Raw genomic sequence first — 144,179 nt, 5'->3', positions numbered from 1 at the left:
CATCTGATAATTCAGCCTTCGAAATTTCCGTGAAATCTTCCTGAGATGGGGATAGCAATGGAGCTAAAGGTTGTTGTGCAGAAAAGCGACTTTATAGCCCTCTAGCGATTACCTCCAACGAATTCTTTATTTCTTCTGGAGACAAAACTGCGGATTCTGCATTTATTGGTCGCGGAATCATTTTCTTGGCGCGTAGAAACCTAAACAGCGCGCGTTTATTGTTTGATTTAGAAAGAAATGCAAAATGCTGGGTGTCGTACTCATCTTCAGCCTTCAACACTGTCCGTATAAAAGTACCTGCATAGAATTTGTAATCCAGCCAGTTTTGAGGGCATTGATTATGTAATAGTTTTTTCCAAGCTGCCTTCCTTCTCCTGTAGTCACGCGAACAGTCATCATTCCACCAAGGGGAAGAATTCGTTTTAACTGATTGTATAACAAATTGGGATTTTTCCCGCTAATCTTTTAAAACAGAACAAATGCTCAGTGCTTTCGATTTGAGATTAACATCAGTCAGAGAAGCCAATGCGGATCGCAAGGAATTTTGAAATTTACTGTAGTTTATGAAAGTACGCGCATTAGAAAGGCAGGAGGTAACAGGACGTAAAATATCAAAAATTATCGGTATGTGGTCGCTATTTGTGGCATGATCAACAGTCGACCAGGTGGCCAGGGAAATGCTTGAGCTTGCAAAAGTAAAGTCTAAGGCAGAAGCAGCCTGACCTCTGACGAAAGTAGGTCGTCTGGAATTTGCGCACGTAAGATTATTGTCCTGGGGCCACTTCCATAAGCGATTGCCACTCTGGTCTGTTTTTAATCCCCATGTAATATGGTGGGAGTTAAAGTCCCCAGCTAATAAAACATCTTTTCCGCAAGTAGTAATGATACTATCCAAAGGGCGCGTGTCCTGAACACCAGAGGGAAAATATGCATTGGCTATAAAAAATGGCCGACAGGATGGAAGGCTTATGTCTAACACTAGTATTTCGTACTCGGAGTACAGTAGCTTTAGAGCTATCTTCGCCTTATGGTAAATTTTGGAAGATATCAGTGTCAATAAACCACCTCCTCTCGAAGATCGACCTAATCGGAATGAACGATAATTTTTAATGAAAATTTCTATCTGGTGTAAGCCAAGTTTCTTGCAACAAGATAATATCAGGATTTACCTGAACGGTAAGACAATCTAAATCTGTATAAGCAGCAAATATCGAACGACAGTTCCACTGTAATACTCTCAAGGATCCTATTTTGAAGATAGTATTGCAGAAGCAGCAAGCTTCTCCAAAATGTTCTCCTTGAGAACTGTACTGGGCGGAGACTTTTTGGACTTGTTCTGAGGGGACATAGAAGAAGCTCGGTTCAACGGGGACCGGCTGCGTTTTTGAGCCCGTGCATCCAGGTCAACGTCTGTGGAGACGTGCAAGTCAAGAGTATGTTGGTCAGGTTTCGAGGAAGATGCAGAGTTTTCATAGTTGTTTTCAGAGGGAAGAGCGCCAACGTTATTAATATCTCTCGTTTCTCTAATAGGTGGAAGTTTAGAGGTGTCAGGAGTCATTGCTGTTGTTAACTGCAGAATATTAGCGATCTGGGTATTGACTACCTGAGATATGCATTCAGAGATGCTGACTACTAATCGCTCCATTGCGTTGGCCATTGCTTTTTCAACTGCGGCGTTAATTGCCTGCGTAAGAGTCGCGTCTGTGAAAGAAGGATGACGAGCAGTAACACCAGCATACCCGTGAGTCCTCTCCTTAATAGTGGCAATAGCTTCTCCCCTAGAACACCTCCTTTTATCAATTATTTTCAACACCTGCGTTTCTTCTACTCAAGCTGGACAGTCTGAATAGTCAGCAGTGTGAGATCCATCACAAAGGCAACACTTCTGATCTTGGGACGTACAATCATTGTTAGAGTGACCCTCACCACATGTGCAGCATCGTAGACCAGATTTACATCCGCCAGCACTATGGCCATATCGCCAGCAATTCCGGCATTGTAGAGGACGTGACGCCAGCGCATCGACTCTGAATACTAAAGGTCACGCTTTAATTTCCGATGGGCAAGAAGTGCCTGCAAAAGTCTCAATCACTGACTCAGTGGGGACTCTCTTATTGTCCACAACGTGATTGCAGCGGTAAACAGCTACTACGCCTGCCATAGAGAGCTTCTCCAAGGTCTCAGATGGACTTATTTGCGAGTAGACTCCACGTACGATGCCCTTTGTGCATGCAAGATGTGGTGGAATATACGCACTCACCGGGACGGAAGCAAATGAGGAACACTTAAGCAGGTCCGCTACACATGCCTGGTCTGGTGACCTGCATACTATCCCTCCTCGGCCGAACTGCCGGACATCAGTGATGCTCTGGTAGTAGGGAGTCACAGCATGTAGTTGTTCTTGGGTAGCTTTAGGGTTGTTCAATCTGATAGAGGCCCCGGCACCCAAGGGCACCAACGCGACGGGAATGCTGCTCACGCCGCTGCGGAGAAAGAGGTCTAAAGGTAGATCATCATTCTGTAGAGACGCTGACCAAGGGGAACTCCCCTGTCCAGGAGAATTCCTGGACATCAGTGCAGGCAAACGTATCACAATGAAGAAAATGGGCTGCTTCAACCTAACTGAATAGAAAAGAAATGAACACAGATATCAACAAAATTAATGAAAACTACCCGGTACTTGACCAACGCGGCCCAGAGGGCAAGCCAAGGAGAGAAGAATTCTAGCAAACAGATGATGATGATGATGATGTCCTCAGCACATGGCTCGTACCCACTTCGGGGGATTGGCCAAGAATTGAGCACCTGAACTTTTAGATATGCATTCTGAAACTACAGTTAATGTGCATTTTAGTAATCAGAACAACAGACAGATTAATTTTTCTGAACTGCATAATTTATAATACTAATGCCATAAATTAAAACTGAAATATCTCTCAGAGAATTGTAAAGTGGGAATTTAAAATTTTATTCGTTTTGTTGATTGAATGAAACCACAAACGGCATCAAATACGTCCCTGTGGCTAAAGCCCAATACCGAGGCACCGAAAGTGAGTACTGATTCTGATGTTAAATTTAACCCTAATTTAGCAAGCGGTATTTAAGAAGTGTTTTTCTTTGTAATTTATACTGACGACAGATTTAAAAAATTGTGTTCTACGGTTTCTATTTCTAGGCAGAATTGGCACAGCGGCGATATCGCCAGACCAGCCCTGTGTAAATATAAATTTAATGGTGGGACACAGCAACGTAATTTTGTAAGGATGACTTCCGATTGTCTTGATGGACACCAATGAATTTTCCACGGAAATTTTAGGTGCTGAAATTCAGTCCATGATGTTATTGTTTCCATGATATCTCTACGAATTGCATATTTCCGATATCTGATCGCTGTTATTTGTGCCACCACTGGAAGGACCGATAGTATCGGTCCATTCAGGGATGCTCTCGCTAATGAATTGGCCATTTCATTTAAATGTAATCCGCAGTGTCCTGGTACCCATAATAATTTTCTAAGATTCATCTGGGGGGGAACTAATGTTAGAAACGTCTTTAGAGCCGGTGAATTTGCTGAAGCTGTAAGCGCAGTACAGACAGAAAGGGAATCTGTTAGAATTAACGCGCTGGATTCATTTAAAGGGAGTTTCCGCAACGCTAGAATCATTGCTAGGAGCTCAGCTTCAAATAAAGGAGTGAAATCTGGTAGTCTGAAGGAGAATGACCAGCCAAGCGAAAGCGAGAAAATGCCTACGCCCGCCTTTTCGTCATTCACGGAAGCGTCAGTGGCTATTATGTTAATTGTGTGTACGTGTGCAAGGTAATCTTGCAACATATTATTTAATAACCGGCTGAATGAAACTTAGGGTTCTGTGGGAAAATTTTATCTAATTCAATCTTTAAATTCTGATTTGAATCATATGATGGAATAACGTCTCGAATTTTTACATTCAAACTGTCTAATTGCTTTTGTACAAAATAACCTGTGGGGTGTTAAAACGTGGCCAATGAGCAAGAAAGAAGGAGTTTGGATCGTTTATAAATACATATTCAGATCGTCTAATTGGAGAACTGTAAAATTTGAGAAATGTTTATATCGTTAAGATGCGGAATCTGCAGGGCAATGTTGGTAGGCGCGCTTCCTGATAAAGAACATTGTTTGCTACAAACCTAGGGAGTCCCAGGCACAGGCGCAGGGCTTCACGCTCCAATAGAACCAGAGGCTTAGTTTTATTAGCAGGGCTTCCCGAGAACAATACACAGCCGAATTCCAATATTGGACGCATGTACATTTTGTATATCATTAAGAGGGCTTGCCTACGTAGCCCATATTTTCGGTTGCTCAGTCTGCGTAGTAAGCCTAAAGCACGCTGTGCCTTAGATGATACATTTTCTATATGTGGACTCCAGTTGAGTTTTCCGTCATAAATGATACCTAAATATTTAAGAGACTCAACCTGCGGAATGTTTTCTTGATTGTAAAATATGGATAAGAAACCGGATGCATAAGTGGGAACACCAATATTGCGCTTTTACTTACGTTTAATGACATGCCAATTGATTGAAGCCATACCTCAACCATACTCAAGTATCTCTGCAATTTTTGGTATGAAGAATATATGTCGTTGTCGGCGGCGAAGAATGCAATATCGTCTGCATAAACGTAAACTTGCACGTCCTGACTGGCTGGAATAGAGCTCATTAATATGTTAAATAATATTGGAGATAGGACTGCTCCTTGGGGGACACCACGAGTCTGTTTGAACTTAGACGAAAAGCAGCCATCCTTAAAGCAATAAAATTCTCTAGATCTCAAAAATTCTGCCAACCCCGCAATTATATAATTTGGGACATTATGATTCTGTAGTACATTCAGTAAAACTGTATGTTCTACGGAGTCATATGCTTTAGCTATGTCTAATGTCACTAAAGCGGCATATTGTCTTCTTTTTCTAGAGAGTTGTATGCGGCTCTCTAAATCAGCATGGGCACACCATATAGAGCAGTCAGCTCTGAAGCCTATTTGATTTGGATTTAATATTAAATTATCCGACATCCAGACGGTAATTCTGTAATGTAGAAGCCTCTCTATAAGTTTGACCATATTAGAAGTAAGAGAGATAGGTCTGATATTTTCTATGGAGTAACCTAATCCTTGTTTTTTAGGTATCGGGATTACTTTAGCTAGTTTCCAATCGTATGGTATCCAGGCGTTGTTTAGAGAATAGTTTATAATGCTTAGGAGATCAGAAGGAGATAGTTCGAATAAAATTTTTATCGTATGCACTGTAATTGAATCAGGACCTGGAGCTGACACGGGTAAGATTCGAATTACTTGAGCTAAGTCAGAATCAAAAAAATATGGCTGACTAATGGAGTAGCACACGAGGAATAAGGATTATAAACAGGGATAAGGTGCCTCAGAAAGGCTGGCCAACGTTTCGATAGGAGGACCTATCGATAGGAGGACCTATCGCCTTTGACGAAGATAGGTCCTCCTATCGAAACGTTGGCCAGCCTTTCTGAGGCACCTTATCCCTGTTTATAATCCTTATTCCTTGAGCTAATTCAGGCAAAGTAACTTCATTAATGTCTGACGTTAGGGCTGGTTTTTGCAAGTTATGTGACATAGATGACCTGAATCTACGCTCAAGGCCTTTCGCAATCTGTTCTAGGAATTTTGTCATTTCATCAGATGATAGAGTTACATAATCAATATTAATTGGTGTTGGCAGAATTTTGCGATTTCGCATATATCTAAACAGCGCTTTTTTGTTTTTGGGATTTGAAAGGAAATCAAAGTGTTTCCTATCATAATCTTCTTTTGATTAAGCGACTGTGCGTTTAATATAGCGGCGTAAAATATGTAATCAGCCGAATTTTTGCGGGACTGGTTATAGAGTAGTTGCTTCCAAGTTGCTTTTCTTCGTCTGTAGTCTCGTGTACAGTCTGGATTACACCAAGGACTATGAGAGGCTCCCTTGGCAGACTCAATACTAAATTCAGCCTCTTTGTATGATCGTTTGATTACAGCACAAATTTTCATAGGTTTGGATTCTTCGCGCTCTTCAGAATGGTGGACCAAATGTGCTTTTAAATCATTTTTAAATTTATTGTAGTTCACGAATACTCGGATCTGAGAGCACGATGGTATTAACGGGCAAGCAATTTCAAATATTATTGGACAGTGATCACTGTTGGTGGTACAGTCCAAGGCTGCCCAAGATGAACTAGTGAGAGATGAACTTATGAAACTTAAATCTAAGGCTGAGCGCGATCGATTACAAACAAATGTAGGAGTTCTAGCGTTGAGACAAGTCATATTATTATCTGTTGACCAATTCCACAAGCGTTTGCCACATTGGTCTGTTCGAAAACCCCAACACGTGTGATGGGAGTTGAAATCTCCCACAAGGATTTTATCCTTGCTACCATGACGTCAACGCGGAATCCAAAGATCGAGTGTCTTGCACACCCGCAGGAAAGTATACATTTACTAAAGGGAATGGTAGGCAGCCCGGTAAGGTTACATCTAAGGCAAAAATTTCACTTTCAGGGGACATATGTTTGTATGAAATCTTCACCTTAAGACTAACTCTATTACTAATGAAGAAGGCTAAGCCGCCGCCTTTCGAAGGACGGTCCAATCGGAAAGACCGGAAGTTATTTATATGAAAAAGTTGATGTGTTGAAAGCCATGTTTCTTGTAGTGCAATAATATCCGGGGAGAATTTCGATGCCAAATACAATAAATCTGTTACGGAAGAGTGAATGGATCGGCAATTCTAATGAAGAATTTTGAGGAATCCTATGGTTGCGAAAGGATTGACTCAGTAACTGCCTTGCTTAAAATGTTGTCTTTTAAGAAATCGTTCTTTGTAAGGTTTTCTTTCAGGTATTTTTTGGTCTTTGAGTGAATAAGTGTAGTGGCTGTTTTCGACAAAGGGGATCTTGAACGTTTTAGCGATCGGGAGTCCATGTCCATTTCCTCTGAGCTTTGTGCCTCCTCATTGATGCTTTCACTGTGATTTTTGTTTGCATCAACAGATGGACCAGCAATTTGATCATCGTTTAGGAGCTACGTCTTCATTTGATGGTCGTGAACACTCAGTAGTTTGCGAAGTTATACTGATTGGTGCTGTTGTGCCGAATATCTGCGCCATCTGGGTAGCTAAGATTTGTGACAAGGACTCACAAAGGTTTCCAGCTAGGCGCTCCATGGCCTTCTGCATCGCCCTTTCGACAGCATCGACAATTGAAATTGAAAGAGACGCTTCCGTGGACATTGTATAACGCGCTGTGACAGCTGCGTACCCCTGTGTTCTAGCCTGCATTTCAGCTATGGCTTCTTGACGAGAACAACGTCTTCGCTCAACGATTTCTAGAATCTGTAGTTCTCGTGCCCTTGCTGAGCAATTCAAATAATCAGCAGAGTGGCCTTCACTGCAGAGGCAGCACTTTTCTTCTTTGTTGATGCATTCGCTGGAATTATGTTCCTCACCACAAACTCGGCATCTAGGAGCAGACCTACATCCTTTCATTGTGTGTCCGTAGCGCCAGCACTTTACACATTGGAGAGGACGAGAGGATAAAGGTTCCACTCGATAGATTAGGGGCCATGCCTTGATTTCTGTAGGCCTATCTGTCCCTGCAAATGTTACAATGACCGATTCAGTAGGAATTTTGTTTTTGCCTACCACACGTCCGCACCGATAAATTGAAATAGCACCTGCTGGTGAAAACAACTCTAATATTTCTGTTGGTGACATGTTGACATCAACGCCACGCACAAGCCCTTTCACACACGCCAAGTGAGGTGGGATGAATGCCCTTACCGGATTGGAGGAAAACGTGGAACACTTTAGAAGGTCTTGTACACAGGGCTGGTCTGGAGAAAAGCAAAGAATACCTCCTCTGCCGAACTGGCGGACCTCTGTAATATTCAGGAAATGGGCTGTCGCCGATCGCAGTTCCGCCTGAATCGCTTTCGGGTTCTTCATCCGTATGATGCCATCATTGGTTGGGACGATAGCCACGGGAACTGATTTGACGCCGTTACGCAGAAACAAGTCCACAGGTAAATCCTGCGAGGGAATAGAGGCGGACCAGGGGAAAGCCGCGGGCCCTGGAGACGAAAATGACATCTGTCTGGTCTGATTAGCCAAAAAGCACTTATTAAATAACAATCATGCTACAAAAACAGTTAACAAGCAAAAAAGAGTCAGTAACTACTCAATTCTTGGCCGCAACCCCCAGAGCCGAACACGCAGCACGAACGCCGTGGTCAGTTGAGCCGCTAGCCAACGCCAGAAGCCTTCGATGTCTTCGAACGGAGACACGTCTTCTTCGTCGTCAGCCGAAAAACCGACGGACCCACTAGACGGAGTCTGTTAATGTCCCCCATAGTCGTTGTCCTCTGCCTCGAGCACACGTGTCATTTGTCCCTCCCTAGAAGAGCACCATCCCGATGCTATACCAGAAATGTCACTTGCGGTAGTGAGGGTCTCTCGCATAGTCATTCGCTCACATATGGCTTCATGCGTACAACATGCACAAGTTCAGGACGGTGCGGGCGGCGCCTCGTACAGTTGGGACTATCGGGGACGACCTCGTAGGTGACATCACTCAGTCGCCGCAACACTCGGATATGGACCGAAGTATCGCCTTAACAGCTTTTCGGAGAGACCTCGTTTCCGTATGGGTGTCCAAACCCACACTCTGTCGCCGACTTCATAGGTTACGGTTCTACGGTGAGCATCATAGCGGCCTGCGTCGTAGTCTTGCTGCTGGCAGATCCGCACGCGCGCGAGCTGCCGAGCCTCTTCGGCGCGTTGCGTAAACACATCGGCATCCGTTTCAATGTCGTCAAATTCGTGTGGAAGCATTGCATCAAGCATCGTTCGTACATTGCGGCCGTGAACAAACGTGAATGGAGTCATGCGCGTCGTCCCTTGTTTCGCCGTGTTGTACGCAAACGTGATATACGGGAGGATGTAATTTCAATTTTTATGTTCCACATCCACGTACATTGAAAGCATGTCTTCAATTGTTTTGTTTAGGCGCTCTGTCAGTCCGTTGGTTTGTGGATGGTAGGCGGTCGTCTGCCGATGAGCCGTTACACTTAGCAGCAAGACATGATCTAAAAGTGCAGCCGTGAATGCGGTTCCTCTGTCGGTAATTACGACGCTTGGGGCTCCGTGTCGCAACACAACATTTTAAATGAAAAAGCGCGCCACCTCGGCTGTTGTGCCTTTCTGGATGGCCTTTGTTTCGGCGTAACATGTCAGATAGTCACGAGGACAAAGCGATTCCCTGCAGTGTAAGTAGGAAGTGGGCCCAAGATATCCATTCCAATTTGATCAAATGGAGTTCGAGGAACCTGCACAGGTTGCAGGAGGCCGGCTGGTTTCGTCGGAGGTGACTTGCACCTCTGGCAGTCAAGACAAGTGCGAACGTGATGTTTCACGGCCGTGGTAAGCCTCGGCCCGTGGTAGCTTTGCCGCACTCTGCCCAATGTTCGCGCGTACCCTAAGTGACCAGAAGTCACCTCGTTGTGACAGGCTTGAAGTACTTCCGAACGAAGAGCTGTAGGAATGACCAGCAGGTAGGGAGACCCGGTAGAAGAAAAGTTTCTTTTGTAAAGGACTTTGGCCCGGAAACAAAACGACGACAGCCCTCTTGCGAAAACTCTCGGTGCTTTCGCAGACCTTCCCTCTAAGTAGTTGATGAGTGCAAGCAACTCAAGGTCGTCCCGTTGTTGTTGAGCGATGGTGGCTGTGTCCAGAACACAAAGAAATGCTGTATCTTCTTCGAGTGGAGAAGCCTACTCTATCGGCGATCGAGACAGGCAGTCAGCATCCGTATGTCGCTTCCCCGACTTGTACATGACCGTCATGTCACTCTTGCAGCCTTAGGCTCCAACGTGCCAATCGTCCACACGGATCTTTAAGGTTCATCAACCAACACAGTGAATGGTGGTCGCTAAGAACTTTGAAAGGGAGACCGTACAAATATGGGCGAAATTTCATAACCACTCATACCATGGCGAGGCTTTCTTTCTCAGTTGTGGAATAATTAGCCTCTGTGCGTGAGTGTTCTGCTTGCGTAAGCAATCACTCTTTCCGTGTCCTTCTGCCGCTGCACAAGAACAGCTCCCAAGCCAACATTGCTGGCATCCGTGTGGAGCAATGTAGGAGCGGTCTCATCAAAGTGGGCAAGCACCGGAGGTGTCTGGAGTCGTTGCCGCAGGATGTTAAATGCACCTTGCTCTTCATCGCCCCATACAAAAGCAGCGTCGTCTCTCGTGACGCGAGTTAACGGCGACGCAATGCGAGCAAAGTCTGCAATAAACCGCCGGTAATAGGCGCAGAGGCCGAGGAACCGCCGGACAGCCTTCTTGTCGGATGGTACCGGAAACTGTGCGACAGCATTAATTTTTGCAGGATCCGGGCGCACACCGGCGTGGCTGACGACGTGACCAAGAAACTGTAGTTCCGCAAAGCCAAAGTGGCACTTCTCCGGCTTCAGAGTGAGGCCGGCGGATCTTATGGCCACGATGACGTCGTCGAGGTACACTAAGCAGGTTTTCCACTTCAGACCGGAAAGCACAGTATCCATGAGGCGTTGGAACGTAGCAGGGGCAGAGCACAAGCCGAAAGGCAAAACCTTAAATTCGTATAGGCCGTCTAGGTCGTAATTCGGCCTATACGAAAGGGGGAAGCTGCATACAAATGCTGACGGACTTACCAGAGCTTTTTAGTCTCCAGCCTGTACTTATCCGAGAGCTTATCTTAGAAGTTAAAATTTTTAATCTTACGTTTTCATGTATACTCTTGTTTATTCAGTTATTTTAGCACATGGAAGTTGATTGATAATACCTTACGACACACTATCGTGTGAAGGGTATCGTAATCTTAGGAGCGAGACAGGGCAAAATAAACTTTCTTCGATCGTCTCAGCTGTGTCTAGCCTGGCCGAATGACTGTTGGGAATTGCTTTGCGACATATTCTTCAGCTGTTTATTCTCTTTGAATGTGACTTCTTTGAGATCACTATTTGTAGAGGTCTGTATCCCGAGCTCTTTTTCGGGTGTGTTTCGTCTTTAGTACAATAACCCGTATAGTGCTGTTGGGAGCACAGAGGGGGTTAGAACGTTTGTTTTTCATAGAGTTTGGTCTGGCGATGTGGAGAGCATTGAGAGGGTGCTCACATTCGCCGAAATGGTTGACATTGATTTTTGGTCATTTAGTGAGCTTTCTCAGATCCAAGCAAAGGATAGACCAGCGGATTAAAGGGCGGCAAAGCCATTTCCTTAACCCCATCAAGGACGTCACTCAATAAGCACATCCCATAGGTCGAGCCACGTTCAACAGCTCGACTTGTGGATGTATTATCTGGTTGTGGGGGTGCTGTTGTGCCATTGCCGTTATGCCATACTACGTGCCCATCATCGAGGCGCCAAGGGGACCGCGACGAATCAATTTGACGCGGGTAACTTCAAGCAGCCCCGGCCATCTTCGCGATGAGTCAAGAAAACGACGGGGGTAACGTCAGCACCCGCCCGTCTGGTTCCTGTCGACGAGGAGTCACCAAGGGAATTTAAGGAACAACTGGCCAATTGTTGGCTCAGAGAGTCGCCACCAGCCGCCCAGTCGGTCTGATGCGCTCTTACAGCTACATGTACGCTATTATCCACTATCTGGAAATATTGTATCTTCTTCGTCTGCTGAAAGAGTCCGCCTCTCGTCCTCCACCGCGAAGTCAAAACAGCGCCCGTTTGCATTCTAGATGCCTGTTCTCTTACAAGAAAAACGATGCGCTCTTTGCGTGAGCGATACATCGTCATGTTACGGACCAGCCTCATGCAGTTTAGGGAGCAGTATATGCTACGTTTTGCTCTCTGTTGCCGCAAGAGTGGAACGGGCATTCCACTCCTTCTCAGAATGGGAGAGTATAAATAACATTTCACTCTCTCGCTGCGGATAGAGTGAACAATGCATTTCACTCCACTCGCGATTTTGCGAGAGTACAACAATGCCTAGAAGAGTAAATCGGCCCCTTCACTCCTGCAATACTCTCCCTAGTTTTGTAGTGTAGCAGTTTGACGTTCGTTAAAATTGCCTATAATTATTTATTTGACATTACGGCAATTAAGACAGTAAGCATCAATTTATGTAATTTATTATAATTGTAATGACGAAGATAGCACAAGCGTCGCTGCGGTTGCATGGCTCCTGAAGTGAGGAAGACAAGAGGGTTCGTGTCACTGGCCTTCCTCGAGCTGGCGTTTGGCTGGAACAACTCGGGTGCTCATTGCGCTGGACCTAACGTGACCGGAATTCAACGCCAATAAACCACATATCATTTGGTGGAGGTGCGGGGTATCCTAACGACTCGCCTTGGAACTCCGGAGCGGCGCTCTGCCCACCGCTACCCCCACGACCATGCCAGACGACGCAGCGAGCACCCACTTCGTCAACTGGGCCAGTCACCTGCGGTGCTGTTCGTCAACGAGACCAAGCTGTGTTCAGTGGCACCGCTGATACGGACGTCGACGACTGGCTTTCGTCGTACGAACGGGTGAGCAACCACAACAAATGGAATGATCGGACAAAGCTCAGCAACGTTATTTTTTATCTTGCGGATGTCACCCACCCCTGGTTCAGCAGCCATGAAGCAACTATTGCGACATGGAATGACTTTAAGACTGCGTTTGCGAAGGAATTTGGCCGCCCTGCCGTGCGAAAGCTTCGCGCCGAACAGCTGCCTTCGCCACCGAGCGCAACAGCCGGGCGATACTTTCACTAGTTACATCGAGGACGTCATCGACCTCTGCAACCGCGTGAGCCGAACGATGACTGAGGAAGATAATATTAAAGAAATCCTCAAGTGCATTGACGACAACGCTTTTAAAATGCTCATGGCCAAGAATCCTACTACAGTTGCAGCCGTAGTCACATACTGCCAAAGCTTCGACGAATTACGCCGGCAACGAGCGCCCGCCAAACTGTTCCTCACGTGACCTCCCTTTCCAGTTTGGTGACTGCTCATTAACAGGCTGATGACGGGTCTCTGCTGCTTGAGATCAAAGCCTTCATTCGTGAAGAGGTGGCCCGCCAGCTCTCGCTGCTCCCTCTCGCCCAGGAGCCTGTCCAACCTTTGTCCTCGGCTGTGCAACAGGCCATCCGCGAGCAGGTTGCAGAGGCCCTTCCACCAGCCCACCAGCACGCTCAGATTGCTGCACTGTTGACGTACGCTGATGTCGTGTCAAATCGTAGACCAACGACACATCCCCTACTCGAAACCGCCACCGCGCCCAGCGCTTCTCCCTGTCCCTCAAATGCCCCCTCAGTATACTTCCGGCCGCAAGATCCATGGCGCACGCGGGACAATCGGCCGATATGCTTCTCCTGCGGTATCGCGGGACATGTGGTGCACTTTGGTCGCCGTCGCCTTCCGCGTCCGGACGTCGTCGTTGAGCCACATGTACCTGCAGCCCACCAGAATGCTGATTCGAACCCGTCGCTGAACTTCTGGACCGGTCGTCAGAACTTCAGCAGCCGTCGTTCACCATCACCGCGTCGCCGTTCGATATCACCTATGCGTCGTCGCCCACCATCCAACGAGGGAAACTAAATGCCGCAGCTTCGGAGGCAAGAGCTGCACGTTTGTCGAAATGCCCAAGACCTCCGCTATCGCCGCAACACATTATAGAAATACAGGTTGAAGGGGAGCCACTACTTCGCACTTGTCGACAAGGGCGCTGCAGTTTCCGTCATACGTGAGACTCTTTGCCCTTAAGATTAGGAAGATCAACACATCACTAACTGGCCTTGTACTTCGTACTGCCACCACGGAGCCCATCGAACCTTCAGCCGCATGCACCGCTAAGATCGTCATTCAGGACGTACTTTACACAATTGAGTTCTTTGGTCTGCCTTTCTGCTCCCATGATGTCATCCTGGGATGGAACTTTCTCTCCCGCCACAGTGCCGTCATTGACTGCGCCCGTGCCGAAGTTGCTCTGTCTGTCGTTAACACCACTGTGCCTGCCGCCTCTCTCGCCCCCTTAAAGATGATTGTCGCCACCGATACTGATCTGCCGCCAAGCATTTCGACACCAGTCGCTTTGTTGTGTCCATCTGCGCCCGACTCCACGGTACTGTTCATGCCTTCATCTGTTTTTCTTCACCGGAAATCTCTACCACTACCATTCGCCGTTCTTGACGTAGCCGCTGGTACAACATTTATGCTAGTTGACAAACCGTTCGCATATCCGCTGACTCTGCTTCGTGACGATTGCCTCGGCTGTGTCGAGCCTATTTACATGTCTGAGTGTTTGTACGTGCCTGTCTCCTCTTCTGGTCTTCAGCCAGAAGAGGAGCCTCTCCAGCCTCTACCTTGCCCCACGCGGCCTTTCGATCGGGTCGGCATCGACCTTTACGGCCCACTCCCATGCACTACATCTGGAAGCCGGTGGAGAATCGTTGGTGTTGACCATCTCACCCGATATGCTGAGACTGCCGCCCTTCCTGCCGCTACAGCACGTGAGGTTGCTTTCTTCATCCTGCACAATTTCGTGCTTCGACATGGCGCTCCCCGAGAACTCCTCACTGACAGAGGACGTGTCTTTCTTTCCCAAGTGGTTGAAGCCCTGCTTGCCGAGTGCCATGTCGTCCACCATACATCAGCCGCGTGCCATCCGCAAACCAATGGATTAACTGAGCGCTTCGATCGCGCTCTTGGCGACATGCTCACTGCATACGTCGCGTTGGACCACTCCAATTGGGACATGGTTCTCCCCTTTGTAACCTACGCTTACAATACCGCGGCTCAAGCGACCACAGGTTTTTCACCATTCTTTTTATTGTATGGACGAGAACCCTCGTGCACGCTCGATACAGTATTGCCATACCAACCTGACGCCTCGGAATATCGACCCATATAAGAAGTAGCCAGGTACGCTGAAGAATGCGGCCAACTTGCCCATACCTTCACGACGGAAGGTCAAGCTCACCAGCGCAATCGACATGACACCGACCTGAGCCCTACCACTATCCGTGTCGGCTCCCTCGTTTGGTTGTCGATTCCACCTCACGTTCCCGGTCTTTCGTCTAAGCTGCTGGCGCAATACCATGGACCCTACCGGATCGTCGCCTGTACATCTGCTGTAAACTATGTGGTCGAACCTCTGACGCTGTCTGACGATCTGCGGCGTCTTGGTCACGAGACCGTGCACGTCAGCCGGCTTAAACCGTATTATGATCCCTCTATTGTGTCGTCACCGTGAGTCGCCAGGATGGCTAGTCTTCTCTCGAGGGACCATTGAAATGACGAAGATAGCAGAAGCGTCGCTGTGGTTGTATGGCTCCTGAAGTGAGGAATACAAAGAGGGTAGATGTCGCTGGTCTTCCTCGCGCTGGCGTTTGGCTGGAACTACTCGGGTTTGCTTTGCGCTAGGCCTAGCATGACTGGGATTTAACGCCAATAAACCCCATATCATAATTAATAAATTGAATGCCATCCACAAACAATTTACTGGCAGCTACTATAATCTAGTCGGAACACTGTCTGCACGTTGTTTTTTTCGCGTAAACTGAATCTTGCTTTTCTTTTTAAATCTTGTTGCATGATAGTTTGGAATCCCAGTACCTCTTTATATTTATGTATCACATTGCTTCATACAGCACTTCATTTTTTTCTGGCTTGGAAAAAGCGCTCTCGGACTCGTAAATGAAATAGCGAAAAAAATCGTCCGTGTCTAACATCGTAGCGCAAACGGCACAAGTGGCCGCGCTATAAAACCAGAGCAGCGATGTGTCAATTCGACGCCCAACAGCAGGTGCAAGACCTGCCGGCTCCCTTTGCTCATCAAAAATTTTGCACGCCCGCAAACGTTCTATACAGATGTATATCGCTGAATTCAAGTCCTTACAGCTGCGTCCGTCGCTAGAACTTGTCCGGTCAATGAACTAGTTCAGAGGAAGCCAGAAAAATATATTCAACGTTACCCAGTACAATCGGTAATTGGTGAATGATACAAATCGCAATATATAATGTGTTACAAAGAAATAATCCCTTCTAAATAAACACACATACAAATCTGATTTTCCCAGGTGATCAAAATTAATCCGGAGCCCTCCACTACGGTGTGCCTCTTAATCAGAGCTGGTTTTGGCGCGTAAGACCCCAGAAAGAAGAAGTCTGATTTTAACTTCCTTTGCCTTTCACCTACTGAAAGGGCAAGTGCCATCAAATATCACTTTAACTCAAATGCATATATATGAGTAGCACCTTCGCAGTAATCTTGGCCAAGGAGGCTCTTAATTGTGTGTTTTCCCGATCAGCCGCCCTTAAGCACATCTAACCAGACGACATCTGCATCTCGTGTTTAGCGGATATGACGTCAACCCCAGCACCTCACCTCCCACATTTTTCAGTGTGCTATGGGCACACTCCTAATCACGGATGCCGAAATGCCGCGCTTTTTCTGTTCTCAACTTTGGTTTCGTGCATTAAGGGTGTTACAATTGATTGCTGATCCTTAATAAAATCTGTTCTGTATGCAGCAGCAGTGTACCTACGAAGCAATAGAACTATATAGTATCGTCAGGAATGAATAAAGCTCATGGCTGAAACTATCATCACTTTATTGTAACAGATGTATTTCTCAGCAAATGCTATCGTCTGCAACGCCGGCAAATTTTGTTCCACGTGCTTTGTTACAAGGCACTGAAAGCGCGAGCAAAGAATGCCTTACGCAGTTCTGATTCAACTCACGACAAAAATGGGGTCGTGAAGGAGCACGCCGTGACAGGACAGCTAAATCTAGCTTGACTGTAAACTCTGCTTGTTTCTGCTCGCATCGACGGATTCATGTGCTTCGAAATAGGAAGCATGTAAAAACGTCAATTTCGCTTCCTTTTATTTCATATTTTATGAGCGTTTAGGTGACAATAATTTCGGTGATTTTCTTTTTTCTCTCTGCCTAAGCGCTTTTCCACGCAAAAGGCCACGAAGGCCCTATTGCACTTTATGATGGTGACTGGACTGTACGAACGCCTGTGAGTATCGCTGAACGTTCTTGTTCAACTGTATTCCGAGCAGACTTGCACAACTCAGACAAAAAAATTAACGATCAGAATTAGAATTACTTATTTAAAATTGTACTTAATTACGGTTAACGAATCCCAACGAACGTAACTAAACAATTGATAAAAAGTAATTAATCACCTTAACATTACTTTGCACCCCACTTTTATTAGCATCGCACAAATGCAGTAAATAAAACGAGTTAGACTGCTCCATGAAGGCGTCCTCTGCAGCCATTCACACTTAATTTTTTTTTCAATAAGAATAGCATTTGAAAATTTTCTTCGGTAAGATTCCCTCGTTATAACTCGCGAAGACATCTGCAGCGACATTAAAAACTCGCTCGGTGTGCGCTATGAAGAGAAGAGCTGCGTTGTAACGTACAGACACCTTGCTCACGAGACAGCATCTGCTGGTACACAAGCATGGCTATTTAAGACAGGGCGTATCGATTCTCCGAATGGTACTGCATGCGACGAGGCAAGAGACATTAACGCTTTCTGTGGGCTTGCCCAAAATATCGAGATCAAAAGGTCTCTCTGCTTGAAAAGCTGCAAAAGAATGAACTTCTGCATGCGTACCTGCAACACGTGTGTTCCGAGTTGAATCAACTATAGCCCGCAAAGAAGTTTCAAGTCTACTCCTTGCATTATTCACAGACTGGCTTGATTGACATGTCGCGACCTACAGCAGTAAAGTTGAAGAGACGAGATTGCCAGCCTTGATCGCCAGCTTAATCCCGCGCTATTTGCAACAGCTCACAACCTCTGTGCAACAGCTCACAATAATTACTCAGTGCCGCCTTCCTTACGGTATGGGTCCTATATGACACGCAGCGCTTCATTGTAGCTGGGGCGTGGGGAACGCACTCCCGAAACGGCCAATGAAAAAAAAAATGAAATAGGGTATTCACTGGCATCAACGTCCATCGAGGCGGTTGCTATCGAGCCGTACAAAGTCCATTTCAATTACTCGGTCATCTCGTGGGATTCACCCGGCACTTTTCAATCGTTAGCCATTTAGACTTAAACGGCTAATTGTAACAGACACCAGAAAATGCTCATGTTCCTTGAAAAGGTGGCCAAATCTCTAAGGTAATTTATTATAAGGCTTGATATATTCAGCCCGAGAAATACTGTTCGTGTGTTACCATCGCCAAAGTGAGTCTAAATGAATCACGCTGTTATCAAACAGATAGGAGCATGAGCGTTTAACGGACAAAAGCCGTTAAATGCTTATGTCTATAATCGTTAAAAAGTCGGAATAAAAAAGTCTTGAGTAGCAGCTCTTGCCGCCTATGAAGGCCGCTTAGAAGCGCTTCCACTCGATAGGGAGATAAATGTTATTATAAAATGAAGGTACGAAGTCGGGTTTCCAAGAAAGTTGCGCAGATATGAAAGCCTGCCACGTTCAACATCGATGCCATGTACCTGTTTTCATCCCTTTGAACACTTTAATTCCCGCAAAATTTAGGTGGTCAAAGTTTGAAAATGTAACTGGTTAGAAATAACTCCATATTAAAAAAGTTTGTGAATTACAATGATCGTTACTGAATAAACAAGGTAATCGTTCGAAAACACAATTACCATGAAACGTAATTGATTACAAATAATTGATAACATGTAATTCGTTACATACAAGTCTGATTCAGCCTGACTACTATTATTCCTTTCAGCATGTTTACATTGTCGAACCGAGCACGGCTTTTGTTTATTGATGTGTGTTTTGTTCTACCTCTCCCCTTTTTTATAAATGTATTGTCACTTAGTGAGTCACCATCCACGTTTCCCTATCAGGTAGGTGTGTTTCTAGCACATTTCGTAAGCCGATCCCGGAAATAGTGCATTCTAATGTCCGACGCACCTGCCACTCCTCTCACATGAGGGGTAACGCGATAGAGTGCTGTGCGCAGTGACTCCACCTTCAGCACGTGGAGGAGCGCAACATCGCGCTCACGACAGGACAATTTCAGTGCATCAGCGGAGCTGCCCGGCCCTGTGGGTCTCGTGAGAAAAGGACACAGAGGTTCAGAATCCGGCATGCATGTACCAGTGATTCACTTGGAGGATACAGCTGCTCTGTTCGTAATTCCCACACGTCCTCATCTTACCGTATCCTTCGGCAAAAAGCACGTCCGTGCAAGCGGTCGCTCCAGCACGACTCTCACAGTATATTTATATGGTTCATACACCTCATTCTTTTCGATAACTCGGTCACGAAAACATGGTTTGTATTCGACGTGAACTAGAGGTTGAATCAAATTCTAACTTTTTGATGGTTAGTGGGAATCTAAATTTACAGCCAGGCGCCAACCCTATCCCGCACGCGAAGCTTGCTCTAATGTTCGGAGCCTGACTGTCCACCTTTCTTTTTATAACGTTCGTCGGATTCGCGAGTGTCATCAGCCATCACTTGCACGTTTATTTTTTTTTCGCTTTCTTTTTCAGTTTTGCGAGAACACCGTATCCAATACAAACGTAGAGCCGCTGCAAATGTCACTGCATGCGGAGAGCATCTCGACGTAAGATAATCGCTTAACCCTTGATGTTCACTTCTTGCAGATTATGGTATATAGTTTCTATTCCATTGGTAGGTAACCGGGGCTGGATTTAAAAGAAACTAATTTCATTGACCAACAAGAAACTGCGACATGTCCAGTGGCTCGAGCAATTTTTATTAACAAGATAGTGTAAAAAAAAACCCCGAGTACACCGAAGCACCTCTTAAGACTTGTGAATGCGAAAGCATTAATGCCCAATTGAACACCGCAGAGCGGTGCTCCGTATATTGGGAGAGTTGACGACGATCTTGGATTCCGCTGCCTGACTCTTCGCACGTTCTGCTGCGTTCTTCAGATCCCTTACTTCTTCTTCGGAGTACTGGCGTGGACGGCCACGTTTCGATACTGCCGAGGTTGCGGCCGCCGATGTTGTAGATGCTTCAGACTCCATAGCGCTACATCCTGCCCAAGCCAGCAAGCGTGAGCCAGTGCCATGAGCGCGCGAGACGCGCTTGTGATGTAGTGTCGCAGCCAATGGGAAGTTAAGGACTGTTTTAAATGCGAAACATTTACTGGCGAACATTTGCCACTTTGACAGTATCTATCTATCTAGCCGCCTACGTCTGGTGCTCTCATGGTGGTATGGTTAACATGGTGGACACCAAAATTGGCATAGTATGACAAGAGTGTATCACGAACATAAATGATATGTCATGACAAGAATATCGTGATATGCGTGTCATGTAGGTCATGAAACAGCCGGATTCGTCTTGGTGCTCTCATGGTCGTTTCGTTAACTTGGTATATAACTAGAATGGGTTCGGACATCGGTGCTAAGTAAAGGAAACACTAAATGATGGGGTTGGAGGCCATAGCCATGAGCATGACTAAGCACAAATGACAATGACTCAGCGAATAAAAGAGTAACACTCAAACACTACTGGGATGGGTTTGCACATGGGTACTAAGTGAAGGAAACACTAAAGGATGATGGTAGAAGTCGTAGTCATCAGCATAACTAAACAAAAATGGCAATGACTCAGCGAAAAGAGATTAACGCTAAAAAGCCACTGAGATGGGTTCGGACATAAATGATAGGTCATGACATTAATATCATACCATGCGTGTCATGTAGGTCATGAAACAGCCACCTACTTGTTGGTGCTTTCATGGTCGTTCCGTAACTTGGTCGGCCCCCGCACTCTGCATCGCCTAGCATCGATTCTCACAGGGCGTGGGATCAGCCGGATTTTTTCTGCTGATATTGGACAAATGAGGAGATGGGCTAATAAGAGGTTGAAAGGACACACATATTTCCTGAAAGCCACGCATGATCGTTTGCCTGACACTACAATTTTGTTTTGTCAATCCAATACGCAGACTAGAGAAGCCTGGAACCATGTCGTATTGCACTGATGACGGCATTTGTATAAGCCAGGCCTCGATTATGCTCGGGTGTGAAAAAATCAAGTTTATCATGCAAGCTTGGGGATATCTACGTCTGGTGGTATGCTTTGTGTATTTTTGTTTATTTACTATTTAATATGCCTGTTTCAACGTAGTTTGCACGTTCCACACTTCGCTTTGATCCCCCTCCCTTTTGTTGTATTTTATTGCGTATTGCTCCAATAAACTTCAGTTTGTAACACTAGTGGGTCTGTGTTCTTTTGTCCTTCGTCAGCGTTTCCTTGCGCTGCTTGCAACTTTCTTAACTATGACTGCAATTTCGCTACTTCTGATAATACCCTCCAGGACAAAGGCAGTATGGAGGCAGTATGGAGCCATGCCACAGCTAATGTTCATATAATTGACTATTCATATATCACTAACAAGCCATTACCATCGCCTTGGCGCTCTATGGCCACATCTGGCCCTTACACCAATAAACAACAAGAATCATCATCGAGAGTGGTTACATCCTTTTCATCCTTTCAACAACAAATACAATTTTAACTAATAACAGCATACAAAGCGATATATTGCCACGTGTACTTATTTATCCTTGTCCAGGGAGTGCATTTCACGGGCTAACAACTTAAATTTATTGCTCAGCGCAGGGCGCGCCTGCATGATTTGGCACTCAATCTAATGTTATATTTGATTCTATCTTTTGTGCATGTTCTCGCCGAACATGAGTAATCAGATTGTATGTTCGACGCGAATAGTGCTGTACTATCTGGAAGGTATGTGAGTACCAGCAATTACGATGGAACCTTCGACCAGTCATGTTTAAAAGCTGACGCGCTTGACCCGCCAATCAGATTTGCCGCGATCAACGAATGCGCTCACCGCACAGGCTCGCCCACTAAACAGTTGATTTTGTCATCATCATCATCATCATCATTTCCTATTTCCTGAAAGGCCGGCTTGGGGTATTACATAGGGGGGAGGGCCGTACATACACAGAATACACTAAAATTGGTCATAATCAAAATAAAAAGTGGCATCATACAATTAAGAAGTGTTAATAAAAGCAGTTGAAAAACAACAGGATACACATGGTTAAACAGGTATCACTAAGGACATGGGGACGTATTCTGAAAAGTTCCACTTCGGCGATATTTCGCGTTTCGCTTTCAGACGCGCGCTGATTGGCTATTTTAGCAAAATTGGATTAGCTGATTGGCTGGTTGAGCCCGACGTCATTCAATTTTGCTCAACCAGCCAATCAGCACGCGCATGAAAGCGAAAAGCGATATATCGTCGAAGTGGAATGTTTCAGAATACGGCCCATGGTTGAAAAATCATGAGCCATTCCACTCTGTGAAGGTGGATGATCAGCGAAGCTGTTTAGCACACGACACAGAGGTGACACATAATTTTGAACAAAGGTACGATCACATTATCACAACACCTCTGTTATTATTACATAACATTTCCATCACAATTGCGTATAGTCCGGAATCCCGAGGAGCAACGCGCCTACGAAGAGCGACGACAGGAACAGAGACGAGGATGCAATCGTCGCAGGCGCCCGGCAAACACCATCGATGAAGATAGTGCAAAAATTCCAAGCGAATGCGGGACGTCGCTCTTCGTAGATGCCATCGTACGCGGCATCCCCATTACGACGACAGAAGAGAAGTGCAATTCAGAATACAGAATGGCAACTTGTCTTTCTGGTTTTTTTTATATACACTCGCGTGGACGAGCGGACCGTCGCCCCGAGGAGCCGGAGGAAACTGGACTGCGGTGATGTTTCGAAGGCACCGCCACCACGGGAGAACGGAAGAAAAGGAAACTAGATACGCAAGCGCTTGGAACGCCGACAAAGAGAGGATGGTGCGAACGTAGACGTGGCCGACGCGTGTCGGCCTTTTGGGCTAAGATCCGATCGAACTCCTGGCCTGGTGTTCTCTATCTGGACTTCGTCCGCCTGCTGATCTGGACCGGAGCCGAGACCCGCCTTTTGGTGAGCCAGCGTTCCCGTATCTTTCGCTGCCTGGCTGCCGGCTCGGCGTTGCCTGCTTCCGGTGTCTCTACAGTCGCTGCTCGCCTGGTCCAGCCTGGGCGATCTGCCTGGATCGCGGGTTGAGGTCGGGTCTCCTGCTGGACGTGGCCGCCAGGTACTACTGTCTCGCCGTGGCCTTCGATCTTCGTGTCCACACGGGCTGGCTCGCGGAGTCGTCCACGGATCCCGTACGAGTCCAGTCTTCTCTCCTTTGGAGATCTCCGAGGATCTCTTTTCCCTTTCCGCTGCGCTAGGCACCTCTGCATCGTCTCCTGCCATGCAGCCGCTCAGTGAAGGACAGGTCCTCACCTTGTGTTTTCCCGTCCGGCAGTTCGTTCAGTGCTGCGAGACCGGCTGTTCGGCATCGTACGGCGGTACTACCTGGTATTCCCGGCGGCCGTAATTTATTGATTTTTGAAAAATACCTTACAGGCATCAATTGAGGCATTGAGTAAGGGGGGCAGTACATAGAAAATACACAGAAAAAAACATAGCATATATAACATACTTCAAACAGTAGCAATTTACATAACACAAACGGACCCACAACCGAGGTACTAACGCGACATAGTAAGATGGCGGTAAACACAGTGACGTAACGGTGCCAACGGTACAATAAGGTGAACAAACGTTGTGTAAATACAAAAATGCGTGGACCGACAACCGTAAAACCTCACTTCTTGTTAGACATATAGTGGGTCAAGGCGTCACGGAATGATTCATAGTTTGACAGGCATGCGATGCTATCAGGGAGAGAATTCTAAAGCCTGACGGCATGAGGAAGAGCAGAGTATTGGAAGGCGTGTGTAGAACCGTAAATGTGGGCATAGCTGAAATGATTATGGAGCCTGTGTGACGTGCAGTAGGGTCGTTTCAAGCATGCCGGTGCTCTAGTGGAATGAATGAACTTGTGAAACAGTGTTAACAGGACAATGTCTGGGCGAGTGTTCAAGGATTGTAATGAAAGTTTTATTTGTGTTATGCTGGACTGGTAGATGTAATCGTCTAAGATGAAGTGGCTTGTCCTGTGCGCCACTTCGAGAGGGATCACAGGGTTCGCGTCTGGCGCACGATCCACCTAGTGATCACTCTGCGGGCGCGCACTAGCACTTCTCTGGTGGACTCCTGGTGGCTCTCGCCACACAGGATGACTTCCCGAGCCTTTCCTGCCCTGCTACGTTTCCAACCGCACGGGGCCTGGCCAACCACTCAAAGTGCCACCAGATGCAGGATGTCAGGGCGTGCTCGGCATCGCGCCCGTTTCGCGGCCTGACCCTCCCCCGTGTGTTAGCCGGCAACAGCTAGGGCCCCGCTGATGCATCTCTGTCCGAGGACCACGATGGCACCGTCTCCAGTCCTTCGGCACTCCGTATACCGGCTCTCTCTTATGGGGTGCCCTTACCTACCGCCGTGGCTCTGCCTGAGAGCAGATAGGTCTCGCCCCCGCTGCCTACCACTTCCCGTTCTCTTCCTGGAGCTAAGTCTGGCTCCACTGGCAGTGGCGGGACTCCCGACTTCGACCCGCCTGCTGAGCATGACGCCGCCGCCTCCGTTACGCCTGGCGTGGATGAGCAGGATCACATCTATCTGCTCAGCGACCAGGCCGTAGCGCTTGGGCTGCTATTGCGGGAGCCACCTTTTTAGACGGCTGGGAGAACTCCATGGCGATCTGGGTAGAGACCTTGACACTCGTCACTGCGGCGGTGAAGCTTCCTTCGTTCACTCGGGATCATCTGCCGCATCCCATCAACCCTCATAACGCCAACGAGCTTCAGCGGTTGTATTGGCGCAATCGGAGGCGTGCCGTCCGGCTCATACCATGATCCTGCCTGCTCGTTCTGCCAATACCACCATGCTCCTGGATAGAACACCTGCTCTAGAGGAAGTGAACCTGGATCCTTTCACGGCCGAGGAGGTTGCCTTCAGGCTCCGGTGCTCTGAGAACTAAGTGCCAGGAGCAGACTGCCTTTCAACAATCATGGGAAGGCGGTCGACCCGGAGGCTTGGCGTAGTTCTTCGACCATTCTCATACACAAGAGGGTTGACGACACCAATCCCCGTAAGTGATGGCCCATAGGCGATACGGCCACCCAGCTCTATGGCAAATGCCTCGAAGGGAGGTTCTGGGATCGGCTGGGAACAGATAAAATCTTTTCCCACTGCCAAAACGGCTTCCTCCCTCATGAAGGGGTGTTTGAGCATAAATACATCCTTCAGGAGCGCAGCGGTGGCGAAGACATCCGATTCGCCTTCCTTGATTTCACCAATGCCCATGCGATCGGTTCCTCATCAGGCATTACGGGACGCTCTAGGGCGGCAGGAGCGGGCAACAACGTCGTCCTCATAATCGAGGATCTGTACACTGCCAAACGCACCCGGATCCTGGCTGCTGACGGGTTCTCTGCGCGGATTCCCATCTTGGCGGGGATCTGTTAGGGTTGTCCTATGAGCAGCCTCCTTTTCCAGCTTGTCATTGACGCCATAGTTCGTGACATCCAGGGCGGCGATCGTCGTCACGACATCCTGGTGTACGCCGCCAACCTTACACCATTGGTGGCAAATCCATCGTCTCTCCAGGCCCGGGATTGAGCGGTTGGAGGCGCTCACCACAGAGCTGGGCCTTTCGCTCCACCCTGCCAAATGTGCCTCCCTCCAACTCGTCCGGTCGTGACATGGCCTTCGTCTTTTTCAGTCGCAGGCCCCATCATCCCCTGCATGGCAGACTTCGCTGCAAAGAAGTTCCTGGATCGTGTGGTAGGCTTTCGGATACTCCCCGATGATGTCACCATCATGGATCAGGCGATCCAGAGGGCCACTGCTCTCCTTTATTCTATGCTGGTCACCTGGCAGCCCCGGGATGCTGTCCGGACGTTCGTGTTCCCAGCATTGAGCTTCATGATCTGATACGGCAACCTCGGTAAGGACGATTGGAACCGCCTTGAAGTTCCTCTGTGTTCCCTTTTGAAGAAGAAGACATACCTCCCGGCACGCTCGTCGAACGAATACATCTACGGCAGTCCTCAATCGGGGGCGGCGGTAATGCCTCTTGCTGCCGACCTGAACGACATCTGTCGTGTCGACAACGCGTTTAAGTTACTCACTGCCAGTGACCTCGAGCTGTGCGAGATGGCGTCCGAGGGCCTGCGTGAGTTCTGCAAGTGTGTTCGCCGGCCCGCGGTTTTGCCGAAGGCGATTTCAGGGCGTCCGCGTCGCAACTTCACTCTATATGAAGCTTCGCGACGCCTGTATGTACTCTGGGAGCTGCACCCGGACGCAGTTCAGATCACCTGCGGTTATTACACTCTCAACCCTAAGCACCGCAGGCGGATCATCTGTACACTCCGGGCCACACAAACGGCCTCCAGGGATACAGCCGCGCCATGACAAACCCAACCAGGGGAAGCTATTACGCTGCGTGGCCGCCGATCCCGCCAGTTCACGCTTCATGCACCCGATTATTTCACCCGGTTTTCGGACTGGCGGTTCATCCACAAGGTCAGGCTCAGTCTCCTTCCACTCAACAAAGCGTGCATGTGGGTGACCGCTGAACGCGAGCAGCGATGCAGGGTGTGCGGTTATGCTAGGGAGACCATTCCTATCGTCCTGTGTCATTATAGACAGTTTTAGCAGAGCATTTACAGTTCGCTCCGCTCAGACCAGCGCATCCAACGATTTGCACACAGCTGCTCATCGGAACGCTAGCGGCAACGATAATGCGCGTGCGCACGACGCTCACATCGGCAGCGGAACGAAGAACGCTGACCACGCTAAAGTGTTCTAGAAAGGGGCAACCACGCTCCACTACGAAGCCGTTTGAGCGCAGCGTTAGGGTGCGTCTATTGCTTGCTTTGTCGTTTTACAGCCAGGCTGAGAGCGCGTGGCCAGCGTCTCCACACGCGCGTGTCAAATAAGCGAAATCAACGCCGTTCATGCAGCCTGCGGATTTCGTGACACGCTAGCGGAGCGGAGCGTAAGCAACGCTCTGCTAAAATTGTCTACTGTATGCCACAAAGTGCGCAGTACACAGCCCGACACAATCTCATCGTGGAGCGTCTACGTACTGCGTGCCGGGTTCGGTTTACCATCATCTACGGCAACCGCAAATCGGAGACAGCAACCTTCGCGCTGACATTCTCCTGGTGTGTGGCGAGGAGGCAGTCATCATTGATGTCTGTTGTCCTTTCGAAAACCGCCCTCAGGCTTTCGTCGTGGCACGCCACGCCATTTATCAAGTGCAAGCCCGTACGTCTAAATCTGGCCCGGCGACATCAGTGCGCCATAGTACACGCACTTATCGTCGGAGCAATGTGCTCCTGGGACCCAGCCAACGACCTCGTGATGAGGCAGATCTGCTCCCGGTCGTATACCTGAAGCTGTTCAAGTGGTTGGACGTCAGCTACGTGATTTCCGCATCACGGGAGATCTACGAGCGCCACGTCGCGTACTGTTAGCGCCTAACTGCGGGCGCTTCAGTCTTTGTGCATGCACATCAATGTGCTTATTTTCTTCTTTTCATCCTTTCTTCTTGTCCACGTTCCACTTTATTATTGCGATAGCAATTATATGGACACTCAAAAGCAGATTTCTGCCGTCGGCGTCGCCGTCGTCGTCGCCGTCGACGTCGCCGTGAGGTTCCGTATGACGTCAATGGAGATGAAATCGTCGCCTCGCGCCGAACGCTGTATGTGCGAGTGAAAGGGCGCGAGGGGCGTGCGCTTTCACGGGGAGTGAACGCACGGCGGAGAACAAACGCGTGTTCTGCGCCGTGCTCCCTTAAGGGCTGCAGAAGTAGGCGTCTCTTTCCTCCTTTACAATCACTATATATGTAGAGCAAACGCGCCTTCTTCCGACGTGCGAGAGGCCGTGGGGGAGGGGGAGGGAAGGGAGGCGACGTTTAGCTGCGGCACCAAGTGCCTATTTATATCAGAGGCTCCGGCAACAGTCAGCAACGCCGCACGCATTTTGAGCGAACGCGGGCAAAACGCCGACGGCGTCGACAACAGTTCTGCGTGTTGCCGGTGCTGCTGCATGTCCAAGTTTATACAGCTGATAAAGCTAATATCATTACTCCGTATAGCTCTCTACAAATTTGATATCGCAATTGATGCTTCACCTTTCAGGTGAAACTGCGACAACTCTTGTATGCCCAACATATGAATAAAATCTGGTCCTACCCTTGTGTCTGCGACCACTCTGGGACCCAGGTGTGACAAGGGTAGTTCAAGGGCGCGTTACACGTCCCGGAGACCACCAGCCAGAGTCCACAGGGTTATGTGCCATGGCGCTCGGGCCCGGTCTGCATATCACCAGGATCGGCCCACTTTTTTGTTGACACAGACGAAAAATACCCGGAACCCTAGCCAAATGCAGCTTCACTGTAAAAACATTAGACAGCATGCACACGGCGAAGCGAAAGACAATTCAAGAACACTTTGTACAACGAAGTAAAATTGAAAAAAAAATAATTGAAACAAACGAAAAGAAAGGTGAACTGTAGTTGATAGAAAGATTATATAGGTTGTGTGAACAATACATCACAAAATTTTCCATGATCACTTTCAAGGACGACCAATTCGGCTAGTTTATTCCATTCCGCTATCGCAATAGGCGAAAACGAGTTGTTAGAGGAGTTAGTACAAACGTGAAAACGCTGAACGCTCATTGAATTGAAAAGAGGACAAGAAGTGCGGATCGGCGTGAGAAGGAGTGCGCTTGTAAATGCGGATAAGTGTAGTATATGCTGTGAAATAGGCAGAGTGGGGCAATTCGACGTCGGTTTGATAGAGAAGAGACACTGAGAGGGTGTTTTATTTTACTGCTACTGTGCTGGTAGTCATAATTAGAGCAAATAAATTATCGTGCACCATTTTTTACTTCTTCGATGGTCTTAATGAGTTTCGTTTGATGGGGGTTTCAAATATACGCAGCATATTCAAGCTTTGTGCGTACATATGTTTCGTAGGTCAGTTGTCTGACAGAGGGTGGTGATACAGATTGATTCCTTCTGATGAATCCAGGCTACCTCGACGCGTCTACTGCAGCCTTTACTATGTGTTCTGCCCTAGCATGCCAAAGTACCAGTATTCTTGCACTTGCGATACCGGTGTCATGTGCAATCACTATGTATAAATGGAGTAAAATTTTTTTTCGAGATACATGCATAAATTTACATTAGGAAACATTAAGCTTCATCATCGGCTTTGAGCACAAGTTTTCAATTAGGTTCATGTCATGTACAGGTATAAGTCATCTTGGTGGCTATCTATGCAGCGGTAAAGTACGCAGTCATATGCGAATACGCGGAGTGCGTTAAGTATTTCGTTGATGAATATTAATAAAAGCAAGAGGCCTTGGGGGAGACCGGATGTTATTTTTGTTGTTAGAGAATGCTGACCTTCAATGACAATAAATTGCACTCATTCTGTTAAGGATCAATTCATCGACTATGAGATCAATGGGTCAGGGCTGAGTGCCCCGAGTGTATTAATGAGCTGTTGGTTAGCGAGGCGATCAAATGCTTTCGATAAATTGATTCAAATGATGTCAGTCTGACACAAAGAATCTAAGTTAAGATGAAGGTCATTATTAAATTGAAACACCTGCGTTGCACAGGTTTACCCATGACGCACAGGTTGTTGCACAGGTTTACCCAAGACTTGGGCAGCAGCAGAGGCACAGAAAGGACTCGTCCTAAACTTTATTTCTACATATTACAGTGCTGCTTGTCTGGCGAGGATTGACAGCTGCTGCGACACGTGCGAAAGGGCAGCCGGGGACCGACTGCGCAAGACGTTGCGTGGAATTCTCATTCCGTGCCAAGCGTGAACAGTAATCACTGATTACTGATCCATACATGCCACCGTGTTGTCTAGCTGCCTCGTCAGCAAGTGGTGCGCAGAAGACTCATCACGTGACGACGACGTCCCTCCCCAGCCTTCAGCAGCCTATAAAAGGAGGATTCACTGACGCTGTCTTCACTTGGGCAGCAGCAGAGGCACAGAAAGGACTCGTCCTAAACTTCATTTCTACATTTTACAGGTTTGTGAATAGCATCACTTTCCTATAACTTTCAAGACATTTGACAGTTAGCTGTGCCCTGCACTGTTGCCCTCGAAGTTGTAGCTATGAGTACCATTGCCGATGTATCTTGTTTAGATTGTGGCTTGAGTGTTGGTTCTGATGATGACTGTATGGTATGCAGTGAATGTCTTAGTTCTTATCACATAGGACCCTGCTGTGGCATAAGCGAGAGAACATTTAAAGGAAAAACTGATGCAGCAAAAAATCAGTGGCGATGTCCCATGTGCAGGGGAGTAAGAGCAAAGAAAGTTGTTGATTGCTCCAATGTTGTGGCCATTGCAGAGTTAACGGAGACAGTGATAACTCTGAAAGACACTGTTGCTGCTATCGAGGCCAGCGTGCAAATGTCTGACAAATACGATGGTGTACTCGCTGCCATTAAAGAGCAGGACAACAAATTGTCAGATGTAAGGCGGAAAGCTGATTCAGCAGAAGCAAGTTCGACCACTAAAGAAGTTCAAGATATAAAGAAAGATCTCAATGAAATTCAACGACATAATAGGAAGCTCAATCTAGAATTTCATGGAATCCGTAAGACTGATCATGAGAACTTATTGGAAAAGGTCAATGCAGTTGCTGCATCAATTCAGATGCCAGCTAAAACAGGAAGTGATGTCACGGCAATACACCGTCTACCTTCTAGGTCGGACAAGATACCAGGTATCATTGTATGCTTCTCGCGACAGTCGGTTCGGGACACCTGGCTACATGGCCGTAAGAAACTAAGGGATGCCAAATCTGAAGTCATGATTAAGGAGAACTTGACCAAGCAAACTCGAACTCTGTTCTGGGAGGCAAAGCAATGGGCTAGAGAGAATGACGTCCGTTTTGTATGGTGTACGAACGATAAGGTTCTGATGAGACGCAGGGATGGTTTTCCTGCCATTCTGGTGAAGAGTAAGGAAGATTTCCCGAGCACAGTTTGAGGTACCTGTCACGTTTATATCCATATTTCTTTCTTAAACTATGTTCGTTTTGCCAACTGAATTGCATAGACATATTGGAGATAAATTTATGCCTGGCATAAAATTCTTTCATTTAAATTGTCAATCCGCAATAAATAAATATGTGTCTCTAGATTTCTTATCTTCAGAACTTGACTTTCAGTTTGACATAATAATGTTAACCGAAACTTGGTACACGAATGGTGACAATCCATTTTCTCTGCCTGGCTACTTTTCTGTGAAAATCGTTCCTATAGTCGAGGTGGTGGTGTTTGCTTGCTTGTAAAAGAAACTTTTCCTTGTGAACTCCTAACAGAATTTTGTTGTTCAGAACCTGATTGCGAGATGCTGACAGCTGTCCTAAACAATTACGTCATATCATCCGTGTATCGCCCTCCCTCAGGAAATATTTCGAAATTTATGGCTCATTTAGAAAACTTGTTTAACCATGCTGTGATGAATAGATATTTAATTGTATGTGGGGGCGATATGAATATTGACATGTTATCTAACGAAACTTGTAAACATGAGATGACGTGTTTGTTTGATAGTTTCGGACTACTTAACACTATTAATATGCCAACAAGAGTTACTACCAATACATCTACACTAATCGATGTCTTTCTCACGAACGTTAATTCTGAGGATGTTAGAGCAGGAACCATTTCATGTGATATTAGCGATCACCTACCTGTATTTCTAGTTACTAAGCAACAAATTAAAAAGAAACTACCCTCTATATCATCGTGTTCTATAACAGCGCCTAAACTTGAGAATTTCCGTCAAGAACTAATTCACATATCGTGGAATGACGTTCTAACTGAAGATAACGTGAACATTGCAGTCAATACATTTATTGAAAAGTTCAAACAAATATATTATCATAATTTTCCTCGAATTACCCACCGCCCATCTAAAAAAATTAGGAAACAGTGGATCACGCGAGGCCTGTTACACAAAATAAACGAAAAAAAATGTAATGTACACTACATTTCTAGCTTGTCGCGACCCACAACTATTTAGTACCTTTAAAAAATTTCGTAATCGCCTAAATAAAGACATTCAAAAGGCTAGACAAAACTACTTTTATAATATTTTTATGCACTCATCTGGTAATTCCGCTTACATTTGGAAAAATATTAATAAAGTGTTAGGAACACCCAGTTCAAAAAGCGCAATTACAGAGCTAACAATCAACGGCAATGTTATTAGTGGCAGCCAGTTATCTAATACGTTTAATGATTATCTAGTGAACTTAACTTTTGCTGGATCTCCTCATAATGCTACGTCATACATTAAGGACAAGTGCCCAAGTACTATGTTTTTAAGGCCTACCTCCGAAAACGAGGTCTATGAAACAATCGTGCAGCTTAAAAACAGTAACAGCTGTGATTATTTAGATTTTCAAATTAAACCAATTAAATACGTTGCCGACATAATCGCACAACCACTTTCTGATCTTATTAACCTTTGTCTGTCAACAGGAACTTTTCCCTCAACATTGCAGACTGCTAAAGTGTGCATTTTGCACAAAAAGGGAGATAAAAATAATTTAGCAAACTACAGGCCCATATCAATTTTGCCAGTATTTTCTAAATTAATAGAAAAAATTCTTCATTCACAGTTAGCGGAATTCACTAACAAACATAGCCTGTAATGTGACGCAAAATACGGTTTTAGAAAAAATCGATCTACTGAACTTGCGCTACTTGACCAGAAAGAGTTTATTCTAAATAGCATAGAAAGTAAACAATTAGTGATTGGTGTTTTCGTGGATTTCAGCAAGGCTTTTGATTCTCTGAATAGAAATTTGCTTTTGCAAAAATTACATTTATACGGTGTACGCGTTGTCGCATTAGATATTTTTGGCTCGTATTTAGGCGAAAGGAAACAATATGTATGTATATATAATTTTGTTTCGACGATTAAATCAAATTGTCTCGGTGTTCCTCAGGGCAGTATCTTAGGGCCTTTTCTTTTCAATTTATACATAAATGATATTGTAAACACAGATTGTTCAGCAAAATATATCGTTTATGCTGATGACACGAGTGTATTTTTTGCACACGAAGATATTAATCAGTTAATCCAAAGAGGCAATCATATATTACAGAGGTTATATGACTGGGCTTGCTCCAGCGGTCTAGTAATTAATGCAGAAAAAACTAAGGCGGTTATTTTTCGACCAAAAGGCAAGCAGGTGCATGTAACTTCTTCTCTGTATCTTAATGACGATGTTATCCAAATTGTCGATCATGTTAAAACATTAGGTGTCACATTTTCGAATAACATGTTATGGGACATACATGTACAGCAGGTAGTAACAAAAACTTCGCGTATACTTGGTATCATTTATCGCAACCATTATCTACTTCCGTTGAAAACAATACTTATCATTTACCATTCGTTGTTTCTATCCTACGCTCACTGTTTTCTGGTATGGGGTGACACAACGCAAACAAACATTGATAAGCTTACAAGACTTCAAAATAGATTTCTTAAAATTGTTGCTAAAAAAGAGTCTAATCATTCACTAAGTTATATACAAGAAAAATATAAGCTAATAGGCATGCAGAGTCTTTACAATTACAACATTTTAAGGCGATAAAGAAAGAACTCAGACAAAGAACAATAATTTCTGATCTAGCCAACCTAAAACCCACTGAGAGTAAATATGATACACGCCAGCATGATCGTTGGTTAGTGCCTCGTTCACGTACGAATTATGGTGACCAGATGCTACGCAATGTTATTCCAAAGATGTTAAATTATCTTAGTGGTAATAATATGAACATAGAAAATATGACTTCAATCGACGCTATTGCAATGTTTTTATAATTGTATTGCTAATTTATATCAGCTATTCATTATATGTGTGATGTATCAAATTGTATCGCTGTAATTTTATGTCTTTTCAACGTGCGTATATATTTCCCCTTTCTCTTCTATATTGCGATGCTTTATCAATAACGATTGTATCCTGTTAAAGCTTTTTTGTAATAATTCTGAATTATTGTTATTGTAAAAGTTTGCATATATCCTGTCTGGTATAATATGTTTTGTTTACTATTTGATGTCACTGCTTTGCAGGCCTTTTGTAGGTAGTGGGAGGTAGTCAAGCTGCTATTATGCAGCTTTTACTCCTGCTATCCTTCATGTATGATACATGAAAATAAAGATTCAATTCAATTCAAAATGCATGTTGTTTGGGTTACAAAAAATAGCTGTCTGCGAGGTGTTCTGTTCTATGTGAATATATGATGTGCTGCAGAAGCTTGCACGTTCTATCAGTTATTTATATTTGGAAATAGTTAGAAAGGTCACATTGATTTACGGTCTTGAATACTGATACAACCTTTGCAGTTATCCAGTCCTTTGGAGCAGAACCCTTAGAGATAGACTGCGTAAATATTAAATGTAGGATGCGGCTATAGAAACGGGATTATTAGGATTTACAATATTAGAAGCTTGTTAATGATAATAAATATACCAGTGGGAGCAACAGCGACCGGAGACATTTGTGGGAATCCCGATCTCGGTGCACTGGTGGTGCGACAGGTCCACTACCATTTGGCTAGCCAGTAAAAATTGACGTGAAATGTGCATTCATTACATCTGAGCGTTACTCATGAGGTATATGTGACCCATCAGGATAGGTTAAGGACAAATTAAAAAGAGGTTTTGTTGGTTTAAAATATTCCAAAAATGTTTTGAGGTGTTACATGTCTCTATGAAAAAGAAATTAGAGCGTCTTACCACTTTAGTATATTCGTATCGACATTTATCGAGGCTAACTTTTTGGCTTCGTGGTAGAGACAAGTTTTTTAAATCTTATCATCATGTTAGAATACCAGGGCTTATTCGAATCATTTAGAATGCAGACCAGGGTTACATGCTTCTCTATTAATGTTAGAATTATGTGTTTGTACCGAAACCAGTTTTGGTCAACTGATCTAGTCAGGGATTACTGACAAAGATACTCACAAAATGTTTCATGTTCTGAATGAATGACCAGAATAATAACCTTTCGGTAATCCCGAATGTACTTCTTGGACGGTTGGCGCACTGGAACAATAAGTGTTACGTGGAATAAGACAATCATGTGTTTTCTAATACCGTCGCCACAAGACAATGAATGAACTACCTCTGGCTGGGAAACAAAGACAAGGTCATGTGTGTAAAATTCAACAGTTGGAAGAGATCAATAAAATCTTAAGACTGCTGTGACGCTACAGTTAAATCGTCCCAGTCAATATCAGGCATGTTAAAGTCACCGCAAAGAACATATTCCGCACCAGGAAAGGAGGAAACAATTCCAGTAGCACAAAGTGTAGCTCGTCGAGAAAAGAGGAAACGGGTTCAAATGGGCGGTAAATGGCAACTAGTATAAGTGTGCTCGAGGAAACCGACAGTTCAGCGCAAATAATTTCGTGGCGACAATCAAACGTGAGTAGATGAGAAGGCAAGTTAGAGTTTATGAAGAGCATAACATCACCACCTCTGCGTTCTCTCCTGTCAAGCCTGTAAGTTGTCAATAGCGATTTATCTTGCAAAAGTTCATCGTTATTTATTTGCGGAGAAAATCATCATTCGGTTATCATGATTATACCAGTGCTTCTGTCCTTGAACATCTCGCTGTCGTTAAAATCTTCAATCGCGTCTTTTTTAGGCACAATAGCTCTAAGCAGTTGTTAGCATGCAAGACATGCCGTGATAATGCCGTTGTTGTTTTCACTGGAAGCGCCGGCGGAACAAGAAGAGAAGAAGAAGAAGCGTCGGCGAGCACGAGAGAAAAAAACGGGGACTGTCGCCTGTTAGCAGGGTCTTCATGGCCCGTATCAGTGCTATTAAAAGCCTTTCTCCATTATATCGACGGAATCGAGTTATTCTGCGGCTTCTGTATGCCATAATTCCACAATTTTGGTGCCGAAACCCGGGATAGACCAACCGACGGCTACGAGTTGCCTGCAGAAAAATGGAGAAGCTCAAGGCGAAGCGGACTTCCCGACGATCCTTGAACAGTCGGATCATCAACGAGGCAAGAACCCTTTTTCGTAGCGACTCCGCAACGCATGAGCAGCTCGACTCCATCTACGATAGGCTGAAGGCAAATAATAACGAACTAAACAAGATAGATGTGGAACTAGAGAGGCTAATCACGGACGAAGAATTCCAAGCCGAGTACGAGACAGTCTTGGAATATGAGGACAACGCGACGCGTACCCTTGCTCAGTTGACGAGCAGGCGGGACCGCATACCATTGCGTCACCATCGGAAAGGACGGGAGCCAAGCTACCAAAACTCACGATCACTCCCTTCTCTGGAGATGTGTGTAAATGGGTGGAGTTTTGGGAGCAATTTGACCAAATTGTTCACAACAATGCGAGTCTTACCGCCACTGAGAAGTTTCCTTATTTGCGACTATTTCTCAAAGGAGACGCTGCTGCTTCAGCGGTCGCGGGTCTTCCAACTACGGAAGGATGCTATAAGGACGCCATAGACATGCTGCAGAAGCGCTTCGGGGACAAGACGCGCCAGGAGCAGGAATACTTCGCAAGGTTACGACACCTGACTCCTGTTCGTTCATCTGGTGACACAAGAGCCCTCCGACAACTCTACGACCACGTCCTCGTCAACATCCGTGGCATGGAGTCATTGGGTGTGGAAAGGTCGCCGTGGAAAGGCAACCTAATTGGTACTCCGCTCCAAGAATGGAGGATGACACGTGTTCCCTTAGGAGCTACGTGTATCCCATTCCTGCTCACAGCGACCATCATTTACCATGTGAAGAGAGCCCATAAGGCCAAAGCACAAACTGCGACCAAACTGACCGAGTCCTTTTACGTGGACGACCTAGTCACTGGCGCCGACACGTAAGAAGAGGCAAAAAATTGTGTTGTGAGGTGCAAGAAATTATGAAAGAGGCGGGCATGGTCTTACGCAAATGGACCACAAATTCTGCCAACCTAATGGTAGCTTTAGAACGCCAGCAGGAATCTGCCAGTCAAGAAATGGTGGTGCTGCATGAGAAGTCGGTCAAAGTTCTCGGCGTTGTTTGGAATCCTGCAAAAGACGTATTCACTTTTTCTGTTGAGAGCCTGTTAGAGTTCATGAAAGATAAACTGGACACTAAAAGGTTTATTTTACAAGCGACATCGAGAATATTCGATCCACTCGGACTCGTTGGACCGTACACGATTGCCATACGCATATTGTTCCAGAGATTGTGGACACGAGGGATACGCTGGGACGAGAAATTACCCAATGAACTTCAAGAAGAATGGCAAGCTTGGGTACGGAAGCTCCCGCAACTGCAGGAAATAGTTGTTCCTCGTTACCTTGGCGGAGGAAGGAAGTTGCCAAGTGAGATGCACCTGCATGTCTTTTGCGATGCTAGCCCAGCTGCGTACGGAGCGGCGATTTACGCGGTTGCGACCACAGATGAACGACCCATGTTGCTGATCTCCAAGTCACGTGTGGCTCCTATAAAGAAAACAACGCTACCCCGCTTGGAGCTTTTAGGTACATTGGTTGGCACAAGACTGCTCACATGCGTCAAGAGTGCCCTAAATAACATTCGTATTGAGTACATTATGTGGACCGACTCTACTATTGTATTGTCATGGATACGAGGAGACTGCACAAGATGGAAACAGTTTGTAGCTAATCGTATCACGGAAATTAAGAACAGAACAGAACCATCCCGGTGGAGATATTGCCCAGGATTGGAGAATCCATCTGTTTTGCTAACGCGGGGAATGACGTTAGACAAGGTGACTTCGTGCTCAAGATGGTGGCATGGTCCTGACTGGCTACATGGATCCATGGACAAGTGGCCTCTCCAACCATCCATTTCGTCGGACTTTGACGACGCTGTCAGAAGTGAGATAGCAGCTGTTCAAGTAGTAATGCAAGCCAAAGTACACAGTCCAGTTATTTGCATTGAGCGTTTCAGCAAGCTTCAGCACCTATTGAGAATAACAGCTTGGGTGTTCAGATTCACAGACCGTTGTCGATACAAGACAGAAGAAATTGGCCACCTGAAAGCGACAGAAGTAATTCGGGCCGAGCACTACTGGGTCAAATGCGTCCAAAAACAAGAATGAATTTTATGCAGACCTCCACAGCATAGGACGAGGACGACCCCTAGAACCCACGTCGCGCATTGCCGATCTCCGCCCGTTTATGGACGCCGACGGAATCCTCAGAGTCGGTGGACGTCTGTCAGTTCTGAAGTTACCGCTAGGAGTGAAGCATCCATTAATTCTCCCCGCAAATCACCATTACTCCACTCTGGTGGCCATAAGAGCTCATCAACAAGTCTTGCACGGAGGTGTACGAGAAACTCTTACACAGATCAGAGAGTACAACTGGATTTGTCGAGCGTGTGTTCTAGTCAAGAAGGTTATACATAGCTGCAAGGTGTGCAAAGGTTTCACTGCCAGACCAGAAAGTGTTCCGACCGCTCCTCTACCAAGTCACCGAATGGTGCCGACAAACCCTCTCGAAGTTGTTGGTGTTCACTTCGCTGGACGTCTCCTAGCACGCGCGCAAGACGGTGACGCCAAGTGCTACGTTACAGTTTTCACGTGTGCCGTGTCGCGAGCAATCGTGCACCTCGAACTCGTTTCAAGTATGACGTCCGAATCCTTCATATTGTGCTTGCGGCGATTTGTCGGCCGAAGAGGACTACCCTGCGTTATCTATTCTGACAATGCCAGGACATTTCGAAAGGCGTCGGCAGATTTAAAGAGACTCTTTACATGTTCACGGCAAAGGACGTGACAAACCACCTCACCTCTAACGGTATCTCGTGGAAGTTTATAGTGCCGAATGCTCCTTGGTGGGGCGGATGGTGGGAACGGCTGCTCCGATTTGTGAAGACTTCTCTGCGTAAAATTCTTGGCAGAGCCTGTCTCAATTTCAAATAAATCACGACAGTGCTGACAGAGGTCGAAGCAGTAATCAACTCCAGGCCTCTAATTTTTGTCGAGACACACGAAGGAGAACCGTGCACACTGACTGCAGCCGACCTGTTGCTTGGACGACGACTAACTGCTATACCCTACGATACGGTTGAAGTTGACAGTAATTCGAGGCGAGCAGATACCATTCGTCGAAATGCCTACAGAAAGCTTCTAACCGAAAACTTCTGGAAGCGATGGCGAAAAGAATATCTACTGCAACTACGATCTGCTCATTTCGCGGCCAATCGACCAGCTACGGACTTCAAGGAAGGCGACGTTGTTATCGTGCATTCCGAGACTTCACCCCGTCAACTACGGAAACTCGCCAGGGTGATTGAAGTATTCAGAAGTTCAGACGGTCATGTCCGTTCATGCAAGTTGAAACAACAAGGAGGTCTTATTATAACGAGGCCTATCCAAAAGCTATACCCGCTTGAACTACGTGATTAATTTCACTGCGCGGCCGGGAATGTTGTTTTCACTGGAAGCGCCGGCGGAACAAGAAGAGAAAAAGAAGAAGCGTCGGCGAGCACGAGAGAAAAAAACAGGGACTCTCGCCTGTTAGCAGGGTCTTCACGGCCCGTATCAGTGCTATTAAAAGCCTTTCTCCATTATATCGACGGAATCGAGTCATTCTGCGGCTTCTGTATGCCATAATTCCACACCGTGGAGTCACCTGGGTGGGCGTTTTCAAGAAAGGCAAAGAGTGTGCTAGTGCAAAAACACGTCGTTATAGCTATGCCTTCAATTCAGTGACTGAGTCAGTATTGGTATAGTAGATAAACAGCCTATTATCGATAATGAGCCTATCAAACCGTATTTTGAAGGGAACCTTTTTTCTGTTGAGCATACAAGTAAAGGTTGCTTCTCACCTGCTGCACACGCGCAGGGTAACCTTCCCGTATTGAAAAGGACGAAACCTTAAGTCTCGATCCTGCAACAAGAACGTTCAATTTACTGTTAAAAGGTGCAAGCTTAAGAATTATGGAACTCGTTTTACCGCTTTATAATCGGCGCAGAATATGCACTCTTTCAATAGCATTGGGTTTTAGCGGAACATCAAGCTTCTCCTCGCAAAAAGAAAGTATCTGCGACTCGGACTGAGTCTGCGTTTCACCATTCGCATCTTCTACACCAAACCCGCAGGGGCGTCTGCGTAAGCAGGCGTTTGGTGCGTTGCGACACCACGTACCCGAGCACATGGGGGTTGGACCCTCCCGCGTGTAGCCGTGCGCGGCTTAGCCGTGTCTGGGGAAAGGGGGATCCTGGGGGTTGAGCCGATGCCGGGTGTTTTGGACCTTTAAGGCCCCCCGGCGGAGGCAACACACCTCTTCGGCCTCTGCTTCACATAGACGGCACCCCTGGGCTGACCCACCCAGGGGAAATCGGCAGTTGCCTTTTCCTGTCCTCCTCTTAAATCTTCGTCTTTCTCTCTCACTTTCAATCTATCCTGTCTTCTTTTCACTTCCTTTTACTTCCGTTTTCCCAGGCAGCTAGGGTTAACCTTGTGTGGGTAGCCAACCTTGGATATTCCATATTTGGTTATAGTAGTGGCGTACAGCTGGCGTTTGCAGGACCAATCTTTTCCAGGTATTGCAGCGTCCCCTAGTTGGGCTCCATGGTGGGTGGCTGGCGCTGCTGCCGAACATTCACCAATACTTATGGCAAGCTCTTTCCCCCCACTCACTGATCGCCGTCTGAAACGAGGGCGCACCGAAGATGTTTTCCAGTTTTTTGGACGTCAAACACAGAACTTTCCCCGATTTCATGTGATCCACTCAGAAAAAACAGACAAATCAGTACGAACAATCTCACCTTTCCTTGTGTCAAAGACTCTGACTGATATTTTTGGACCAGGCTATAAAGCATCCGGGATGGCAAGCGGGGATCTCCTCTTGGAGCTCCGTGATATGAAACAATACGAGAAACTACCCAACCTAGTGGCATTTGGAGAAGCTCAAGTAACAGTAACCCCGCACCGTACCATGAATACCACCCGTGGCGTTGTATCAGATGATGATTTGTTGCAGCTGAGTGAAGCTGAACTCCTGGAGGGCTTCAGTGAGCAGAATGTAATCAATGTTAAACGGATCAAGATGAGGCGCGACGGCAAGGAAATCCAGACCAAACATCTGATACTTACTTTTCAACTCGAGTATTCTGCCCGAAACCATCGAGGCCGGATACATCAAGCTTCGTGTTAGGCCATACGTGCCAAATCCTCTACGATGTTTCAAATGCCAGCGGTTCGGCCATAGTTCACAGAACTGTCGAGGCCGCCAAACTTGTGCGAAATGCAGTGCTTCTGAACACTCCTCCGAGTCTTGTGAAAGCTCTCTACATTGTGTTAACTGTGATGGGGAGCACGCCGCCTACTCGCGGTCGTGCCCAACCTGGAAAAAAGAAAAGGAAATAGTAACTATTAAAGTAAAGGAAAACATAACTTTCAAGGAGGCACGCAGGCGGGTATTGCACCTGCCAAAAACCAGCTTTGCCGAAGTGGCGCGTCAGGGGGCAGCGCCACAACGGCTCCCGGCGGCTGTCTGGCACACGCGTAGTGGGCCGGCGGTGACGCCATCCGCCCCCTCGGCGGCTGCAGCTAGCGCTGCTCCGCCATCTCAGAACAAGGGGCCATCGACCTCCGGGCTGGTGGCCTCCAAGGTCTCGTCCCTCGAGACGAGGCCTTCACGTCAAACTAACCGCTCGCAAGAGCGCGTGTCCAGCGCCTCGCAAGAGGACATGGACACAACACCAAGCATGAGGGCACAGCCAGCGCCTAAGGAGCGGCGTGATTCCATCGACCGCTCCAAAAAAGAAAAGTCTCGTGTCACGGCTCCTGGAAAGGGCCCGTGAGCTAACTTTGTATTCTTGAACGCACAGCACAAAAACATTCAAAATGGACACACAAATTTTACAGTGGAATGTGAGAGGACTTCTCCACAACCTCGACGATATTAGGGAACTCCTTAAAAAATATAACCCAAAAGTGCTGTGTGTTCAGGAAACACATCTAAAACCCACTCAAACAAACTTCCTCAGACAATATGCTATCTTCCGTAAAGACCGTGACGTTGCTGTTGCCTCCTCTGGAGGTGTAGCAATAATTGTGGATAAATCTGTTGCTTGCCAGAATCTCTCTCTTCAGACACGACTTGAGGCGGTGTCCGTGCGAGCGATACTCTTCAACAAGTTGGTAACCATCTGTTCTATTTATATACCGCCAGACTACAAACTCAGCAAAACGGAATTTTATACGCTAACTGACCAGCTCCCGGAACCATACATTATTGCCGGTGATTTTAATGCTCACAGCACTTTGTGGGGAGACTCCCGGTGTGACGCCAGGGGTCGGCTTATAGAGAACTTTCTAATAACCTCTGGTGCATGTCTGTTTAACAAAAAAGAGCCCACATATTACAACATCTACCATAACTCATTTTCTTCCATAGATTTAGCGATTGGCTCTGCTACCCTTCTTCCCTATATAGAATGGAATGTCGTTAAAAATCCATTCGGCAGCGACCACTTTCCTGTGACACTGACTCTGATAGAGGAGCATGACAGTCCTCCCCACGCCCCCCGTTGGAAAATAAAATCAGCTGACTGGAAAGGTTTTAACGAGTCAACCTACTTATCACCAGATTTTATCAACGATTTTAGTATTGACGACGCAGTAGCATATTTTACTGGTTTTATACTCCACGCAGCTGAAAAATTCATTCCACAAACAAAAGGCCTCTCATGTAAAAGACGGGTTCCCTGGTGGAATGAGGAGTGCAGACTGGCACGAAAGAAACAGAACAAAGCGTGGGGCGCATTGCGTCGCGCCCCGACTGCGGAAAATCTTATCGAATTTAAACTGGTAAAATCACAGGGAAGGCGTACGCGGCGACAGGCAAGGAGGACTAGCTGGGAGAGGTTTCTCTCTAGTACAACATCCTATACCCAAGAGAGTATAGTATGGAATGGCCTAAGAAAGCTAAAGGGGCAGCAAATCCACCCATTACCTTTAGTTGACGACCATGGGAATACCTTGGAAGACCAGGCCAACGCTCTGGGCGAGCACTTTGAACGTGTATCAAGCTCCACACATTACTCGAAATCATTCCTCAAATATAAACAAATAGCAGAACTTAAGTCAATGGATCGCAAATGCAGGCTGAATGAACAATACAACCGTCCATTTAATATAGCCGAGCTGAGAGCTGCCTTGAGCGTATGCAGCAGCTCCGCACCGGGACCTGACAGAATCATGTATGACATGATTAAAAACTTACACACTGACACACAGATGACACTTCTGGGACTTTTCAACTCTATCTGGGCTGCCGGATACCTGCCTTCCTCATGGAAGGAAGCTATTGTTATTCCAGTTTTGAAGCTGGGCAAAGACCCTTCCTCGGCGGCAAGTTACCGCCCGATAGCTCTCACAAGTTGCCTGTGTAAACGTTTTGAAAAAATGATTAATCGCCGACTTAAACATTTCCTTGAACTGAACAATATGCTTGATCCCTATCAGTGTGGCTTCAGAGAAAGGCGGTCCACAACTGACCATCTTGTGCGCATTGAAGGACATATACGTGACGCATTTGTACATAAACAGTTTTTCTTGTCGATATTTCTCGATATGGAAAAGGCGTACGACACAACTTGGCGTTACGGAATTTTGCGAGACTTGTCGGGAATGGGCATCCGTGGAAATATGCTAAACGTAATAGAAAGCTACTTGTCTAACCGCTCCTTCCGTGTGAAAATCGGCAACGTATTGTCGCGTCAATTTATACAGGAAACTGGCGTACCCCAAGGAGGTGTGCTCAGCTGCACACTGTTTATCGTGAAGATGAACACGCTTCGTGCTTCATTACCGCCAGCAATTTTTTATTCCGTCTACGTAGACGACATACAAATAGGTTACAAACCCTGTAACCTTACAGTGTGTGAGAGACAGGTGCAACAGGGCTTGAACAAAGTGTCCAAATGGGCAGACGAAAACGGATTCAAAGTGAACCCCCACAAAAGTTCTTGTGTTCTTTTCACCAGGAAGAAAGGGCTTGTTCCAGATCCCACTATCGAAATGTATGGACAACAAATACCTGTCAACAAAGAGCACAAGTTCCTAGGCATCATACTTGATTCTAAGCTTACTTTCATTCCGCATATAAAATATCTCAAGGTGAAATGTCTAAAAACAATGAACTTACTGAAAATTTTATCTCACACATCCTGGGGTAGCGACAGGAAGTGTTTACTGAATCTTTACAAAAGTCTCATTTCATCTCGATTGGATTATGGTAGCGCGGTATATCACTCTGCCGCCCCTAGTGCGCTGAAGATGCTGGATCCCGTCCACCATCTAGGTATCCGCCTGGCCACTGGTGCTTTCAGAACAAGCCCCATTGAAAGTCTATACGTCGAATCAAATGAGTGGTCTCTCCACCTGCAGAGAACATTCACCAGCCTTACATATTTCCTTAAAGTTCACTCTAATCAGCAGCATCCGTGTTTTAATACCGTTAACGATATGACGTGTGCTACACTTTTTCGTAATCGTCCCTCTGTAAGACAGCATTCTCACCGCGTGTCAGGGAGCTTAGCGAAGAAATGGACATCCCACTCCTCGAACATCGCTTAATGCCTTCAGCCAAGCTGTTACCACCTTGGGAGTGGCAGGTAGTAGAATGTGATATATCCTTTGTAGAAGTTACAAAGCACGCTTCAGAGGTCGAAATCCGAATGAATTTCCTAGAATTACAGTCCAAGTTCTCGTGCACAGAATTTTACACGGACGCTTCTAAATCATATGCCGGAGTATCTTATGCAGCCGTCGGTCCGTCCTTCTCGGAATCGGGCGTACTCCACCCAGAAACAAGTATCTTTACGGCTGAGGCCTACGCAATATTGTCAGCCGTAAAGCATATAAAGAAATCAAAACATGAAAAAACTATTATATTTACAGACTCCCAAAGCGTCGTAAAAGCCTTGAAGTCACCGTGTAAACAGAAAAACCCTGTCCTCATTGAGCTCTATTCTGTACTTTGTAGAGCATACGCAACTAACCAGCATGTGATTATATGCTGGGTGCCTGGGCATAGAGGCATCGAGGGCAATGTTCTTGCCGACCAAATGGCCACATCAGTCACATCACCCGCTAATAACCCTACAGCTGCTGTTCCTGCAACAGATTTGAAACCTTTCTTGCGAAAGAAACTGCGAAGCCACTGGCAACGCTTGTGGGACGCAGAAACAAATAATAAGCTTCATTTGATTAAGCCACAGTTAGGTTACTGGCCCTCCGTAACAAAAACCCGGCGAACTGATATCCTATTCTGTCGTCTCAGAATAGGACACACGTACGCCATCCACAATTTTCTATTGAATGGTAATGATCCTCCAACCTGTGGTAGATGTGGCGAGAGGCTCACCGTCCTCCACGTCCTCCTGGAGTGTCGGGAAGCCGAAAGAGACAGAAAGAAACACTTTCCTCTAGCATATCGCTACTGTCTCCCTCTACATCCCGCTATTTTCCTTGGTAAAGAACCGCTCTTTAACACCACAGCAGTCCTCGCATTCTTGAATGATGTTGTGCTACATGTTGTTAGGCCAATAAGTTCGTAGCGCATCCTCTCTTCAGAGGATGTTGCTGTGATAGTTCTTTATAGCACATGTCTCCAGGCCCTTGTGTTTCAAGGGCTCTGTTTTAGGCACTTGTGCTTCTGGCCAATTCTTACGTCTGTAATATTTTGTCTTATCACTCTTTTGCAATGCATTGTTCATGTCTATAGTACACATCATTAGTCATTGCCATAATCTTATTACGTATAGATTTTACGCACTTTACAGCGACTTTTTTTAGGCTCCTTTACAGCCATGCCACATCTGTTCATGTAATTGACTATTCATATATCACTAACAAGCCATTACCATCGTCTTGGCGCTCTTTGGCCATAACTGGCCCTTGCGCCAACAAACCACAATAATCAATCAATCAATTCTACACCAAAAAACACCAAGTTGCATAGACGAAGACAGTTCTCGGCATCGCCACATTTTTCCGTTAGTGTTTTCATTTCACAGGAAAGTTTGTAAATGACGTTATTGGTCTCAGCATGACAAGCAGGTTCTCGCTTCCTGTTACCCTCAACAATTGTCTCCAGTGCATCAACGCAGCAAGAAAGGCGGCTAACAAGATTGCTAATATTGGACTGAGATGAAAGAATGAGGCTGACTTCTGTGAACACAGTATTTTGGCACGCTTCCAGGCGTGATAGTGTATTCACTATAGACTCGAGCGTATGTCTGGGGTTAAGTTCAATGTCTCCCGATGGCGTCAACAAGGGGGAGATAACAAGCATTGTTACAAAACAAACACACCGGTTGATACAAACACCGACGCCGTGAATCGAGAAGGTCACGGGGGCACATCACCGCCACTACAAAAGGGTCACTAGAAAGGTAACCACACGTGTGCGGTAAATAACTAACCCACGTTGGAAAGGGCGTGTTCGTGATCATCGTCAAAGCAGCGGTGTGCCCCAACTGGTATTGCGACTGCACTGGCTTTTGTAGTTGCGTCGAAAACCCCGTGCTGATTGTGACCCTGTGTGGCCAGATGACGGTGCCGACGGTGGCTGGAATTGGCCGTGGGGGCATACCTTCAGGTTACTTTACGCTGGTAACGGGACGATGGAGGCACGCTCGCTCGTTGGGCGGAAATCCTGGGAAGGAGCTGGTAGCACTGAAGACGAGTCGGGCCGTCATGATCCATAGTGAAAGAGCCTGCGCTCGAAAGGGCGTGTTCGTGACCATGGTCACAGCGGCGGCCTTCCTCCTGCACTGGCCTTGTGCCACTGTGGTTTCTCACCGTAGCTAAAACGTGACAATATCTATACAAAGAAGGAGTGATTACGTTATTATAATGCTACATAGTGCGGAATGAAACTACCGATGATCGGTGATGGCGACTGCAGACCCGGGAAGGTGGTTGCAGGCAAGCGATGTTCTGGGCATGAAAGATTAACTGCCTATTTTGGTTACACCTGACATAACACCATCTTTATTAGAATGTTTCATCCTTGCCGATACGTACGAGGGGTAATAAGCGTCTTACAAGGGGTAGGAATATGGTAATAGATTTTGCGGAATAACCCCTGGCCAAGAAGCTTACTACAAGAAGCAAGAGGTGGTAATTTGAGTGAGTCCTTCATGGCGCTTATGCTTTCTTGGCGGCTGTAGTTCCTAAGGGTGAAGCAAACAAAATTACTATAGATTAGTGCAAAGGAATGAAATACCTTCTCCGATCTGGGATACCATAACTGTGCGCAGCATTCTAGTTCGCTTCGAAATAACGTATTAGTGAGACAGCTTTAGTGAGACAGGTGCTTTAGTGAGACAGGTGCGAAGGAGAAAATACGGCTGATCTACCCAAGCGCGCGATTGGCGTTATTAATTATGCAACTTATGCAACTTATGCAACCAAGTTAGAGAGGCGGTGATGTGTGCGCCTAGGTAACGGTGAGAGCTTATGCACTCGAGAGCAATGTTTTTAAGTAAGTCAGGTACTTAGGAAGCTGAAATCCAGAAGACACCTATAACCTTCCATTTTGTACAAGTTAATTGCAATTGCGAAGTTATGCGCCAATCCTACAGGTAGTCAATGTCTTTTTAAGGGTAGTAATGTTGTTTAAGTTGGCAATTTCTCGGAAGACAACGCATTTGTCCGCGAATAGCCGCATATTACAATATACACAGAGAGGGAAGTCATTAGCGCAAATTAGAAACAAAAGAGGAGCCAAAATGCAACTCTGCGAATACTAGAGTGAACAGCACTGTTTCCGTGTAAACAGAAAATATTTGACCCAACTGATGAGATTACAATCAAGGTTAAGTTATTTGAGCTATATGAGTAGCGGTTTATCACTTATTTTCTCCAAGGCTTTCAAAAGGTCAAGAAAATCACAATCAGCTAGGGATCGACGGGCTTAAGTGACATGAACTGGTGAGTGAAGGATGCTAGCTGTGTTTCAAATGATAGATTCTTGCGGAAACCATGTTGCGCGCCAGAAATAAAGGAACGTGTTTCTAAAAAGGTAAACATTTTACTGTAGTTACTATTCTCGAGGATTAATGTTTTCGAGGATAGTTTAGAGCGGAATTTTAGTACCCGCTTTGTGCACCGGAACTACGTTCTCAACTTGCCAGTCATGAGGGAGTGCGCCTTCATCAATGTACTGCTAAAAAATGTTGGAAAGGAACAAAAAAGAAATGCCGATAGTACTTCTTAAAAACTTGGATATTTTTGAGTCAGAACCCGAATTTGAAGATGTTTCTAGCGATGCAATTTACTTAGCATTACCAGGAGGTGCAGTGATGACAGGAATATTAGGAGGGTAATCTTAGTCTCGCGTATAAGTAGGTATCACGTCTCAGGATTGGATGACATTGCTGCAGAAAGCGTCGCTTTGTATATTGGCTTATTCGAGATGAGAAACAGCAGGGCCTTTAGTATGGACTAATATTGTTAAACTAAAAAAATTGTTAATCATTTGCATGACCTTAGCAATACTGTTCTATCTCGTAACCCCTAATTACCTGCAATGCTAGGTGACATTAACATTTCTAATATTAGCTGGAATCCTGAATCGCCCGTTATGAATCCCTTCTCCCCGCTAGTCAATGCAGTTTTGGGAACGTTTTCCCCTTTTTATTGCGATAGCAATTATATGGACACTTCAACCGGATTTCTGCCGTCGCCGTCGCCGTGAGGTTCCGTATAGATAAAAGCTTCGCCGCGCGCCGTATGCCCCAGCGGAAGCGTGCGGGGACGCGCGCTATCACGGAGAGCGAACGCACTCAATCTCCCACGCGCAAGCAAGGAAGCGGAAAGCCAGCGCCGGAGGGAGCAGGGGGGGGGGGGGGCACTTCTCTACCAACAACCGCGCTCGTCGCTCGTCCGCATAGTCTCTTATCTCTCCCACGCGCAAGCAAGGAAGCGGGAAGCCAGCGCCGGAGGGAGCGGGGGGGGGGGGGGGGCGCACTTCTACTCTGCCAACAACCGCGCTCGTCGCTCGACCGCACCGTCTCTTATCTCCACACGGCTCTGACCTTTATGCACTGTGCATTCGCCGCTCAGTCTCTGTTGAAGCGATAGACCGCACGTACCTTCGCCCGCTGCAGCGTATGGGCTTGCTGCCAGCGTTTTGACAGTCGTTGTCTGCAGTCATTCAGTGTGATCTATTCATGTTTGTTTGTGCGCGTTCACACCACGCTTGTTCATTCAGTTTGTAATAGTCGGGCCACATTTTCCAACGCACGCTACACATGTAATGCTGCCCGGATCGGCAGTGCAGCGCTACAGGTGTGTCCCTTCGCACGCGCTGCCCACGGGAAGCGCTTCTCATCAACACCACCGTTTCACACGCGCCTTCTCGTGGTCATCGAGTCTCTCTTCATGTCGGTATACTTACGCCGCAGCACACCTGCTTACTTAATCAGCTCATGTTTACTACAATTTATATTGCTACCACAGCCGCTCACCTTACATCGTATGACATTGCTGTGTTGCTATCGCATTCACTGCTTCGCCCTTAGGGCGAAACTGTGACATTTTTTTCTTTTTCTCAACTAATCACGCAACCTACAAGAACACCGAAGTGTGTTGCAAATACCCTCAGCCTAGTTCTAGCACCACGCCCGGGTCTAGTTTAGAGTATTAATTATATACCTGGCTGGAGGGACCATCGTCTTCTCTTTTTTGGCTTTGAAATATCTAGACGAAACGTTAAAAATTAACTTCAAACAATTCGTCACAATTATTCTGGTAATTTTTAAGCAATTATAAATTACCTTGGGGCATTCATAGCTATTTTCACCAATTTTTAGGATCGTATGGTTCAAACTAACTGCAATTTGTTTACGGCTAAAGATAACGACCTAACTGCTGCTATTCCTACTCGCTGTGCCGTTTTTAATAACAACGCCCCATGGTACAAACGTAATACTGAGCGCTTATCGCACAAAAACAGGTGAGTTTACAGGTCTGCTAAGGTTTGCGCTGACGAAGATGGTTGGGCTGATTACCAGCTTGTCTCTACAGAATACGTCACTGTACACAGAAATCCTCAACATGATGCACTACATTACACACTCACATGCTTGCTAACAAGCTACGCCAAAATTTATAGCGTGTCGTAAACCCAAAAGATAATCATTTCACAAGTCTGGTTTACGGTACGGGAAATGTCATTCCTTCGTGCCTGTGTGCAGAAGTTCCTATGAAGTCTTTGCAGCTATTTCTCTGCAAGTTGGACTACCCCACAGCCGGCTACGCAGTACAGTGGCTACCTTCTTATGTCTTCTATACTTATTGACCCTATTGATGTACAAACTCTAATCAGTCCCTTAAAAGTTGTCATTTTGGTAATACCAAATTTTGAAAAAGCACCAGTTGTTATTCTTCGATTATACTGACAAAAATCTTTCAGCAGTCACTGGACAGTGGTTCCCTTACCATTGGAAGATGGAGAAGGTGATACCACTTCATAAAGGAGGTAAGAAATGCTACCACTTAATTATAGGCCCATTTCCCTCACTAGAATCACATGCAAGCTGCTACAGCATATTCTATTGTCGCAACTTGTGAAAGTTCTGGACTGAAACTAATTTTTCTCGCACTCACAACATCTCTTTCGGAAGACGTATTCATGTGAAATTCGGCTCGTAATGTTCATGCATAATCTGAATAACATCCTTAGCCATGGTTCTTTGGTAGACAGCATTTTATTTAGATTTTCGGATGCGTTTGACAATGTGTGACATAAGGTATTATTTTTCAAATTAGGTTACCTTAACCTCGATTCAAATCTTTTCACCTGGCTTGAATGATTTCTACTAAACCTTGTCGCAGTTTCACCTGAAAGGCGAAGCATCAATTGCGATAGCAAATTTGTAGAGAGCCATACGGAGTAATGATATTAGCTTTATCAGCTGTATAAACTTGGACATGCAGCAGCGCCGGCAACACGCAGAACTGTTGTCGACGCCGTCGGCGTTTTGCCCGCGTTCGCTCAAAATGCGTGCGGCGTTGGTGACTGTTGCCGGAGCCTCTGATATAAATAGGCACTTGGTGCCGCAACTAAGCGTCGCCTCCCTTCCCTCCCCCTCCCCTCCTCCCCCACGGCCTCTCGCGCGTCGGAAGAAGGCGCGTTTGCTCTACATATATGATGATTGTAAAGGAGGAAAGAGACGCCTACTTCTGCAGCCCTTAAGCGAGCACGGAGCAGAACGCGCGTTTGTTCTCCGCCGTGCGTTCACTCCCCGTGAAAGCGCGCACCCCTCGCGCCCTTTCACTCGCACATACAGCGTTCGGCGCGCGGCGACGATTTCATCTCCATTGACGTCATACGGAACCTCACGGCGACGGCGACGCCGACGGCAGAAATCTGCTTTTGAGAGTCCATATAATTGCTATCGCAATAATAACACGAACTCGCCACTAACTCCTGTAAACTCTGGCGCACCACAAAGTTTTGTGCTTGACCCGGTACAATTCATCTATATTGACGAGTTGCCTAACTGTATTTAATCTCAAATACACTTTTTCGCTTATTACTGCGTAATATTTCGCGAAATATCTCACCGTAATGGCACGAATTACCTTCAAACCGCCGTTAAAACAACTGCGAAATAGTGCAAGGAATGGTGTATGGCATTGAACATTTCTTTACAAATGTAAATTCGAGCGTGTAAAAAGATCCAGCCGCGAGTTACAAACTTACTACGTTAATAACATCCCTTTAGAAGCAGTTGTTTCTTACAAATACCTCGGCGTCCACATTACGAATGAGTTCACCTGGCCGTTCACATTGCGTACGTAACTAATAATGCAAAACAAAAACTGGGATGCATTCGTCAAAACCTTTCGCAAGCGTCTTCAACACTGAAACGTTTGCTTTATTTATTATTTTTTGCTCAAAATTCGAATGCGCCGCCGCAGTCTGGGATCCTGGTCACGAACAGTGATTACGCTCTTTAGAAATGGTTTACACACATCTGCCCGCTTCATTTTTTTAACTACTCGTATAACAAAACTGCCAGTGTAAGTAACATGCAACCTAATCTCGACCTGCCAGCACTAGCACACCGTCGCAGAATCTTTGTTTTCTGCCTTTTTCACCACATATTTCACCACCCTTACATTCGTGACGAACTTATTTTACCTCCTGTTTACATATCGTCTCGGCAGGATCATCGTCACAAGGTTGGTCATGCAGAACAAATACTTGCCCCTTCGGTCATTCCTACGACGTAAATCCCAAGAGTGCAATCGCCTTCCTGTGCACACTGCTGCCATACGAATCCATCATCATTTCAATAATTGTTTAGCTAATGTTTTTATAGCACAGCCACCTATACGGTATATCACTTGAAGTGTTCGTTTTGATTTGTTAGTTTGTGGATTACCTGTCCATGCATATTTTTTGCTAACATTGTATACTGAGCTATTTTACTACACGTTGCTTTATTATTCCTTTGTTAATTTTCTTTCTACTGACTTAAGCACACCGCTCCGTTATGACTCCTGCTCTGAGAGTCTACCAAATAAATAAATAAATAAAGATTCATCAGCCATTCCACTCTGTGAAGGAAGATGACCAGCGAAGCTATTTAGCGCACGACACAGAGGTAACACAGAATTTTGAACAAAGGTACGAACATATTTATTGTCCTGATCGGTGGTCATTGTGACGATAAGTACGCACACACGTTCGCGTATCACCTCTGTTAATATATCTGTCCGCGACGTTAAACGGACACACCCCCTTAAGCAATGGATCATGCCCCCGTTAACGAGGCCTCCCCATTATGCTGACAGAAGAGAAGTGAAGTTGTACGCTGGAATGATGAGCGGCAACGGAGCCCGCTATAGAAGAGGACGATGACGACGAACGCGTGAGCAGTGGCACGAGTGCGTTCGCGCAGTTACACCGAGGGGCGCCAACCCTTTCCCCTTGGTCGCCTTATCAGGCGCACGTACGTCACGCACTACGTCATACATTCAGAGATACAGATCGTTTTATACACAGATAGCCGTCAAACCGAGCTCCGACGCGAGCAGCGTTATACAGTTGCTTTTGTCGTTGATTCTTTGAATCTCACTTTTTAGGGGAGAGTTTTCCGCGCGGACGCCATAAAATCCCGATTCCTAGCTATAGACAGCTTCGTTGTAAAATAAATAAGTAAGGTGTGCTGTCCAAGCGATAATGACGCCCCAAAACTTGCGTGGCCTGTCAGTTAACATAGAGGTATAACGTGCGTTGCTGGAAGACAGTTTTGGCTTCTTTGAGGACAGATACATAGGCGTTATTCGCTGTATCATAGTATTATATCGAACACTGGATGGGAACTTCTTCGCAAGGCGTTAGCGATGCTTTTTCTTATTGATAATCTTCTTAGTTGGCTATTATACTCCTGAGCACCAGAATGGCAAGGCGTCTTGCGCAGGGGTGTATACTTATCTTTAGTTAATCAACTTTTCTCACAAAAAGGTTCCAGCTAATCTCAACGGTTTTGTTATCACAGGCATCCATTAAACTGTGACATTTCTGAAAAAGCCCCAGTATATGGAGAATTGAGTGCGTATGGAAAAACAAGAAAAAAGGCGGAAAGCACGTTTAGTACCAACTGATATCTGAGAACGTGATATTTCAAAGCACAACTCCGGAAACATAAAAGTCTGTTTTTCAAGCATGTGTACGGTCTCCCATTTTATTTTTGTAGAGCCACAAAACGCATCACGTACACGGTCATGCTGAGATAGAAAGTCACTGACAGAGGGCTCTGCCTGAGCAGGATATTGCTCAGACAGGAAGCAACTGGAAGCGTCCATTGATGTCATGCATCAGCCGTATATTAAAAGTCCATTTTCAGCAGATGGTGCGATTCTCTGGGACAGGTCAATTTCGTGTGCACTGCGCGCAGCGCAATTTGTCAGACTTCAAGTCGCCTTTATCCTTTAAAAGGCGAATTTTTAGCCTTTACCCAGCAACTTTCATCTTCTTTGCCGCAATTGCAGCAATTGTTTCATGTTTCTAGTGGCTGAACGTTCAATTTGGCCATATTTATCTCTGTCATCCCACTAAAAGAATTTTAAAACGGAGAAAGCTCACAACTGAGTTCAGGTTGAAGCTCATCGGACCGAGGTTCTGCATCGTAAAGGTAAGGTTACCTTTCCTTCCGGTGCCTCTTCTCTATATCTAACAATTTTCTTGTCTCAAGTAACAGAATAAATTAGAGTGTGCGAGTATGAGAGAGAGAGAGAAGTTTAATGATGCGAAATGCAGAGAGGTCGGCCTTAGGTAAATTCCTCTAGCCAGCTACTCGGCGTTAAGGGAAGGGGAAGAGGGAAATAAACAGGGAAGTACTAGTTCGTAAGGATGCTATATAGCTCGACCGAACTTCACGCCTTATTACTATTCAAGGGAGAAATCAGTTGACGTAATTTGTGTGGAATTACGTGTGTCTGTGTGCGCGTGCGCACGGGCTGGCGAGCAAGCGCACATGCGTTTATTGTTGGGCTTACTACACAGGAAAACCGTATTTTACCAAATATCAGTTCTTCTTTCTGGGGCCTTCAGTGCCAAAAAAGTACTGGTTATGAGGCACGCCGTAGTGCAGGGCTCCGGATTAATTTTTTACCACCTGCGGTTCTTTAACGTGCACTACAACGGAAGCACACGGGCGTGCTTGCATTTCGCCTCAATCGAAACCGAATACCAGTGTACCTCGTTCGTGATATTCAGGTACAACCGTACGGGGGATATTACGCAGCTTATCACCTCTATATAAGGCAGAACAAAATTATTAAAAATATGTGTTGTACGTAAAGTCAGTGATACTAGGCCACCGCTCTTAAAGGCAAGATTACAGTTTCACCTCTCTACGCACTGCCTGTGGCGATAACGCTTGAGTTAGCCATGATAGCAAGATAAATACTGCTTGCTTTTCAGGTAGAAGGCAGTAAGCGATTTTCACGCAGCAAGAAGGTGAAAAGGTTAACGGTTGTCGTCAACAGGAACCTCGTCGAGAACATAGTAAACAGGTAAATGCTTTTTTTATGGCACTCGGCTTTGTGAGATAATTGTTTGCTGCAGCCGGTAATGTATTCAAGCTTTTACATGAACAGTGCGACAATATTTTTATTACAGTGTCTTTTTTGGAAAGTTGCGGCCACTTTTCCGTACAAGATATGTTTGTAAGCTCGGTTTCTAGCCTCTCTCGTGACCCGATCCCGCGGATGGTGCACTCTAAACATGTGATAAAACGAATGATGATGTTGAACCACAAACTGTGTTCTGGCAGCCGCAATGTGGACGATTTGATGATAATGGTAACAATCAGGATGATGATCATGACAATCACGATAGTGGTAATGATTATGATGAGTGAGGACGAAAAGTTCACAGGCAATTCAACCGCCAGTGGACGTAAATCAAACATTGCCGCTTCAGTGCTGCTATCACAATAAACTATGGAGTGCAGACAGACCATTCTCAATCCCAAATAGCCAAGAAAGGCTTGCCCTTTCATCGACTTCAACTAAAGTTTGACTCTGCTTCCAATTTTTTTGTGACAGAAAAGAATTTATTGATTTTGCCACGATTTCTTGCGTATGATCAAGGTATGCCATGTGCCCAACAAGGATAATTAGCTATAAGAAAGGCTGTTGTTCGCAATTTGCCTTGAAACAAATACTGTGAAGTAATGGTCAGTGCCTGCGTTTGTATAAATAACCTAATTACTGTTCGAAAAATAAATTGGCATTGCCTGCAATGATCTTTTCAGAAATAACTTGGCGAAATAACAAAGCGCACACACTGGTTGGCACAAAAACCGACGCCATGAATCAAGAAGGTCAGGGGGGCACGTCGCCGCTACTACGAAAGGGTCACTGGAATGATAATTACAGGCGTGCGGGAAATAACTAACCCGCGTTAGAAAGCGCGTATTGGTGACCGTCGTGAAAGCGGAGGTGTGCCAGAACTGGTATTGCAACGGCACTGGCTTTTGTAGTTTCATCAAAAACCCCGCGCTGATAGTTACCCTGAGTGGTGTGATGACGGTGTCGACGGTGGCTGGAATTGGCGGTGCCGGGTTAATTTCAGGTTTGCTTACGCTGGTAACGGGATGATGCAGGCAGGCTCATTCGTTGGGCTGAAATCGTGGGAAGGGCACGTATCACCGAAGACAAATCCAGCCGTCATGAACCATAGTGAAAAATCCTGCGTTTTAAAGGGCGTATTCGTGACCACGGTCGAAGCGGCGGCGTTCCCCCTGCACTGGCCTTGTGCCACTGTAGCTTCTCACAATCGCTAAAACGTTACAATATCTATACGAAAAAGAAGTGATTGCTTCATTATATAGTACTACTTAGTGCGGAATGAAACTGCCGATGATCGGTGATGGCTACTGCAGATCCGGGAAGGTGGTTGCAGTCAAGCGATGTTCTGGGGAGGAAATAATCACTGCCTGTTTTGGATGGACCTGTCATAACACCAAATTTATTGGAATGTTTAATCCTACCCGCTACGTACGAGGAGTAATCAGCGTGTCACGAAGGGGAAGAATATGGTAATATATTTTATGGAATAGCGAGAGGCAGAAAAGCTTGCGACGAGAATGAAGAGATGGTAATTCGAGTGAGTCCTTCATGGCGCTAATGCTTTCTTGGCGGCTGTAGTGACGAAGGCTGAAGCAAACAAAATTACTATGGATTAGTTCAAAGGAATGAAATAAGTTCTCCGAGCTGGGATCCCATAACTCTGCGGCGTATTCTAGTTCACTACTAAATAACTGCCTCTACATGAGTAGTTTTATTGAGACAGTGAGTAACACGAGAACAAGGTGAGAGCAGGAGCCAACGTTTCGACAAGTGGACTTGTCTTCTTCAAGGCGACATATGCTCTCCTCGGCACAGTATATATAGGTAGGGTTCTTCTAAAAGGGAGAGAAGGTGAGGCGGGTGGGTGAGGTAACGAGCGAGAGTGTGTGAGCGGCGAGGGTGTAGAATTGAAAAGAAATATAATGCACTACTGATAGTCGGTGGAGGAGTTTGATGCAGCGCCGTGTGTTAGCAGGTTGACGTGTCATGGCAGGTTCCTCTTTTCATGCAAGGGGTCTGGACAAGGGGGGAGGGGGGGGGGGGAGTCTGCTCCGCTGGAGGTCAGTGAACTATCGTGTCTGACAGGAAGAATAAAATTAGGAGCGGAAAAAATGGTGTTCAGGCGCACAAAAAAGTGGTAAAGCGGGGGGGGGGGGGGGGGGCGTAGATATATAGATGAAAAGACGAAAGGGTTGAATGACAGCAAAGGGAGGTTGGCATATTATTGACAATCGAATAACAACACAAAAAAAGACCAACTAAGCAACTCAATGAACAATAACTAAGTGCTGTGGCCTATGCTTTTCAATTTCGAACAGCGAATAGAGCTTATTGGTTGCAATGTCTTCAACTTAAGAATCAGGTACGATTCTCTATCTTTTCTGTCTCGCGCAGAACGAAAATTTGATTGTAGTATGTAGAGTTTAAGTTCATCAAAGTTATGGTGCTCGGCGACGGCTTTGGGAAGCTTTTTAGCTGTGTCCGCGCGATGTCCGTTTAGCCTGATGTTCATTGATTGTCCCGTTTCACCGATATATTGCTTCTTACAGAACGGACACTCAAGCATATAAATTACATCGGAGCTAGTGCTAGTAAAGCTAGTTTTCACTTCGTGTGTGTAGCCATTTGCGGTACTTATAATTTTAAGGTCACTTTGAAGGTCTTTGCAGGTTTTGCACCTGGGGCGAGAACATGCTTTTATAACGGGGGAATGATGTTGGCTGATTTTTGAATGCACTAACATGTCTTTAAAGTTTCTGTTGCGGCGATAGGTAACCCTTCGTACATCCGCGAACGCTTTTCTCAAACGCTCGTTACTTGATAATATTGGGTGGTATTTTCTTAGGATGTTTATGTTTGGGAGGGCGTTAGAATATTTAGTTATGAAGGTTGGTGGTCTATCAGATTTTGGTATAGGTTGTTTCTGAGCTAATGCTGACTGCCTCTCTAATCTTGACGCGACGTCATAAGCCTGGCCGCGAGGAATTTGTGGATGGTTTCGTTTCGCTAGCGTTACTTTCAGGTCATTTAAGTGGTGGATATAATCGTTGTCGTCACTACAGATTCTTCTTATTCGTTTCGCTTGCCCGACAAAAATTCCTCGCTTGCAATGTCGCGGGTGATGACTGGTGTAGTCTAAATACTGCGGGCTATCCGTAGGCTTCCGGAAAAGTGTTGTTCTCAGTTTTCCATTTTCTATGTAAACCGTCGTGTCGAGGAAGTTGATCTGCCTAGGAGAGTGGTGAGCAGTAAACTTAATACTCGGGTGAAAGCGGTTGACATGGCTAATTAGGTCGGTTAGCGCGTTTGTGCCGTGTTCCCATATTATGAACATGTGTACGTCGTCAATGTAACGCAAGTAGGTGTGGGGTTTTAGAGGGTATGATTTTATCAGGTTTGCTTCAAGCTGTCCCATGAAAATGTTGGCATACGTGAGAGCGAACGGTATTCCCATGCTTGTGCCGAAAGTGTGTAGGTATTGAATAGAATCGAATTCGAAATAATTGAGCGTAAGAACTAACTCTAGAAGTGACAGGTAAACTTTGGGAGCGGGTGCCTGAGGATTGATGGCGAGGGACTACGACACGGCTTCAATTCCTTCCCGCATGGGTATGTTAGTGTAAAGAGCAGAAACATCTAAATTTACTAGAATAGCATGGTCGGAGAGAATTTGGTTAGCGTTAATCGAGCCAATAATTCGGAGGAAGTGCGGCGTATCTTGAACAAATGATGGTAGGGTGGTTGGGATGTTTGACAGATGGTGATATAAGAATTTAGATAGTGACTCGGTGGGTGTGTTGTTATTTGATACTATAAGCCTGCCTGGGATTTCTGCTGTAAATATTTCTTCTACGGGAACCTTATGTATTTTAGGAAGGAGATAAAAACGGCCGGCTTCTTTGTTATTGGGCATCATGAAGCGATATTCAGACTGGGTGATTAGTTCCTGGGACAGCAGCTGCGCTATTGTACTTTCGACAAGGTTGCTGTAAACCGAAGTTGGGTTAGAGTCGAGTTTTGTATAATAGGCGTGGTTGCTCAGTTGTTTGAAGGCTTCTTTTTTGTACTTTTTTATTGGCCAGATTACGAGACTGCCGCCTTTGTCTGCTGGTTTTATTACAATATCCTTTCTTTCCGCGAGTTCTTTAAGAACTTTGTGTTCAGCGGTGGACAAATTTTTGCGCTTGCGGTAATGTCTTGTTGACTGTAGAATTTCCTTTGAGATTAGTTTTATGTACAGATCAAGGTCTGGGCACTGTTCGGCTTCCGGTGTCCACGTGCTAGGGGGTCTCAGGGAGTCTTTATCATGTTTTCCTACGTCGGGCCTATCGAGAAAGAATTCCTTGATGCGCATGCGTCTTGAAAACTCGGTTATATCTCTGTGGAGTTCATACTCATTTACTGCGTTGTTCGTGGGACAAAACGTTAGACCACGTTTGAGGAGATTAACTTCATCGGGATTTAAGCTCTGTGATATGTCTACTACGTTGCTACAGTGCTCTGGATGCTCCCTCGTAGCACTATCGGTGGAGCTATGTGCTGTGGTGGTCATAGTATTCCTAGGTGGATCTGCGGCTCCAATACCTTTTGTTGGCATTTAGCTACTAGCTTTCCCTCCCCAGTTTCGACGAATTGTTCAAGTTCTCTTTTTTCTGGTTCAGATAAATTTATGCTGTCGAGCTGATTAGTAATTATCGAAAGTTGTTCCCGGCAGGGTTCTTCGAGAATATCAATTAAAGAGAGCGACGCATTTTCTAGAACAGTAGTCCACTTCAATAATAGCCTGGAGGGTAACGAGCCAAGGACACATCTAACCTTAATTCTAAGACCTTTTGGGATTTTCCTGTGTTTTATGCAGCTAGCGTAGGTTTTTAGGTGAAATCTGTATTTTTTCTGTTTGGCGGCGAGTTTGCGCGATTGGAGAAAAGAGCGAGATTTGTTGTGTGTGCTATCCGTAGTGCGTGATAGTCATTTCTGTGTGGCTCGGGCAGTACTCCAGGGTGAGGCATCTTTAGGTGGTGTCTTTTTACTCTTTGTTGCTTTGTCGAGGCCTGCACCGATGTCTGTCTGTGTATGTCTGCTTATTAGTGTATGTAGCTGTTTGCGTGAAGGCTTCGCGGGTGGTTGTGGGCTTCCGTATGAGCAGGTGTTGTTCAGGTGGTGTTGGTTGCGTGTCCACCGTTTGTGTAGATGCTTCTTGGGTTCTAGCTTCGGTGAAGCGCGCGTGCGAGCTGAATGAGGGTTCCAGGCGTGTGTTTCTGTGTTGTAGCTAACTGGGACGGATGTTTTACTGGTGTTGTTGCCTGCGTCGGTTTAAATGAGTTCCAGAGCCTGTACTTGATGTTGTTAGCAATTACTTTGACGCCATCAAAATTGGGGTGCAGTCCGTCCCGGGCGAGAAGAATGTCTGGGTCCAGGTGTAATTCAGCGTCGTGGATGACATCGACGTTTTCGTGTTGGTGTCCAATGTCCAGCAGAAAGTGATTCAGCTTACATGTCCCTAGTGCGTGAGCTAGGGGTGTCTCTGATTTTGATTGATTTGATTGATTTTGATTGATTTTGATGATGATGTTTGATTGAGTGATGATGTTTGTGCGCCTGAACACCATTATTTCCGCCCCTACTTTTATTCTCCCTGTCAGGCACGATAGTTCACTGACCTCCAGCCGAGCAGACCCCCCCCCCCCCCTTGTCCAGACCCCTTGCGTGACAAGAGGAACCTGCCATGACACGTCAACCTGCTAACACACAACGCTGCCTCAAACTCCTCCACCAACTATCAGTAGTGCATTATAATTCTTTTCAATTCTACACCCTCGTCACTAACACACTCTCGCTCGTTAACTCACCCACACGCCTCACCTTCTCTCCCCTTTAGAAGAACCCTACCTATACATACTGTGCCGAGGAGAGCATATGTCGCTGAAGAAGACAAGTCCACTTGTCGAAACGTTGGCTCCTGCTCTAACCTTGTTCTCGTGTTACTCATCGTCTTGAATCGCCATCTCCCGCATTCCCCTTGTTTTCCCTTTATTGAGAGAGGTACGATGGAAAAAATACGGCTGATCTACCCAAGCGTGCTATTGGCGTTATTAATTATGCAACTGATGCGGAGAGACCAAGTTAGAGAGGTGGTGATCTGTACGCCTAGGTAACGGTGAGAGCTTATGGACTCGAGAGGAATGTTGTTAAGTAAGGTACTTGGGAAGCTGACATCCGCAAAACACGTATTGCATTTGGTACTATTTAATTGCATTTTCAAAGTTATGCATCAGTTCTAGAGAGAGTAGATGTCGTTGTGAAGGGTTGTAATGTCGTTTAGGTTGTTAATTTCGCGGAAGACAACGCATTTGTCCGTGAATGGCGGTATATTAGAATATACACAGAGGTAAGTCAATAACGTACACTAGAAACAAAAGAGGAGCCACAATGGATGTGATGTGCGCGAGTGCCCTGATCGTAGGTGGTAAGTGCGAGAACTAATTAACAAGTACGGAAGCAAGCAAGCGATAGCCAGCGTGAGAGACGTGAAGGAAGACGGAGAAGATTCCCACGGTGCGGGAGTAGCGGCCAGTCAAGTTCTGGGCCCAAGGCCGCTCCAGGCTTCCACTTGGGATCGACACCACATCCTACTTTTTCCTGCAGCCTGCGGTTGGCGAACGTCGGAAGGGCGTCCGACTCAGGCGCCCCAGCGTCTCCAGCTCCGTGTCCGAGCCCCGGCTGGCGAATGCCGCAAGGGCGTCTAGCCGTTACCCGACCGCACTATGTTTGTTCTATTGAAGCACATGTCTTCACAGCAGCGTCGATCATCGCCACCTGATGATAAGGTTCCGGCCGACGTGGGAGAAATGAAGCCCTTGCACTGGTAGCAGAGGTGAAGCACTTGGACTTGTTGTCCGACGACAACACCTCTACCGTGCCAAGGTGACCTACCCATGTTCGCAACATCACAGCGGAACTTCCCGCATTAGTGAATCCGTGGTGTTCGTCTGGGGGCACTCAGAATTTTCATGGACGGCTTCTAGTTCCGCCAACGCTATTCCACTCCGAGAACCGCCTCCGTCGCCACCTCTAGTCCACCCCACTGCTCCAGTGCAGACCACAAAACTGTAGGCTCTTTCTGACTGATGTTTTCCTCGTATAGTATTTTTTATGTTTGATTAGCTTGCTTAGTTTCGTTTTCCTCATTGTGTTGTATTTTATTTATTGAATGACTTGTTGTGCGCTAACTAGCGACTTCGTCACCTGAGGCGGTTCCTCAGCACCCATGGATTCATTGAAAGAACCTCATCACAATTGGTGTCCACGACAGAACCCGAACCTGCAATTTTCTGATTGTGCGGCTCTGTGTCAACTGTCACAGTCAGCTGGCGCACTTCTTACGAGAGACGAACTGCAATACTCTTCAAGCCGCGGCAGAACCGGTTGATATTTTCAAGGAGCCAGAAAGACTACGGAAGTTACTAATAGTTCAGAATAAGGGTGAAAACACAAGATAAACGCGGAAGCACATAACACGGGTTCAAAGGTGGAGATCAGATGCTTCGTTTGTGGGCGTATGGGTCACAAGGCTTCTGACTGCCGCAATAAGTTAACGCAACTATATTGCCCATACTGTCGTAAATATCGACATGAAACCAAGAGTTCTACCAAAAAGAACAACACATCAAGGCCAGCTACCTCTTGTCTGTTGTTGCCCAAGGACGAGACTATTCCACAGCAAGCCACAAACGATTGCGACGCCTTGAACAAGAGGAGGGCATCACTGGTATGGTGAAGGCACTACCGGTATCTAGCATACATCGCATGCTGGTTTTTCCAGGCGAATTCAATGGACAAAGGATTCGCGTCTTAAGGGACACCGGAAGTAATACTTTGGTTGTTCGCCGATCACTCGTGCCAGATGAAGCCCTCACTGGCACTACGGCTACATTGTGGTTGGTGGATGAAAGTAGCATTGTAATCCCTGAGGCCGAGGTGCAAATTAGTTCTCCCTACTTCTTTGGGACAGTGATTGAGAAGTGTATGACATCACCGCTATACAATGTTATAGTGGGAAATGTACCTGGGTAGCTTGAGGACATTAACCCCGACGACTCCTGGAAACTTTCTTCTCGAAATGATTCCAATAAGAGGGAAGTTAACTTAGTGGACGAAGGTAACCGGCCAAATTCACTTCTGGTTTTTATAAAAGACACGAAGATTTTGTGAAGATTGCCGTCCGCTAAATTCCCTTGGAAAATGTCTCACAAGAATTGCCGGATACAACAAGAGAAAGATAGGAAAGATAGGACGCTTGATGTTTGTAGAGCCAGAGTGGGCAAGGAATTGGTTGGCAAAGGATCAACAACCTTTGCGTTTGTCATAAATAAAGGGTTTTATATCGTCTCTACTTCCTATCCCCTGGCAAAACTTTTCAACAAGCAGTAGTCCCAAAGTCCCTGTGAGGCCAAGTGTTACATTTCGCACATGAGAATGTGTCACATGTAAGAGGCCGCCTGTGGCGCGAAAAAGAAGAGGAGCACGCGATGCCCGGTGCTCCGAAAACGGCGCGAGCGCGCGAGGCGCACGAACCGAGGCATAGTCGAGGGATGAACGGCGCTGTCCGTGGAGTTTCAACGTGGCACCGGGCCAGGAAGGTCGCATCTCCAGCTCCGCTCTGGCGACGGGAGACTTGGGGGTCTGGCCGAGTCCGTGACGCTGGCCGTCCAAGGTGTGGCCGTCGACCTCGGCAAGTTCGGGCGAGGCTCCTGGACGGGCTGCAGCTTCTCACGGCAGGACCAGGCACCCCAGAGAGGATCCCCCTTCTGCGGCAGACCGGCACGTTCAAATCTCCTCGGGACGCCACGTCGGCACTCACGAAGAGATTGCGACGCATCCCGACGCTAGGCCTATCCAGGTGGGCCTAAGCAACGCCGAGCGCCATCGCTGACGAGCTGACGAGCTCATCACCGACGAGCCGACGAGCTCACCGCCGACAAGAGACAACGCGAGGCGTCGGCACCTACGGCATCCGCAACGCTTCGGACGAGCCCGACACGGACGCGACAAGAGCCTCAAGACGACGATCTGTAAGAGACGACCCCGTTTCCGATTTACGACGCGGTTAGGCCGGGGCCAAGGTGGCCAGACTATGGCAAGCAAAAGCTAAGACTGACCGAGAGACTTTAAGGCGGAGCGAGGCTCCAGAAATGAGATAGTTGTTTGGTAGTAGTGTTGTATTAAGTTAGAGATTTGGTTTATCTATTAAGTAAGCTTTTTCGCTGAGTTATGTCTAGTTATGCGTGCCTTTAGTTGTTTAGTTGTGGTTTTAGTGTTGTGTGTCGCGTGTGTTCACCGTCCCTGTACATATTAAATCCTCCTTTGCTGTGCCGCCAGTCGTGTCTCTCCTCCATCGAGAGTAGCGCATGCACGCAACTCTCCACACTCCCAAGTAAAGGTGACAGAATGTCATGTCTGGACACCAGGGTAACAAGAGGACGACGGATCGCGTTTTTGAGGCGTTCTACTAGCGCGGCGTGCAAGAAGTCCGCTGATACGTCAGATCCTGTGACGCCTGTCAAAGGACTTCGCCAAAAAGCAAGGTGGAAAAGGTGACTTTGGGACGGATGCTGTTGATCAACACCCACCTCCGCAAGCGGTCACCGATATATATTCACTCTTGTGGATTTTGTGACTCGTTACCCAGATGCTGCACCTTTGACAGCAATCGACTCAGCTACAGTTGCGGAGGGACTCGTCGAGATATTTTCTCGCATTGGCTTCCCACGCGAAGCACTGTGCGACCAAGCTTCATGTTTTACATCGGATCTCAAGAAAGAAGTCAATGAATTGTTGGCAATCAAGTATTTTAGTTGCACTCCATACCATCCTATGTGTAACAGGATGGTCGAGAGGTTTAATGGAACCTTGAAACAGATGTTGCGGAAGCTTGTTCAAGAACAGCCAAAATCTTGGGATCGCTTGATTGCACCACTTCTGTTTCTATATCGTAAAGCCCCGCAAACAAGCTCCTGGTTTTCGCCTTTTGAACTCATTTATGGCCGACAATCCGAGGTCCTCTGAGCATACTGGAGGAGCTCTGGACTCAGGAGAAAGAAAATGAAGAAATCAAGATGGCGCACCCATATGTCTTCGATTTAAGAGAACGTCTCGAGAAGAAGCTGGAGCTGGCACAACAAAACTTGAGCTGAGCATAGAAGTCGCAAAAGAAGTATTACAACGAGAACTCAAAAACGAGAACACAAAGTTGGTGACCGGGCCCTGATTCCGCTTCCCACAAGTAATAACGAATTACTAATGCAATGGAAAGGGTTACTTGTCACAGGAAAGAGAAATGATTACTATTATTGGCTGTACCTGGGACCCAGCAAAAGGTTTTTTTTCATATCAACATGCGACAAAAATATGAAGAACGTCAGCTGGAAGAGCTTCCTCAAACATCATCTTCTGTGGTGGCCGAGGAAGAGGAGTCCGAGAAGCCATTACCTGCCATCAAGGTCCATGACAGCTGTGGCAGTGACTCCATAACGATCGGAGATGGTAGCGAGGAGATTCAGCGCGCCGAAATAGGTGATGTACTAAATACATATAAAGACATACTGTCGGAGATTCCGGGTAAAACAAACCTGGTCGAATATATTAGATTACGGGGTTTTACGTGCCAAAACGACGACCTGATTATGACGCACGCTGTAGTGGGGGACTCCGAAAATTTGGACCACCTGTGGTTCTTTAACGTGCACCTAAATCCAAGTACACGGGTGTTTTGCGAAATGCGTCCACCGTGGCCGGGATTCGATCCCGCGACCTCGTCCTCAGCAGCCCAACACCATAGCCACTGTGCAACCACGGCGGGTAAACCTTGTGGAATTCTGATTTCAAATGACCACCTAGGAACCAATTCACACTCCACAATACCCTTTACCATTTTCCATGAAAGAAGTCGTTGAAACGGAGGTCCAGGACATGTTGAAACTTGGGCTTGGAGAGCGTTCCGAGTCGCCATATAATTCCCCTTTCGTTCTAGTTAAAAAATCAGACAAGAGCTACAGAGCATGCATAGATTTTCGACGCATAAATATTGTTCTAGTCTATGATGCAGAACCTATACCCAGAATCGATAACTTGTTCATTGAATTGGAAACAAAGCGGTGGTTCTCCAGGTTTGATTTAACCAAAGGATGTTGTCAGGTACCACTCGGAAAAGAGTCGCAGCGGGAGGATGCTTGTTCAACTCAATCTGAGCATTATCATTTCCTCTATATGCCTTTTGGAATCAAGACCGCATTAGCTGTGTTCGCTCGTCTGATGAGAATGCTGCTTTTCGGAATCCCAAACGTGCTTCATTACATAGACGACATGGTGGTCGTTACCACGACATGGGAAGAGCATCTAGCAACGCTGAAACAATTGTTTTCCAGAGTGCGGCAAGTATGATTGCAGATCCAACCGCAGAAATGTGAAGTGGCCATGACCACAATCACCTTTTTGGGTCGCCGATTGGGAGACGGCAACGTCCGGCCAGTGGAAAGCAGAATAAAGAAAATTGCTGGCGCTTTAAGCCAGAGACAACGAAACAACTTCGCTCATACCTTGGGTTGGCTGATTAATACCGCGACCCCGTTACGCCGAAAAGGCACAGCCCCTTACCGAGATGACGAAGAATATGGAGAATAATAAAACGACATGGAACAAGGAAAAAGAAGAAGCGTTCGAATTTGTCAAGGCGCTATCCTCTGGACCAATTTTAAAAGCACCTGACTTTGAAAAAAAATTTGTGCTCCACTCAGACGCCTCAGGCTCCTGTATAGGCGCTATTATCATGCAAGAGCATGATGGTTTCCTCCACCCTGTGTCGTATGCCAGCCGTCAACTTCAGTCTCACGAAAAGACATACTCCGCAATCGAGCGGGAATGTTTGGCTTTAGTTTGGGTGATCTAGAAATTTCACGTCTTCCTCTATGGAACCTCATTCGTGGTACAAACCAATCGCCAGCCCTTACAGTATCTTTTAAAAGCGAAGCACTTCAACGGCAGTGTTGCGGTGGGGCGTTGCATTACAAGAGTATTCGCTCAGGGTAGAGCACATTAAAGGCTCAGAAAATGTTGGTGCAGATTATATGAGTCGGTTATGAACATGCCATCTATAATAGTTGCCTCGTGACCACTTCACTGTGGAGCTTTTTTGTGTGTGGGTGGTTTTGTTAACAAAGTAGTTTCTTGTCGCGCACTGAACTGCAGTTTATTTTTCTCCGAAAACATTTTTTTTTCGAAAAGGGGACTCTTTGTTGTGTGTTAGGGAGTGACAGTGCGCGAAGCCAGTGTTGTAGATAAAGGGAGTTGTGCGGCGAAGTCAACATCGAGAGCGAATGGGTGAGCGCAATAAGTCGACGACGAAGAAGCAACGCGCGCGAAATCTGACGCGCCGTTGGAACAAAATACTAAGAAGAAAGCGATCATTAATGGACGTACACAATGGTTGACGTAGGAGAAAAGAAAGGAAGAAGAATAGATGAGGCAGAGACCCCGAAACGGCGTGGCGGTGTTCGGACACAAGTGATCACCGAAGAAGTCAGCGTCCGCCAGGAGCAGGAGTAAGCCTTCGGGCCGTGGGCCCGAGCTTCTAGACTCCTACCAGCAAAACCGGGATTGCCTTGCCTCCGGAGCTAGGACAAGGTCCCACCGCGTGACTGGAGTGAGCTTTTGGGCCGTGGGCCCGAGCTTCCACATTCCTACAGGCTGAACTTGGACTGCCTAACCTCCTGAGCCAGTACAAGGGCCAACCACGTGACAACCTGGAGTTCGCTCAAGCCATAGGCGCCGACTACGGGGGGGGGGGGGGCTCCGGGGCTGCCCCTCCCGGCGAAGCCGTAGCACCCCGCCCCTTCCTCCCCCCCGCTCCTACAATGTCGTTACCAGAGTCCTGTTAGCCACACCGTGTATGGGTTCTTTTGAGTGGCCTCTAGATTTTCTCTTAAAATGTTATTGTGACTAAAAGCTAACTGCATCATGTTGACGCGGACGTCGACGGTTTTTATTCATAATGTCGCTTTATTTCTGAAAATCCTGGCAATAGGAAACTAACGCATTAGAAGCAACAACGGCGGCTCCCTCATCCGTATTTTCCCCCTTCAACATGTTCTTTTAATTTCCAGTGTCAACATCATGCACAGACACATTATATTTCAATATGTACGCAGGATAAAATTTATGATACTTTCAAAGAGAAAGAGGTAGCCAACTAACAATTATTTCTAATGATATAGGTAGCCTATGTGTAGCGAATCAATATGTTGCTGTATGTTCAACTCGCTGCAAATTCCTTTGCACACTTTTTTGACACTGAAAAAAAAAACATGCAGACTTCTGTGACGCGTTCGGCAGAGTCTTTTATCAACGGTGTGTGAAATGCACCTGAATGACATGTCTCAGCATTGCTTCTCTTTCCGGTAGGTAGTGCCTAGCGACTCACGAAAAAAAACTTATAATAATTTACAACATTTATTGGGGATGGAAACATCGCAACGTGCAAGGAGAGGCCATAAATATTAACTTAGTAACCGAACTGAGGCCATGCCGTATTCACTCGAAATCAGAATCAATGGCAGCCATGCGAAACAAAGCTTCTACATGGACTCAGAAAAAAAAGAAGCTGCAGCTTTGCCGGAAAAACGAAGCAGTATTAATGATAGCGAAGCATACGACAATTACACGAAAAAGATTCGTGTAAGAGCCGCAGCCCCAACTTGAAAGCAAATATTTTTTTTTAATCCATCCGAGAAGCAATCGCGTTCATAGCGATTCCGATCACGCTGCACTGTGAATTTTCTAGCGCAGCGTACTTTTGCGCGTCTAGTGACTACCTTCAGATGTCTCCTATTATTCTTCAGCCTCTTGACGTAGAACAGCTAATCAGTACGTTAAAAGTTGTGATGCTGTTAATTCCAAATGTTTAAGAACCATCGGTTGCTATTCTTCCATTATATTGACAAAACTCTTTCAGCAGGATTTGGACGATGGTTATCTGCCTGATTATCGGAATAGAGGAACGTGATTCCACTTCATAAAGCAGCTACCAAACGCTCTCCACCTAATTATAGGCTCATTTCTCTCACTAGAATCCCATGCAAGTTACTACAGCATATTCCATTTTCACAACGTGTCAAATTTCTCAACTGATACTCATTTTTTTCGCACTCGCAACATGGATTTTGGAAACCCTACTCATGTGAAATTTTGCTCATAATGTTAATGCATAATCTGACCGTCATTCGTAACCACCGTTCTATGTATGGTAGGCTGTATTTTATTTAGGCTTTTCGAAGGCATTTGACAGTGTTTGTCATAAGCTATTACTTTTCAAATTAGGTTAACTTAACCGCCATTCAAAACTTCTCACCTGGCTTGAATGATTTCTCCTAAACCCTTCTCAATGCACTTTGTTTTTTTGCTAATAACATGAAGGTCTGTGAACTCTGGCTTGGCCCGCTACACTTCCTCATCTACCGGGTACTTTTTTTGTTTTTGTAGAAGGCCCAAATTGAAAAAAAAACCCTGTGGCGGATAGCACAATTCTTAACCTTCATCTAGATTACTCAATGGTGCAGTCATTAGTTATACGATAAATCAAGATGCTTCATCAAATAATTAACATAATTACAGTAATAAACTTTGTAGGTAATTACTTTACTCCACATATTTTAATCTGTGAATTATAGCCGGTGAGTTCGCACGGTTTATCCATTCGGAACGAATTCTCAGGACGGCACCTCTTTCGAGATACTACATCAGCCTTGCAAACTCACCGGCTAGAATTCACATATTTAAATACGTGCCGTAAAATAATTAAATAAAAAGTTAGGTTGATAATATCAATGAAATAATTAGGCATTTTGATTTCTCGTAGAAATAATGACCGCCTAGTAGAGTAATTTAGATCAAAGATGTGAATTTGGTGACATAGGTAATTCTAAAAGGTTTTGGACCTTCTAAAGAACACACACGGTATATTAACAACTTTCCTAACGGCGTTTGATCTCAGATACACTTATTCGCTGATTACTGCGTAATTTCGCGCGAAATATCTCACCCTAATGACACAAATGATCTTCAAACCGTCCTTAATGGAATTGCGAACTGGTGCAAATATCGTCCATCGAACTCATCATTAAAACTGTATGTTTGTGCGCATAACAAGATCCAGCCACGAGTTACAAACTTATTACATTAATAACTTCCCTTTAGAAACAGTGCTTTGATGCAAATGCCTCACCCTCCACATAACAGATTACCTCACCTGCGCCGATCACATTATGTACGTAACAACGCAAAACGAATACTGGGATACATTCGTCGAAACTTTTCACAAGTGCCTTCAACAGCTAAGCCTTTGTATTATATATCTTTATTATATATATATATATATATATATATATATATATATATATTGCCACCAGGTCACGAGCTGCGGCGAGCGCGAGCCAGTATTCAGCAAGGAGAGAAGAAGAAGAGGTTTTTCATTTTTTGGGGGGGTCAGCCGTCTTCCTGGCTAGTACTCGTCTTTGCCGGTGCAGTACTTCTTGCTCTGAAGGCCTTCTGTTGCACGTGACAATATATTATGCGCTCAAAACTCGAATGCGCCCCGCCACCCTCTGGGACGCGGTCACGAGCATTTATTACATTTTAAGGCGAATGCCTTTAACGGCTCATACTCGCGGCGTCCGACCATTCGTCCGTCCGTGCCCTGGAACGGTGCCAGCCGTGGCCTCTCCCCCTCACACTCTCTCGTCAATCACGTGATTGCAAAGTGGTGCATTGCAACATTTGTGCCGATACAGCTGTGGTCTCTCCCTCTTACAATCTCTCCGCAGTCCCAAAAAGAGATGGCATAGTCAGTCGAATGGCCACAGGCTTTCGCCGAACACACTTTGCAATTTACAAAGTGTCCTTCAAATTTTTAGCCATCGCGGTGTCTTAGCATCTATGGTGTTGCACTGCTAAGCACGAGGTCATGGGATCAAATACCCGCTGCAAAGGCTGTATTTCGATGGGAGCGAAGTGCTAAAACCCCCGTGTCCCGTGCATTGGGGGCACGTGAAAGATTTGCTGGTGGTAAAAATCCCTCGCTACGGCGCGCTTCATAATGAAATCGTGGTTTTGGCACATAAAACCCCATAAATCAATTCTGAACGCATCTGCCCGCTTCATCCTATCTAACTATGACAAAATTGCCAGTGCGAGTAACTTTGGATCTAATCTCAGCCTGCGCTCGTTAGCACACCGTCACAGAAATTCTCATCTCTGCATTTTTCACCGCAAATTTCAGCACTCTTCCCTTCGTGACGAACGTACTTTACCTCCTGATTACATATCGTGTCGGCTAGATTATCGTCACATGGTTGGTATTCCGTGTTGCAGAGCAAATATGTTCGTTCCTACCACGCGCATCCCAACAGTGGAATCCCCATCCTGTGCCCACTGCTGCCATATGAAACCACGATAATTTCAAGAATTGTTAAGCTAATATTTTGTAGCACAGCCACTTATACTGTATACCACTTTAAATGTTAGTTTTCATTTGTTAATTTGTAATTACCTGCCCATGCATATTTTAGCTAACATATACTGAGGTACTTTTAGTATACGTTGCTTTATTACTCTTTTGTTATTTTTTCTTTCTAGTGATGTAATCGCACCTCTCCATAATGCCTCTTTCCCTGAGGGTGTACTAAACAAATAAATAAATAAATGAAGTGTGTTGTCATAGTATTGACGAAGCAGCAAATCTTGCGTGGTCTGTCAGTCAGCATAGATAGCATAGATGGTAATGTGTGTGGCTAGAAGTTAGTTTGGCTAATTTGTCAATTACCTGCCCATACATATTTTTAGCTAACATATACTGAGGTACTTTTAGTATACGTTGCTTTATTACTCCTTTGTCATTTTTCTTTTTGCTGATTTAATCGCACCTAATATTCTTAGGTGGATATTATACTACTGCGCACAAGACCGACATGACGTGTTGCGAAAGGGTGTATACATAGCTGTTATTTCGTGAAATTGGCTCACAAAATGTTCCAGGTAATCGCAGAGGTTCTGTCCTGAGCTGCCAAAAATAGCGAGCCATTAAAATCTACCAGCGCATCTGACGCAACCTTCTATTTCAAGGCACTACTCCGGTAACATATAATCTGTTTTTGAAGCACGTGTAGTGCCGCCAAAGTATTTTTTAGAGCCAGAAAACGCATCACATACACCGTCATGCCGAGATATATAGTCATTGAGAGACGGCTCTGCCTGAGAAGGATATGGCTCAGACAGCAAGCAATATCCCCCAGCATGCACTGATGTCGTGGTTTTAAGCGTATAATAATAGAAAAGTCAATTTTCAGCAGATGGTGCGATTCTCCGGGACAGGTCAATTTGGCGTGCACTGCGCGCAGCACAATTTGTCAGACTTCAAGCCGCCTCTGTTCTCAGCCTATATCCCAGGAACTTTCGTCTTCATTGCAGCATTTGTAGTCTCGTAAGTCTCGTATATCTAGTAATATTGTTGTCTCAAGTAATAGAAGAAATTACAGAGTACTCGAGTCTGTGTCAGTAAGGTTCCTATGCAGCTCGGCCGAAATTTCACGATTTACAACAATTCAAGGGAGAAATCAGTTGATGTAATTTGTGCGTAAATACGTGTTTGTGCGCGCTCGCGGGCTCGTGGGCGGGCGCCCGTGCGTTTATTTTTGGGCTGATTACACAGCAAAACCGTATTTTACCAAATATCGGTGTATCTCGTTTGTGATATTCAGGTACAACCATACGGGGGATATTACGCGGCTTATCACCTCTGCAAGGCAGAACAAAATTCATAAAAACATGTGTGTCGTCTTCTCACAATACACTTAAAGAAACGTCAGTGATACTAGGTGACCGCTCCAAAAAGCAGGATTGCATATCACCTGTATACGACCTTCTTTGTTCCAAGCCTCGTTGTGGCGATAACGCTTGAGTTGGCTATGATAGCAAGATAAATACTGCTTGCTTTTCAGGTGGAAGGCAGTAAGCGATTTTCAAGCAGCAAGAAGCTGAACAGGAACCTCGTCGAGTCATAGTAAAAAGGTAAATGTTTTGTTTATGGCACTTGGCTTTCTTAGAATTCTATTCGGTAAATTCCTCGTTGGTGTCAGCTATTCTCCTCGCACGGGCAGGGTACGTCGGACCGACTTTTTCGCGCCTGCGGCGCTCGTGCTGCATCATACATGCCGCATTATACCTTTTCCCCGCGTTACGTCGCCCTACCTTCAAAAATAAGCTCACTGATTTTCCTGGGCCCGCAGCTAGTCGGGGCCGCAGTAGAGACCGGGCCTGCTCGACTGGAGCAGTAGCTTCGCTCCTGCCCGGCTTTTCCTTTGGTGCTATCCGTGACTTTTAAAAACATTTTAAATCGAAGGGGAACATTATAAATGCTTTTCAAAAGTCACGGAGAGCACCAAACTAAAAGCCTGGCAGGAGCGAAGATACAGCTAGAGCAGAGCAGGCCCGGTCTCTACTACGGCCCCTACTGCTGCCCCTGGAAAATCAGTGAGTTTATATTTGAAGGTAGAGCGCCGTAAGACAGAAGAAAGTTATAATACGGCATGAATGATACAGAATCCCCGCCCGTGCGAGGTGAATAGGTGACGCCAACGAGGAATCTACCGAGAATTCTTAGCTATAGCAGGACATTTAGTCAAGGTTTTACATGAACAGTGCGACAAGATTTGTATTACAATGTCTCCTTTGGCAAATTACGACGACTTTACCGTATCGGATATGTTTGTTTGTAAGCTCGGTTTCTAGCCTCTTTCCTGAATCGATCCCACGGGTAGTGCACTCTAAAAATTGACAAAACGAATCATGACGTTGAGCCATATACTTTATTCTGAGAGCCACGCTGTTGATGACAATGATGATAAGGGTAACAATAATGACGATGTATATGATGATGGCGATAATGGTAATGATTATGATGATGAAAAAGTTGGAAGGCAGTTCAACCGCCAGTTAACGTGGACGGAACCTTCTCGCTCCAGCGCTGTTATCGCAAACTATAAGGTTCATACATCGAATTCTCCATCCCAAATCACCCAGAAAGCATTCTCTTTCATCGAATTCGCTAGAGTGTGACTCTTCTTGGAATTTTTTGTGAGATTGAAAGAATTTATAGATTTTTCCCACCAAGATCACACTAATTACGGAAAGATGGCTTCCTCTTTTTGCGCATTTAAACTTTGGAACAGTCTATCATATGCCATTAAATTGTCATCTACCTTGTATTCATTTACATACCGAGTTAAGAATTATTTGCTGTCTGATTAGATTTGTATAACGTTATTTTGCTAATTTGTGGCAGTGTAATCAGCTATGATTGTGTATGTTTCCTCTTCCATCGCTTATTTGTGTGTGTCCTCACTCAGTTTCTTGCTTATTTTTTGCTTATTCCATTTTTTGCTTCCCTCCTCTGTATTCCGCTTTATTTTTTTATAGCAATTGATCAAAGGTCCCAGAGCAGTCTATGACTTTGGGACCCTTGTCTGTATATCATTTCTTGTAACATTGTATGAACGAATAATAAACTGAATGGTATGTCTTGCGTAGGAACAAGGTATGCCATATGCCCAACAAGCATTCATATTCATGCGCGGTCGTTCGCAATTTGACTTGAAACAAATATCGTAAATTAACGGAGAACGCCTGCGTTCATATAAATATCTTAGGCACTGTTCGAAAAAAAAGTGATTCGGATTGTCTGCAATGAACTTTTGAGAAATACCTTGCCGAAATAACATCTAATCTGCGCAGCTGATTTAATGAAAAACTTCGTGCTACCGACCTATTACTGCTTGCTGAGATCCCTATGAACGTATAAAATTGACATTTATATGCAGGCGAGCACTAGGCCATATATCCTCGGGTCGCCTTTTAAAGATATCTTGAATAAAACAGAGGATTTGAGTAGTAGCAGAGGATTTGAAGGGGCACCTTGCGCCGAAGAAATTCTGCGTTACTGCGCTTATCATAGCGCCAATTACGCGTATACCTTAATCCCTTGACAATGGTAATCGAGCTAACAGAATGATAAATCTAGTTAACACGGGGGTTTATCGAAACCCTGAGGGGCCATGAGGAGCTTTGCACTCCTAAACCACTTCCGGTACATTAGACATGTTTTTCGCGGGTCCTATTCTAATTCTTTTTATAAGACGCTTAACATTTCACAAGTGCTGTTTGTGGACAAGATACATCTGTTGCACGGGTACGTGCGAACGAGTACTTCGGCAACCACAATCAATAATGTGAATGACGACCTAATGAATTGTAGCGCATACTCACTGTGGAAGATCGGCCGTGTATTGAGCGGCGTAAACTCGAAAATCTGAGCGACCTTGAAGCGCCACTACTGAGTATTACCTCCCCACGTGTGAAGAAAAATGATCATGGTTTATATGACGTCTGAAGTACAGAAGAAATGTACTAAGACGATGACATTTTATTCCGACATTTCATTTATGTGGGCTTCTATTTGCACAAGTGGTGTTCCGAGTAGCTCTGTCGTAGACAAAAGACGGCGCACTGGTGATAAAATATATCTGATGTCACTTTCACGAAGCGTTGCATGCAGCAGTTTCCATCAACTGTCTGTGGAAACATCAAAAACTGCCTGGTTCGAAAGCGACGGTCAGAATTCCATTCTATTTCAAATTTTGCCGAACATATAACCTAGTGTCCCACTAAATGTTGGCTGCTCTATCGAAACAGTAACACACAGGCTGTGTGTAGGCGGTCCGTACAAAAAGTGTTTTCTACATAAAGTAAGCTAAGCCAAAAGTGTTCCGTGCTCTTGGTTAGACTCAGAATATTTTCAGCACCTTTTGCCGCAGTGCCCTAAGTATGCTTCACGCCGGAAAAAAAAAAGCTGAGTGATAAATCACGTGCTCTGCATTGAAGACCACTGCCATCTGCAAAACTTATAGGCCACGGCGAAATATTAAACTAGAAAATCATGCAGTTAGTGCCTTAAAATATTTCTCGAAAGTTAAAAGAATCGCTCAAAATTACTAGAGAGGCGTGCAGTCTGCGTGAATCATTCTGTCGTGCACATTCCTGCATAAAATATTGCTTACTCGAACCTAATGGGAACCTGAGCGTAACTATGCTACAACTTTATTCAGGCTAAAGCCTTAGGTGGCTATGTTGGCGGTACCCTTGCAGTGATCTTGGCGAAACAGTGCCGGGAAGAAAAAATGGCCGACGCCGCAAAGAGTAATAACACGTCTAGAATGCTCGGATTGACGTCTCATTTCCGAGGGAGGTTCCTGTTAACAAAGGAAAAAATAATGTTCGTTATATTCTCGGAGTCGTTTGCAGGCCTCCTAACACTTCCGTTGACGTCCTAATTAACCTGAAAGAATATCTACAGCACTATATCAAATCGAATGATAGGCTAGCTTTGACTGGTTATTTTAATCTAGCCAACATAAATTCGACTACTTTCTCGTATACCACTAACACTATTCAACAACTATGCTTTATATTTTCCTTGCACTTGACCTCTCACAAGTAGTCAAAGACTTTACTAGAGTTCATAATTGGCTCAGGTTCTACTCTTGATTTATTTTTCCTAAATGCTACTATTAAAGAAAGAGTGCATTGCAATGTAACGACTGGAATTTCTGATCACCAAGCTGTCATACTGGCCTTGATTAACGCAAAATGTAGCCACGAAGATATTATCCATTTTTTCCTAACTTCTCTCGTGCTCACGATGAATCAATTATTTATATGCTATACCTTCATTATGACAGCTTCAGAACTTTTAATGGCTATGTGAATGACATTTGGCACTTTTTCAAAAACATTGTTTCTGACTGCATTGAACGCTTTGTCCCGAAAATTGCTAAACAGACTCCAAGATGTAAACCGTGGATTACACGAGAGACATTACGCTCACAACGAAAAGAAAAAAAAACGAAAAAAAATTAAGAGTAGGAAGCTGTTCTCGGACAAGCATTGGTGATCAATCAGAAAAAATAAAGCAGCTGATTGCCCGGGAAAATAAAGGTACCATTCTACAGAGTTTCCCCCCTTCATTAAAACATCCCCAGAAAAATTCCGGAGGAAAATAACGCAAGAAAAGTGATCAAACGATACATTTACCGTAGATAGCAAGAGTGAGCGTGCTTTGGTGTAAACGGCTTTAATGATTACTTCAAATCGGTATTTACGCAGGATGATGGTTTCTTCCTAACTATATCACGAATTTACCTTCAATCCTGATGTTTTGATTTCCGAGGCAGGTGTTCTTGATGTTAAAAATCTCATGCGCCAGATAATTCCCACTGCTTTCCTGAAACGTTATTCAGGGTGGTGTTCAAAATACTCATGCATCCTGTTCAGCAGGTCAGTAAGTGAAGGCTCATTACCGGATCACTGAAGAACGGCCAGAATCAAGCCAATTAATAAATCTGGAGACAGAACAACTATTCAAAATTACCGTCCGATATCATTAACCGCAACAGCATGCAAAATCTTAGAACATATTATTCATAAACATATAGCGGACTCTCTTGAGCAAAATAACTTTCTAACCAATGCACAGCATGGTTTTAGACGAGAATATTCAACTAATAATCAGCTAGTCCAAACCATACATGACTTTGCAGCGGCAGTAAACGAAGGTAATCAGACTAACGCTATATTTACGTATTAAAAAAAGCATTCGGAGAAAGTTTCGCATAATAAACTTCTTCATAAACTAGGTAATGTAATAAAAAACGGCAAACTACTGACATGGATTTCAGCTTACCTCAAAAACCGTCGCCCGTTTGTGGTATTAAATAATTCTTCTTTCTCTACAGTTTCTGTTGATTTTGGCATTCCCCAGGGATACATACTTGGGCCGCTTCTTTTCTTGATTTTTATCAATGACATTGTCTGCAATATCTCGGTTTTTATCTGATTGTACGCAAACGGTTGTGTGCTGTAAGAAAATATTAACACTACTGCGGATCAAGCCCGGTGAAACAACGATTTTGCTAAAGTAATATCTTCGTGTGACAAATGGCAAATGTGTGTTTATTACGATAAAACAGTGTTCATGCGCATAACACAGAAACGGAAGCCTCTCCTATTTAACTATACCGCTAATAATAGTGATCTTTTTGAAGTGAACAGCTGCAAGTACCTAGAGCTTCGGATCTGTAAAAGACCTCTCCTGGTTAGAACATGTGGATAACGTCGCCGCTAACGCCCTCCGCCAACTATTTTTCCTTCGACGTGCTGTGAAGCTCACGCCTCCCAGTGTACGTTTTCTAACATACATGTTAGAATATGCTGTCATAATGAGAGATTCATTCACTAAAACTAACACTGCTAAATTAGACAGAGTTCAAAAGAAAGCAGTACGGCTTATTTATACCTCATATGGCCGTTCATCTATCACTCATCTACTTAATCAAAGTTGTTTGCTTCCAGTCTCTCATAGAAACCGCATCTGTCGTTTAAAATATCTAAGACAACGGCACGATTTTACAGTCACACCATTAAACGCAAGACTTAACTCCTATAAGAATTCTTATTTTCCCAGAACGATTACAGATTGGAATAATCTTACTAATGATGCAGTATCACAAACGTCACTAGAATTGTTCGAAAGCTACCCTTAATTTCTTAACATCATTTGTACTACATTATATCCTTGTGTTGCATTTGTGCCTTATATTTTTGCATTTCTGTGCCTTGATCTTGACTTATGATTTATTTATGAATTGATTTATGATTACTCTTGGAATTATATTTGCTGTTTCAAATGGCTCTTTACTTGCATATCGTATGTTCACCCTCCTAAGGTCTTGTATCAGATCGCAGTATCAATAAATGAAAGAAAAATCACTATAAATGTGGTGATGGAATTGTTGCACCAGGGGAAATTTTGTCGTTGTCGTACAACTCGCTCTGCATTTGTCTATATTACTTGTTTACCAAGTTTTACAACAATGTAGACTCCTAAAATTTTTAATTGAATATTTACGCATGACTGAAATGAAAAAGCTGAATAATCGCCGGAATCGTTTAGAATCAGATTTTTTAAATAATTTTAGCCTAGGTCGTTGATTCTGTGTCGACCAGCTGCCTTGCGCGAATACACGTTCTAGTCCATTCGACGCACAAGTGTTTCGAACTTCGTTTCCTGCATGCAGCCTCGGGCTGCACACGTGTGCGTAGTTCTAGGTACTGCGGACGGTTGACTCTCCGCCTGTCAGAGGACAGCTGCGGCTCCCCGCCATTGCGTTCCTCGCAGCCTCGAAAAGCCCTGCCCGACGCCGCCTGAAGTATGAAATACGTGAAGTATGAAATCTGACAACATCGCTTTTCCAGGGAACTGTTCTGTTACAAGGCCTGCCCGCATATTCTTCTTATCGGTCAAGAGGTCGTAGACCAGCAGCAACTGAGAACGTTATCGCCTGTGTCTCTTCTGTGCACTTAAGATTGCGAAATATTGCGGCGTACTGGAACGACAACGCTGATAGAAATAAGCGTTGCTGGGAACGCTTCTAATACCGTTTTTCTTTTTTAACGGCGCATTTATGCCTCTCTGTACATATTTATTATTCGTAACTTGATGCCGTAGGCACTATAAGAAGGAGTGATAGAAGATAATATCAAAAGAAGAAAGAAAGAAAGGCGAATCAGCAGCGTCTCGCATCGAAGAAAGACCATCTTGGGCACAACACTATCCCATGGGGTATGTTTAGACTGCACAACTTTCGGGATCGGCCCATATGTTTCACTAAGTAAAATCAAACTTACAGTTTCCGTCATGCTCGCGCAGTTTGAAAGAACGCATGTAGTAGGTTCATTCCTGCTTTTGCGGCAATTACGCATTATTAGTGCTCCGTACATTGCTCTTCGCTAACTTGGTGAGTATGTCTTGTTCCAGGTTTCATTTTGACGCCGTTTTTTGTTATCCTACCTGTACTAGAATACATGAAAGCGTCTACTTTGACGATAAGAAGTGACCAGAAACACAGATCCCACGAACTCAAAATCAATCTGAAGTCTCCAAAGAAGACCTTGTCTTCAAAATGCAGAATTGGCGGGGCAATTAGCGGTCTAAAGCTTGACAAACGCGAAAATAGTTCCAGTCGATACACGTGTGGGGCAGAAAATAATCCTGACACAGGTTTATAATATAAGACACAAACAGAGAGAGAAATAACCTTTTATTTTCTGAAACGGTAACCCGAGTCAGGACCCGGTTCACCCTAGGTGGGAGGATTCCTTATTCCAGGAACCCTCTGGCTTGGGCGGCCTCCTTGGCCAAGGCGACAAGACTGCGTTGGTCGTCCAGGCCTTCAGAGGAAAGCTTCGCCTCCCACGTTGCAGTTGTGGTATTGAAGTGCGCTGAGTTGGGGTGCTCGTGTTGTCTTGTGTCGTCTTGTTGAGCTTGTGAGCTGGGGTCTGGGGATGTCACGCAGTGGGCAATTCAGGACGATGTGGTGCAGGGTGTCTGGGACGTTACAGTGGGTGCATGTGTACGAGTACTGCGTAGGATAGAGCATGTGCATAGCGGCGGAGGATGGCTCCTTCCTCTTTGCTCAGCTTCTTGTGTGGTGATGGGTACGTTCTTCTGCTGAGTCGGTGGTGTTGTAGAAGCTCCGAGTACTTTTGGGGCGATGTCATGAACGTTGGTGGCCGGCCTAGTGTGGGATGGCAAGAAAGCCCGACTGGTATGCTCGCGGGCAGCGGCGTGTGCCGCCTTATTTACTGTCATGACCTGATGGCCTCGAATCGAGTTGATGTGGGTGTCGGGGAGCGAGACGCGTGCGATGTGGTTTTGAAGTATCTTGAGTGCGGTTTCTGATATGCGTCTTTTTTATAGTTGCGAGCTGCTGCTTGGGAATGAGTGAGGATTACGGCTACTTCAGGGCAAGTTGTTATCGCCAGAGCGATTGCCGTTTCCTGTGCAGTCTCGGTGGCTCTTGCCCGGATGCTGACAGCGGCGATTTCTTTGCCTTGCTGATTCGTGACACTTAACGCAAAGGCATTTCGTTTAATATAGCGGGTAGCATCGGTGTACCTCGTAGCAGGGTTTGTCGCGTATTTCTTGCTGAGTGCACGGATTCTGCTTTGCCGACGCTCCGTATGGTAAGTTGGATGCATACTGCGCGGTATGCGCCCAACGCTATATAATGCACTCACGGAGTGTGGGTGGAATTCTTGCTTTGTCGTCTGTTTCGGCAATGTAGTTTTTACTGTGGTTGAGGTAGCGTAAAACTTCACGTCTTGTGTGTGTGAGCTTGAGCGGCTCTAGCTGGCTGATTTTATCAGCCTCGGAGAGCTCTTCACACGTATTTGAAAGCCGAGCTTGAGGAGTTTCTCCGTTGATGCCGCGGGTGGGAGGGTCAAGGCTACTTTGATTGCCTTTCGAATGATGACATTCAGTTTCTTGATTTCAGCCGGCTTGAGTGTCAAGTGGGTGGTGCTGTAGGTGAAACGGCTAGTTAGGAGAGCTTGAATTCTCCTTAGCGTGTCTTCCTCCTTAAGTCCGCTTCTGTGGTTTGTTATCCTCTTGACGAGGTGCGCAACTTGGGACAGTGTGCGTTGGAGACGCGGGAGAGTGGCCGCTCCTTATCCGTTCTTGTGGACGTGCAGACCGAGTACGCAAACGGAGTCGACTGTAGGGATTTTGGTTTGGTTGAGGGAGACGCTAGAATCGGGTTCGATATAGTTGGGCGGTCGTCCTCGCGTCCGCGCTCTGAACACGAGAAGCTCCGACTTTTCGGCTGCGCATTGGAGACCGCAGTCTTGGAGGTAGCTTTCGATGGTATCGATGGCTTCTTGTAGACTGCGTTCCTGTTGTCCAGTAGTAGGTGCTTTCGGTCCAGAGTGTGATGTCGTCGGCGTAAAGGGCATGACATAGGTCTGGGATGGCATTGAGTTGTTTTGGCAGCTTGATCTTTGCGATGTTGAAAAGGAGTGGTGAAATCACTGATCCATGTGGAGTTACTTTGTTGGGTAGCCGATATTTATCGCTGCGGAGATTGCAGACACCTACTGTTGCTGTTCGGTGTGTCAAAAAGCTGCTGATGTAGTTATAGATCCGGGCTCCACAGCCTGTATCTTCGAGGTTGCGGAGGATGGCTTCGTGACTTACGTTGTCGAATGCGCCCTTTACGTCGATTGCCAGGATTGATGATTTGCGTCAATCAAGGTAGTCAAGCAGGAGGAGAAGGGGTATTACCTGAGTGGACAAATGCTGTCGGAATCCGAACATGGTGTGCGGGAAGTATCCGTTGTCCTCGAGGTATGGGGATAACCGGTCGTGAACGATGTGCTTGAGGAGTTGCCCACGCAGGACGTGAGGGAGATGGGACGGGGGTTTTCGATGCCAAGGGGTCTTGTTGGGTTTGGGGATCATGGTGACCTCCGAATGCTTCCAGGCTGCTGGTAGGTCTCCCTCTTCCCAGCAGTCGTTGTAGTACTGGAGCAGTGCTGTTGCGACCGATTCCGGGAGGTTGCTTAGGAGCTTATTAGCGATTCTGTCCTTGCCGGTACTAGTGTTTCTAGTGAGTTTGGCTAAGGCTGCGTGGAGCTCTGCTTGCGTGAATGGTCGATCAAGGTCTGGGTTTGGTGCGCCGTCGTACGCCTTGCCGCACGCCGATGAAGTGGGCTTGTCACTGCGAAGTTTCTGCTGAAGTTCACGAAGGAGATCGTGCTCCAATCCAGTGTGGTTGTGGATTAGTCTGCGCAGATCTTGCCGTTGTGTTTTGGTGCGGTCGGTAGCTAACAGAGCGCGTAGGAAGTGCCAGGTTTTCTTGATGCTGAGTGTTCCTTGTAGGTTGTCACAAAAGGTGTGCCAATTTTGCCTGATAACTTGCTCCGTGTTATCTTGGGCCTGTATGGTGAGAAGGGCGATTCGTTGCTTAAGTTTTCTATTGAGTTTCTCCCTCTTCCACCTCCTCAGGAGGCTTCTATTGGCCTCCCAGAGATGAAGGAGATGCGGGTCGAATGCAGGGCTGTTGGTGCTTATATGGATGTTCTTGTGCTGTTCTGCGGTGATGAGAAGGCCCTTGAGCCAATGGTCGATGTCGTCGATGGCTGTGTTGCCGCCGAGGTTGTCTCTGAAGGACTTCCAGTCTGTTAGTCGGGCAACTCCAGTCTTGGTTTGTTTCTGGTTGTGGGCGATATCAAGTTGAATCGATGTGGTGGTCGCTTCCGAGCGCCTCCGAGAGTCGGCCCCACTCGGCCCAAGGCACGTTCGATGTGAAGGTTAGGTCCGGGTTTTTGTCCCTGGAGACACTGTTTGCGACTCTCGTGGCCTGTAGCGGGTCGTTCCAGAGGGTCAGCCTGTGTTGTTGGGCAGTATCGTGTACGCGAGCTCCCTTCTTGATGGTATTTGGATAAGCCCATACTGTATATGGGGCGTTGAAGTCTCCCATGATGACAACTTGATGACATTTCGTGTGTTTCCTGAGTTCACGAATAAAGTAGTCGAATTCCGGAAGTTGGTCCCCAGGATGACTGTATATTCGCTTTGCTGCGTTTTTCTGTCTGGTAGGATCTCCACTATTGTGTGCTCGGTGGGGATATCTTCTATTTCTTTTTCTTGCGTTGTGAGAGTTTTCCTGGTTAGGATGGCTGTGCGTTTTGTTTGTCTATGAGCGGTGTATCTTTGAAGTCGAACGTTGCGGATGTTGGTTTCCTGTAACGCAATGACATCGGGGTGGTCCTGTTTGACGCATTCTTGCACGCTTGCATAGCGGGGGCGGAAGGACCGACAGTTCCATTTCAAGATGCGCAGGGGGTTTTGTGGGCTCTTTGTTGTGGTTTTAGGTTTGCCATCATTAGGCTCTTCAGTTTGACAGGCCGAGTAACGGTTGGGTGAGACCGAGCGGGATGCATTGTGTCTGTTCGTGCAAGCCTTCTTTCTGCCCTGCTCGGTGGCGTTGAGAAGGCCGTCGAGGTAGGACATGCTGACGTAATTGTTCTTCGCGTGCACTATGAAGTTGTTGACCTGGGCTGTTAGGCCGGTCACCTGGCTTGTGAGAGTGGTTACTGGTTGTGAGAGCGAGGGAGGCGACTTGCGTGGTATGAGTTGCAATCTTCTCGAAGATAGGCTTGGTGATGTTTACGATCATGGCCAGGATGTTCTTTGTAAGACATCCTCGAAAGCCAGGAGGTGCTTCTGAACTCTAGCTTCGATCACGGCATCAACTGCCTCCGTGTTAGCGTTGTAGATGGCTGCTTGCTTGCATGTTCGCATTCTTTGCATCTTTGGAGTAGTCTGTCTATGATGCTTTGTAGATTTTGCAGTTTGCTCTCGAGGGTTCTTACGGCTACCGCTTCTACCGATTCGACGCTGGCGCTGCCGGAGCTGCCGACCACTTCGGCGTAATTCATGCGTTTTCGGGAACGCGGCCGCGACCGCGATCTTGATCGTGATCTTTACATGCGTCTGCTACTTCTTGTGGTGCTACTGGTGGTGTTGGAGGCGTATCCATTGGCAGCGCCAAGTTCAGGGCAGTCGTCGCGGTTAGAGCTCCATCGGCGCTCTCGTTCTTTGATCCTGTTTTGCCATTGCTGTCTTACTTGGTAAGGTGGTGGGTTAGGCTTGAGCTTTTTTTTGCAGTCTTTCCCGGCTGTTTCGTGTCCTTCTCCGCAAATCTTGCACGTGGGTTGACAGTCATGATTTGAGGGTTGGCTTGTTTTGCCACATCTGTAACAGAAATTTGGGGTTGGTTTTGGGCAGAACGTCTTGGCGATGTCCGAGGTTGCCACAGGTTCGGCAATATTGAACTGTCTTGCGGTAGGGCTTGCAACGGCAGTCACCGCTCTGATAAATTATGCTGTAGGGAACGTGTGGGCCCCAAAATAGATGACCGCCGCTATAGACTGTCCAAGCATGCGGGCGTTGAGGACTGTATAGCGCGCTGGCACTCGGATTCCATCTATTAGCTCCGCACTGCAGGTCCCAGGCGTGATGCCGTAGATAACGCCTTTGCTAACATCTTACGGTAGACGCGAGTTAGCTTTCACGTTGTAAACGCTGCCTCCCAGCTGTATGTTGGTGATCTTGGCCAAGTTTTGAGCGTAGGTCTTGTTGGCTGTACTTGCAATAATGAGGGTTTCTGCTTCTTCCGTTTGTATGCGGACGTTGTCGTGAAATTCTTTTTGCATTATACCACTGGCTCTTCCCACTGCGTGAGTGAATGCGATAAGTGGCCATTTGCCGAGTTCAAGGAGAGCTTGTGGGCGGTAGACGGTCTTGATGTCATCGAAAGGTAGGAGCGGCATTCTAGATTTCCGCGGCGGTGGCGGCCTGGCTTGCTGTTGTGTGGATTGGGTGACTGCGGGGGCTTTGATGCGCGTGGCTTCCTTGTTGACTTTCCTTTCCATGTCAGCCATGTGTAGTTGAGGTCTATAGTTCTGCCGCTGTTCTTGTCATAGGTCCAAGATCGCGTGACGTTCGCTAATTCCGCTGAGTCTGTTTGCATTGCGCTCGTTTCGTCTTGTCGTTCGCTTGACGTCGCGCCCGTCGCGGGTGTTTCTTGGCTCATCTCAAGTATTGGCTATCAGCCGCAGCGCCAGCGAGCATCGAGCCTCTTCCCAGGCGCGCAGTACACGTACAGCGCCTATTGCAGTGTTGCGCGTGCAGCCGCGAGCGCTGTCGGCCTCCTCTCCCGCGCACCGTGTGCCTGTTGCACGTGCGTCGGCGGTTCTCCCCGGCAGGCCGGTGTGGTCTCGTGCGACATTAGGCTTAGCAAAACAGGACGTGGTCGGTGAAGTTGAAGCTCAAAATCTTGACGAAAAACGCACTCACCTTTAAAGTAGGTGGCTATTCGCTGATTCCTTGTAGCTTTCCGAATCTCTCGGTGCGAAATGAAAGGGGTGAGCGGCCTATTCCGTAGAAATGAGCGTAAGACGTAGGAGCCCATGTGGGGCACGTCAGTACTCCACGGCCCTCTAGCGGAGAGTCTATAAGAGAGAAGAATTTTAAAGCTAAACTTTTATATGACTAGACGAAATCGCCTATCTGCAGAAAACTATCATAATCAGCATTGGCTCGAGCGTCGTCGCGTTCTTCGGCAGCTGGCTCGTTGGCTCGTGCTCGTGCTCATGCTCGACACGCGCTCGTACCCCTGCTCCCGCGTTCGTCGTCGTCGTCGTCTGCTTCCACAGCTGGCTGAGTTGCCGCTTATAATTCCAGCGTAGAGTTTCACTTCTCTTCTGTTGTCGTAATGGGAGGCCCAGCTTACGGGGATATTAGCCATTGGGGTATGAGCCATCCATTGTCTTACGTAACGGACAGATTTAATTTTGAAGCAATTTATATTTCGACGAATCGCAAGCGGGAATGGCGGGCGAATGCGGCTGGACAGTTTTAATTTTGAAGCAATATAATTTCGACGAATCGCAAATGGCAATGGCGGGCGAATGCGGCTAACCACGCTACCGAGCAAACTCGAGACATCGAACGCAAGCGACAACTGTGGACTGCGGCCAAATCGTCAGTGACGTCGTGCTCTCCGTCGCAGCCGAACGTGTGTGTAACATCATAATTGAGAAATACTTTAATGAACCCCCGGGATTAACGCAGTGACAAACACTGGGGCCGCACGTTCCAGCTTCGCTGGTTAACCATATTCACGGAGGGGAAGGGCCGACGTTTCTTTTTTTTTTTTTGTATAGGGTCAGCATAGGATGAAACTCAAGAAGGGGGCGCACATAGTAGCCACCTTAGTACCGCGTTGTTTTAGTGGCAGATGTTGCCGAAACGGCAAATACGACTGCATGCACGACGTGATAAAATATATGGTAAGTGTCTGCTTCATCAATGTAACGCTGGGCTGATGAGAATGATCCATTAGTGCAAAGCGCGCTGCGTGGTTTTTATTAGAATTCAAGGAAAAGGGTGGGATTCCAATTTAGCACACGCCTATTCGTACTTTTGATGAACTGTTTTTAAGTGTCACCCTAAACACAAAACATGGCAAAAATAATTTCTGCGCAAGTACGGCCTACCGAATATTAATTTATATCGCGCGAGCGTCCACTGCCCAGAATGCCAGCGCCTTATAACAGCAAGATCGGCAACAGTAAGGCAAACGCTCAGTGCATTCACTCGTGCTAGCGTCGTGTGCTCTACGCCGTTCACTTTAATCGAACGCCCTTCCTTGTTATCTGTGAGGAACCATCGGTGACAGACAATGCCTAGCGTGTGCCAATAAATTTGCTTTATTACTTCAACTTTATTCCACGACACATAAGGGTGTCCAATAACAGGAAGAAAAAGAAAAATACAAAGCACATTAAGTGGACACATCTTAGTCATGTACAGTGCTCAGGGATTGAAACGCGATACTCGGCCGACATGGCGGCCGGCGCTTTCTTGCGCCACCGATTGGCGCTGGTAACTCTGAAATGACGAATTTTTGTGTGAGATGATAGCGAGAATCTTTTTGATGCATCGTAACTGCATTCTGGCCCCTCAGCGATCACCCAGCTATCACCGGTGCTCAGCCCAGTGGCTGAGCACTGTACGTATTTCGCTCCATGCAGCTATTTTGTAAACAGGTGCACGCAACTAACCCAGTCAGGGCGTGTTTATTCTTGAAGTGAACAGCGTATAGCCAAGGAAGCTATCCATAAAGTCACTGAAGTGCATGTACGCCAATTACCACACTATCACCGACCCGCGGAGTAAAATGTACAGGAATGCGACTGATCTCATAACAGTGATCTCCTGTTGACACGGCACAGTTGACAAAGCTTCGTCACTTGTCGTACAAATGGCAGAACTTGACGTTACTCCGTATCAGTAGCTAGATTTGGCACGCTTGTTTCGCTGCTGTATCGCCAAACGCAGTCACCGCGTCCGCTTCAGCTGCCGCTACAAACACTTGCGATGCCTGGCACCTGTCGCATATATGTTTGCATAAATTATGCCGTTTGCTTCAGTTCGCGCCGCTGATGCTCACGTCTAGACACTCGCTTGCTACAACCATCTTCGATAAAAGCTCTTGCAAGTAAACTGCTAAGTAAGTTTTAATGCGTTTACTGCACCAGTTGGTTCGATTTCAATCCGCGCAAACTATTCACATGAAGCTCTTAATATCTGCAGCCCGCAGCTTGTTGACACAATTAGTAGCAAACGAATCATCAGTGATATCTATATAGCTTTTTTCCATATTTTACGCAGCTATATCATGGCAGAATCATTACTTGGAAGAAAGTATCAGTGGTTAAAGTAACAGGGAACAGTGCTTAAAAGAGAAAGGTAACTGGACTACAAAAGCAATATTACTGAAAACTAGACCTTCACCTGCTTTCCATTTGCAGGCTATGTTCCTAGGAACGTAAGTGCAGCTCTTTGGAATGTTCGTGCTCTGCTCATAAAGACGAAAATTTAACAGCGAAGCTGATTAAGCCAGCCGTAATTTGTGGTTCGTATCAAGACAGACAGACAATGAACTTTATTAGAGGTCCTGAGGAGCACCGCCGCCGTTCAGGGCGGCAGCGCAGCGGGCCGCTCCCACGTGGGGACGGGGAGGCCGAGCCTCACCGCCGCGTCGTGGGCCCTGTGGGCAGCGCTTAGCTGGTGCAGTAAATCGGGTCTTCCTAGCTCGGAGCTCCACTTTTCCTCGGTGATGCGTTGAGGGGCCCGTAATGAAGGACAGCGCCAGTAGAAATATCAAAAAATAAAAGAAAATAAACTTCCTTGCTGAGGCGGGATTCGAACCCGCGTACCCACATTTCCAAGGCGACCGGCGTAACTACTAGGCTATACTTTTTTTTTCTTTCGTGGTATTCATTACATTAACATGTAATCCAATAAAACACTTACCAATTGTGCATAGTCATAGAATGGCGCGCATAATGAGTCACACACAGAAAAACAGGAGAGGCACTGTTCCCCTTTAAAAGGGTGGTAAGGCTAAGCACCTTACTAAAATGGGGTACCAGTCCGGTTGAACATCAAGTCCATCATACGCATGTTTTGGAAGCACAGTCATGTGGATGAAATTTACCAATGTAGGTACAACCAGTTTGGCGTGGTGGTTCATCATTCGCGCCTTCCACAAACTGTGCATTTCCGTGATTAAAAAAAAACATGTCGAAAGGTACATTTTCATCAGAGGTCGGCAGCAGGTATTGCACTGTATAGGGGTTGATTTCAAAGTCTTTCTTTTAGCGTCCCTTGGAGGATATCCTGAAATATAATGGCATCTTTGCAGCTAATAAAACAGTGTTCAATTGTCTCTGGCACATCACAAAGATGACAATTAACAGAAGACACAAATATTCCCTTTTCCTGAAGCCTTGTTTTTAGCGCTAAAGTTTCACTATGAAGTTTATAAAAGAATGTGTTGCAGCATGGGGATATATACAGTTTACGAACTCGCTTTAGTACATGGTGGCCTGGCCATTCAATGTATAGTGATCGGTAAAATGGAGGCGGAAATAGCATGGACAGTGAATGTTTGTATAACCTTTTACACGACATGGAGTTCAAGTATGCCGTGGAAAACCGAACAGTCGGGAAATGAACCGCCAATTAAACCTCTTGCGTGAAACCCAACAAGCATAAACGCGAAGAAAAATTTGACGAAACAACTACATGAGGTAAAGCATCAACAAGTGTGACTTGCATGAATGACCGAACTATAGGATGCGAAGTATCACGAAAAAGTAAGAAACGAGAGACTATTTGCCGCACCTAAAGATGCACTAAGTCGAGTCCACCCTTACTAAATGGTCTAAAAACATTGTCTCGCCTCATGGGCTTAAAAGTTGAATACCATATGAAAGTTGCGGACATTCGATGACAGCGCTGGATGTAGAGCCTGGCACAGTGAATCACTTGCAATACGTAGTAAATTTTAGTTGCCAAACACTTATTGCAGGCTTCAGCCTTTCCGAAAATTAGAAGTCGCTATGGAACGAATGTCTGAGCGTAACTTTGCAAGGCCAAAACCCGTTCTTTCCAATAGTGCGCGCTTAATATATATACATCTAGCGGCACGCCAAGATACGTTGGCGGAACATCAGTCCACTTGATGCCTGCAAACTGTTCTGGCTTATAACACCAGGAGCCGAACCATAAGCCTAAGCTTTTTGAGGAGTTCACTCGTGCTGCTGACACGCAGCCAAATTTCTCTATTGTAACCACAACCTTTTCAACACTGGGCTTATCTGTGCAGAAAAACTCTAAATGATCTGCGTAAGCTAACACCTTTACAAGTATATTGAAGCTATGGATGCAACTTCACTGAATTACGCTTAAGCATAACGGTTCCAGGTAAAGGACGAAGAGTAGTGGGGAAATCGGGCATCCTTGTTTTACCGAAGAGCAGATATCAACAGGTTTGGAGAGATGGCCATCAATATCTAAACGAGTAAAACAACAGGTGTAGCAAACCCTAACGCCTTTAAGCAGAACGGAGCCAACATTGGCGTCCGTAAGGTCTTGATGAGGGCAAGTTGGTTAATATTTGGAACAGAGGTTTGAACAGCGCGAATAAAAAAAGGACACGGAGAAACAAATACCAGAGACAAGCGCTGACTGACTACTGGAAGTTTATTTGGAATTCTTCAGCCATTTATACTCTTCCCAGCGTAGGCATGCGTACGCCAGTCAGATAAACATCACCAAAATCAGCGACACCATAATCTTTCATGCAAAAAAGCTATTTCTTTCTCCGACAAAGCGAGAGAAGAAAGGAAAGAGAGAGAATTAAAGCGTGTTCCAGAAGAGAAAATAAATGACTGACTCGATCAAAAGATTTAGCAAGGTCTACTTAGAGCATTGCGAGCTGCTCAGTGGAACCGTGACAGTATTGAAGAAGTTTACGGGCGATATGTATGTTGGTTCGAATTAATCGGCCCCTAATTCCGCACGTCTGATGGGAACCAATGACAATTGACATCGCAAATTGTAATCTATTAGATAAACCTTTGGCAAAAATTTTATAATCAACATTTGACAACGTGATTGGTGTGTAGTTTTCAACTGAACGCAGTTTTTCCTCATCTGAGCTTTTTGCAATAAGAACTGTGTGGATTTTTCAAAAAGATTGCAGTAGGGCGTCCACCTCTAAACTTGTAATAAGTATATCCAATAACATGGTACTGATAATTCCAGTGAACGCTTTGAACAGCAAAACAGCCACGCTTGCAGAACATGCATTTATGCAAACCATATGACTGCGTTCGAGCGTCGTCGTCTTCGTCAACAGCTGGCGCGTTCGCACGCTCGTGCTCTCGGAGGTGAAGAAGAGGTTATGCGCACGATGCTAGGGAGAGAGATAAAGAAAATGAGAGCGAGAGAGAGACGCATTCACGGAGCGGGTCTACTGGAACGCGTTGTCGGCATTCCAACGCCGTGTCCAGTGTTGCAAGCTCCGCTCTGCAACGCGCAGTGACGGCCGTAAGTGCGCGACGCGTGAAAAGAAATTATCATCATCAGGAGTAATAAGATGAAAAATTCGCGCGCATTTCCGGAAAATGCTGGAATACGATCGCCCAGCTTCGCTGTTTCAAGCGTTGCGCGACGGAGTGCAAGGTTTTTTGTTACAAATCATCGTCATCAAAGAATGGCACAGTTCATGACTTCCCTAGTCCGCCATCGAATGAACTTAATAAGGGCATTCTATGACTAGTTCGAGAAGTGCTAACAACCTATAACCAATACATGCGCTGTGAGAATCACTTTTGAGTTCAAAAAAGACAGTAAAACCAGCGTGTGCTTCAATCCGCAACTGAAACGATATAGCGTACGGCGACAACTGCATAGCACGACATCTACTCGAGACAAGTCCGTATCAAATTACACCAATCGGTTGAAGTTTACAACACTTAAAAAACAACCGAGCAACGCACAGCACGTGTTTTGTAATCAGACTGACACGCAGCGTCGTTTTTTTTTCTTGTCATGGGCTTGCCGTCTGCCATTCGTGGCTTGACGTGGCTAATTCGTTTATTCATTGCGAGGCTCTCGAATCTGGCAGACTTGATGTCATTAGGAGCATGCGAGGGTTTATTAGCCAGGTGCCTGCTCTCCCAAGGTCACGTGCTACGTCACACCATCAGGCTAAAAAGGATGTTCCAAATCCGCCCACCATGGTTCTGAGTGGCGCTGGATAACACACCTAGGGCTAGATCTAGTAAAACATAAATACCCAAGTTAGTGGACGAAGCGACGGCCGTCGCCGTAGCACAATTGGTAGTGCAACGCACGCTTAATGCGCAGGTTGCGAGTTCGGATCCCGCCGGTGACAAGATATCTTTTCGTCCACTTTCATTTCAATTTTCTTTATTTTCTAGATTCCAATTTCAACAACTCTTAATTTTGCCGATGCCTTCCTTGACTTCATTGTCTGTTGGCTTTATGTGGTTATGATTAACAAAATCGAACCCCTCAGTTCCCCTTCTTCTTCTCAGTTCCCCTACTTTGTGTGTGTGTGTACTCATGGGACAATTGTTCGCTCCATTCATGAGGTGTTTTAATTAACAGCATCACTCTTGTTCGAGCAGGGCACATGATTTTCGTATCAATTGTGGTACGTGATTTATTTCGCCATTTCTTTTTTTTATGAGTCATCGTATTGACGTACCGCTTGATATCATAGAGCGGATTGCCGTATGTGACGTCCCGTTATGGCCGTCGGTTTCTATGGGTTCCGGGGTGGCGTAAGACGAATCCAGACGCAGTGGAGACCAGGAAGGTGCTGCCAGACCCTTCTTCTTTATTGCTCGAGCCCCCCCTCGCAAGTAATAATCGAGGGATTACGAAGGCTAATAATTTAGAAAAGAACGTGCACGAGAGCCGTTGCTATGCAAAACATTTCCTTATTTCTTGTTCATCATGATGTCTTCTAAGAACGAAATAAGTATGAGGCTCCATCTTGGCATTGCTGGATTTATTTCGCTTCAAGACGAAATGCGCAAAAGGGCTCCTTAAAGAATATGCAAATTCTTATTTGTTTGTGCATGCGTGCGTGCGCGCGGTGCGCACACGCTTTTGTTTTTCTGGCGCATGTGGGCGCGCTCACTTGTTGCTGACCCCGTAGGCCACAGGATGAGCAACACCGTCGGTACAGGCACTACGTCGCTTCGACTTAGTGCTGAATTGAAACTATGAGCAATATAATAGAAGGCTGGGGCTAACGGCACGGAAGACGACGCCACATTGTACAATAGCAATATGTTTTCATAATTAAAATTATTTACTGTTTTTTTTCTTTTGTTATCTTCAGAAAAATAATCATCCGCAGCGCTGTGAGCGAGAGAAATCTCGAACTCGAAAAAAAAAACAAGTGCTCAAAACACATCAGGGACGAACTTGACGGTTCTAAGGGACGAACACTGCACTTCTATTTGCTACCAACCAATAGAGTGTCGTGACTAGTAAAAAAAAGTTCAGCCAATTGCGCGCATACAGAAACACAACTTTGAGACATTCGGCAGAAGTTTGCAACATAGCGTTATGTTGCTGTCTTTCACAGAAGCGTACCCCCCACCATTATGCACTAAAACTGATCAATGCACTTTGAATGACAAATTGGAGCGTGCCACAAAAACATGAGCATGCGCCTTCCTCGAATATCAGTTGTGGCCTCTGGCCAATCGGCTGCAACAGCGCGTTTCAACGCATACCCGAGCGGGGCCGTTAGACATAATTATGCTCGTAACGCTTATCGTAAAAATTTCTTCTTACGTCGGCAGCTACGACAGTTGTTTAGACTTCGTGAATCGACTTACGCTTATTATTGGCGCAAGTACTGAAGTTCGCAGCTGTGCTACCATTACTCATACGCCTTTTTCGACTACAGCGCTCGTCTTTGAAGCGGCGGGCCTTGCAAGCCGGCTGATCTAGCTTACGAACAGTTTTACCTTTTTGAATATGCTTTTTGTAACAGTTATCTTACGCCAAAGTTGTCCTTAATTTCGCTTATGGAATTACGCCCCAGGTTCGCAAGATAAATAGTCTTAACAATATATATAATATATATATATATATATATACAAGATGCAGGGTTTCGCGCCAGACCCGAAGGTATATTCAAAAAAGGAAAAAAAAAGACGAACGTTTATGGCATATTTACTGACTGACGTGTCGGCCGGAGGACCGGCCTAAGTCGGAGTGAATATATATATATATATATATATATATATATATATATATAGAAGAGAGACGCAGTGACGACGGTCACCTGACAATGGGATTACTACGGTGGCGTGACTGCGACAGTATGACCACAATCGGATGACGAAGCTGGAGTAACGATGATGGGTTGACCCCAACGCCATCACGACTATTCTATGACAACAAATGCACAATGACGATGACAGCGGCAGGACGAGAGTCGGATGACAACGCGGGAATGACGACGTGCAGCGTCCACGCAGGCATCCCGACCACTAGCATATACCTAGTGGCCCAAGCTAGCAGACAAATTCAGTCACTGGGTTGGTGTACGAGGATAGATAGATAGAAGTAGACAAAGAATATTATTTGCAATAAATGTTCTTCAAGTAAGATTGATTCCCGCAATGCGTGGGGACCCGCCGGGGTGACTCGGTCAGCTAAGGCGTTGCGCTGCTGAGCACGTGATCGCGGGATCGACTCTCGGGTGCGGCGGCCGCATTTTGATGAAGTCTAAATGCAAAAACGCTCGTGTGCTTGCGTTTTAGTGCACGTTAGAGAATCCCAGGTGGTTACAATTAATCCGGAGCCCTCCACTACGGCGTGCCTCAGAATCAGAAATGGTTTTGGCCCGTAAAACCCCAGAAAGAAGAATGCGTGGGGAGCGCTTACAGAATATTTACGCGTCTCTTGTAGCATATTTATTAGTCCAAATAACGTTTAAAGTCTTGCTTGAAAGCCGCATAGAAATAAATTATGCTTATTCCTATGCTCAAACTTGTATAAGCTACTCCAAGTAAGTGCTTGCTCGATCGTGTGCTTGTAATAAATATTGTAGTAACACTTGAATACTACTTCACCTTTGTTTAGAGATAAGAAAATGTATATCTCAGTTGCATAGTCTTCTACAAAGTTGTACAAAAAATGTAACTCTTACTTTGTACGAAGTACCGAAGCTAAAATAATGATGGTGTTCTATTTTCAGTTACGCATTTACAATGCAAGCACAAGCAACTGAAGGCCCCGTTACTTCAGCCCCGGTAACTGCTGCCGCCGCTGTTGGTCCGTTCATGACACAAGACGCAGCAGATGCGTATGCAAGCAAGATCGCACTCAACAAGAAACCATTTCTTGAGTTCCTACGCACGTTCGAGTGGAAGGAACCTACTAGCGACCCCAATCAGCAGTTTCTGGACATCGGGTGCGGAACAGGGGATGTCACCAGAGAGCATATCCTGCCCAGGTAGTACATTACGTGTCCTGCTTCGGCATAGCCACCTGCAAAAGGTGCCCTAGAGCAAACACGATTCAGTGTGCTTTGTTTTGTGTATCTCTGTATTATTTAATTACACATGACTCAGATCACCAACCTAAGAAAGCGTCATGCAGATGCATCCAAAGGCGCTTGAGATAGTTGCAAAACATGGCAATACCGTAATATTGCCATGTTACGCAATATTACCATTGACAACTCCTGGTGCACAATCGCCTGCATTAGCGCAATGCTTGGTCCAGGATCGTGGTTGCGGCTATATATGAAAAGCAGTAGGTGAAGCGGCCTATATCTCGCGTCGAATGATACGCACCACGTCTTCGGTTGGAGGAGCTGGGCGCGGCAGCGGGGGGTCCTCAGAAGAAGAAGTAGCGGCGGTGTTAGGCAACCGGACGAACCTCGACTGGATGCGGCGACTCTTCGCTTGCTCAAACCGCCGACACTCTGCAGTAATGTCAGCCACTGTGGCGCAGTTCCTAAAGACGAGTAAATTAAAACCATCATTTTCAATATGTGGCCAACCTTGTCTGATTCCGACATCTTGTCATCGACCTTCCGACAAAGGGCCAAGATATCCCGAATGTAGGCGATGTAGGATTCGGTAGTGGTCTACACTCGAGCCGACCATCTGGCTGACCGAAAAGATCCCGAAACTTCTGCTTGCAAAGGTCCCAGTTGGTGAGCTCCGCTTCATGCCTGGCGTACCACACGCGAGCTGTGCCTTGCAGGTAGAATACAAGGTTTGCCAGCATCAACGTCGGGTCCCTGTGGTTGGAGGTGCTGCCGCGTTCGTACCAGTTTAACCAGTCGTCTACATCGACATTGCCAGTTCCGGTAAACGTACTGGGGTCACGAACTTGCGCTAAGATGACCGATGGATTTGCAGAAGGCGAGGCAACTGCAGATGACTCACGTTGACTATCCAGTAGTCCAGTCTGCGTCGCCATTGCCTTCGGTCACACTAGGAGTCCACTGCGGAGTTCCGTGTTGTGGTGGCGTTACCCCGCACTTCCACCAAAATGTAACAAGGAAGTGAGAGGTAAAATTTGTATTTACAGGAGCCTATATATATATTGTTTGCCTATATATATATAGGCTGGCTTCAGGAAGGGATATTCTACGATGGATCATATCCATGTCATAAATCAGGTAATCGAGAAATCTGCGGAATACAATCAACCTCTCTACATGGCTTTCATAGATTATGAAAAGGCATTTGATTCAGTAGAGATACCAGCAGTAATAGAGGCATTGCGTAATCAAGGCGTTATCAAGGAGTACAGGAGGCATACGTGAACATCTTAGCAAACATCTACAAGGATTCCACAGCTACTTTGGTTCTCCACAAGAAAAGTAGAAAGTTACCTATCAAGAAAGGGGTCAGGCAAGGAGACACAATCTCTCCAATGCTATTCACTGCATGCTTAGAAGAAGTATTCAAGCTCTTAGACTGGGAAGGCTTATGAGTGAGGTTCAACGGCGAATATCTCAGCAACCTTCGGTTTGCAGATGACATTGTCCTATTCAGCAACAATGGAGACGAATTACAACGAATGATTGAGGACCTTAATCGAGAAAGTGTAAGAATTGGGTTGAAGATGAATATGCAGAAGACAAAGATAATGTTCAATAGCCTGGCAAGGGAACAAGAATTCAGGATTGCCAGTCAGCCTCTAGAGTCTGTAAAGGAGTACTTTTATCTACGTCAATTACTCATAGGGGACCCTGATCACGATAAAGAAATTTACAGAAGAATAAAATTGGGTTGGAGTGCATACGGCAGGCATTACCAAATCCTGACTGGGAGCTTACCACTGTCGTTGAAAAGAAAAGTATACAATCATTGCATTCTACCGGTGCTAACATATGGGGCAGAAACTTGGAGGTTAACAAAGAAGCTCGAGAACAAGTTAAGGACCGCACAAAGAGCGATGGAATGAAAAACCTTAGGACTAACGTTAAGAGACAGGAAGAGAGCGGTGTGGATCAGAGAACAAACGGGGATAGCCGATGTTCTAGTTGACATTAAGCGGAAGGAATGGAGCTGGGCAGGCCATGTAATGCGTAGGACGGATAACCGGTGGACCATTAGCGTTACAGAATGGATACCAAGAGAAAGGAAGCGCAGTCGAAGTCGGCAGAAAACCAGATGGGATGATGAAGTTAGGAAATGTATATATATTTATATACGCGTGCAACAGGCAATATGGCGAAATCCACACACGAGCCGAGGCAGCGCCTTCATCGTCTTCCTTTGGTTGCGTCCTCGTGCGCGCTTGGGTAATGGTCCCGTGACAATGCAATCTACTGTGTTGTGTACAGAGGATAAAGTGGATAGAGTTATTTTCAACGGTATTTATTCACTGGATTACCTTGGTAAGACATCGCTCCCATATTGAAGCAGTGTATGCAAGTTTTGAGTGAACCACTCTCGTGCAGAATACATGTTTCAGGGAAACGGGTGCTCGTGAGAAGTTAACGCGGAGTTATCCTAGCATATTCTGTTAGCATTGTTAATTATACGTTCACGATATGTGGACGGCCAACAAGCCATAAAGACATATACGTCGGCAAAGTAGCCATGACAAGAAACACAAGCTGGTAAACTATAAATATAAGTAAAGAAAGCAGCCATGTAATATACTCTGAAGTACCTCAGATACTATGGAAGTTTCCTCAGAGGTCGCGTCATTTGCTGTAACGAACTCTGAACAGTCAGTAAGAACAAATTCGAGTGAAGTTAGAAGATTAGAATGAATATTAAGGTAGTGAAATTAGTATAGTAATAGTGGCATACGTTATGAAATGGTTTGGAAAGTCTCAAAATATACATTTTATCAATGAACACTTCACATGTGTACTTATTTATCCTTTTTCTCGGGGACTGCATTTCACCCACTCACAACTAAAATATATCGCTCGGCGCAAGACGCGCCTGCATGATTGGAACTTACTCGAATGTTATCAACGATTCTATCCATTGTATGTTGTCACCGAAGCTTGTGTAATTTGATTGTATGCGCGAAATGAATCGTGTAGTACTTTCTAGAAGACACGTGGGCACCAGCGATTACTCTGGAACCTTCGATGACTCATGTATAACAGCCTACGCGCTTAACCGGTAGATCCGATTTTTACGATCGACTACTTTTGTGGGCACAAGTTCGCTCAATAGCAAAGTTAGTTTCGTCATTCACAGTTTTGCTACTGTGTTTTACACAGCCACTGCTACGTGACACAATGATTAAGGATGCCCTTTCATTTGTGATAATCATATAAGTTACATTTCGAATGAATATATTTTCCGGAAGCCTTGTTGTGAATCTTGATTAGAAGGCGATTGATTCAAGGAAGTTTGCTAGGCTTGGGAAGAGGATGTGTTCTAAACTTTTTGCATAATATAATGATTAGCGAAATACATCTGTAGTTTAGAGGGAAATGCTCGGTATCTTTTTTTTTTTGAGTGCTCACCTTGCTGACCTTCCCATCAGCAGGGAGAGAGGCCGTGTCAAGTGATTAGTGAATAAGAATAGAATGACGCAGAAGCCTCACGTCAATGGAACAATGAAGGCGGTATGACGCCAAATTATATGCCGTTATAAAAAGATGATGGTAAAACGACAGCATGATGGCGACGGCAAGACGACGATGGTGTGCGAACGACGGCATGACGAGAGTCGGATGACGAACTTATAATTACGACAATGGATCGACCATGACTCCATCACGATGGGATTTTGTGTAATGAATGCACAATGACTGTATTACGACAATGTCAGGACGATTATGGTATGCCGAGAGTCTGCTGATAAAACTGCAATACCCCGAGGCAGTGATCACGACAGGTTCACGACCACGTGAACACACCTAGTAGCTCAAGCTATTAGGCAACTTAGGCCACTGGAGTGAAGTAGGTGTGACGACGACGTCATGACGAGGGTCAGGTGACGAAAATATAACGACCCCGACGGCATCACGACCACGAGTACATACATAGTGGCCCAAGCTATTACACAACTGCAGCCACTGCAACCGGTTAGAGCGCGTGACGAAGTTATGACGAGAATCGGTTCATGCAACTGGAATGTCGATCATGGAACGACGGCACCATGACCCCGACACATACCTAGCGGCCCAAGCAGGCAGACAACTTTGGCAGTAGGTCGGCTTAACAGGCTGGAGAAATACATAGGCTCTCTCTCTCAAAACGGCTGAGGTAGGCAAATAATGCTAATCGCAATAAAACATGGACGCCATGCAGTCAGTATTTTTTCGAAACGAACGGCATTCATTTGCTGGTTCCTGCACCGCGTTAGTCTCAACACATTACCCAGAAAGGGGCATCGATTTCAGCCGTTAGTCGTGACGCTACGAATAGTATACAGGATGGAGACAACCCCAAATTGTCTCCACGCTCGCTGAGAGTAGTTAGTTTGTAGTCAGTAGGACCAGTGAAGAGGTGGTATGGTGAACACACCGCTTAGCGCTAATACGGAACACGACGGTACTTCTCTAGTATTTTACGTACTTCTGCTATCTACAATTTCTGCTTGCACTACTTCCGGGATAGCTCAGCCGATTTTGCAGTGTGAGCCAAGACTATTTTTCGTGAAGGTGCTGTGGTCAAGAAAAACCGAAATAACCATATAGCTCGGTAAGACGCGTTACTGCACTACTGGTGCATGGTGGTTTTGGGGATGATTTAGTGGAATTCGGACGACACATAAAAAACACACAGCACACATTCACGAATGAAGGCTTCTCTGTGCGAGAGCTTAACGTAGTTAAAAAGAGATTCTTATAATTTTTCTCTACCATGCTCCAAGGATGTATTGCGCGTACAAAAATTGCACTTAAATATAATGGGGGCAAATCAAGCCTCCTGATATGAACTCAACGACATGTCATTCATAAAGGTCTGTTTCCTCACAGGTGTCCCGCCATGCCGACGGATCGTGGCCGTCGACTTCTCACCCAAAATGCTTGAGTTCGCCAAGAAACATTTTCCCCACCCACGCATTGAATACAAACAGCTGGACATAGGCCATGACGTCGATAATTTCCTGGCCGAGCATGGAACATTTCAGCGAGTGTACAGTCTGAGGACATTGCACTGGGCGAAGGACCAGGCCCGAGCATTCTCCAACATTGCCCGCCTGATGGCACCCGGCGGAGAATGCATCCTGCTATTCTTGGGTCGCTGCGATACCTTTGATTTTATGCGTCGCATGGCTCAGCTGGAGCCCTGGACGAAATATAGCCACGTGAGTACCGACTTTTAATAACCAACAAATTGCGAAGTTTTGCTGTTATAAAAAGGCAACATTCATCGCCAAAATATTGCGCAAGCATTTTGAATCACACTACATTGGGGAGTAGGTTCCGCATTCGCAAACGTTTAACATTCGTACTTTACAAGTCAGCACTAGAACAGACGAGGACAAAGTAAAGATTGGTACACATACCAGCACTGACTCTTACCTGCAGCTTGTTCGTGAAAAAACAAATATATTTGCACTGAACAACTTGACAAAGAACAGTTTTTCGTGAAGTTAAAGAAAACAGTGAATGCGTGACAGAGCTTAAAAGCTACAACTATGAAGAAATTCGAAGCCTACACCTTGTTACGTAGAGAAAAATAACAACAAACCGATGGCTTGCTGATGCACTTGTTCCCTTTATTATTAAGGACTTTCGCTTGGCTTGTATGGACAATAAAACATGAAAAAATTTCCGGAAATTAGTAGCCGGTGCCTCTGACATCCGCGAGCTCAGAGCCGGCGCCGTCATGCATTCTACAATTCAAACTAACATGTGGCAAACACAGGAGCAATATAACAAGAAAACTTTTCCCTCCGAACGTAGCACGATGATAAAAAAGAACATAATACGGGCTTATCCGCCTTCGCACATGAAAAAAAAATTATTTTCAGTTTTGTCAGAAGGGCTGAAAACTATAGCAAAGTATAGTAGTGTTGCGCGTAAGCAACTGATGCTGCGCAGCCAGGAATAACGTCCAACAGGGCCATCTTGCAGGAACAGGCTTGTCACAACCCCAGCGCTATGACGATTGCTGGCAGCCGCGTTACAGGTGTCGCATCTCTTTGGCGCACGAGAGGAGACAGTCGGCGTTTGTCAGTACCCAATGAATGTATGCAATAGGTTTAGCTTGACGTGTACTGCACGTCCTGCTCAGACCAGTGTATCTACCACGGTGTGGCATGCACGGCGGCTGCTCAAGAACATTGATCTGTACGCACACAACGCTCATGCCAGCAGCGAAAGCAAGACCGTTACCCCCCCACTCCGACAGAGGCGATTGAGTTGAGCCTGACCGCGCGTCCACTGCGTTCGTCATTTTTGCGGCCGGATGCACTGCACATATCTGGAGGCCTTCTAACCGTCCACGTGCAACCTTGCATGCACCGCCAATACCAGGACAGCCCGACGGCGCAATACCGCCTTGAGAGTCCCTACAATTTCTAAGGCGATAAAACTTGTCCTGGTCAGGCGCTAATATTCGGCACAAACACTTTTTATCGCTGGCCGCTGGCCGCTGTACAAGAAACACGGTAGCCCTTGACAACACACTGTCGAAAAAAAATTGTCGGTGCAGAGTACGTCGAATGGTTTAATCAGTTCTGCGAAAATCCGCAAGCTAGACGAAGCTTTATATAAAAAAGCAAGCTGTCAACTCGGATGCATAAGAAATCTAAGCAACACACATTAAAAAAAGCTCAGCAGCATTTTTATATAAAATCTCGAGTGTTGCATTAAAACCTCTCCTGCTCTTACGAATTCTCCCTTCGACCTCGCTCCGCCATATCCTAGTCTCTTGCTTACGTGAGATACTACAGCCACCACCCCGAGAAACGTATTTAACTGTGAAGCGTTCTTCCCGATACAATGAAAGGGACCGATGGAAAAATATTGATATGCATCATAATACAGATTTACAGGCTAGAATTGTAAATTCAACGATCTTACCAATCGGAAGTTACTTGATGGCTAATCGACAAATGTTCGCCAGAAATGGTTCCTTTTTTTAGGAAGTGATATTCGTGCTCATGACTGACAGCTTTCGTTATGCACGTGTTTGCTCTGTCGGCTGCTGTACGCTTCCATATATGAAGTTGCTGTGTGAAATCCCTGAATATTCACTCAGTATTTGTATGACTATAACGTACTATAATTTGTACATACATTGTACATACATTGTACATTGGTCAATAGGCGCGTTGTGCTAAGTTGTTTAGTCAATGTAGAATTCAATGAAGTCAGCAGGAAAAAATGTGTTTGTAGAAACGGATTTATGTTTAGCCAATCTTTTTTTTTTCAAAACGCGGTAATTCATTCTATAGTGCAGTCGGTTTAGCAATGGAGATCACAGATTTGTCGAGTGCCAATAAAAGATTCTTATTCCGCAGGCAGAGAATTAAACACGAGAAGCGCGGTTTAAGACCTGTGTAGATCAATGTGTGCTTGACCATACATAGTTATCTTGTATTCCGTTTCTCAACATTTATTAAATGCTTATCATCACGTCGCTTTACCCTAGGATGACGTAATATATTGGATATTAAGTTCTTTACTTAATATTGCAGCATAACAAGGATATGCTTGCTGCCAGAAGTTCTACATGTCATATGACAAGAACTATTGCTGTAACATTATTTGTTCTAACGGAGTCAGGAATTGTAGAAGTAAGCGTTGCAGATGCACTCGTCTTCTTCATAAAAAACAGATAAGTCAACATACATAGAAGATAACCAGGTTTTTGTTATCTATTATTTAAATTCTCATCTAGTTTAGGAAACGGTTCTTTTTACAGACGCGTAGATGTAAAGTGAACTGCAGCTGGATAAGTAAATCTTGCTTCTACAATTGAGAAAACGGCCATTCCACAAGAGAGCCGGATTGATAAGCCGACAAAGAGCAAAATAATATACGCTTGACCGCGCTGCCCCGGGCATCCCAAACCAGTTTGATGTGGCACTACGTCGGCAGGCGCCTATAATTTGTATGAAAGCAGTAAAGACTTATGACATTGCTTTAAAGAAAATGCAGCAAGTTACGAGAAGTTTTCCATTGCTAATATCGCCCAAGCGATAGCAAAAGTTTGGCGGATCACACGCACATACGGGAATCAATGGTAAGCAAAACTCACATAATAGTTCATGGCAGTGTGAAACACATTTCATGCCAACATGACGCTAATGAAGCAAATCCAGCACAGTTTTATGAATATATAACGCTATAATGACGCGGATGCATTGTAATTATGATTACGATCATTACGATAACAATAATTTTAATCGCGATAACGATTACTCCAAAGTAATAATGCGTCAAACGTTTTGATGTAGGGACTGCGTTTGTATCAATGCAAGTAGAGCGCACACGATCTGGTCTCATTTCGCCACTATAACTCTTCACACACGGCTGCTTCTGCTGCCGACTTCTGTGATCGAGTAGAGGCACATGCCCAGTTGCCCAATTTATGGACTGCTCTGCGAGACGAAGCAGGCAAGACCAGCAAATTGCCGGGAAGAGGCAAAAAAAGCTGCACAACATGTCACGGAGCGGCATATTTTCGAATGGTTTGGACGCTGATTAACGACACGCCGAATTACGAGCGTCAAAAACGTGGGCTCCTCACTGTGCAGCGTATAATGCATTCGACATCGACACGCCGAATTACGGGCGTCAAAAGCGTCGTGGCTGCTCGGGCTGCCATCTCGATTCCAGACGCGACACGCCGATTACGGACCCCGAGGTGTGCGTGTACGGCCACGTGGTAGTGCCGGGCTCGACCTTGGCCCTTGACATTGGGAGAGAGGATAATCTGCGGTTCTTCGTCCATGGTGAAAGGGCGCGGCCAAGATTGTTGGGAGCTAAGAGAGCTGAATTCGGAGAACGCTACATAGCGGCAGTTTCCCTACCTAGGGAACTAGGGAAAGGAGAGGCTATTTAAGCGCAGGTTTTGGGCCCTGCTGATTAGTCTAGAAGCTGAACCTATGCGCTACTGAGAAGCCGTTGGGGAGCTAGTGCCGTCCAGTATCGCCTGGGCCGCCTGGCCACGTCGGAACTCCGAGGAACTTGTTGACGTACGAGACGTCAAACCAGCGTCTGCAACGAAGCTCACGGTAGTTCGCCTCAAGTTAGCTCAACCTGCTTGAGAGAAGACGTCCAATCTAGACTCCCGGGAAACCCAGCTCAGCAATTCGCATCCACCTCGACAAGATCGGACCGCCAGCATTCTTCGGGAAAGCTTTGTGCACCGACTTCCACGGTTTATGGACTTGCTGCTGCTGCCCGGCCATGCGTATGACATCGTTGCTTTTCTTTTGACTTTGATTTCTTTTGAACTGTGTTTATAGAATTATTGTTAAGTGTTATTCTTGTGTATTTGATCCTCGCACTGTTTCATTTTTATATCTACTGTTAATCGCTCGTATTTATTTGTCCTTATCATTGTGTATATTAAGCTCAGGTGTGTTAGTCTGTCTTGTGTCTTTTTTATTATTGTATTTTATTAATCTGTGTGTATTTATCAGCCGATAAATATCTCGTTTTTTTGTTTACTCCCGACTCTGACTCTTTTCACTGTGCTCGCTTGCGTACGGAACGACCAACCAGCTTGTCTTCCCCGTCGATCGACTTCGCGCCGACGACAAATCGGGGACAGCTGTGACATAAACTGGCGTCCACGACAGGACGTTCCGTACAAAAAGCAGCATGGTGAACGGAGAACGATAATCGTGGAGATTGATCGGTTAGTGCTACTGACACATTCGTGTGCAGTGTCGAACGCACATGCATGAGAATTATGAGCGCACGGTTTTTGGTGGTGTAGCAGTAGCGACATTTTGGAGGAAATGGAGTTCGAAAAGTTGATAGAACTAGGCAAACAGTTAGGCCTAAAGGGCGCTGATTTGGCGACATGGGTTGTGCAACAGCAGAGACAGGCAGTCCAGGAAGGGCTGGAAGAGCGGGCGTTGGCCCGAGAGAAAAGGCAGAAAGAGCGAGTGGCGGCGAAGGAAGCTGCAGAACGCGAAATACGGCTGTTACAATTAATGATTCAGTTTAAGCAAACTGGCAGCCTGAGCAGGGCTAGCAACGAGCACCTAGAAGTACAGGAGGAGCAGCATAAATGTCAGGCGCCCGTAGAAGTCGCGCACGGAAAGTGCGAAGAAGTCGCACACACGGTTCTACCGATTGTAGAAAGAGGCTAATCTTGGTGAGCCTAAAGGTACAGCCACAGTTGATGCCAGATCCGTAGACGGTGGCGTAGTGGTTGAGGAACCCGTTGATGGGGACCGGATTGAGCGCGACGAGATACTGTGCCAATTGAATGCGAGAGAAGCATCTAGGCCAGTCGTGGACGAGTTGGCGTGCGTCGCGAAAGTAGCTCCTGAAGTAGTAGTCCGACGTGACGCAAACTTATTAGGCAAGGGCACCAGTGTCAAGCTCAATCGATCAGAAAAGTGCGCAGAAGCACAGTGCGGGCAGGACAGTGAAGTGGTGGACAGCTCCCAGATATGTGAGCTACGGTGCGGAAAAGAAAATAGCTGCATTGCACCGAGGTGTTTGGAGCTCTCCGCCAGTGAAGGTGGAACTGAGAGGGGTGATTCACCCGCTAATCATCCAGACCATGCGGTTGAGGTGGCAATCGTGACCGACGATATGCGTGCCGGTCACCGCGAGATGCGAGCTGAAGGCTCGGTAATTGGCGCCAGAAATCGTGCTAGGAGAAAGAGAAGGAAGCGGTGTCGCAGAGACCGTAATGCGGCAGAGAAGGCAGCGCCACCAAGTAAAACAAAGAGCGCTAATCCCTGCGGAGAGCGCGGGCAAGAATCTCGAAAGGCGCGTTGGCCGATTGCAATGTTTTGTGTACGAGCGCGTCCGAGCCGCCGGGGGAGGAAGAGAGAAAAGGGCCGTTCGGCGCGGGGGCGGACAAAAGCAAGGGTGCCAGTATGTTCCCCCTCGTTCGGTTCCTAGAAAAGTGTGCACGGCATGGCACAGAAGAGAGAGCCGATACGGTGCCGCGAATTAGGCATAAGCGTCAATAAAGTCGCAGTGCAATGCGTGAAAGGCATGCTGCCTGTTTATGAAGTGTCGGGGATGGACAGCGAGGAGAATGGCCGCTGTACCTTTTGCATTCTCTCGCTGCAAGATCAGCTGTCAAACCGCGCCCGCCTCGAGTACGGCTTAAGGATATGGCGCTACCTTAAGCTACTAGAAATGAAAGTGAGGCAGGTTTTTGGTAGAAACAGTTTGTTTCTTTATTTTTCCGTGTTAGGTTAATCTTTTAGAGATCGTTTGGGTGAGCAAGTTCGGAGCTTTGTGTAATTATTTTGGAAGCCCTCCGATATTCTGAGAGAGCTGGCTTGCGCGCGTAGAAAATTTTTGAAACTTTACTTTTTTTAATATGTCATTCTTTCTGTAGCAGTTAGGCTTGCTTGTGGGTGAAATACGCTGTATCGGTTCACTTTACCGAAGGGTTCAGGATTTATTTTTCTTGAGAATGGGTAGCTTTATTTGAGGGAGCCGTTGCGACCTCGCGTGTTAGGAAAGTGTTTGTGCCGTTTCGTTAAAGCGTGGCTTGCGCGGACACAAAGGAGCAAAGCACTGGTGCGTATCTCGCACGTGTATTTGCAAGACGACAGCAATTTTTGGTTTCATTTAGTGCGTAAGCGCTTTGCAAGATGCGCGAATGTCCTGGTCGTCTTGAGCGCGTGTTTGGCGCACGTTTTTGGTTGCCATTGCACTAGTACTTGTATTAAAACAGATGTGGAGTGCGAACAGATGGTTCATGGCGTTTGTGCTGCATAAGATATTTTCAGTGCCATTTATTTGGGGTAATGGTGCAGTCGAGTTGGAAAATTTTGGTGGTGTGTGCCTGGACGTGTAGTGCTCTGTTCATTTGTTTTTTCGTATAGTACACGATGTTATTTGATGTATAATGTTATGTATACATGGATCGGCCTTCTTTTTCTTGTTTTCGAAAATGCCACTCGTGTAAGTGAATATTGTGTGATAATATTCTGAAAGTGGGGGGCTGTGTCACGGAGCGGCATATTTTCGAATGGTTTGGACGCTGATTAACGACACGCCGAATTACGAGCGTCAAAAACGTGGGCTCCTCATTGTGCAGCGTATAATGCATTCGACATCGACACGCCGAATTACGGGCGTCAAAAGTGTCGTGGCTGCTCGGGCTGCCATCTCGATTCCAGACGCGACACGCCGATTACGGACCCCGAGGTGTGCGTGTACGGCCACGTGGTAGTGCCGGGCTCGACCTTGGCTTTTGACATTGGGAGAGAGCATAATCTGCGGTTCTTCGTCCATGGTGAAAGATTGTCCAATCTTCGTCCAAGATTGTTGGGAGCTAAGAGAGCTGAATTCGGAGAACGCTACATAGCGGCAGTTTCCCTACCTAGGGAACTAGGGAAAGGAGAGGCTATTTAAGCGCAGGTTTTATGCCCTGCTGATTAGTCTAGAAGCTGAACCTATGCGCTACTGAGAAGCCGTTGGGGGGCTAGTGCCGTCCAGTATCGCATGGGCCGCCTGGCCACGTCGGAACTCCGAGGAACTTGTTGACGTACGAGACGTCAAACCAGCGTCTGCAACGAAGCTCACGGTAGTTCGCCTCAAGTTAGCTCAACCTGCTTGAGAGAAGACGTCCAATCTAGACTCCCGGGAAACCCAGCTCAGCAATTCGCATCCACCTCGACAAGATCGGACCGCCAGCATTCTTCGAGAAAGCTTTGTGCACCGACTTCCACGGTTTATGGACTTGCTGCTGCTGCCCGGCCATGCGTATGACATCGTTGCTTTTCTTTTGACTTTGATTTCTTTTGAACTGTGTTTATAGAATTATTGTTAAGTGTTATTCTTGTGTACTTGATCCTCGCACTGTTTCATTTTTATATCTACTGTTAATCGCTCGTATTTATTTGTCCTTATCATTGTGTATATTAAGCTCAGGTGTGTTAGTCTGTCTTGTGTCTTTTTTATTATTGTATTTTATTAATCTGTGTGTATTTATCAGCCGATAAATATCTCGTTTTTTTTTTGTTTACTCCCGACTCTGACTCTTTTCACTGTGCTCGCTTGCGTACGGAACGACCAACCAGCTTGTCTTCCCCGTCGATCGACTTCGCGCCGACGACAAATCGGGGACAGCTGTGACACAACAATACCTTGGAATGCGTCATAACTCACCGACTGTGCTGGCGCCGGGATTATCGTGCCAAATTCAAAGCAGCTACATTAGCCTCTGTTTTCATCAATTGCAATGAATGGATTGCAGCTCAAGGAGTGAACATTTATTTCTCAGGGAATGATTCGCTAGTGTAAATTGGTTCTTTTGTTGCACGAGATTGTCTCGGCAATGTTTCGTTTGCATCAGTAAGAAAAACATTATTTCATGGATGAAAGAAGCTCAAATCAAATATGACCGATAAAATGGCTTGTTTCTTTAGTTTTATCTCCAGGAGGTGAAATTGGTGTGACCCACAGATATTTCGTGCCGTATAACTTGCTATTCAGTCATATAGAGGTAATATTATCTTTGTGATTCATTTCACCTCAGTATTTGACCAAAGTCTGAGAACGTATTGCATAGCTGGGCATGTTCGCGGGGTTAAAATATAAGATGTTCCTTACAGCTTCTGTCTGTGCGTTTTTAAAATCCTTCTGCCCTACACTTTTAATAATAATTCAACAACGATATTGCCTGGTGAAAGTTTTGGCGTTTTTTACAGGTGTTTGAAAATGCTGTGCCAAAAACACACGATATTGCCGACGTGGGTAAGCTGAAATCCTATGTGGAGAACCTCGTATCATCAGCCGGTATGGTTCTCATCACACTGGACGTCTGGCAACGAAAATCTTCATTTTTGGACACTGAAAATGCTGTGGGTACGTTGGCTACAAATCCGTACTTTTATTTTTGTATTTCCCTTGCACAGCGTTCTGAATGCGTACCTCAAGATTTAGACTTCGAAGTGTAAATCAAGTTCAACTGGAGTCTCCGGATTTTCACATATACATGAGGTTTCTTTATAGCATCCTGTGTACATAAGTTGTAAAACGAGTCACTGACTTCATACATAAGGTAATTCAGAAATTAGGGAATCGAGATATCTGCGGAGAGTACAATCAACGTCTCTATATGGCTTTCATAGATTATGAAAAGGCATTTCATTGAGTAGAATTACCAGCAGTCATAGAGGCGTTGCGTAATCAAGGCGTACAAACGGCATACGTGAGTACCATGGTAAATATCTACAGAGATTCCACAGCTACCTTGGTTCTACCTATCAAGAAAGGCGTCAGACAAGGAGACACAATCTCTCCAATACTGTTCACTGCATGCTTAGAAGAGGTATTCAAGCCATTTCATTGGGAAAGTTTAGGAGTGAGGTTCAACGGTGAATATCTCAGCAGCCTTCGGTTTGCAGATGATAGTGTCCTGTTCAGCAGCACTGGAGACAAATTACAACCACCGATTAAGGGACTTAACCGAGAAAGTGTAAGAATGGGGTTGCATATTGTCGCAGTAAATGCTGACAGAAGACAGGGAAACGTTATTCAAGAACAGCAAGACAACCTCTTCAAACGGAACAGGTTGTCGGAAGCGGAAGGCTCTCGCGCATAGTCATTCGCTCGCATACGGTTCATGCGTACAACATGCACAAGTTCAGGACGGTGATTGCGGTGCCGCGTACAATTCGAACTCTCTGTGACGACCTCGTATGTGAAATCACTGAGTCGCCGCAATATTCCATATGATCCGAAGTGTCGCCTTAACAGCTTCTGGGAGAGGCCTCGTTTCCGTATGGGTGTCCAAACCCGCACTTTGTCGCCGACTTCATAGCTACTGTTCTACGATGAGCACCATAGCGGCCTGCCTCGTAGTCTGCATCGTCTGTCAACTCTTGCTGCACATGCGTCGAAAACATAAACCTATACAAATGTAACAAGACACATGGTGGAAAAAGGCCAAACTGATTAACTTATAAGGAACTTAAGTTCCTTACCGCAAAGAGCTATAGAAGGGGCACTTACACAAGTGACTCCTAACTGACAATAAAGATATTGGCAGTCAGCGCTCGTTCCGTGTTCTCCCTTGTCCGTGTTTATTCGCGCTGTTTTAAAATGAATGATCCATACCAACTAGCCCGCACCCAAACCCTTCTGAGTCATAATTGAAAGCATGTCTTCAATGTTTTGTTTAGACGCTCTGTCAATGCGTTGGTCTGTGGATGGCAGGCGGTTGACTTCCGATGAGCTGTTCCACTTAGCAGCAAGACGTGATGTAAAAGTTCAGCCGTGAATGCGGTTCCTCGGTCGGTTATTACGACGGTTGGTGCGCCGTGTCGCAGCACAACGTTCTAAAAAAAGTGCGCCACCTCGGCTGCTGTGCCTCTCTGGATGGCCTTTGCTTCAGCGTGAATGTAGGATAGTCGGTTGCGACGAGAAAAAAGCGATTCCCTGCAGTAGAAGTAGGAAGTTGGCCGAAAATATTTATTCCGATTGGATCAAATGGTGTTCGAGGAACCTGGACAGGTTGTAGGAGGCCAGCTGGTTTCGTCGGAGGCGACTTGCACCTCTGGCAGTAGAGTCAAGTGCGAACGTGCGGTGGTAAATCTCGGCCAGTAGTAGCTTTGCCGCAGTCTGTCTAATGTTCGCGTGTAGCCTAAGTGACCAGAAGTTACTCGTTGTGACAGGCTTGAAGTACTTCCTTACGAAGAGCTGCAGGAATGACGAGCAGATAGGGTGACCCGCTCGAGGAAAAGTTTCTTCTGTAAAGGTCTTTGGCCCCTTAAACAAAAGAATGACAATCCTCTAGCGAAAACTGTAAGTGCTTTCGGATATCTTCCGTCTAAGTAATTAATTAGTACAAGAAACTCAGGGTCGTCCCGTTGTTGTTCACCGATGGCAGATTTGTCCAGAACACACACAAAAAATGCTGTTTCATCTTGTTCGAGTGGAGAAGCCGACTCTATCGGCGATCGAGACATGCAGTGAGCATCTGTATGTCGCTTCCCCGACTTCTACATGGCTGTCATGTCAAACTCTTGCAGTCTTAGGCTCCAACGCGCCAATCGTGCAGAAGGACCTTTGAGGTTCGTCGACCAAGACAGTGAATGGTGCTCGCTAATAACTTTGAAGGGGCGGCCATGCAAATATGGGCGAAATTTTGTAACCACCCATACAATGGCGAGGCATTCTTTCCGAGTTGGGGAGTGATTTACCTATGTGCGTGAGAGCGTTGTGCTTGCATAGGCAATCACTGTTTCCGTGTCCTCCTGCCGCCGCACTAGAACTGCTCCCAAGCAAACGTTGCTGGCATCAGTGTGGAGCAATGTAGGAACCGACTCGTCAAAGTGGGCAAGCATTGGAGGTGTCTGGAGACGTTGCCGCAAGACGTTAAATGCACCTTTCTCTTTGTCGCCTCATACAAAAGCAGCGTCATCTCTCTTGAGGCAAGTTAACGGTGACGTAATGCGAGCAAAGTCTGCAATAAACCGCCGGTAATAGGCGCAGAGGCCGAGGAAGTGCCTGACAGTCTTTTTAAGAATGGCACGGGAAACTGTGCGACGGTGGGAATTTTTTCAGGATCTGGGCGGAGACTGGCGTGGCTGACGACGTGACCAAGAAACTGTAGTAACGCAAAGCCAAAGTGGCACTTCTCCGGCTTCAGGGTGAGGTCGGCGGATCGTATGGACTGCAGAACCGCTTCAAGCCGTTCGAGGTGTTCTTCAAATGTTGCGGAGAACACGATGACGCCGTCGAGGTACACGAAGCAGGTTTTACACATCAGACCAGAAAACATAGTATCCATGAGGCGTTGGAACGTAGCAGGGCCAGAGCACAAGCCGAAAGGGAAAACCTTAATTTCGTATAGGTCGTGTGGCGTCACAAAGCAGTTTTCTTTCACGGTCCCTCGGGTCTACCTCAATTTGCCAATACCCGCTTTTTAGGTAAATTGAAGAGAAGTAACGTGCGTGTCGAAGCCTTTCGATGGAATCGTCGATACGGGGAAGCGTGTTAGTCGTCTTTCTTCGTCACGTAATTTAGTTTTCCGTAGTCCGCACAGACACGCAAGCTGCCGTCTTTTTTTTTTTACTAGATCTACAGGGGATGCCCAGGGACTCGTTGATGGTTGGATCACGTCGTCTACAAGCATTTTTGTCACCTATTGTTGTACGGGTTCACGTTCTCTGGGAGCTACACGATAAGGATTTTGGTGAATTGATCTTGCCAGATCCTCTGTAATTATTCTGTGCTTTGTTAGAAGCGTCCGACGACTCTTGACGTCAACACAAAGCACTCGTTGAACTTGGCCAATAGCGTAAGACACCGTTCTTGTTCGTGCTGCTGCAAAACAGCGCTGACGTCAAGTACAGGAGCTGGGTCTTGCGTAGGCAATTCTTCGAGTAGTGAACAGCAGCCGCGAACATCTGCAACACCATCAAAATAAGCCACAGCCGTGCCTTTTGGAAGGTACCATCGCTCTGTGCTAAATTGTTTTTAGCAATAGGTTCAGGCGCCCGTCGGGAAGCCGTGAGTAAACAACAAAGTGGTTATTTCGTCGGCAACTCCTTCGCAATGAAACGGTACGTCACAAGGTCCCCAAAACAAGGGTACGTGGTTAGAGTTACAGAATGGATACCAAGAGAAGAGAAGCGCAGTTCAGGACCGCAGAAAGCTAAGTGGGGCGATGAAGTTTGAAAATTTGCATGCACAAGTTAAAATCAGCTAGTGCTAGACAGGGGTAATTGGATATCGCAGGAAGAGGCCTTCGTCCTGCAGTGGACATAAATATAGGCTCATGATGATGATACATAAGAAATACTTGCACTGTGCATAGCGTCGTGAGAATTCCCAGACTATCAAAGTTAACGATCATGCATGAATCGCGATTGTATAACATGATACCAATACTTTCCCTCAAGTTAGAATCAATGACTTGTGCTATTTTTAATCGCTCGGTCTATTCTTTGTGGAACACTGTGAATGTGTTCCACATCTGCGATGGGCAGCCCGTTATGTGGGCGAACATTTCCCTTTTAATTGAGGCATATGGAAGAGAATGTAGGACGTTAGGACCCGCCCATTAACGAAAGCCTAAATCTAGAATGCCATAATATCTGATGCGAAAACTTGTAATACGTTTATCAGTGTTCCCCTAAGACTACATCTTCCTTTGCGACCAAACAGCTCGTGCACATGTAACCATGCAGTGATACCAAAATTCAAGAAACACAATACCTCATAAGCATGTTTTTTTTAAATATCCCCTTTCCACGGTACAGGGTAGCCAACCGGAGATATCCTCGGGTTACCTTCCCTGTCTTTCCTTTGCCAATCTCTCTTTTAAATGTACTATTACGTTCGTCACCACTGTTAACTGAATAAAGCAACACTACATCGAGAAACTGTGACATGTAATCTACAGCAACCGGTTAGTGACCAACGTAATAAAACAAAGATAAGGCCATGCTAGCTCTTTGCCTCGTCGGGCGTTTATTTATTTGTTTATTTATTTATTTCACGTAATTGACAGGTCCGAAGGTATTACAGAAAAACTAGGCTAAAAATAAAAACAAAATTCAGTAAGGATAATAAAGGCATTCTGTACATTGCTTTGAATTTCTTTTTGTCGGTAATGAGGGCGATTTGCGCAGAAATGCGATTCCAGTCCACGCCTGTTAGGAATGAAAGAGTCAGCGTAATGGCTTGTACGGCACATCGACACCCCAACTTTTAGGCACAAGACATAAAATGAAGGACTTCTTTTAAAAGGGGTGGAAGTGAAAAACTGTGAAACAGTCAGAGAAGAAAACCTTTTCGGCGTGAGGAAAAGTTTGGTAAGTTATGGATTCGTTTTATAGATGTCGCACTAGCATAGCCCGAATAGTATCACAAAATGAAGCGCGTTGCACCATTTATGCAAAACTAGAATGAGTGAACTGAGACTGATCCCAAATGGCAGAGGCGCACTCCAATTTTGAGCGAACCAGTTTAATTTGAAGGGTTATTTCAGAGAGGAATGGGCGGGCTTAGCTTTCAGAGATTGTTGATACACAATGCTCAAAATTCTGCAACGCATCCGGAACATATGAGACGTTCTTTCACATTCCGTGCAGCCTAGCCATCGCAACCGCATTACAATTACATTTAAAACCTAACACGCCGCAGCATAGACGAACGTATAAAGAACACCGTCAGGTCAAAATTACTATGAAGCCCAATATCGAGTGCGCTGTTTCTGGTCTGTTAAAACAAGCAGCACAATTCAAAGGGGCGCTGATGACGATGCAATGAAGACGCCAGTTCGGCCGACGACGGTCGGCGTGATGACAAAGACATGACAACGCAGTGGCGGCAATAGAGTAAATACGCCGTCATAAAGACGGCATAAATACAATAGGGTCATGAAACTGGGATGACTATGATGGTGAAGGTGATGAACTCGTGAAGATAATTAAGCGATGGAATGACGACGACGTCGTCACGACAGTGACCTGACGACTATGAGATGACAATGGAATTACTATGTCAAAATGACGATGATGGAGCGACCACTACGACATTACAACGAAAGAACGATCACAAGTAGGGGTAGTAGAGATACGAGTAGATACGAGACAGCAGCAGAAGCAACAACAACAACAGCGGCAAAGTCGAAGAGTCGAAGAAAGCAGTGATTTAAAATGAAATATCGAATTTCACGTGTCCAAACCACAATCTGATTACGGGGCAAGCCGTAGTGGAGGGGCTCCGGATTAAGTTTAACCAACGGGTTTCTTTAACGTGCACCCAATGCATGGTAAATGAGCGTTGTTGCATTCTGCCGCCATCAGAATTCACTGGTGTTGATAAAAAATTTGAGAAGAAAGTGATATAGTAGTGTCTTCTACTGGATACATTCCCATTATGGTATTCCTCCGAATGAAAGTGCGGAAGCTATTGCAAAGGAAGCTCTCTCAAGGCCTCTGACAGTCAGAGCGATGATCAGCCTTTGGTACTAAAAAGACGTAGTTCGCTGCCACTTTCGGCTGCTTTACATCGCGCCAAATGAGCCTTGTGTAATGAAGGAGCTTAAACAATTAGAAGCCGCCCTAATTTCAGAATAAGAATAAGATCGCGGCTTGCCCACTGTTATGTCTGCAGTGCTTCCCTTGTGTTCACGTTTGCATCTTCTCATAAGAGTGCCATGCTCGCCGACACTCGCTTTTCTTTTTATGTTTGCGCCAATGTTATTGCTCAGGAAACGCAACAAACACGCTTTTCACAAAAATAAACGGGATTGTCTTCCGGGCCTCGCTGCTGGTCGTCCGTTCCTCGACTACCGGCGGTCGTTCTACCGCCGAATACGTAACAACACTAGCCTGGGCTTCTAGGCGAAGTACTTCTCTGCTATGCAGACAACGTGAAAAATTGGCGGCTTGGAAAACTTCATTTCGTCCTTCCGCCACTTCGCTGTGGTAAGGAGGACTTAGAAGGCCTGTATATTCCTAAAAAAACAAGAGCTTCGCCTGGTGCTTTCGTAATCCTAATCCTCTTCAAATTCGCTCCCTCCAGCTTCCACAAATCGAGTACCTTGATCATTCCACTTCTAGAAACACTCCTGGAATACCTTCTCGCAAAATGCTGCTATAGGGTAGTCGCCGCCTTCCCCTTGACATTCTGTCGGTACTGAAATTGCGCTTCCTTCAGGTGTCAATATAATATTGCCGGGAACAGCCCAAAACTAAAGGTTCTAGCATCGGGCTTGTTTATTGCGGGATCCGGTTCGAACCCAACCACCGGAAATGTATTTTCTAACCGCAATGCCGGAGGGAGAACCAGGAGAGGCTATCTTTTTCTTTTTTTGGACAGCTTAAACTGGAACGAGAATACAGAACATTTATCGTGAACGCTCTTGTGAGACATTTGCCTTCACAGCTTTCCCTTTATTGGCGCAAAAAGTTGTCCGCGAGATTGTTAGCCTCCCTGTGCCAAACGCTCCCGTTTGAGTACGAAGATGGGCGAGAAAGCTACTGAAGAAAGAGCGAGAAATGATAACGGCAGATAGAGCCGAAGAAATTCATCCGGGTTATGAAGGAAATGATATGCGCGAAGGCGTACATTTTTCAAGCAAGGATCCGTGGAGAACAGAGACGGCAACCCGCACATTCGCAGATGTAGTATAGATAGCTGTACATACGCGTACATAAACGCTGACTTGCTATATACGTGTACTGTCCTTTGTTGATGGAGTAACTCGTAGAACCATGCTAAGCGATATCAGCTGGTGAAGTAATTTCCAGGAAACTCGAATCTGTGAGACACCTTCAGGAAAACCGCTTCTGTGGTAAACTGCTTGTCAGAAAAATTTGGGAGAATCCTGTCTAGCACTTGCTGAAACGACAGAGTCAAGGCGAAACCTTGCCCCCCTCACTGCATAAAAGTAGCTGTCGCCGTCCGCCCACAAATTTGGCCGTTTCCCAATGGCGCCACTTTTCTCCCTGCGTCCATGAAGTGGATATTTAGGCTAGCGGTCTGAAATACGGTCCACCTCACAGTTACCCTCTTTCTTTTCTCACAGAAATGTTCCTGATGGCCAATCCGGTGTTACCCATACTACCTGAAGAGGAGAAGGCGTCCTTTATAGCAGACGCAAGAAAGCATGTACCCGCGTGGCGTGATGCATACCAAGAGAACAATCCACTGCCATTCGCTAGCTTCGTTGTTCATGCCTCAAAGCCTTAGACCCAAGTTTTCAGCCAAATAGAAATAATTCTTGAGTTACTGCAAGTATAAGGCTAATAAAGAGTGTCGAGAGAGAGAGAGATACACCTTTATTTAAATAAAGATCGTGCTTGGTCACTGTGGGTGGAGCCCCTCTCCCAGGGCCCCACTGGCTATTGCGGCGCGCCGGGCCTGGTTGAGGGTCGCCAATTGGCTTCCCAAGTCCAGTTCGGAGAGTCGCGCCTACCATGACTAAGTGTATCGTTAAGTACCGCCGAGACGGCGTCTGCCGGACGCTGCGTGCATTGGTAAGTGATGTGTTCTAGTGTCGGGGTGGAGTCGCACCATGGACATCTGTCGCTGTGTTTGTTAGGAAATATTTTGTGCAGTCTATGTAAGTGTGGGTAGGTGTTTGTCTGTATTCGGCGCCAGTCCCTCGCCTGTCGCCTGTTGAGCTTGGGGTGAGGTGGAGCTTTGGTTCATCTTCCTAGTCGTTGTGCCTCAAGTATGTCTCTCGGTGTGCTGCCGGATGTCGGAGAGGCGACCATTCGATTGGTATGTATCGCGGCTCGGCCTGTTATACTTCGAGCCAGACGATCCGCCCGATCGCTGCCTTCCATTCCGGTGTGCGCGGGACACCAGGTTATCCCGTGGTCCAATTCGAGGCTTCGTCCTAGTATGCGAAGGACCCCGGCCGGTAGAACTCCCCGAAGGAAGAGCCGGCAGGCGTCTTGCGAGTCTGTGAGTATATAAGCCGACTGGCTCTTGGCCTCAGCGTCTCGGATGGCTAAGTCTAAGGCCGCGGATTCCGCCGTGGCGCTTGAAGTCGTGCGTACGGACGCTGCTACGATCGGTCTCCCCCGGTTTGTCAGGACAGCCACATAAGTAGGAGTCGCTGTCTCACATCTGGAGTATAAGCCCGCGTCAGTAAAGTAAGTGTCTGCGTCCTGCTGCCTTTTGCGCAGTACGACTGCTCGGGCTTGTCGATTTGTGCTACTATATTATTTCAGAAAAGTTGGTCATGAAAAGGCATCCTCTCAAGATATCAGATAAGAATAAATCTCACTGTTCCAAGCCGTTTTACTAACTACACTGTAAAAAATGTCTCAGTTTACGGCAAAAGTTGAAGGTAAAACGTTGCCGGGCACTTTTCCGTAAATTAAAAACGGTGTCTTCCGTTAAACGGACACCTTGTAATTTTTTTCTCTGTCGTTGTGAAAACAGCAAATTTCCGTTAAAAAAAAACACGGAGGGTTTTGTTAAGCGGATTCACCGTAAATTTTGTCCGTGTATTGGAAAACACCAAATTTCCGTTACTTAAGAAAAAAGAACGGAGGGTTTCGTTTAGCGGATTCACCGTAAAATTCTCTCTGTTTATTCGAAAACAGCACATTTTCGTTAAGAAAGAAACAACGGAAGGTTTCGTAAAACGAATGCTCCGTAAAATCTTCTCCGTTGTATTAAATTATGAAAAACGGAGGATTTCGTTCATTGAATTTTCAGTGTTTGCGACTGCTGCATGCACGCGTTTTTTTATACAAATGGAGGGTTATACCTCACAAATACGCCATAAAATGTGAATTTGAGTAGTACATTAAAGCTATTAAGTCTGTATGGCACTTCAGATGGTGCAACACACAATAATTACAGGATAATTGTGTACACAACTGTAGAAATAGTACCTGACTCTACGTGTGTGATCTGTCTTATATACTATTTGAACTTACACTGATACTCTGCTCATGTATTCTGCATGCATAAACCATTTCTGGTGTTTCATGCCCAGTAAAGAAGTAACCACTACTTCCTGCACCTCTGAACATAAATTGAATGCATTTATTAACACACTGCAGTTTCAAGCTTGAGCATGTCCGCTTTTGGACATGACTGTAAGGAAATGAAAGACGGCAACTGATCAAAACACTTAGACCGCTACAATGTACATCCTTAGTAAAAAATATATTGCCTACTGAGCATGCGTACATGGCTCATGTTTTTCATCACTGCTGCACAACATAAGAAAGCAGCAGTAGCTCCATGTTTCAGTGCTTTGGTGCACAAAGAACAGAAATCTTAACAGAAATTCATAACGGGCTCATGGATATCTGGATATCTCCAAGATTGGCGCGGTTACGGTAGCTGACGCAATACTCGCCGCCGCTGGCATCAGCCAGGAAGATCTATGCCAAGATACTCTATGCCCAAATCTGCAGCAAAATATTATGGTTGCCAGTACTCCCAAGCGTGAGAATGCGAGCCGCTACGTCCGGATGAGGCAGATACTCTTCTCAGGCAAGGTACATGAGCTCAGTGCCTACGAGACAACCCCACACTCCACGTGCAAGGGGGTGATCCGCAACATCCCCCTTCAAGATGGCTCTGACGTCATCGATGCCAAGATTGTCAACACCAATAATCCACTCGCCTTAGCTGCCAAGAGAATAGCCCAAACCGGCACGGTCATCGTAGCGTTCGATGGACATCATGTACCGAACTTTGTCAGGTATGGACCGTTGCTCATGCACTGCTCGCTCTACCGCAAGCAAATCGACGTGTGCTATACGTGCGGCCGCCTCGGTCATCGCGCCGACGTGTGTCCCACTCCCGGTGACGCGATTTGCCGTGGCTGTGGTGCCCCTAGCCCCGATGAGCAGCATCAGTGTACCCCTCAGTGTAAACTCTGTGGTGGCCAACATCTCACGGCTGGTAAGGAATGTGCTCAAAGGTTCAAGATCCCATACGTCGTGCGTCATCGTCGCAGTGAGCGCGCTAAGATGGCCGGTGCCGACACCGCGGACGAGTTCCAGGCTTCGTCCACCCTGGGTGCTCAGCGTAGAGGACGCTCCCGTTCCAGGAGCCGCTCGAGAGGCCGTTCCCGATCTAGGGGCCGCTCCACCTCCAGGGGACGTTCCGGCTCCCGCACTAGGTGCAGAGGACGCGCCTGTTCCCGGGGACGCTCCGGTTCTCGGCCTCGCTCCAGCTCCAAGCCGGGGCACGAGACGGCGGGGCGGATCAGGTCCCGGTCCCGTACGCCCACCTGCCTTAGAAGCAAGAACCCATCGCTCTCCTGGGCCGACATGGCCCGAGGGGGACGTGAAGCCCCGAGAGGCGACGACCTGCGTCGCGATTCGCACCACGCGAACGAGCTCGAGAAGTTGCGCCGAGATAACGAGCAGTTGAGGAAAGAAAACGCGCGGGTTAAGCAAGAAATGAGCAGGCTAGCTGCGGAGATTAGGAAGCTCGCGCTTTCACCCTCCCTGGCGCAACCCGCCTCCGTCCCTGTCCCGGTCGCCATGGATACGTCCGAGGCATCCCACGGGTCTAGCGCGCCCAAGCGTCGAGCGGTAGAGAACAGACAGGAAGATGAGACTATAAAATTACACTCGGAACTCAATAATGCCGTCGCCAGCATGCAGGCTAGCTTAGAAAAGGTCCAGGCAGCTATAGCGCACCCCAAAATGGGATTAGATGCACTCAGTGAGCGCATCAGCAAATTGGAAGAGGTCGATGCCAGGCCGGCTCCTTCGCAGGTTGCAGTACAACGCAATGTTCTAGCACCACCAACGGAAGGCGCGATTCTGAGGGCAGCGTTATCCGCTCAACCCTCCCCTCAGCCTAAACATGGATAGTCCGGACGAGAACTTTAGCATCCGGCAATGGAACTGCGGAGGGTTTCCCAACAAGAAGCCACTTCTGCAGCAATATTTACGAACCCTCGCAAGTAAACCCAAAATCATCGCTATTCAGGAAGTTGTATCTAGTACACCCATCAAACTCGCGGGTTATCTGGTATTGTCATCACATTCAGGAGGTAGGGGAGTTGCTACCCTCGTCAACAAAAGGTACAATTGCCTCTCGCGCGATCTCGGCAGAGTTAGTGATGGTATCGAGTATGTCATGACCGAAATCCTCATGGACCCACCCAGAAGGGGCCTCAGAAGAAACAGCCTCTTTATCCTTAACGTATACTGCAGTCCCAGCTACCGCAGAGCGAGAGCGGAGTTTCTCCTCAAGAGGGCCGTCAGCCTGGCCGGTGGGCACCCCCTTGTCGTAGTCGGGGATTTCAACGCCCCACACAGGGTGTGGGGGTACACCTATGACACGCCCAAGGGACGCGACCTGTGGCAGACTGCGATGGAAGCGGACTTGATACTCATCACCGATAAGGATTTCCCCACAAGGAGAGGCAACGCCACATGCCGGGACACTACCCCAGACCTCTCTTTTGTCAAGAACGTCGGGGAAGTGAAGTGGGTAAACACGGCTCTAGACCTCGGAAGAGACCACTACGTCATCGATCGCGGGCACTCTGGCCGTCCAGAGTGCCCGCGATCGGGCCGTCAAGCTCGGCTTGCCGGTCCCTACGTGGGACTAGCCGGGTGGCGCGGGGTGACCCCTGCGTCTTCTCTGGACCTCAATAAAGTTATTTCACTCACTCACTCACGGGCTCATATGCATTAAAATCAATGTGTACAGGGAAAATCAGACGAACTAAACAGAAACACTAAATCAGTGTCGATTAAAAAGATTACTTTAAAACCCTACTTTCCCAAATCTCATGACAGGTTAATAAAATTAGGGCAAAACCTTCCTTTTATTTTATTTCACACTGAAACCCCAGCACCTGTATGTTAGTGTGGCGTTTTGGATTGCAATTTCTTTTGTATTTCGGCCATTCTGGCAGATTAAAAATTCTCGAATACTGCTGAGCTCCGTCTTTAGATCTTGCAGAATACAATCCAATTTAAATTTAGACTACCTTTACCAAATAAAAATTAATTAGGCACAAGAAAATGTCATCAAACCCATACATTTTTTCTCTTACCAAGCCACTTTGGTAAGAGCTGTTTGTTGTGTTTTTTCTTTTAATATGACAATACAGCAAAGCTTATTCTTCTCTTTACTGACCCTTTAGTTTTATATAACCAGCCTCGGTCCGTCTATCCACTGCAGTGTTCATTTATATAGTCACATAAATGCAAATCATGGGAAAATCCAAGATGGTTTTAGATTAAACATATTTAACACAGGATTCAGCATGTGTTGCTGGACAGGGTTAATTGGAGGCAGCTAGGAGAGACCTTTGTCTAGCAGGGGACATAAACAGATCGTGATGACAGGATGGGTAGTGAATTGCGTGACACCACCGTGCAGCTCCATTAACTGAAGCAAACAAAGTAATTTTGTCTTCATACATGCCCATCCGGAGAATTACCAAAATGCTTTTATGCACTGACATTCTCCAACTGTAACAGAAGTATGTTTTGTTTACAGTACCACATGTACTAACACTCTTCATCATGTAAAGATTTCTGAATAAAAGGCATATTATCACAAGCCAGCAATGAACAAGTCTCTTCCCACTTTTCTTCTGTCCCAGCCTTTGTTATCAACCACTGGCATGTTCAAACTAAGGCATATTCAGATATCATTGGGTTCAACACTCCAGAATAACACGGTGTCTTATGAGAAATGGTGTAATGAAGGGCTCTGACTTTATTTTCACCACCTTGTGTTTTTTAACATGCAGATAAACCTAAGTACACGAGCATTTATTCATTCTTTGCATATAAGAATATGGCTCCCTAGGAACCGAATTCATGACCTAGTCTGCAAGAAAATGCCATAGCCACTGTGGAAAATCAAGGGGGTTATTGTGTGAGAGTCCACCTAGTCGACTGTTGATTTCGCACACCGCCGTTTGGCTGGAGCTGAACAAGCAAAAATGTAACAGGTGCCATCAGCCTGTCTCCTCTTCACTCATACTGGTTCAGCCAATCAGCGGCGGCTGAAATGGACAGTCAACTAGGCGGGCCCTTGCAGAAAAACCCCTTGGTGCGATGTTAAATAGACTATACAAATTAACAATAAAAATGGAGTATGAAGCAACAATCAAAATAATACTAAGCCAAAATGGCAAGGTATCGGTAAACTCTGAAGGGCACATACTCACAGGTTCACTGAATCATTCGCAGCTTCTGCGCGAGTCTCAAAACCTTCATGTCCACATTCGTGCGAGACTTCTTTGCACCTTGGCATCTGCTGCCCTTGGATGGATTGATGTCAAATATCTGCCTGTAAAGTAAATAGACACGTCAGACACACATTCTCAATGTGAACAGCATTCTTGGCATTGTCAGATTACTTTTCTTTCTGGCTATCTAACAAAAAATATGGGTCAATCCCAATAATAGTGCAGCCTAAAATTGTAGACCGATCTTGCAGGTAGTGCAGTTTAACAATGCAGGCTTTACCAATATCACGGGGCTCTTTAACTAAAAAGAAATCCTCCAAAATTTGTGACGCTAGGTAGAATAGAACCTCTGTCACACAGGTCAGGTTCTCAAAACTGTACTTGCTCCGGTAACCAATTTTGCAAATCGGGCTCTACCTTCAATGCCGTGTATGTGACGCCACATGCGCTATAAAACGGAGAAACCTTTTGTGTCACCTCACACTGCCCTGGTTCCTGTGTTGAGTTCACGTTGCTCTACGGCTTCATCTCGCACAAGAAATTCCAGCTTGTTGTACAATATATTCATTTTTAAGAATGTTATTCGTATACCGGGATAGTCATCATAGATGTGTTCTGCCCATTTTTTTAAGTAGAGGCATCAGTTTAGAAAGCATTCATACTTCAACTGCTTTATTTATATCTAGTTTGTGATGTTATGCTTCACATGTGTGCCATCCAGTCAGAGTTAACCTCTACAATATGAAATAGTCACTAGTCCGCTTTAGTTTTTGTTCAGGAATATACGCACACGCAAATAAAATTAAGAAATAAAGGAGATGCATTAGGAGCTGTTATAACAAAGGAAGCATGCAAGGAAACGAAAGACACCAGACACTAGACTGTTGGATATTTCTCTGGGAATCCTAAGTGCCGATGTGCAGGTGGTGGACCGAGGAGCTCGGTTTTAGCTGTCCTCCTTGAACCAAAACTAGAAGAGTGCATTTGCCCGTTTGCACTACTATGAGGTCCACAGTGTGTCATTTGTGTGGCTCTTTTTGATGACACACAGTAAGAAAGGCTATCCGTAAGGTAAACATGATAATTAAGAGCAAGACATGCATATTTGCAAACAAGCAAGACTAGAAATACCAGTCTGCACACTACAGTAAAACCAGTCAACCACTAGCTATAATTTTTAACAGCAAATTAGACCCAATACATCCACGTATTGGGTCGCATCCATGTATTGGGCGTTTCCATAAATGGCACTTAAACACTTAAGAGGAACATTCCGCAAAAAGAGTCATCCATCACAAAACTCTATAGATAGCGCAATGTGCAATGGTGGAACAGAAGTAAACAAGAGATCAGGAGCCCAAAGCACTTGCACGGGGATGGAAAAGTTCAAAAATGCAGATATGCCTTTGGTACTGTGAAAAATCTAGAACAACACTTATTGAAAGCTGACATGCTATTGCACCCAAAAGCTTTGCAAAAGAAGCAAGCAAGAAAGTTTGAGTATATTATCATTCACAAGTTAAAATTAAGAGAATGCAAATGCACATTATGGATACTTAAGTGTAAAAAAAACATATCACACGTAGCTTCGAAAACTTGCAATTGACATGCTCAGTGAATGTTGCATAGGAATGTCTCGCACCTTTGCATGAACTCCAGGGTTGTTGCTGCACCATCCGCATAAGACACTGTTAAAAACATAATATGCTAAAAAATATGAGGCATGTTGCTTACAACAAAATCCACATTCTCGGTGAAAAGAAGCTGCTGCTCAGGCTGCTATATAGCATTGCTGCTTGAAGATGCTTCCTGCAATAATAGAATGAGCAAAACACACATACACTGTTTGAAAACATTCATTGACATTTTAGAAGCTGCACTAGTTGTCCGTATAGAAAAGAGACAACAGACTTCATCAATTCCTTCAGTTCTGTACTGATTTACTGTGACAGCAGCACCTTCCCACAGCGAAGACCATGATGTAATCTTTGCTTGCCTGCTTTCTCCTCAAATAATTTTGCTCACCCACTACAGGGGACATGAACAATAACAAGCTAGTAATTGTAGGGCTGTTGAATGGGCTAGGTGTGGCCGTAAGATATTAGACTTGCCCAGTGCTGTGAGTCACCGCTTATTGTACGTCACTCTATTGTGTAATGACATCACTAAACCGCTTCCAACACAGTGATGTCAGTGTCAATCATGCTAGCTAATGGGTTTTGATCGCGAGGACCAGCATTTAGGCACTCTTTGGAAGCGAATTAAAATATATTTTAAATGTTTGCTGTGTCAAACACTTCTTGTTGAGTGTCCTTGCATACAGAGGAAGCCTATAGCAGGCTTTTTATAGCCTCCCAATTTGGTGTCTCAACCCGTGGTGTTAAAAGCTTCTCGCTTTACAAGCTCCATTAGTCGTTTTGGAGGTCCTACTTGGGGATGAATCAACTGCGAGGCCAATACTTCCGGCCCATGCTTTACTTGACGGCGAGGGAAAAAAGGGCTAGCGGGGATGACAAGGAAAGGCGGCGGTGACGCACCTCCATAATCCGCGGGAAAAGCAGTTCTCGCCTCCTCCTCTACTATATTGGGCATTTCGCCCTCGTTTGTGCTCGCTTTGGGTTCTTTTGTACGCCCAGTGGCTGGTGTCTCCCAACACTTCAGTGCGGCTTGTGTTCAATAACCTAAAGCTCTCTGTTCTATATTTATCTCTGACACTAATGTTAACAGGGAAATACAGAATTAGTACAGCCATATATTTCTTTGCATGATAAGCTTTACATGCTCAGCAGAATTAGTACACTGAGCTAAAATGCAGCCCACAAATATCCCCGAGCTGTTACCATCTTACAGAAATTTACTCACAGCAGCTCAACATGTTGAACGTTGATGAATTCACTCGAATACAGGCAAACTCTTGTTCAATTCTAGATCTGTTTTTCATTAGTGGCTCAATCTCTGCTCAAGCTAGCTGCTCTTTTCTCAGTGGAATACCTGATCATCAGGCAGTGACACTTACGCTTTCTGATGTTGTTTTAAAGAAAAATTGCAAGAGGGTCTCGTTCCCAAAGCAGATGACACTTCGATATTGGACTTACTGTCATTTGAATTTGATTTTTTTTCGAGTTGCACTACTGATATTCATTATTTGTGGAAGCGTTTCAAGGCCATTATAAATGAGTGTATTGATAGATTTGTTCAAAGCATTGTAAAAAAATTGAAAGGAAAGAACCCCTGGATTTCTCTGGAAACGTTGCAGTTGCGAAGACGGCTCAAACGTTTAAAAAATCAAAGACGGTACTCTAAAGACGTAAATATCCTCCAGCAAAGAATTTCTGAACTTGCTTCTCAAGTGAAAGCAAATGTATTGTCTGACAGGGAATGCTATTACGGCCAACAACTTCCGAGTCTCATGTCTTCGTCTCCCGAGAGGTTCTGGAGTTTAATTTCGCCTAATACTGTGACCACTGACATTTTTGAAATTGAGGGTGTAGAAAGTAGTGATTCCTCTGTCATTTCTAATGCTTTCAATGATCATTTTAAATCTGTTTTTATAAGGAATAACGGAGTCCTGGAAACATTTGATGTGTCAAGCCCACCCCTATCGTATGTTGTCTTAAGTGAAGAGGGAGTTTTGAATTTGCTTTTGAAACTTGATGTTAAAAAATCTTCAGGTCCTGATGGAGTACCGAATGAGTTCTTAAAACGCTATGCACAGTCGGTTTCAAAGTACCTAACAATTCTCTTTTCTAAATCTCTAAAAGATGGTCAAGTGCCGGATGACTGGGTAACTTCTAAAGTCAAGCCCCTACATAAGAGTGGAAATGCCCATTGTGTTGCTAACTATCGGCCGATCTCATTAATTTCAACTTCCTGTAAACTACTTGAGCATATAATACATCAGCATATTTCAGAATTCCTAGATAAGCACAATATTTTGTCAGCTTCACAACATGGATTCAGGAAAGGATTTTCTACTTGTACCCAGCTGGTAACTACAGTTCATGATTTCGCACTACCTATAAATTTCGGAAAACAGGTAGATGCAATTTTTATGGATTTTGCTAAAGCTTACGATACGGTCTCTCACAATAAATTACTCTTCAAATTGTATTTATTTCTTAAAAATGCCCAGCTTCTAAATTGGATTTCCGGTTATCTTTCGAATCGAAAACAGTACGTCTTTTTCAATTATCATTGTTCTCGTACAGTACCGGTTGACTCGGGTGTCCCCCCAAGGCTCCGTGCTCGGGCCCTTCCTCTTTTTGTTGTTTGTAAATGATATATCACATGACATACCTGTAAAAGTCAAATTATATGCGGATGACTGCATCCTATGCTGAGACGTAGAAAACCATAAAGACCAGATTCATTTAAATGATGCATTTCAAAAGGTCATTCGTTGGTGCAATAAATGGCAGATGTCAGTTAATTTTAAAAAGACTGTTTTCATGAAAATGTCTCACAAACGAAACCCTCTTCATTTTGCATATTCAGCCAATAATGTCTTTTTGCAGGAGGTACAACACTATAAGTACCTTGGTCTTTGGATTTCGAATGACCTTAACTGGATGAGACATATTAACACTGTAATAAGCTCGTGCAATTACAAACTATTTTAACTTAGACGAGCTCTCAAGCTCTCCACTCCCGCCGTTCGCCTTATTGCATTTAAGGCAATTGTTCAACCTACTTTAGATTATGCATCCATAATTTGGTACCCTCACACTAGAAAAAATATCAGCGAAATGAAAAAAATTCAAAAGAGAGCGGTTAGATTTATTTATAACAGTTTCGGCCGTTCTTCAATAACATGTTTATTAGCAAAAGCCAACCTCCCAACACCTACACAAAGAAATAAAGTATTGAGATTAAAATTTTTCTTTCAGTTAGTTACAGGTTATTTTAAGTTATAATTATCACATATACTTAATTTCTCCACAGGATATGCCATAAGGCAGAGGGATGCCTTCACAATAACCCCATTCTCCACCCGTAATAACACATTCAAGTATTCGTTTTACCCTAGGCAGACGCTGTTCAGCTCGTAGCTTACGCACAGCGGGGCGATCAAACACTTCGGCAAAAAGGGTCTTAAATGCTGACCAGCTTGAAAAGCCTGATTCGTGGTTGAAGAACCACAGTTTGGCTACGTCGGCGAGGTAGAAGGACACATAGGACAGCTTAGCCTGGTCGTCCCATTTGTTATGGGCACTTACACGTTCGTACGATGAGAGCCAGGCTTCCACGTCGTGTTCGGCGGTCCCACTGAAAATGGGTGGATCGCGATGAAGAGGGACGCTGGCGCAGACGACAGTGGCAGCCGGTGGTGCAGGCAACGAAGTGGCTGGATCAGGCATAGTGCAGGGCGATCGTGTTGGTGTTGGCAGGGTTCGAGTGCGGAGCTCCAGGACGAGGCGAAGGATCTCAGCAACCTCCACCAAATGCGACGAGGTTTATTGTCGTCGATAACGTTGTAAGAACGCTAGGCACTGGTAGGCACTGCAAGGGCTGTTTGTAGCACGGGGTTCTCTCGTGATCACGGCACGGTCCTTCGTCTTCCTCCTCAGTCGGCACATACCCAGGGGCGCCTCTGCTTCATTACAAATGTAATAATCTTAGTAGCGAAGTTGTTTCACAGTCATCCTTGAACCTTTTTGCTGCACAGCTCCAGTAATGAGTGTCTGAATTCTATTACATGAGCTCCTGCTGTTTATTTCAATCACTATAGCGATTCTCCACTCGTGATCAGCTTGAATGTAGCGCTGATTTCATTATATGCCCTTATGCCTGTTTATTGCAAGCCGTTGTCTTGTCTGAAAGCGTGTACTCGCCTTACCTGTTTTATATTTATTTGTTTTGCCGATTTGTACATTTAGCAAATGTATACCCACCCTGCTAAAACCCTATGTTAGGGTTGCAGTATTCATAAATAAAAAATAAATAAATGCTAAAGGGCAAGTGATAGTGCGACAGCGTTCGTTTTCCAACACTAGACAAATTTATAGGTTCAGCTCTCAACTGCACCTCTTCCTAGCAGTTACACTCACAGATAAATTGCGCAGTGTAATCAGGAATTGTTGGTTTTAAATACAAGGATCAGTGGACATTAATGTCTACATTGGAACCTACCTAGTACGACGATGGTAGGGGTTGACTGTAGGTGGCCAAGCTCCCCCACAAGACTGGTGCCCTCCTGGATGAACAAAAGGATCGCGTGTACACAAACAGTACGAACTCAAGTAATCCCAAGTGCAGCTGCTGTCCTTACGAAATCTCAACCATAAGAGATGCCATACCGCACAGTGCAGTTGTAAAGGCGAAGCCTTCTTTGGCAAGTTGAGATAAATCTGAGGCACGTGGTACCTGGGTATCTAATCACTTGCGTCTGATAAATTATACAAATCAATGCTTTCTAGTTCACATAGGACAACGAAAAAGGAGTCAATATGAAGCTTGGAACCAATAGTACCCACCTAGTTAGTTTAGAGCTGTGTACAGAGCAGCAGTAATGCATAACTAGTAAAAACAAGGCTGAAATGAAACCCAGATCCACTCGTTAAAACTATGCTTGCCTAAAACCAAAACCGGATGTGTGGCTATGCTTAACTATTCAACGAAAAATGTAAGCCAATTCCAAAGCAGCGCAATAAAAAAAATAAAGGGCTACATGACAGATTGAGAACTCAGAACAGAAACATTCATTTTCACACTTCTCAACAGCAAAAAATATTCTCAATTAATCAAAATCACATCCCATTTTTTAGAAATACAATGCACAAAAATACAACCTACCTCAAAGACTTGGAAAAGGCACTTTTCGTCGTCTTTGAAGTGGGCACACAGAAGGAGAAGCAGAGCCACCTGAACTGCTTTGTCATTTTCTTTTTCTTCATCGTGTACGTGCACAACCACACGCATCGTCTCCTTCCTTGGAGTCGATTCCATGAGGTGCATTATTTGTGGTGCACACATTAGCATTTTTTCTTGAAATATGGCCCGTGAAAATGTTCAAAAACACAATTATCAGATAAATGACTATGCTACAACCAGGTCTACTGTTTGAAAACATTGTGCAAGTGTGAGAGTCTCACAGAACGAGTTCGCAAATGGGACTATCATTAGCAGCAGGTAGTTTTTGTACAATGCCAAATCTGCTCAAGAGGAACAAGCAAAGTGAGAAAACCCGCTGCCCAACTCTTCCAGTTATTCTCTGGAAAAATTCAGTGATGTTCACCTTGGCATTGCTTTCAAGGTTGCCTTGAGCTTAGAACAGTAACAAATGGGCGATGACTACTGACATCATGGCACTGGTGGAGCTACTGTGCATGTGCAGAATCTGGGAATATTTATCTACCTCATTTACATGTGATTAGCTTTCCAACTAGGAACCAGCTTACGAAAGTTGACATTTGCCAGCTAATTTCTGAACTACTCCCCCGAGAAATTCAAATGGCTTTTTGAGCTATCGGTCATTTTGCGTTTCCATAAATTGCACTTAAACACTTAAGAGGAACATTCCGTAGATCAAGAAACATGTATGATCGTGCGTAGAACCTTTTCTTTTAATCTAAACAAACACTCCCATGCAAACAACTGAAATAACGTCATACCTTCGCATTCTTCCCAGGAAGCTTGTCAGCATGGCCATAGAAAAAATGCATTTACAAACAATAGTGGCCACTCCTCCTTCACTGTCAATGTGTGTGCAAAAGGTTGTCTGTTTATAAATGTCCTCTGTTCGGTGTATAGGTCTTCCATGTATTGTGTTGCGAGTGCTGTATTAATTTCTTTTGCGTGTTTGTGTCCTTCATGTTTCAAGAATTCAATTTTTTCCACGGTGTCACTAGGGGGCTCAAACCTGCGGACTGGCTGCCAGTTGGCGCAGCCATAGGCCCACCTTCTTGCCCCGAGGCTTGATGGTCCTGCCGGTGAAGTGGAACGTTTGCCTCGATTTAAGTTTTCCACCCCATTTTCGAGTCGTAACCCCGTCCCAGCAGCCCGCCATCCAAATTCCGGTCCTCAAGAGAGAGAGGATACGCAGCAACAACTTGTGCAGCTGCGCTGCGTATTTCCTCTCTCCTTGGTCTGGATTGCTTAAGTAATAACTGGTTCGCCACCCGCTTCACCAGCTCCCTTCTCTCCCTTGGAAGGAGGGGCACTTGATTTTGATTTGATTGGATAAAATCCAAGATTTGTATGAGTTTCGCATCCTGCGTTCATTTTACATCTGCTCTTCTGCGTTGCAACACTTCATTCAGACTACTGCATTTCTGCAGCGTCAGAGTCATGATATCAATACTCGAAACGTGGGAAAGTGGCTTATACCCCGTTTTCGTACCGACTATAAACACCAGTCTTTGAAACATAACCTTCCATATATTCTAAATAAACATAATGACTTAGAGAAACCCACAGTAAATATATTACGTGAAATATTTCTGAACTACTAATTTATTTATTCATTCAATTATCTATCAAAACACATTCATTTGTTTCGTTCTTGTTACTTGCTATTGATATATAACTGATGTTATTTTGTCCTATTGCAGTTAGTTCTTGTATTAGTGGTGTTATCATTTCTTTCTCTTAGTAAATTAGAGTATTGTATACGTATTACTGTGGAATTCTTCTTTGTTAGTTGCTTGAAATAATGTTTGTTTTGCATTCTAACACAAATGCATTGTTTTTCTTTTTTTTGGCTCTACCAGTAAGAGTACAGGTTCTCAATGTGTAATAATGTCTACTATCTGCGTAAATAACTTGTTTATTTTTGTGTATTATGCTTTTAAACATCTGTTATCTGTTTACCTGTCACTTGTTGCCATGTATGTATGGTCTTCTGGGCCCCGTCAAGCTGTACTCTTGCAGCTTTTAGGCCAGGAGTCCAGCCAGAATAATTTCTGCTAAATAAAGAGAATTGAATTGAATTGAATTTTCAAGGGCCTCTTGTAAACTATTTGGAAAGCAGCCAGTGTCCATTGTAGTCTGGCTTAAATTGTATGTGCTGCTGGCTTTAGCGGGGGCTTCAAGCTCGGATATGCCTAATGGATAAAAGGAATGCAGATAAAAACAAGCTCCAGATAAAAAGTTGAATCATGGCAAATGTACTGAACATGTAGTTTATTATATGAAAGCAGATATTTATATTCAGAATAAAGGACTAAATAGGATTATCCTCTCAATAATATATTAATTTACAAAGTCAAGTTCACTTACACAGACTGTACTGAGTGTAAGTGGTACTGTAAACGCTATAAAGGATGACAAGTAAAAAGAGTTAGGCACCTGACAGGAAAGGACTAGGAGGGGCTGCAGGAATAACTTCCGCTACCACAAACACCCTCTCATTAAGAGGAAGCTCACTCAGAAGTTCTGAGAAGATTTCCTCCTCAAGCTCTGTCCAGTCCCTTAAGAAGACCTGAGCCAAAAAATGATGTAAAGGGAAAATGATAGAACTGTGTGATAAATGCATTTATACTTCTACAAAGTCAAATATTCAGGTTTTGGCAAGGCCATGGCCATGCTGGAACGCTAGCATTGTTAGGGCCTATTCTGTCCCCATGTTCACTCTCCCACATCACAGCAGACGCAGGGGCGTAGAACACTGATCCAATGTCTGGAGCAGGAATCGATTGTTCGCCGCTGCACTCGCACCACTACAGCATTAGAAGGGGTTTTTATTTGTTTGTCCAGGGATAAATTAAGATCAGATTTTGCACGAGATGTTAGAATAGGATGAAGCCCATAAATGTGACAATTGAACATCTTTGATGGATTGATTAGTGCTTCACTGAAAATTAACGTTACATACTCAAGTGGTTTCTGTGGGACACTACATGTTAGAATACTATTTGTGAAATCGACTGGCACAACTCAAGGTTTTCCTGAATTCGCAATGTGTTTTTCGTGGCTACTTTACAAAAACGCGCGGCCATTAAAAGAAGCTTTAGCTTATTATCTCCAATCTAAATATACACGGTAATGAGGAATAATTTTCCTCAGTATCCACTGCGCCAAATTATATTGTTTCTTGCATTTAAAAAATGGTGAAATATACTGACGGTGGGAAACATTATTTAGGCTGTCGCTTTACTCACAAAAATTGTTGAAAATTTCGAAAGTGAAAAATAAAAAAAAGCTCGAGTACTATGTTTTCAACTCTGTAGCTCAGTGATAACGATATAACAATAGTGTCAGCTGCACCTAATAAAGCATCCAACGAAGATAAAATGAAAGGGACACTACAGGTAAATTTTCCACAAGTATAAAAATAGCTATCAAGAAAGGAGTCACGCAAAATATACTATCTCTCCTATGTGATAGATGTATTTAAGCGTACAAGAATAGATTATTGGTAACAACCAATCAGCTGCCAGCTTCATCCTATCTGTAGCATCAGCCTTTAGAATCTGCAGGAGTACATTTATGTAGTTTACTTGCACACAGGGGACCCTGATCAGGAGGGAACATATAGAATAAAAATGGGCTGCAGGACATATGGCAAGCATTATCAAATCATGACCGGGCGCTTACCAGTGTCGCGTAAAAGTGCACAATCATTGCATTTTTACCAGTAATAACATGTGGAGCTGAAATTACCCAGTCAAAAAATCCGACAGGCTGTCGGCTTGTCGGCTATATGTTATTTTGGCCTGTCGGCCTGTAAGCCTGTCGGCTCGTCAGCCTGTCGGTGTAAGCCTGTCGGCGTCCGCCTGTCGGTGTCGGCCTGTCGGTGTCAGCCTGTCGGTTTGTAATCATGTCGGAACATTCTATTCCGACAGGCCGCAATTGCGGCAGTATTCTCTGGCAATCACTTTCAGCGATAGTTTCACTTTCGCGAGAGTTCATGGCTCGGCCCACGAAAGCTCTTGCATTTTCCCGACGCTTGTGCGCAGGCATGCAGTGCCGATTCTCGCAAAAGTGAAACTACCTCCGAATGTGATTTTCCGAGAATACGATCCCTAGTGGCGTCATCAAGCATGCTTGATTATGCTGTCAGACAGTTCCTAAATAGAAAATACATCTTTGATTGATGGTTTCAAAGTTTTATTGCACAGTAATTCACACGCAGCCATCATATACATGCAAACAAAAATGCTGTATTTACTGTACATAGGTACTATTTCTCGAAATTAATGAAGCTACTCAATCTATGTTACCAACAAATTTCTACCTATATTCATGAAAAAAGCTAGCAAAAGTACCGAGGCAATGGCATTCCTCTGCCACGCCTGGGTTCAAGCAGCACATGGGCGCCTGCTTTACTAGTACATTATTTGTAACCTGTAGTAAATATACACAACAACAAAGTAGAAAGCAAAACTAGTATTAAGAAATCTAATAAAGTATGTTAGGGGACCATCATTGGAGACAAGCAAAGTTTCAACATGGGTTAAGAATGTGCGAGGGGGCCTGCCAGCTGAGATTCAGACTAGTTTTAAATGATGCTGCATATACAGCACACTCGACAGCGTTAAAGACATCGTCATTTGGGGTGCCGAGGACGCCTGTGCAGCATCCATCAAGGATGACTTCTCTGGCAAGTACGAAGACGATCCAGCTTGCAGCATTGACTCGCCTCCCTTTTCAAAGGCTAAAAAGGCCAAGACGACCAAAGTGAGCGCCATCATCAGGGCAGCATACGAGGCTTCTCCGGAGCTACCAAAACACACGAGCATCAAGAATTGGACGCTCTTGGTATTTACGTCACATAATAAGAATATACCACGGTGGTGGTCGTGGCACACCGACAGCATATGAATTTAACAGAACTAGGAAGGGTCCTGCTGTAAAAGGTGGGATGCCCCTGAGTGGGCAGTACAGCAGGGAAGAAACAGTTTTGCTGCTTAACATACAGAAGAGGGAAAATTTGTTTGAGCAATCCCAAAGAACATGAGCACGGAACACAACCAAAGCAGAAGAAAAGCACGATCAAAGACCTTACAAAACAACCATGGAAGAAATCCAGACATATACTACACGGACGTGCATAGAGTGGCAACAAATTCACAATAGTCCACAGTGATAACTGGCTCCATTCGGACCCCTTTGGCTTGCACGGAGGAGGCAGCAGCCATAGCACTGGCCTTTCAAGATGCAGAGGCAGAAGAACAATCTCCATTGGTCCTGACGTACTCCCAGGCAGTGGTCCATTCATATATAACGGGCACCATTCCACACAAAATCCACAGCATGCTAGGCACCACCCTAGAATGGCACCACGCAATAATGTAGTGCCCAGCACACTCTGGGCACAAGGGAAATGGGAAGGCCGACTAAACTGCTCGAGGATCCCTACGAGGAACCCCTGATCCACTTTCAAAAGATGAAGCGCCAACAATGACAGCGCATTAGGAAGGAACAAAGACAGGACAGGTGGTACTTGCAACTGTTTATTGTGGTCAAAGGTGGTTGAATATATAGCCATGGGGAGAGGGGGGACGAAAAAGGCGGAACACTGATTGTATGAATGCGCACGCGTGAGAACACTGAAGATATGCATGAAGGAAATGGCGAATCTAAAACTTATCTAAAAACACACTTTCATTTGCGTATATATTCAGAGACGGGGAGCTGACACATGTTTCCCCTCTCTTCCTAATCTGGTTGGCCTCCAACAATTCACGTGCCACAGAGTCTTTACTTTTAAACAAGATTGTAGTATCTTGAAGCCTTGCTTCACATGCTTGTTTATTTTCATTGCCGCAGGCCTTGCAATGAAGAGGCAAGTTTGAGCCATAACCATATTTCAATGAAAGCTTATGCTCCCGCAGGCGATCATTAATACATCGGCCAGTTTGGCCGATGTACTCTTTCCCAAACTTCAGCGGTATACGGTATACAATTCCTTCCTCACACTTCATAAAAGGATTCGTATGTTTAATGGAACACTCTGCTTTCTTAGAGTTATCAGAACCAATCAGGCGGCACTAAGTAGCAAGTTTTCGGGGTGCGGAAAAAAACCACAGGAATTTTGTATTTCACGGCGACGTGTTTAAGATTGTGCGCCACTTTGTGAGAATACGGAATCACCACTGGTTTGGCTTTCTTTTCGAATGTTTGACCTTCTTCAGTGCTTCTTTTTCTTTCTTTTTTCACCTTTTTCAATAACGCCTCCGAAACTGCGCTTAAAACCGAACAAGGGAAGCCAGCCTTCCTCAATTTCAAAATCTGTTCGTCAAAGCTTCCTTGTGCCTTATGACAGCACGATTATTTTTTAAGGGCGGATTCGAGGCACATAGTGGCAATCGCACGTTTAACAGTCTTGGAGTGTGTAGACTCATACGGCAACAATTCCTTGTGGGCACGGGGTCGATACATCCAGCAGGAACCTTCGTCAGTAAGGGTTATGTCAAGATCTAAAAACTGCAAGCTGTTATCCTTGGCTAGTTCAAAAGTAAAATCTAAACAGCACGGAAAAGGCTTAAACAGCACGGCAAAGGCTTAGATTTTACTTTTAAACTAGCCAAGGATAACTGCTTGCAGTTTTTATATCTTGACATAACCCTTACTGACGAAGGTTCCTGCTGGATGTATCGACCCCGTGCCCACAAGGAATTGTTGCCGTATGAGTCTACACACTCCAAGACTGTTAAACGTGCGATTGCCACTATGTGCCTCGAATCCGCCCTCAAAAAATCGTGCTGTCATAAGGCACAAGGAAGCTTTGACGAACAGATTTTGAAATTGAGGAAGCCTGGCTTCCCTTGTTCGGTTTTAAGCGCAGTTTCGGAGGCGTTATTGAAAAAGGTGAAAAAAGAAAGAAAAGAAGCACTGAAGAAGGTCAAACATTCGAAAAGAAAGCCAAACCAGTGGTGATTCCGTATTCTCACAAAGTGGCGCACAATCTTAAACACGTCGCCGTGAAATACAAAATTCCTGTGGTTTTTTTCCGCACCCCGAAAACTTGCTACTTTGTGCCGCCTGATTGGTTCTGATAACTCTAAGAAAGCAGGGTTTTCCATTAAACATACGAATCCTTTTGTGAAGTGTGAGGAAGGAGTTGTATACCGTATACCGCTGAAGTGTGGGAATAAGTACATCGGCCAAACTGGCCGATGTATTAATGATCGCCTGCGGGAGCATAAGCTTTCATTGAAATATGGTTATGGCTCAAACTTGCCTCTTCATTGCAAGGCCTGCGGCAATGAAAATAAACAAGCATGTGAAGCAAGGCTTCAAGATACTACAATCTTGTTTAAAAGTAAAGACTCTGTGGCACGTGAATTGTTGGAGGCCAACCAGATTAGGAAGAGAGGAAAAACATGTGTCAGCTCCCCGTCTCTGAATATATACACAAATGAAAGTGTGTTTTTAGATAAGTTTTAGATTCGCCATTTCCTTCATGCATATCTTCAGTGTTCTCACGCGTGCGCATTCATACAATCAGTGTTCCGCCTTTTTCGTCCCCCCTCTTCCCGTGGCTATATATTCAACCACCTTTGACCACAATAAACAGTTTCAAGTAGCGCCTGTCCTGTCTTTGTTCATTCCTAATGTGCTGTCACTGTTGGCGCTTCATCTTTTGAAAGCTATGCACCAACTAGCCCCACAACGTGTTTTACTGGAATACCCCTGATCCACCAGTACGACATCCTCGAAGACCAAAGAGACAAAAATACAGCCACCTACCCCCAGACCGTACAGCGAAACAGGCCAGGTACTGGCTCTTCTTACAAACACACATCATCATCAACCGATATTTATGTCCACTGCAGGACGAAGGCCTCTCCCTGCGATCTCCATTACCCCTGTCTTGCGCTAGCCGATTCCAACTTGCGCCTGCAAATTTCCTAACTTCATTCCCCCACCTAGTTTTCTGCCATCCTCGACTGCGCTTCCCTTTCTTGGTATCCATTTTGTAACCAATGATCCACCGGTTCTCCATCCTACGCATTACATGGCCTGCCCAGTTCCATTTCCCCTCTTAATGTCAACAAGAATATCGGCTATCGCCATTTGCTCTCTGATCCACACTCTTCCCGTCTCTTTAAGATAGACCTAATCTTTTTCGTTACTTCGCTATTTGTGTGGTCCTCCACGCATATCCATACATCCAAATACTTCACAAGATGCATACACCCTGCCACTTCCCTTGGTGGGCCAAGTCTCGTCCACGCAATGTGGATGTGTCAGCAACGACTTCCAAATTCTAAATTCACCCCCTAACGGCGCAAATTCCAAGCAACAGGCAGCGGGACGTTTGGCTTGCTAGCGAAAATCTAGAGAGCCAGAGAGCTCTTCTCGATCAAGCCCAGCAAGCTGCAGAGACCAATGGAGCTCTAAACTGAGGCACCCACCCACCACCCGAGACCCTTAAGAGAAATAATTTAAGTTTACACTACTACTGCTAAAGAAAGATATTGGTTGACTTAATTCAAACTAAAATTTTCTAAATTTCTCAACTAATTCAATATATAGTGGTCGACCTATACTCATGTTGGACCTATCTTTTAGTAAATACGGTAAGCGCTAACTCCACAAAGAAAGGTAGAAGTGCTAAGCTGGTAAGGTCAATATACAAAGTCTGTCCCAGAAGCTTGAGCAGTTCATGTCACTACATTCTCTGCCGCGTTTTTTCTGGCTCACTGCACAAACTTTTGGGACAAGCCCCGTAGCTATCAGTACCAGTAGCACTACCTTCTTTGCGCGTCAGCGAGTTTCTGCGCCAATTGCCTGCGCACTTCTTTCAATCTTTTTTTTCTCCTCTTCCGGCATGACACGGTTGCCCATGAAGATCCGGAGGAGGCCTGCGCAAGAAAAGCAATCACGAGTACAAATTTAAAGAAAGCATCTAAACAATAATTTCCAGCATGCACAGTGCAAGTTCCCAAAAATATGCCCACGGTTCAATGAAATCTTTTTGCAAAGCTGCATTTTCAATAACCAAACTGCAGATTACTTTTTTCATGTTAACTCACATGCCTCAAATTCTTTCAACAGTTTTAACATGAAATATTTCAGTCGCAGATGATCGCAACACAGTGCTTTAGCACTAGCTTCGCTTTTACTGTGGCTATTTGCATGTGCCATCTATACATGAGTAGATCACTTCATTGGAACAGTATGTTCATATACTTTTCAAGGATGACAACTTTTGTGGTGTCACGGCTGGTCTGGCCTCAGTCCTTCCCTTGGATCGCGACTTGTTGGACAAAGTCCCGGTCACGCTTCTGTTCTTAAGCTCATCTGGCATCCAATACATTGTGGACGCCATACGGCAGAACATAGTCAGACGTAGACCGCAACAATGTCCCCCAAGCAGCCTTTTCTATTCATTGCCCGGATCCAGCATACACCTGCAATATATAATAACACATACATAGCTTGTAGCTAACAGGTTTTATACTGGACGATATACACTATGCATTTTCTCAACTCTACTGTTTTCTGGCATTCTGGCCATTTATTAGTTGTAGTGGGCTGACCTGCATGAGCAGAACGAAATTATACAGCAAAATTTTTAAAAATCTTTTAGACACTCCCACATAAAAATCTCCCAAGCATAAATAGCAATCGCTGGATTTGTTAAATTGACAATGATCTGCAAGAATATTCACTGCTATCTATAGCTCGATGAACTCACTAACATCTACCTTGACATTGGGTAGCCGAATTTCAAATACATGCGTTGTCTGTGGGACCACTCTTTATTTTCAGGTTGATCTGTGCGGTAACTAGATGCAATATAGAAATGTGCACAAGCATTGCGTTCCAAGGACTGCATGATTACATAATTATGCCATCAACATTAATGTACACATACAAAAAAATAACCTTCACACAAGTGACATGGCTGAATAAACGTACACTCGCCAACTGAAGAACACACGTAGCACGCCTGCCTGGCAGTCCTTGCAAGGAATTTTATAGACGATGCCGGGATATTTTTCTTTTTCGAGGCAGTCTTTGACTCGGACGAGTTGTTGTTTTAGCTTGCTTCAAGGGATGTGGCAGATTTGTACATCATAATCTTTGAAAATTCTTGACATTGACTCGCTCATGCCTCATGCATAGGGGAGAGCCGCCCGTTTCCTTGTTCTCATCGGCCTGGTAGGGGGTTCAACGACACGCTTTTCTTCAGTCTTTATAAACTGGCCGTGGTAGCCATTACTGACCAAATCCTGCGTCACTCTCTTCAACTCAGCTCTGCGTGCATCAGTAGTCGAGCACAATCGGAATGCACGGGTGAACAGTGTAGAGGCAACAGATCGTTTGTGTCTAACGGGATGGGCCGAATCAAAGTGCAGATATTTCCCTGTGTGCGTAGGCTTCCGATAAACGCTTGTTGAAAGGTCGGATGCAGTACGCATGACTTCAACGTCAAGGAAAGCCAGGCGACGATTAACTTCTTCTTCAACGGTGAATTCTATTGTACTTTGGAAAGAGTTCAAGTGCTGCAGAAAAGGTGCGACGTCTTTGCGGCAGATAATGGAAAAACAATCGTCGACATACCGCAGGAACAATTTTGGAGCGGGCTGGAATGTCGTGAGGGCTTTACCTTCGAGGGCTTTCCAAAGCACAATAGAATTCACCGTTGAAAAAGAAGTTAATGGTCGCCTGGCTTTACTTGACGTTCAAGTCATGCGTACTGCATCCGGCCTTTCAACAAACATTTATCAGAAGCCTACGCACACAGGGAAATATCTGCACTTTTATTCGGCCCATCCCGTTGGACAGAAACGATCTGTTGCCTCTACACTGTTCACCCGTGCATTCCGATCGTGCTCGACTACTGACGCACGCAGAGCTGAGTTGAAGAGAGTAACGCAGGATTTGTTCAGCAATGGCTACCCTAGCCAGTTTATAAAGACTGAAGAAAAGCGTGCCGCTGAACCCCCTATCAGGCCGATGAGAACAAGGAAACGGGCGGCTCTCCCCTATGCACGAAGCGTGAACGAGTCAATGTCAAGAATTTTCAAAGATTATGATGTACAAATCTGCCATGTCCCTTCAAGCAAGCTAAAACAACAACTGCCTCAAAAAAGAAAAATATCCAGGCATCACCTACAAAATTCCATGCCAGGACTGCCAGGCGTGCTACGTAGGCGAGATGGGAAACTTTAAAAGAAGGCTACAGCAGCACCGCAATGATGTAGCCAAAGGACACACGGTTTCCAGCGCCCTAGCAGAGCATCATGAGAAGACTGGTCACAGTATTAACTGGCATTCAGATTTCATCATCAAAAGAGAGAAGAAATTATCCCGATAGCTTCTTGAATCATTTTGCATACTACAATCTACGACTAACACAATAAACCGGACACGGGGCCCCCTCCCTGAGTTGTACGCAAGGGCCTTACGTCTTCCAACGCATATATAATAAAGATCAGCATGCATTCGTTCATTGTGAACAAGGCACCCGTAGTGGGTGCCAAAACGTCAATCTGTTGTTTTTGTGTTCTTCAGTTGGCGAGTGTACGTTTATTCAGCCATGTTCTTTCCTCGCCAGACAAGTTTTCGTCAAACCCTAGATTTCATCACACAAGTGACATTACCATAATAAAAGATTAGTCCACCAATTATGTTTTCTCACGCCGTTTTGGAGACCTGCGTCACTACGAGCGCAGTGCACCATCTAACTTATAGTGGAAGTACAATTTCATTTTATATAGTTATTTCTTCTGTGTGGCGGCAATTTTTTATGGGCTTGGAAGACGCAGCGAAAATGGCCATCTCCACAAGCACCGAGATCGCTTTATGGCGGCTTAGTTAGAGGAGCCATCAAGCTAGTCTCGCACAGAACTGTTTCTTTATGCCCACTATCCCACTGCTGTCATTTCTGCACACTCTTAATTTTACTACCACCAGCAAATGCAGATGATCTGCAAACACTTCTCGTACATTTGTATGCATTGAGAGCAAGCATAGTTGTGCTTTCATGGGACACTGTTCTACACAGGAAATTGTGGCAATAGTGTTAAGTAACAATAAACACAACTAAAACATTTATGTGAGACAAAAATACCAGAGCAAGCATATTACCAGGGTCACATTTTCTACTTGGCCACTCCAGCCAATCAAAAGTGGCTGCAGTAGAGTGCTGTAAACTGACCCCTTTTTGATTTATTTTGGTAGGTCTGTGGTGTAGCAAGCCAATGACAACAGCACCAAAGGGGCGTCATGTGCTCGGCCACTTGCGGAAAGCAACATGCGATCATGATGCTGCATGGCACAGCTGATTGACATAAGCTGCCTGCATACATAATTTATAAGAGGAAGCCACTGCCGGCTTAGAAGCCTTTCCCAGAAATGCTGCCACACAGGCAAATGCCAACAGGCGGATGACGAGTGCCACGTTTGACTAGTGGATTAGGATCACATGGCAACGTCACCCAAGAACTGTCTCCTTGTCCTTGATATGTACTGTGGGCACCTTACTGACAGCATGAAGGCTGTGCTCTCCCAAGCTTGAATGGACATCGCTATTATACCAGGTGGCATGACGGACCAGCCGTCAGCCACTTGACGTCTGTATCAACAAGCATTTGAGGATGGATTGCCTGCGGAAATACTTCGCGATCTGGCCGAGTGATAAAGCGTATAAGCTAACAGCAACAGGTTGTACTAAATGCACATAACTAACACAAGTGGCGAGCTGGGTCACTGCAGCATGGGACACACCAGGAAGCTTGATTGCATGCTTTCAAGGAGTGCAGCATCTAAAGTGCACTAAATGGCACCAAAAATTGTCTGCTCTTTTATGCTGACAATGATAAGAAGGTAAGCAACAAGGCTAGCAGCAACAACACTGCATGGGCTGGGGCGGGTCGTGACTAATAAATGCTGTTCGCGTTTTGTGACTGTTGCCCTAACTTGTCCGGCTTACGTTCAAGAAAAACACTTTTTTCACCGGCTTCAGACCTTCAGGTGCTGGCTTAGGAGTGAGACTGGCCTAGATTTGAATAAATACGGTACTCGGCCATAAATCTAGTTCGTGGATCATACACAGCTACTTACATCCATAAAGGAAAAACAAAAGGGACATAGCTCAGTTTCTTTCCCCACTCTGAAATGTATGAGCCCTTTCAGAACGTAAATGTAACATCGATCCTTAAAAAACAGTTCTATGACTTTTAAAGTTACCTTTCCCTCATCTCTTGAGGATCCGATGACAACATCGATGGCCTCTCCAGTGAATATGTCCATGTCAGCTACAAAAGAAAATGTACAACTTTTCCCTTGAATTGCCAGGTCTCATAAAAGGTAAGGATTTAAGACTTCAAAAGCAATATAGGAGTCCCATGCTATCGAAAGAGCATAATGTAACCATTACACATTGCCGGGGTATATAAACCAAAAATGTCTGTCAGGAACATTGTGTGGGACATACCACACACTGGTACCTTGCAAACATGACCTGTACAATGACGCTGCAATAATACATAGATAATTATTTCTGCCTACACTCAAGGAACTCGGGTACAGTCAAACCTCATTAATACGTACCCACTTAATGTGTAATTGCAGTTTAAATGTAGTCGCGAAGATTCCCCCACCCAGCCCCCATTGAACCCCATGCCTGACCGCTTAAGCCGTAGTCACTCATTTGCCATCAAAGGGTTATTGCATACTATTTTCCTTCTAGTTCTACACGCACAGGCACAAATTCGGCAAAATTTCATGCACTGAAAAATGAAAGGTGAAATCGGTTTTTTTTTCTCTTAAAAAGGGAAACCATACGACCTATATCCTTTATGTTTGTATATACTATGTAATAATAGTTACGTGTCCATGTTCCGTTCATGTTGCTTCACAGATACTTTCAAATTTGAGAAAAAGCACTCCGCATGAAAATGTAGCCTTTACCAGT

General features: G+C 45.5%; 2 protein-coding genes across 2 annotated transcripts; one reads left to right on the top strand and one right to left on the bottom strand.

Annotated features, from left to right (window-relative positions):
* The first annotated feature begins 54,048 nt into the window (after positions 1–54,048).
* LOC119440113 (juvenile hormone acid O-methyltransferase) lies at positions 54,049–117,484 on the top strand. The gene is made up of 7 exons (XM_049662762.1): positions 54,049–54,243; positions 55,035–55,126; positions 95,353–95,610; positions 98,094–98,107; positions 100,573–100,904; positions 109,413–109,569; positions 117,251–117,484. Exons 3-7 carry the CDS (start codon positions 95,366–95,368, stop codon positions 117,412–117,414), a joined length of 912 nt encoding a protein of 303 aa, XP_049518719.1. The 5' UTR covers positions 54,049–54,243; positions 55,035–55,126; positions 95,353–95,365; the 3' UTR covers positions 117,415–117,484.
* On the bottom strand, positions 82,425–85,627 carry LOC125943442 (uncharacterized). Its single transcript, XM_049662763.1, has 2 exons — positions 85,453–85,627; positions 82,425–83,359 (listed from the first exon to the last, which is right to left on the bottom strand). The coding sequence occupies exons 1-2, from the start codon at positions 85,625–85,627 to the stop codon at positions 82,425–82,427; spliced, it is 1,110 nt and encodes a 369-aa protein (XP_049518720.1).
* Positions 117,485–144,179: the final 26,695 nt, after the last annotated feature.

The sequence above is a fragment of the Dermacentor silvarum genome, chromosome 2 (assembly GCF_013339745.2).
Source record: "Dermacentor silvarum isolate Dsil-2018 chromosome 2, BIME_Dsil_1.4, whole genome shotgun sequence".
In the NCBI taxonomy this organism is placed as follows: Eukaryota; Metazoa; Arthropoda; class Arachnida; order Ixodida; family Ixodidae; genus Dermacentor; species Dermacentor silvarum.
The sequence above is the reverse complement of the archived record's forward strand: the minus strand, read 5'-3'. Positions and strand labels throughout refer to the sequence as shown.

Bases quoted from the DNA above. Each gene is read 5' to 3' on its own strand.
- LOC125943442 (XM_049662763.1), bottom strand. From the start codon at position 85,627: ATGGCTGACATGGAAAGGAAAGTCAACAAGGAAGCCACGCGCATCAAA. The intron at 83,360-85,452 runs GCAAATGGCCAC...CCCGACTAACAG, and splicing joins ACAAGCTCTCCTTGAACTCG to ACTGGAAGTCCTTCAGAGAC.
- LOC119440113 (XM_049662762.1), top strand. From the start codon at position 95,366: ATGCAAGCACAAGCAACTGAAGGCCCCGTTACTTCAGCCCCGGTAACT. The intron at 100,905-109,412 runs GTGAGTACCGAC...CGTTTTTTACAG, and splicing joins CCTGGACGAAATATAGCCAC to GTGTTTGAAAATGCTGTGCC. The intron at 109,570-117,250 runs GTACGTTGGCTA...CTTTTCTCACAG, and splicing joins GGACACTGAAAATGCTGTGG to AAATGTTCCTGATGGCCAAT.